Consider the following 124,260-nt stretch of genomic DNA (forward strand, 5'->3'; position numbering starts at 1 on the left):
AAGGCCACCCAAAGCCTAGAGCTTTGCAAATAACTCTCCATTTGTCATCAGTGGCTCTGCTTGATTTCCACTCCACAAAACATCATGCCCTAGTAACAGGTACCCTATAGTGGCTCCACTCCTTTTCAGCTTCCTTTTCTGTTGGCTTCTGCCGTTAGATTGTAAGCTCCTTGAGGGCAGAGACTCTCTTTCTTTTTCTTTTTTTTATCTTTTTTTTTTTTTTTTAGGCAATTGGGGTTAAGTAACTTGCCCAGGGTCACACAGAGAGTAAGTGTCAAGTGTTTGGTCTGAGGCCGGATTTGAATTCAGGTCCTCCTGACCTCAGGGCTGGTGCTCTAACCATTGTGCCATCTGGCTGCCCCACTATCTTTCTTTTTCTTTTCCATTATCCTCAGTGCTTGGAAGAGTGCCTGTAACATAGTAGGTATTTAATAAGTGTTTATTGAACTGAACTGACAAAAAGGTTGAATAGCACAGGGCCAGGCATAGATCCTTGAGGTATTTCACTGCAGACCTTCCAGTACATTGATGCTGAACCATTAATAACTACTCTTTGAGACTGGCCATCCAACAAGTTCTGAAAGGACCCGATCGTGTTATTGCCTAATCCATATTTCTCCATCTATCCCAAAAGAACAGTACGAAAAATTATTGTGAGAGTTTTTAGGGTCCATATTAACTACTGCCTGAATAAGTCAATATATTATTCAGGCAGACGGGGAAAACGCAGTTTATTCACTCAAGAGTGTGACACACACCATCAGTAGGTGATGGATATTTGTGTCTTATTATTCTGTAGGTGACATAAGTGTGTGTGTATACTCAACTCTCTGCACACACACACACACACACACACACACACACACACACACACACACACACCCATCAGTTGGGGAATGGCTGAACAAATTGTGCCATGTGAATGTAATGGAATACTATTGAGCTATAAGAAATGAGGGAACAAATGTGTGTATCTATATCTATGTATCTCTATGTATAGATCTATTATCTATCTCACATGAATATATGTGTATGTGTGTATAGGTATAGATATATACACATATCTATAAGATAAGATCTATAGGTGTGTGTGTATGTTTCTCTCTCCTCCTAAGTTATGTGAGATAAAGTTTCTTATAAAGCAGGTTGGTAAGAGAAAGTACAGCATGAGGCAGCTAGGTGGCCTAGTGGATACAGCACCAACCCCAGAGTCAGGAGGATCTAAGTTCAAATCCAACCTCAGGTACTTGACCCTTTCTAGCTGAGTGATTCTGGGTAAGTCATTTAGCCCCATTGCCTAGACAAAAAAAAAAGACAGAGAGAAAGAGACAGAAAGTACAGCATGTAGGCAAGAAAAATCTTTAAAAAAAGGGGGATACTTATCACTTGCTATGAAGGAAAGAATGTGTCCTTGCTACTAAGGGTTTTATTAGATAATATAAAGAGAAGGAAGAGGATTTACTTCCTTAACTATTGAGATCCTCTGAGGTTTTTTTTGTTGTTGTTAGTCATAAAGCTATTAGGAGGAAGGAAGGTATTGTGGGAGACATTCAATACATATCAAAGAGGCATCACAACAGAAAGAAAAAAGAAAAATAGCAAATATATGACAAAATGGAGTCAATTATGTTCTCTCCAAGATCAACTTTCAACAGTATAAAGACCTTTGCTCAAATCCAGGTAAACTATATTCTCAGCATTTTCCTCACTAGTTTAATAGTTCCCCAAAAGGGGAAGAAATTGGGCTATGTCTAAAGAAGTGAGTTGTTCTTAATGAAGTCATGTTGGCTCTTCATAATCATAAGTTTCTTTTCTAGACGTTTGCCAACTATCTCTTTAATAACATATTCTATAAGTTTCCCTGGAATTGAAGTCAAGTTCACTAGTATATAATTAATTGGAGACTCTCTTCTCTTCCTTTTTTTTTTTTAAATTGGGATATCTATCCTCCAACTTTGCAGCTCTCCCATTTTCTACATCTTTTGAAGAAGACTGACAATGACTGAGCCATCACACCTATTTTAGGATGCTGTCTCTCAGTTTATCTTGGAAATCCATTCCCTGTTGGTCATTTTTGTTTTGTCCTTTCCAGGTCATTCTTTTTTGGAGAGAACACAAAAACAATACAAGAATGGAGCAACTTCTCTTTATTATTTATGGGACATCTAGTTAAAAAATGTCCAATAGTCTCCTTCCACTGATAACACTCTGGATCAGACTTCTCATCTATTCCCTCTTTCTCTCCAGTTGGTCAGTAGAGTACTTGAGTGAAGGGAAAACACTTCTGTTTTTCCCGTCTTTGTCTTTCATCCAAATATTCTTCTCCATGCTGCCCCTTCAATAGTTCTTGGATTTCCTCACAACTATACTTCCTCAATATACAACGCAACCTTACCTCTCATGGGTTTAATTTGACCAAGTCTCAGGGATAGATACTTCAAATTTGCCCCATCTGCTTCTTCTTGTTTGTTACTTAAACTTTGAGCATTTGAGTGTAACATGTGAGGCCATAGATTTTTCTTCTGGATCTTTTTAAAAATTTTATATTCTAAGAATTTCTGGGAATCTCAGGTGCTATTCTTATAACTTTGTGACTACTCTTTACAATATCTTAAAAAAATTTTTTTTTAAATTAACAGAAATCTATTTTTTCTTCCCCATTCTATTTCAGTGGGGAAAAAATCCTTTTAACAAATATGCATAGATTCAAGTAAAATAAATTCCTTCACCATGTCTATAAAAATAAATATCTCAATCTACCTTCTGAGTCTATCATCTCTCTGTCAAGAGGAGAATTAGCATGCTTCATTATTGGTCCTCTAGAATCATAGATGGTCACTAGGTTCAGAATTCTTATAGTTTTCAAAGTTGTTTGTTTTTAGGGTATTGCTGCTATTGTATGAATTGTTCTCTTGGTTCTACCCATTTCATTCTTCATAAGTCCATATAAGTCTTCAAAATTGTTTAGCTTTATTATTTTGATGTTATAGTATAAATTGTTCCTCTGGTTCTGCTCACTTCTCTTTGCCTCAATTCATACATGTATTTCCATGTCTCTTTGAAATCATGTTTCTTCATTTCTTACAGCACAATCATATTCCACTACAGTCACATACCACAATTTATTCAGCAATTCTCCAATTGATGGTTATCCCCTTACCTTCCATTTTTAATTTTTGCCACCACAAAAAAAGCTTGTGTGTGTGTGTATGTACACCACATGTGTTGAGACAATGCATGTCCCAGAAGTCTGGACTTTAACTAGATTTTGCTGGAGAGCTTTGCCGTTTCTGAGCATCATCTCTCCCATCTCCCAAGTCCTCTGAAGAGGATACCCTGGGAGACAGAACAAGGGAGAGACTACTCTTTTATCTGTATCCATGAACTTATGCTGTAATCAGTTCCACCTTTGTATAGGATGTCATACAATAGCACTAGTTAAAATAAAGCCTTTTTTTCAAGTTAAAAAACAAAACAGAATAAAACAAATCGGGGGCAGGTAGGTGGCGCAGTGGAGAGAGCATTGGCCCTGAAGTCAGGAGTACCTGAGTTCAAAGCTGGCCTCAGACCAAAACAGTTGACACTAGCTGTGTGACCCTGGGCAAGTCACTTAACCCCAGTTGCCTAAAAAAAAAAGTTGGGGAAATAGGGGCTAAAAGAAGTGTTTGGCTTAGGACCAGTGGTAAGAGTATGAGGCACGATTTGAACCACTTTTTCCTGATTCCAAGTCCATCCCTTTATTCACTACACCAGGCTTGCTCTTAGCACGGGCAGCACCAACGAACATTTATTTACCCCTATTTTTTCGTGGCACTATGTTTCCTACAGACTGATACAAAGACCTGGGAAAGGCTTTACAAATATCCCGGGCACTGTTGTTGTCTGACTGTGTGGCTTCTGAGATGTAATGGGAATATCGTGGGCGAATCAAAGAATTTCCCAACTGAGTAACTTGTGGAAAGTGGTTGTGGAAAGAATGCAGTGCTGTAATCAACTGGTAGCTAGGGGGCATTGCCCTACTCTGGAATATCTGGATTCCAAACGGAACCCACCCTCTTCCCCCAATTACTTACATTTTTAGGCTTCTCATAAAAATCAGACTATTTCTGAGGCCTCATTAGCGTAGAATGCTCACCTAGCGGAAGAATATAGTGTGATAAGGAAGGGAATATGTGTTTTAGGGGTGAATGGTAGAGGGTGTGTGTGCGCGCGTGCGTGCGTGTGTGTGTGTGTGTGTGTGTGTGCGCGCGCGCGCGCATGTGTGTGTGTGTGTGTGTGTGTGTGTGTGTGTGTGTTCTGAAGTGTGATGGAGCCTTTTCAGTGCCTATCCAGACTGGTCTCCTTTAGAGTTGCCAGGCCCTCCCATTTTGGCTCTCTCCAGTTCTCTTCCGCATTCTCTCCCTACATCTTTCTTAGAGGCAGCTTAGGATAGTGGACAAAACACAAAATTGATGTTCACAAGACTTGGGTGCAAGTCTTGGCTCTGCCACTTGCTAGCTGTATGACCTTAGGCAAGTCACTTTGGGCGCCTCAGTTTCCTCATCCACAGTGTTATATCAGTTGCCCAATCTTCCCATCTTTTTTAGAGTCCCCCAAACCCTGCCTCTGTCCTCCAGTTCGGTCCCTGCTCTCCACGCGACGTTGCTTCCCCAATGTGGCCCCTGAATCCCTGGGAACCGTCAGCGCCCGCCTCCTGCATTCTCCTCCCTCTCTCCCAGTGGGCTGGGCCGAGGGTTGGAAGGAAGGGGGGCGGGATTTTTTAGGGTGAGGGGAACGAGATGACGGCATCAGGTTGCGCCGAGGCGACCCCAGGTCCCAAATTTGACCGGCTGGACTAAGGAAGGCTTGAGGGCCAGTCCGGGAGCAGGTGGGGTAGGCGCTGGAGGCCCAGAGCAGAAAGTTGAAGGGGAATGGGGAGAGGATGGTAGCTGCTTCTGCATCTCTGCAGCTAGCTCTTGCAGCGTCCCGGGTCCAGGCTTTAATGGGGCACTGGCAGCTGGTACGCTGATTAGCGCCTTCGTCCTATCCTGGTGGGGCTGCCCGCAGAGCCTCCTCCTGGCGCCCGGAACTGCCCCTGGGAGTGGAGGGGACACGTTGGCTGTGAAGGACTGGACTAGCGGGGCCAGCGAGGGAGCTTTTCTTTCCTCCCCGCAGTCCTGGGCTGGTCCTGGCCCTGGCCTGGACGGGTGGAGCGGAGCGGCCCCAGAACCCTCCTACTGGTTTGTAAAAGTTGGGGAAACTTCAGAACTGCACGGTGGTGAGGAAGCAGCCAGAGAGTCGGAGCCGGGCTGCGGATCTAGACGAGCCCACGCGGCAGGCGCACTTGAGGTCTGAAGTCCTCTGGGTAAGCCCCAATATTATCCCTTCCTGAAAGGGGGTGGAGGTGCGGGTGGCGATAAGGGGCGGAGGTGGAGGTGGCGATGCGGGGCGGAGCTGCTGGCCCTTGGTGGGGTCCCCTGGCCTGCTTTGAGTAGTTCCAGACCTGTGGAGTTCAGCCTACCACATTGATTGCGTTCCTAAACAAAGCTTTGTAAGAATAAGAACAAAACCTTGCATTCTATAGTGCTTTAAACGCCTGGGGGAGGAGAGGTACCACAGGGCTGTGAAAATCTGAGTTACGTTTTATCATGTACACATTTCTATGACGTAGCTAGGACAGGGCAGTAGTCACCGTAGCTAGGACTGTAGTATAACCTAGTTGCTACTGTTTGCTTCTTAGGTGCAGTCAGCTCTATCCCTTTTTAACTGATTTCTTACTTTCTACTCTTTTCATGTGTCCCGGAGGCATATGAATATTGTGGGGCTTCACCCAGTTCTCTTTGAAGCAATTTCCATTGTTTCTGGCTATCTTAATCTGAGCCCTAGGGAAGCTTTAGATTAAATTTTATATCTTTTTCCCTCCCTCCCACTACTCTCACCCTAGGAAAGCAAGACAAAACAAAACACAATAAAACTCTTGCAACAAATATGCATGGTCAAGCAAAACAACTTTTCACATAGGTCTTGTCCGGAACTGTCTCATTTTGCATCCTGAGTCTATCACCTTTCTGTCAGGAGATAGAAAGCATCTGTCATCATTGGTCCTCTGGAATCGTGGTCATGGGGTTGATTAAAGTTCATTCTAGAGAAGTTAAATGACTTGCCCAATAGCATATCAAAGGAAGAATCACTCCAAGAAACTGTCTTTTGCATGAATTCCACACTTATTAACCTGCTATGGGCAGGTACTCCCTGCATTGTTGGGTAAAGGTAAGGAGCTCTCTACTCTTTTCTCTTCTCTCCAACAGTGAGCTGTGGAAGGTCCTAACTATGGGACTGGAAGCCCCAGTTCCACCTAAGGCAGAGGAGACACCTGTGAGAGTGGCTCTTCGTGTCAGGCCCCTTTTGCCCAAAGAACTACTACATGGACATCAGAGCTGCCTGCAGGTGGAACCAGAGGAATGTCGGGTCATCCTGGGCCGAAACCGGTCCTTCGATTTCGATGTGGTGTTTGCAGAGATGTCGACTCAGGAAGTGGTGTACCAGACCTGTGTGCAGCCCCTTCTAGAGGCTTTCTTCGAGGGTTTCAATGTGACTGTATTTGCCTATGGTCAGACTGGTTCAGGGAAGACTTACACCATAGGGGAAGCTAGTGTTGGTGAGTGTTCTTCTCAGAGGCAGGCCTATTTGTACCTATTCCTGAGACTTGGAAGCATTACATTCCCAAATTCGCTGTACTACCTCCCCCACTCCCTTCCTATACTTGTACTTAACTAACTTTATTTAACTCTCCTATCTTAGTTTCTGTGGAGAAGTGAGGAGGGGACATTTAAGGATGCTTTCGATTGACTAATTGAATATTGGTTAAAAAAAAATAAAATCTGGGTATAACATTTCAAAGTCACCACCTTCCCACCCAATTCCTAGTGCTAGTCTGGAGGGTTTTAGTTGTTCACAATCTCAGTATGAACCAAAAACATGATGTAGTTGCTAAAAATAATTATCAATCAACAAGCTTTAATTAAGCACCTACTCTATGCCTGGTGCTGGAAATACAAATACCACTAACAGTCTTAGACTACATTAGTAAGTCTAGCATACAGATCATGGGAGGCAACAATCACTGTACTGGAGGAGAGGAGCTATCTATAGTTGGGACCCATGACAGGAAGGTGGAACAGATGGCCAGCTCCTTACCACTGTTCAGAACACCTGTAGAGAAATGTGCTTGATTCTGGGTGTCATGTTTTAAGGATGGTGACAAACTAGGCATACAAAATGTGACAAGGGTGGTGAAAGGTATGGAAGCCATGTCATATAAGGAGCTAGGGATGTTTAACTAGGAAAGGGGATGAGGAAGTAGAGACATGACAGATGTCTTCAAATATTTGAGAGCTTAGACATGTTCTGTGATGTCCCTGTCTTCAGAATTAGAACTAATGGATGGAAGTTACAGAGAGGAAGAACTCCTCATTTAAGGAGTATAGCCAGAGAGCAATTCCCTTAACACACACAATGGAAATTTCTTTGTTCAAAGCATTGTTCAAAGCCCCCAAATATTCGTATGCTTCTAGCACACAGGAAAAGGATAGAAAGCCAGAAGCCAGTTAAAATTGGATAGAGCTGACCGTATTGAGGAATGCAAACAGTTAACAACTAAAGCTAAAGACAGAATAAACTGACTCAGGAGGTAGTGAGTTTCTTATTACTAGAAGTATTCAAACAGACTGTATACATTTCTGTCAGGGCTGTTGAAGGGATTCCTACATGGAAGGGGAGGTTGGATAAGATGATCTCTAAGGTATCTCCTAGCTATTAATATTTTCTGGTTCTATTGCCTATAATATCAGATTTCTTTGACTGGTTTTACAGAATTTTTTCTCTTCCTCATTTCTTTTTTCTTTCCTTTTTAAAAAATTCTTTTTTTTTCTTTAAATAAAAGGTGACACACAGGAAGAGGATAGGGAAAGGGTTAGAGGGCGAAATCTAGATGTTGTAAAAACAAAATATATCAATAAAAATTTGTTATAAAGTAGTCTTATGGTCCCACTCCTACCCCACACCCTCAGCCTACTTTCAGTTCCTGTTCCAACCCTAGGTTACTACTGTTTGTAGCCCTAAGTGCAGTCATATCTATCCCTTTTTTAACTGATTTCTTGCTTTATACCCTTTTTGTGTGTGCTGGAGGCATATACATATGAATATTGTGGGACTCAGCCATGTCAGGGCTCTTTGGAGAAATTTCCATTGTGGGTAAAGGGAGTGCCTGTCTGGATGTCCTAAAGTAGAGACCCTCCAGACTTTTCACGTGTGTCTCATTCCATCATGATGTGAGGTGTCTGGTTATGTCCTGAGATCCTTCCCTCTTAAATCCCCTGAGTCCCTTGTGCTCTCCTCCAGCTTCCCTCCATGAGGATGAACAGGGCATCATACCTCGGGCCATGGCAGAAGCCTTCAAGCTCATTGACGAGAATGACCTACTGGACTACACTGTGCGTGTGTCCTACCTGGAGGTGTACAAGGAGGAGTTCCGAGACCTGCTGGAGGTGGGAACAGCCAGCAGAGACATCCAGCTACGAGAGGATGACAAAGGAAATGTTGGTAAGAGGCCCTCTGTGATTCTCCTTGAGTGATCTTCCTAAGGACCCTGCAAAGGCTCTGTTATGATTGGTCAAGCCTTCCCTAGTTTTTCTGCTCCATAAAACAATGTCTCTATGTTCCTTGAAGACCTGCTCTATCCACCTTTGGGCTTTTTGTAGTATCAGGTGGCACTGTGCTATGGGGAGGTAAACAGAAGAGAGTGGCAATGTCATGGAAGGAACACCAGTGCCTTCTCAGGAACAAGTCACTTACCTCTCTGAATGTCGTGGGGGAAGTGGACTAGATGATCTCTAAGATCCTTTCTAGGACCACCATTCTATGATCCTCTCTTTATTTGACTCCTACTAGAGCCCTGAGTTGTTAATATGTTCTCTTTTCAGTACTGTGTGGTGTCAAGGAGGTAGAAGTGGAGGGTCTGGATGAGGTGCTGAGCCTGTTGGAGGTGGGCAATGCAGCTCGGCATACGGGGGCCACTCACATCAACCGGCTGTCCAGCCGTTCCCACACCATCTTCACGGTGACCATGGAGCAGCGCCGAGGTGCTGGCCGCCTGCCTCGCCTTCCCTCCATGGGTCCCATCTCTGGCCAACTTCTCTCCTCCAAATTCCACTTTGTGGACCTAGCAGGTTCTGAGAGGGTACTGAAAACAGGCAACACTGGCGAGAGGCTAAAGGAGAGTATTCAGATCAATAGCAGCCTGCTGGCACTGGGCAATGTCATCAGTGCCCTGGGTGACCCTCACCGCAAGGGCAGCCATATCCCTTATCGGGACTCCAAAATCACCAGGTATGTGTGAGCCTGTTGCCATGTCTGATGTGTCTAGGTGATGTGGCCCCTTAGGACACTCTCTGTTTGGCATGGGAGGGCAGCCTGGGTTCTCTTCTGTTCTCTGGGGGCATATGTGTGAGAGCCAGGAATCAGATTCCACTTCCAGAAGCAGTATTAGCAATAGGTAATGGGAAGCATTGGGATATAATAGATAAAGAGCTAGCCAGGAAGATTTGGGTTTAAGTCCTGCTTCTGACACAATCGACTGGCTGTGTGACCCTGGGCAAGTCATTTATTCTCTCCGTGGTCTTGGAAATTCTTAGGACTATAAGTTGCCAAGAAGGTATCAACATGCTTTGGAAGAGGACCACTGGGGACCAATATGGTGCATTATAATGGCAGCCCCAACACCTCCTCTGTCTGGTTCTCCACAGGATCTTGAAAGACTCTTTGGGCGGAAATGCCAAGACAGTGATGATTGCCTGTATCAGCCCTTCTTCTTCAGATTTCGATGAGACCCTCAATACCCTGAACTATGCCAGCCGGGCCCAGAACATCCGCAATTGTGCCAGGGTCAACTGTCGACGGGAACCAGAACATGTAGAAGAGCTGCAGCTGCAGATCCGAAGTCTCCAGCGGGCCCTAGAGCAGCGGCACCGCTCAGAAACTCGCATCATCCACAGGCCTGAACCTGTACACCGCCAGCATCGTGCTCCAGAACTGTCTGCTCGCCTTGTGGCAGAGTGTGCCCGCTACCGGGCTTGCACCGATGCAGCCTACCACCTCTTGCTGGAGCTGCGAGGAGAAGCAGGGTTGCCTGAAGAGATGACCCAGAGAGTTCGGGAATGGCTTTGTACTGTGGAGGGTGAACGCAGTGCCCTAAGCTCTGCCTCAGGACCTGACAGTGGCATTGAGAGTGCCTCAGCCAATGACCAGTGCCCCCGGGTACTTGGGGCAAAACCATCCAAGGCTCAGGTATGGCGGTAGGATAGGAAACACATGGGAAATAGGGTTCTTGGCCCCTTGGTCAATGACTGTGGATCCCTTTTTCAGGACTAAAGGGAGGCACCATGGTATTATGGAAAGAACTGGATTTGGAGTCAGTGGACTTGGGTTTGAATCCTAGCCCTGTCATTTATTGCCTTTGTGACTTTGGGCAAGTCATTTCAGTTCTCTTGGCCTCAGTTTCCTTATCTGTAAAATGAAAGAGTTGGAGTACATCAGGTGTTCTTAAACTGGAGTCTGTGAACTTGTTTTTCCAAAAATATTTTGATAACTATATTTTAGTATAATTGGTTTTTATGTATTTAAAAAACTTCATTCTGAGGAGTCCACAGCCTTCACTAGTGTGCCAGAGGGGTCCATGACACACAAAATATTTAAGAACTTCTAAGACTAGAAGATTTCTAAGGTCCCTTCACATTCTAAATTCTATGATCCTTCATCTGTACTGTGTGAGGAAAAGGTAACCATCTGGGAAGAGTTAACTGAAATTGAGTTGAAGTACCTAAAAAGTGAAAACGGTGTTAGAGATGGCACCAAATCTAAAAACTTCCTTTTATGGGTTAGGAAGAGACAAAGAATGTGACCTAGAAAGAGAAAGAGAGGGGCAGAGATATAGACAGACAGAGAGGGGAGAGAGACAGAGACAAAGAGGAGAGACAGAGACAAAAGGGGGGGGGAGAGAGAGAGAGAGAGAGAGAGAAAGAAAGAAAGAAAGAAAGAAAGAATTAATAGAGAGGAATGTGGGCTTTAAGAGCAGAGAGGACAGGGAAAATGAGGAAAGATGGATCATGTGTAGATAAAGAGTGTAGAGGGCAAAGGAATCTCCAGGAATTGCTCTCCTTTTGGAAATGCACTAGAGAAAGAGATGCATGCAACGACCCCCCTTCCATGACACTATTTAAGTTTTTCTTCAAGGGACACGAAGGAGGTGGGGAACAACAGCTGCTGAGCCTGCAGAGCCAAGTAGCCCGCCTGGAGGAGGAGAACAAAGATTTTCTGGCTGCCTTGGAAGATGCCATGGAACAATACAAGCTGCAGGTAGGTCTCCTTGCAGATTTATACCGCTTGGCCCAGTGCTTGGCACATAGTAGGTACTTCATAAATATTTATTGACTGGATAATTCAATGCAAAAAGAATGTCTGCGTCTCCCAGTTCTTCAGGTACTGGATCCCTGGTCATATCTAAAGCTCATTTTGTCTTATTGGAACTTTTTGCACTCATTTCTATGGCTCCCTCCTGTTCTTGGGCAGTTAGCCTAGATTCTGGATACTGAAAGTCATACGTCAGAAAAGCTATTCCCCCACAAACTTTGTACACACATATGGATAAAGATATAAGGTCATTAGGATTATTGCACATTGAATACCCACCATGGCTATCATGACACTGGGTTTTACAGAGTCTTGGTAAGTTGCTTTCTGTTAGCTTATAGTTTGTAAAGAACACTGGATTTGGAGTCAGGAGAGAACTGTATTCAAATACTGGTTTTGGTGCTTACTCGCTGTGTGACCCTAGGCAAGTCCCTTATCCTCAATGAGCCTATTTCTTCATCTTTAAAATGGGGATAATCATACTTGTATTTCTGACTTCATAGGTTTTGTGGGGTTTGCTTTGTAAATTTACATTTATATAAATATAACTATATAAATGTTAGGTATGATTGTTATTGTTACTGTTATTATTTCTAATGCATTGTAGAGTGACCGGCTCCAAGAACAGCAAGATGAGATTGTGCAGCTTCAGCTGCGGCTAGAAATGACCAGACCTGGCTGGGGACCCACAGAATTATTGCAGGGCCTTTCTTTGGGGGACCACACCCTTCGGCCCCATACAGCCCCTCTGGAGGCAGCTCGATCTCATGCTCTTGGCATATCTCCAACCCCCTTATGTCTTGAAAATGGGAGAGCCCAAAAGGGAGAGGTAAGGGATAGGGATGAGTGAAAAGAGCTATCTTTTTTTTTCCCCAAGAGCTTTCTGCCCTGGTACTCAGGGTAGCTTCACATCACAGGGTGGGACCAGGTGTTTCTTTGACTCTCAAAGCAAGAGAACTGAAGAAAACTATCATATGGCAAAAGAAGACAATGAGTTCCTTCTTTAAATCCTCATGGATTTTGTCCTTGTCCAGCGCCATTAGGGCAGATGGCAGTGGACATTGCCCTCTGACACCTGATCCTACCACACATGTCTGCTCTCTCTGGGTCTCTTTTCCCGGCTACGAAATGCTGATGATTCTTTTGTGGAGTAACCCCAGATAAAGGGGTGGGATTGGACTAACGTGGGGCTGAGTACCACACAGTAAGCCAGCATTTGGCATCTCCCACTTTCCCTTACCTCTGTGGGAAGGTTTTTTCTCCAGTAATGGAGAAACTGGGTCTGTTCAGTATACCCAACCTTGAAACTTACTTCTTAGGAGTTGAGTGCTGGAGTCCAAGAAAGCCCATAAGAGTATCTTTTCACTGAAGGCTTATTGGACTAAGAAATGGGGATGGGACATTCAGAGAACCTTAGGGACAGCCTTTATACCTTACTTCTCCCTGGAACAGCTGATTAACAGAAAAGAAGACAGGGATAAAGGAGTGGAAGCAGCAAGGCCTGGAGGTCATTCCTCTTCACCCTCAGAGGAAGAAGAAGAAGAAGAACCCAAAAGGTCTTTGCATCTTCGAAGGTAAGCCATAACCAATCTCTGCTGAAGGTTAACCATTTTTGTAGGAAGCTAGAAACTCCCCCAGGTAGCAAGAGGTCAAAAGGGCCTTCCTGCCCTATGAATCTTTTTTTTCAATTAAATTTTTAAAAATTAACCAGCATTTTTTTCTCCCTCTCCCTCTCCATCCCCCATCCCATGCAAAAAAAGAAAAAGAAAAACCAAAACAAAGCCCTTATAACAAATAGACATTGGTCAAGCAAAACACATTCCTGTATTGACCATGTCCAAAAAATGTGTCTTATTATGCATATTAGGTCTATCTCCTCTCTTGTCAGGAGGTGGGAAGCATCCTTCATTGTTGGTCCTCTGGAATCATGGTTGAGCATGACATTGATAAGAATTCTTAAGTCTTTCAAAGCTGTTTGTTTTTACAGTTACTGACATTGGATACATTGTTCCCCAGGTTCTATTCACTTCACTCTGCATCAGTTTATGTCTTCTAAGGCTTCTCTGAAACTGTCTCCTTCATTGCTTGTTATAGCATTCCATCACATTCATATACTATAATTACTTAGTTGATGGGTACTCCCTCAGTTCCCAGTTCTTTGCTTCCACAGAAAAGCTGATCTTTGACCCTCTGATAGAGGTCCCAGTACCTTCAGAGGCTTCAACTCTAACCCATGTTATTCCCTTGAATGGCCACAGTTGTGGGTAGAAAGGGTGGATACTTTTCTGGGTCCTGCCCTCTAGAAATGGCATTGGAAGTTGGAGCAAGAAGGAAGCTGCTGTCCAGTGGCATGGAGAACCTCATGGAGAGAATAAAGGCTTGGAACTTCACCTAGAGGAGCTAGACACTGCTGCCCACATGGCCAGAGGTGGGTGGAGGTATCAGCATTGCAATTGGCAATACTAGCCCTAACCCCATTCCCTTCATCTCATCTCACCAGGAGCATCTTAGGCAGAGGTCCTCTAACTCTGTTTTGCTGTGGGGGCTCTGGATAAGACTTTCTGTACTGAACTTCAGTTTCTCAAATTGATTCTTTTGAGCAGTAAGCCACCTTTCTCCCTGCCTCCTATTCCCTTACTCCCTTTCACCCCCCCCCATTCCTGCCAAATACATACACCCTCAGTCTTTTCCTGGAACGTGATGTTTAATTTCCAAGGTTGGGACTTTCACTAGGAAATAAAGGACATATCACTTCTGCTCCCTGGGCCTCTTTTTCTCTTGCTGTAAAATGGGGGGGGGTGTTCCTTGGGGAGTGACACCCTTCCCCCTAGATTACAGGATCACAAGTTTGAATCTGTCATCTTCCTCATTTTACAGATGAAGAAACTGAGGCCCAAGTTGGTTAACTGACTTGCCCAGAGTCACACAGTTAGTGTCTCAAGTAGGATTCAAACTCAGGTCTTCCTAACTCCAATTTCAGGGCTCCATACACTATACTCCTCCCCCTTAGGGTTCCTTAACCTTTTTTGTGTCATAGATCCCTTTGGGAATCTGGGCAAGGTTGTGGACCCCTCCTCAGAAGAATGCTTTTAATGTATAAACTCAGATACATAGGATTTCAAAGGAAATAAATTATTTTGAAATAAAGATATAATTTTTGTTTCATCCAAGTTTAAGTACCCTCTGAAATGATGAAACACAGGTTTAAGAACCCCTTACCTAGATGAAGGGTCAGACCCCTGGAAGGAAAGCAAGGTGGCTGAGAGAGCCTTTTTCAGATCCCAGGAAACATTCTCACCTTCTGCCCTAAAGTCATTGAATCGTTGTGGAAAAGGTATGAGTGGTTGTGGGGAACAGAAACTGCCACAAATCTATCCTTCTCCCTCCCTTAGTCTTTTCATGTCTTCCTCACACAACCTCTGAATTTGTACTGTGAAACTCATGAGTGGCTGTCCCTTTCACCCTCTCCCCTGCTTGCCTCAGCGACCCTGGAGGTAACTCTGAGTGTCTGTCATCCTGGGTTGTTACAGCAGCTGGCAGGAGAAAGGAACCAGCGGATTGTGGACAAGGCCCCTCTGTCAAGGCCTCAGAGTGGCGTCTGGCACAGGCCCAGCAGAAGATCCGGGAGCTGGCCATTAACATTCGTATGAAGGAAGAACTGATCGGAGAGCTAATCCGAACAGGTGATAGAGTGGCTTGAGATTCTTTCATTGTTCCTGAGTACAGGGCAGCCCAGGTAGACCCCCCAAAAATATAATTTCTTGACATGTTTGGTCCTCATTTCCTTTCTCAGTGATTCCACAGAGAGATTCAGTCTTTTGTCCCAAGAGAGAACCTTTCTGTAGACTTACTCACCCGAGGAGTTACGTGTGGGGATTGGGGAGAAACATCCACACCCCTAGACAAGACAGTGAGGTGATGGGTGATAGAGATGGTCATACCTGGGTCCTCCCACCCCAGGCCATCTCATCTGTCCAAACTGTGGGCTTCTAGGGAAGGCAGCCCAGGCCATGAATCGGCAGCATTGCCAGAGAATTGGGGAGCTGGAAAGAGAAGCTGACCAGGTGCGAGCAGAGCTGAATGAGGGCCAAAGGCAGCTTCGGGAGCTGGAGGGAAAGGAACCCCAGGACCCTGGGGAGAGATCCCGGCTGCAGGAATTCCGCAAGAGGGTTGCTGCTGCCCAAAGCCAAGTACAGGTTGGTGTCCTGAGGGATATTGGTAAGTCCTCTGAAGCAACAGTAAGACTCTTTGCCGACTACATTTTTGTTCCCAGATAAGAAATTATTTGGAGTCTGGAAACCTGGTCTCTGATCATATGTTTCACCATGTTACTTTGGGAAGTTACTACTCCTTCTTGCCTTAGCTTTTCCACCCACTTAATACTGAACCTCTCCTGGTCTCCCAGGTCTATAGGAGACTAAAAATTCTGTAAGAAGATGCAACTGTATAAACAGGGTTGGTTATGAGGATAGCACTTTGTAAACTTGAAAATACCTGTGAATTATTATTTTTATCATTATTGTTGTGAGGATATAATGTATTCTTTAAGCACTAAGTCTAGCAGTATTTTAAGCCACCAACAGAGAAGTTGAGAAATGGTTTCTGCCTTATAGATAATCTATAAGGAAGGAGGAGGGAGAGACCTAGATGATAGGGGAAACAAACTATATATAGCATCTGAGGGCCTTTGCTATCCAGAGAAGGGTGGAATGGCCAGAGGACAACTTTCTGGGGTGGGTGGTGTAATAGGGGGCTTAGATTTGTATAGTGCTATAAAGTTCTAAGGGGAAAATAGGTAGTGCAGTGGATAGAGCACTGGGTCTATAGTCAGGAAGACCTGAGTTCAGATCCAACCTCAGACACTTACTAGCTGTATGACCAAGTCATATTTGCCCTCAGTTTCCTCATCTGTCAAATGAGCTGGAGAAGGAAATAGCAAATCACTTCAGTATGTTTGCCAAGAAAACCCCAAATGGGGTCACAAAGAGTTGGACAAGACTGAAAACCAACTAAAAATAAAGCACTAAACTATAAAGTTTAAGAAGCACTTTGCTTAAAACAGTCCTGTGAGATTAGGAGTCTTTATTTGTCTATTTTATGAGTTACAGTGACCCAAAAAAGTCACTAAGTGGCCAGCCTTCTACTGTTGAGCCTTTCTTGCCTATAACACTTTTTAGCCACAGTTACCCCATCCACATTATGACTTTCCCCACTGTGGTTTTAATGTATCATGGGTATGCATGAAAAATTAAATGGGAATTTTTTTTGGGAGTTTAGCATCAGCCACAGATAAAACATGAAGGCCAGTAGATGACACAGAAAAAGTTTAGAAACTCAGAAATGTGTGAAATATATGTATAGTATTGTATAATATATTTTATTTTTTAATACTGTAATAATTCAGACTTCTCTGGTGGAAAGGGAGGGCCAAAAATTTTTACACAGATTTTCCATATCGTAGGGGTGCCGTCCCCCTAACCTTCCACTGTGTGGAAGGGGTAACTGAATATGGTCATAATGTGGCCAAATCACCTAGATCCCATGTGCCTCCGGCAATTCTCTCGAGTTTATCTATGTATTATAGATGGCATGTGGTCAGCTTTGGTGGAGGGAGTTCTCCCACTGGGAATGCCTTAAACTGACAAAATCAGAAAATGTGCATTTAAGTGTAGATGTGGGTTATTATTACTTAGATTGGTTCTCAGGCAACAGGCATAAAGTCTTTCACCAGGCCTGAACTTGGTAGGATCTGTCGGAGCTTGCACTTCAGAGGTATGGCCTTAATTATCTTTATATGACAATGAGGCATCAGAGTAGGATTTTAGTGGAGTGTGAGCTAGGTAGCTTAAGTATTGTTATCTATGTTTTATAGAGTGTGTGTATATGTATATATACACATATATATGTATATATATATACATCCATGTAAATTTTATATATTATATTTAAATACATTTTATATGTGTATGTGTATATATGATATATAATTGTTTTTGCTGTTTAGTCATTCAGTCATGTCTGACTCTTCATGACCTCATACGGGGTTTTCTTGGCAAAGATACTGGAGTGGTTTGCCATTTTCTTCTCTAGCTCATTTTATAGATAAGGAAATTGAGGCAAACAGGGTTCAGTGACTTGCCCAGGGTCACATACCTAGTAAGTGTCTGAGGCCAGATTTGAATTCATGTCTTCCTGACTCCTGTCCTGGTACTCTATCCATTGTGCCACTTAGCTGCCCTCCCCGCTAGCTGCCCTAGCAGAACCAAGATTCAGTAGGCTAGTCCTCTGATTCCACATTCATGCTATTTCCATTACACTCTGCTGCTTCTCCATGAATGTGACATCTCCATGGACCTGCTAGGCCCACTGTGCTAGGAAGGTGGCTAGCCAGAGTTCTGGGGCTACTGACTAATCTATCTATCGGCATAGGTCCTGAAGGAGAAAAAGCAGGCCACGGAGCGTCTAGTGTCACTGTCAGCACAGAGTGAGAAGCGAGTACGGGAACTGGAGAGGAACGTGCAACTCATGCGTCAGCAACAAGGGCAGCTGCAGAGGCGGCTTCGGGAGGAGACGGAGCAGAAGAGGCGTCTGGAGACAGAGATGCAGAAGAGGCAGCACCGGGTCAAGGTCAGGGTCTTGGGGGTTTCATGCCACGAACCTGGAAGGCAGAAGCTAGTGACAAGGCTGGGGTAATGAGGTTGGGGATGGTCCACTGAGACTTAGAAAGTGAAGAACTCAAGACAAAAGCCTCCAGGGATGTATTTCTGGGAAGTAAAGTAAGGCAGCAGGAGCCAGGGTGGGCAAAATGGGAAGAGTTAAAGCAGTCGAGAAGAGACAAGTGGTGGGGATTGTTTCACATATGACATACCTGGACCAGGGTGAAACACTCCCCAGGATGCTGGGGTGCCATCACTGGGAAATCCTAGAAGAAAGGCTACTGTTCTCTGGATGTGTTCCAGTCCCTTGGTCTTGACTTCCTGGCTCTGATCCTTCCTTTAGGAGCTGGAGCTCAAGCATGAACAACAGCAGAAGATCTTGAAGATCAAGACAGAAGAGATTGCAGCCTTCCAGAGGAAGAGGAGGAGTGGCAGCAATGGCTCCGTGGTCAGTCTGGAGCAGCAGCAGGTACCTGTGGTTAAGAGGTTGCTAGGTGGGCCTTGACTGACCCTTATACTGAGAGAGTCATGTTCTGGGACTCAGGGGCCTTTGGATTGCATTTCAGAATTCTTTGTGATCCAAGGAGGTGAATGGGAACTGAAGGCTAGTTGGATTGAGAAAGAAGTGTGGATTGTTATGGTCTAATATCTCTTCCCTTAGAAGATTGAGGAACAAAAGAAATGGCTGGACCTGGAAATGGAGAAGGTCCTGCAGCAGCGGAGGGCTCTGGAAGAGCTGGGGGAAGAACTGTGCAAACGGGAGACTATTCTGGCTAAGAAGGAAGCTCTGATGCTGGAGAAAACTGGGCTGGAGAGCAAGAGACTTCGCTCGAGTCAGGTGAGCATCGAGTCAGAGACATGAGGACCAGGAAGAAGGCAGGAGCCATTCTCTTCCAGGAGGAAAAGAAGTTAGAGAAGGCTTGCTAATTGGAGATTCCTCCATAATAATCATCAGGAAGATGCTCAAGGACTAGATTTTTAAAGGGACCTAAGTTCTCATCCTTGAATTCAATTAAAATATTTATTTGATACCTGTTGTGTCCGTTGACCTGAGTTCCATAGGATAAGTAGAAAATGGGACCTCTTTCCACAGGAGATTTATAGTGTTGTTGAAGAAATGCTCAACAGACAATCAAATACAAAAATCAGGCAGCATGTGATCAAGTGTTAAAATATATAGACAATAGGTACTTACAAGCAGCTGTGGTATAGAAGTGCTGGATTTGGAGTTAGAAGATCGGAATTCAGATCCCAACTCTACTGCTTTGTGTCTCAATTTCTCTGTAGATAGGGATAACCTTGTAGTTTAAACTTGTAACTTGTAGATGATGTAGTCATCACAGAGCTGTTGTGAAAATCAAATGAGATAATGAATGTAAAGTGCTTTGCAACCATTGATGGCTATATAAATATAGGTAATCAATCTCAGTTTAGAAGGAAAATCTATTATTGAGCTGTTTAAAATTTTTTTTATTTGTGCTGATCAACCAGGATCCACCTTCTTGCCTTCCCACTCCATTCCTCCCCCTTCCCCAATTGAGAACACAAGAAAAACAAAACCCAGTACGAACATGTATAGTCATGACCAAATTGGCCATGGCCAAAAATGTGTTTATCTTATTCTGCATTCTGAGTCCTTTACCTCTCTGTCAGGAAGTGAGTAGCAAGTTTCATCATTAGTCCTCTGTAATCTAAGTTGGTCATTGTAGTGATAAGAGTTCAGCACAATAGTATTCCATCACGTTTAGATACCATAACCTGTTTATCCATTCCCCACTTTATGGACACCTCCTCAGATTCCCATTCTTTGCCACCTCAAAAAGAGCTATAAATATTTTTGTACATCCTTAGAATTGGTTTTGCTTAAGACTAATTCCTCTCTGTCTACCCTTCTTCTAATTCCCCCTCCCCATTTCTCCTCTTTTCCCATTTCCCTGTTGAGTAAAATGTACTTCTGTATTCAACTCTTTATGTGTGTGCTTGTGTGTATTCTGCCTTCTTTTGACAAGTTTAGATGAGAGATGTATGAGTGTTAGCAGTTCGTCTATATGTCTACTTGTGTACCTTGATTATGTGAAATAATTTTCCCTAATTTTCCTTTCCGTTTCCTCCCTGTGTATTCCTCTTCTCCTCTCCTTCCATTCTTTTCTTAAGAACATCAAGACATAACAGAACCATTGCCAGGTCTTATCTAATTGACCACCCTCTGTGAACCCTGATGATGATGGGGTGCAGAGGGGGCACATGTATCATCTCCCCATATTTGGGTGTAAGCAATTTATCCTTATTTAGTTCTTTATCATTGTTCATTCATGTTTACTTTTTTTGTGTTGCTCTTTGCTTCTGTGTTTGAACTTCAAAGTTTCTCTGCAGCTCTGGTCTTTTCATCAGGAATGCTTTGGATATCCTCTATTTCATTAAAGGTCCATTTTCTCCCCTGTAGCGTTATAATCACTTTTATTAGCTAAGTTATTCTTGGGCTATAAATCCATATCCTTTCCCTTCTGGAATATCATATTCCAAGTTTTCTGTTTCTTTATAGCGGTGGCTGTTAAATTGTGTGTGATCCCAACTGGCTTCTCAGTACTTGAATTATTTCTTTCTGGCTGCTAGCGGTATTTTTTTCTTAGACTGGATGCTCTGGATTTTGGCTATGATGTTGCTGGGAGTTTTCATTTTGGAGTTTCTTTCTGGTGGTGATTGGTGGATTCTTTCTATTTCTGCTTTGTCCTCTGGTTCTAAGAGATCTGGGGCAGTTTTCTAAAAGAAAAATATTTCTTTTTGGTTTTTTTTAAATACTTTTTTTATTTCAAGAGACAATTTGACTTGGTAAAGTAAAATGTAGTGTTTTTTTTAAATTAATAAATTTATTTTTAGTTTTCAACAATCACTTCCATAAGATTTTGAGTTCCAAATTTTCTCCCCATCTCTCCCCTCCCCCCACCCCAACACAACATGTAAATTGATGTAGGCTCGAGATATACATTCATATTAAACCTATTTTCACATTAGTCATGTTGTAAAGAAGAATTAGAACCAATGGGAGAAACCATGAGAAAGAAGAAACTGAAAAAAAAAGAGAGAGAGAGAGAGAAAGCAAATAATATGCTGTGATCTGCATTTAGACTCCATAGTTCTTTTTCTGGATGCGGACAACATTTTCCATCATGAATCTTAGATCCTTGCATTGCTAAGAAGTGATAACTATCAATGTTAGCCACACAACGTGGCTGTTTTTGTGTACAGTGTTCTCCTGGTTCTGCTCACTTGACTCAGCATCAGTTCATATAAGTCTTTCCAGGTTTTTCTGAAGTCCACCTGATCATCATTTCTCATAGCACAACAGTATTCCATTACATTTGTATACCACAACTTATTCAGCCATTCCCCTTTTGATGGGCATCCCCTCAATTTACATTTCTTTGCCACCACTAAAAGAGCTGATATAAATATTTTTGTACACGTGGGTTCTTTTCCCATTTTTGTGATCTCTTTGGGATACAGACCTGGAAGTGGTATTGCTGGGTGTAAGGGGATGCACATTTTTATAGCGCTTTGGGCATAGTTCCAAATTGTTCTCCAGAGTGGTTGGATGAGTTCACAAGAAGAAAAAGATTTCTTGAAATATGATATCTAGCCTCATTTTTTTGGTTGTAGAGTTCACATAGTATAATGATTCTTAATTCCCCCCCTCCTCCCGATCTGTTTTTCAGGTCAGTTATTTTTGCTATGTGATATACTGGATTTGTGACCTGGACCTGGGTGATGGGTGACAGAGTTACCAGCTGGCATCTGCTCCCTTTGCCGTGCTTCAGTATGGGTCTGAGGGTTCCTCGTGTGTGGCTGGGACCTCCTCTTGCCCTGGTGCTCGGCTTTTCCTGGGCCCTAGACATAGTGCTCTGGGCACTGTTTGTTCCTAACCCAGTCCTCAGTGTCTGCAGACCTCCGTCTTATCTCTCTATCCCTGTACCAAAGGACTGACTCATGGTGACTTTTTTTTTAGGATTTCTTCATAGGAATTCTGTCTTGCATATTTTCTAGATCCTTTTGGAGAAGTCTGTGGAGGGGAGCTCATCACATTGGTTTTTACCACTCCACCATCTTGGCCTTGCTCTATTAAACTATTTCTTAAGACTGATAGAGGGATAAGGTCTTTACTAAATTACTCTTCACATTGCTCCCCTAGTAAAAACTTCAGTAGATCCCTTATGCCAACAAATTCTATTGTCTGCCTTTTATATAAGACTTTCCACAGTCTGGCCTTCCCTTACCTGGCCAAGCCATTTTTTCTTACTCCACAGTGTACACTGTCTAGTTTAATTAAACTTCTTTTTCTTCATGTCCCATGAACACACAAGGCTCATTTCTACTTTTGTGCCTATGTTCATATTCCCCTGTTATCTCCTTCCCTTGCTTATATGCTAATCATCCTGCAAGGCCCAGCTTCAATTCTCCTTTCTCCATAAAGTCTGTCCTAATTCCTCTAGCTCTCATTAAGCTTCCCCCTTTCTGAACTTAGTCTGAAGCACACCACCTATTGCCTTTTATTGTTTGCTGCCATTGCATGCGTGTCCTGTACGTCTAAACTAAATTACTAGCTTCCTAGGAATGGGGGTGGTGCCCCGTCCAGTAAGGACTTATGTATTTATTACTATTCTCTCTTTGCAGGCACTCAATGAGGACATTGTGCGAGTATCAAGTCGATTAGAACATTTGGAAAAGGAACTGTCTGAGAAAAGTGGGCAGCTCCGGCAGGGCAGTGCCCACAGCCAGCAACAGATACGTGTAGAGATTGATAACCTGCGACAAGAAAAGGACCTGCTGCTCAAACAGCGACTAGAGATTGATAGTAAACTGAGGCAGGGCAACCTGCTATCCCCAGAGGTATTGTTCTACTTACATGTGAGCCTCTCCCAAGCCTATGAATCTCTTTTAGAATGAGGTACCCCATAATCAGAAGCAAACACTTCTGAGGAGGGACAGGGTCAAAAGAGGGAATAGAATAAATGGGGGGGTGGGATAGGATGAAGGGAAATATAGTTTTCCACAACATGACTACTATAGAAGTGTTTTGCATGACTACACAGGTATAACCTGCATTGAGTTGCTTGCCTTCTCAATGAGGGTGGGGTGGGGAGGGAGGAAGGGAGAAAATTTGGGACCCAAAGTTTTAAAAACAAATGTTAAAAATTGTTTTCACATGCAATTAGGAAATAAGATATATAGGCAATGGGGGATAGAAATCTATCCTGCCCTACAGGAAAATAGAAGGGGCAGGGGATAAGAGAAGGGGGGGAGATAGAAGGGAAGGCAGATTAGGGGAGAGTATTCAAAATGCACGCCATCTTGGGGTGGGGAGAGGGGCGATATGGGGAGAAAATTTGGAACTCAAAATCTTGTGGAAGTGAATGTTGAAAATGAAAAATAAATTAATAGAACGAGGTACCCCATCCATTGAAGTTCCTAAACGATATCCCGCCAGGATATCCTAACCAATGATATCCCTTTCTGCACCTTCCGCTTCTATCTGGAAGCAAAACGAAATTAGAAATTCCATCAAACTTTTATTTCTGGAAATCTTTGAGTGGAGCCTGGATGACCACTTGTCTGGAGTGCTTCAGAGGAAAACCCACTCCTTCCCATTCCGCTCACTTCTAAGAGGAGCTCATGGTACATTTTGTGCATGATCTCATCTACCTTCTTTGTGGTCAGAGGGAATAGGATATTTAAGAGCAGTCTAGGAATATGGAGTGGAAAGAGCACTGGAGACTTGGGTTCTAGTCCTTGCTGGTTTACCTGAGTCTGTTTTGTCATCTGTAAAAACTGAGAGGGTTGGACTATGTGATACATTCCAGCTCTGGAATTAAATGATGCTACAAATTCCAATTCAATTTTGTACATGGGTTAAATAAAGAGTCATTGATAGTATGTTTAAAGAACCACACCTGGTTTTTCCTGTTGACAAGGTATCTTTCCTTGAAACTCTGTCATTGTTTACTCAGGGAAGATCAACTGATTGTAGTAAATCATCTTAAACAAAGCCAGACTAGCAAATCAGTCACAAATAAGAACATAATACATTTCTAAGTGATCTGAACTCTTTTGTACTTGTTGTTTTGGATTATTGATAGCAGTGGTTCCAATAGTATACCCCAAGAAACCTCTCAAACAATACTTGGGGTTCTCGCCATTGGACTGGGGTTATGACTGACATATTCAGTTTGATGGAAATAGGATTCATCTCTGTTTATGCACTGATCCTGTAGGGACAGGCATATAGGCATTGTTGGGTCCCCAGCTCTTTCTTGAGTCTGTAGCATATAAACTAGAGGTCAGGGACTGTATTTTGATTTTTTAAAAATTATCGAACATTTACTATTGCCCACCCCCAAATAGGTCCTGTATTGTACGTGTGTGTGTGGTCCATTCAGTACCTGGCACCTGGCATAAGCTTAATATATATTATTTCCACAAGAATCGATGTCTGTGCCCCCACAGGAAGAAAGAACTCTATTCCAGCTGGATGAGGCTATTGAAGCTCTAGATGCAGCCATTGAATATAAGAATGAAGCTATTACATGTCGTCAGCGGGTGCTACGAGCCTCAGCCACCATGTTGTCTCAATGTGAGATGAACCTCATGGCCAAACTCAGCTACCTTTCTTCCTCAGAGACCCGGGCTTTGCTATGCAAGTATTTTGACAAGGTACGCAATTACCTCAAACTCTGCCATTTCTCATCTAACCTTCCGTTCCACAGGACATCAGAAAGAGGCATCAAAGAATAGCTAATTTCCTTACTTGGTGGGTCTGAACTTAGGACGAACTACAATCCCCAGGGACTCCTTAACCCTTCCTTTTCCATGAAACCCCTTTTCACCTAAACCCAGTGTTGTCCACAGGCGGAAGCCGAGTGCCATGTCTTCACTGCTATCCCTTTTTTCTGATTTTCGGATCAATTTGAGATCGTCCCTGTCTAGAAGATCTCATTTAGATTCTGGGTCTCCAGGGACAAAGCTGTAAGCCTCAAAAGAGTGCGAGAGCTTGATCAGCAGGTAAGGCAACGCCTGGGATTTGGGACAGGTGGTAACACTTCGGGAAGAACAGCACCAGCAGCAAATCGCCTTCTCAGAACTTGAAATGCAATTAGAGGAACAGCAGAGATTGGTGTACTGGCTGGAGGTAGCGGTGGAACGACAGCGACTAGAGATGGACCGCCAGCTGACCCTGCAGCAGAAAGAGCATGAGCAGAACATCCAACTCTTGCTCCAGCAGAGCCGAGGTAATACTCATTTCATTCACTACAAGTTAGTATGATTCTTTTTTATTATCTCTGCCATCTTCTCCCATGGGTCCTCCCCCTACATACCTTGCCTCTTATATTCAGAGCAGCTGGGTGAAGGACTTGCAGGCAGCAAGAGGCAGTATGAAAACAGGATCCAAGCTCTGGAGAAAGAACTAGGCCGATACATGTGGACAAATCAGGAATTGAAGCAGAGACTTAATAACTTGAATTCCACAGGACAGAGCAAAGGTAAAGTTTATAGTTGGTTGCTAACCTAGATCATCTTAATTTCCTTTTGGGATGTTAAACCTAACTTGTCATAGGTTTCTCATTAAGCTCAGCCACCGGCCTAACTTAAATCCTGAAGTAGAAAGGAACAGAAACTTGTTGAACTTCAAGCAAAGGCAGGATGACTATTTGTTGGGTGTCTTAGAGTGGGAATTCCTTTGTGTAAGGATTGGACTAAATGGCTGCTGAGTTCCTCTCCAATTTTCAAATAATGTGACTACCTCCCCAGCAAGTTTGAGCTGCTTTTAATTTTGCTCCTTTTTTTCCCCCTTGGGGCATCAAGGCCGAGAGAGCCACCTTCCTCACCTTCTTGATGGTGATATTACCTCTATACTATAAATATGAGACGAAATGTCCTGATCTCAACTCTTGACAAAATTGTGTCATTGGTGATAGGTGGGGAGAAGCGGACTATGTGCATTGAGAACAGACCGTCCTTTGCAGCTGGAATGGAAGAGGAGACTGGTGCAGCCTCTGAGCAGCTCTGGCAGGCATCACTTGGTGAGGCAAATCCTAAAGCCAGGGAAGAGATTCGAGACTTAGTGCGTGCACCATTACCATTGACATGGAAGCGCTCATCCCTGTCTGGTGACGAGCAGGGCTGCTTAGAGGAGCTCAGGCAGCGAGAAGTATCTGAACCTCTTCTTGGAAGGATGTTGCCTATGAGTGAACCACTTCTGCCACGGAGCCTGGGTCCCTTGCCCAAATCAAGACGAGAGTTACGAAGAGCCAGTCAAGGGATGATTGATGTTAGGAAAAACCCAATATAGACAGAAATCCCAAGGCCTGCCTCAAAGGTTGGGATCTGGACGTGAATGGTGTTGCTCCAGTGGACAGAACTATGATATTCAAAGATCAGTAAATTTGTGGTCTATTGAAGGATGCTAATGCTCAAAAGTACACATCTACTGGAAGCTGATACCACCAGCCTGTGTGTTTTCAGTGATCTACAACATATACAGCTGGGATTGAGGACCTTGTAAATGTATTTTAAAAGTATGTTTATTATCATTTTGTAATAAATAAGCTTTAAGGTGAGTTTTAAGAACCAAGAAATGAGTTTGCAAGGAAATTGCAGTTTGTATTTTTATCAGCATAGCTAAAAACAATGACATGAGGGGTGTGTGTGGGGGGGAGTGGGGTGGGAGTACCTTTGTCCTAATTAGATATGACCAGCACAAAGGAAGTTATTTAGGAAAAAAAACAAAAACAAACTATTTCCTTGACACTTTCAGTCTAGGTAAAGATAGCCAAATATAAGGAAGGTATTGAGAGTATGGGGCTAAATCTAAGGTCTTAGTTCTCTTAAACCCACACCACTGATTTAGTTAGCAAATCCATCCATAAACTGAGAAAAAATAATGTTTTCTTATCTCTGAGGTAAACTGTTTTGAACTCAGGCATCTTTCTGAAAAGTAGAAAGTAGGAAAATATTTCTAAACATGGAAATGTGACTTTCAAAAAGTATTACTTTGGAAAATACATCCTTAGTGACCAGTAAAGAAGTTTAGAGTTGGATGTCAGTCACAACCGATTTCAGTCTAGTCATGGTGAGGATTAGAAACGTGGAAGAAACAGCAGCTTATATTTATGTGACATTTTATAGTTCTCTCATTTCATGATCACAGCCCTGTTTAATAGAGTGCTGTCCCTGATTTTACAGATGAGGAAACAAGCTCCCACGTTTAGTAACTTGCTTAAAGTCATTTAGATAATTAAGTGGTACAAAGACAGAGTGCCCTCAAGGCCACGGCTCTTTCTCCTGTGACATTGCATCTGTACACTGAACTCAGTGTTTCAAGTAACCATTTATTATATTACACAAAGGGAATGTGGACAATTTCTTCTGCCACATTAGCCATTATCTTCATGATCCCAAGGTGCTACTGCTCCATCTTGGGTGAGGTGTAGAGCAAATGATGATGGTGGAATTGAATGCAGGAAATAACCCCCCACTTTCTAGCCAGACTCAGAGGCTTGAGAACAGTATAAGAGGCTTGAAGCCAGGTCCCCAGCACCTTTCTGTCTGGCTTTGTCTGCTCTCATGCCTGGTACTCTCTCCAATGACTTAAAAAGCCCTTGTCTCCAGCTCTGAGAAGGGCCACAAGCACTGCAGAAATCCCTCAGCTCAGTCCCATAGAAGATGAGCAGGGTATTCTGGTATCATTTCACAAAATCATTCAACACAAGTCTGTGAGCGTCTGATACATCTGATGAAAGTCAGTCTTTGGACTGAAGAGAGACAAGAACAGAGAAATCCCTGTTGTGCCAGGCCAGAGTGGCCTTGGACAAAGTTAGTAATGGCTATAACCAAGTGACCACAACCCAACTTTACTAGCTGAGCAGCCTTTTCCGAGTATAAGTTCTATTCAAAGGATGTCTCCGAGAGATTGTTATGTTGAAAGGAGACTCTTGGCCCGCAGTACTTGGAAATACATCCATCTCTTCATCTGTAAAAAGGCAAAGATTTAGAATTGTCACCAAGTACTGGAAATAGAAAGTTTTAAGAAGAGAATAGTTACATTTGTAGGACACCATACGGTGGTAGGCTTGGACTAGCAAAATCACCAAGTATAAATTTTTCATCAGCTCCTCCAATCTTGAATAAAGATTATTCAAGTATTCATCTACCTGAAGACAAAGAGAAGGGGGAGCAAACAGCCAAGCAACAATGGCATAAGTTCAGTTTTTCAACTGTAAGCTTTACCTTTGGTTTGACTTCTCAGAACTGTGAGCTTAAGCTAATTTACATGATTTACAATTTTGGTGCTTTCTTTTAGAGGCAAAAGAATGGATTATAGTTCAGTGGTTTTAAGTCTTTATCACCCACCTCCTGCATTCCCAGTCAGCATGGTCAAAGAAAGAAATTCTATCTACCCAGTGTTGTTAACAGGTGTTAATTCTTCAGGTAACTAGTAGAACATTCCTTCTCTGGTGGGATGAAAGAGAAGCAGTCTTGTTTAGAATAGTCACAAAAAACAGGTTCTGAAGTCCCTTCCTCCCTTTTTTGGTCCAGAACTGAGATTTCATTAGTGTAGGGAACTCCTGGTGAGGAAATCCCTTCTATAAACGTAATGTGGTAACTGTACTGCAATTTAGAGAGTTGCTCCTGGGCAACTGAAAGGTTAAATGACTTGCTTAGTCAGTGTCATAGAACCAGAATGTGTCAGAAGCAAGACTTTAATCCAGATTTTTCACCCCCTATGTCAGTTCTCTATCAACTATACTATACCACTTATCATTAGAATGGATAGCATAATTATCAGATGGTGACGTTATAAATGCAGACATAAACCTAGAGACACACAAATTGTAGAAAACTGGCTCATAAAATGAAAATTTCCTAATTGTTTTGAACATACCATCTATTCTTTACTAATTAACTACTTTCAGTTCACTCCTTCTCAGTGTTTTACTTATCCAGCCTAGGTTTTTCTTGAGGGTAATCGTCAATTTTTACTTTCCTGCTTTCTAGAAGACTATAAAGTGCTTGGAAGAATGCAAGGAGTTTTTTATAATAAAAATACCTGTCAATCCATATTAGGAGGCTTTTTCTGAGATGGAGACAACATCATAGGCTATATATAAAATATTTTAGAACTTTAGAATGCATTCCACTCTCCCTAACTCCTTAAGAAACAATTTATCTGATAACTCTGGGCTAACCTAATTCCTAGTGCCTTATGCATAAGGTACTCAAATACTTCCATGCTAGAGTTCCCTATACTAATGAAATCATAGGCCCAAACTTAAATAAATGTTGAACTGGACTGGCAACCATAAAAAGGTCACAGGTTTTTTTTTTTTTTGGCTAGGCGATGGAGTTAACTGACTTGCCCAGGGTCACATAGCTAGTAAGTGTTATGTGTTTGAGGCCGCATTTGAACTCAGGTCTTCCTGAATCCAGGGCTGGTGCTCTATCCCCTGCGCCACCTAGCTGCCCCCAAAAGGTCACAGTTTTGACACTGTGATTTGCTAATCAATAATACAAGTTACCTCTAATATCCTTTTGCTGAAAGGAAGGTGCTTTTCCTTGGTACAGTAGTGGAGATTGGGTCAGTGCTCGAAGACCACTAGCAGACAGACAACTCCTCACAGTACAGTTAGGTGGGGTAGAGCCTAAAGAGACACCACACCACAAATACATCATTTGGCCCAGTGTCTGACACAAAACAGGCACCTGAAAAATATTTGCTAAATAAATGAAAAACACGCTGCTACATTCCCCCATGGACTCTGGAAACAAAAAATATAAGCAAGCTCATCTTTCTAAGAATTCATCTCCCAAACTGCCTGTTCACTCCGCACAATAACAATACCAAATAGGAAAAATACCCAACGATAACCAAATAGGAAGACGACCTCAAGAATATATTTACCTGAAACGAATACCTCATCATCCCCCATGGAGGAAGGCTGTCTTATACTTCTACTTGGAGATTTCCTTTCTTCCTTTGTTTCGTTATCAGCAGAAATGACCTGATTTCCTTTTTGGCTGCCACAAGATCTTCTGGTTTGGTGCTCATTTTCCTCCTGAGAGGAAAGCGGTCTTTTCCTAGAGAACAATCCAAATTGCCCCTTTGAAAAACTGTCTTCAGCTCTAGGTTCACAGTCGCTGGAAGGCGACTGATCTGGAAGACAATATACTCCTTCAAGTTCAAAATCCCCCAAGAGGGCAGTTTTGCTGATGCACTGCTCAAAAACCCTTTCCTTTCCCTCCTCTTCAACACCAGACACATTTCCCAGGAGATCTGAACCTCTTTCATTTCTCCCACCACAAGAATTAATATTGCTGTCCACTGCCTTCTTTTTTCTTGGCCAGTCTTGGATTGTATCAGGAGTGCTCTTCCCTTTATGCCTGGGTGATGGTGTCCAGGAAACCCAAACATCCGTTGGGGAGGGGGAGGTGGTGCTAGAGGGAAAGTGAGTTGGGGTATAAGACTGACAGATATACATCTGCCTCCCACTCTTGCCTGGGGTAGTATGAGAAGAATGAAGACATGGAGGCGAGACATAAGCAGCTTCCAGTTGGTTAGGTTTACTCTGGCGCAACAAGCACCCAAGATCAGGAAAGTTCTCTCCTCCCAGAGATGTGTCCACCTTTTTTTGGTTTTCAGTACTGACAGAAGTAGAGTCTACCCTTTTGATACGAAGCTTGGGTAAGCCAGAAGCTTGCATCTCCAGCTCAACCTCGTAGGTTGGAGGACTAGCAGAAATCACTTCTAGACGGTCTTCTGAAAGCTGAGGTGAAGCTTTTGGATCTGCAAGCCGTGCTGCAGCCTGTCTCTGCCTTCTATCTGCAGTACGACGTAGGGCATAAGAAGGTACCAAAGGAGACTTGGGCTTAGCAGGTGGAGAAGCCACCTCATTAGATGCAGAAGGCTGTTCATAAGTAAGAGCCATCTTTAACTCTTCAGGTGGTCTTACAGAAGTTTCTGAGTTATCACTGCCCTGTTGTTCTATTGTATTCTGGGTAGTGAATAGAGGAGAGTAATCAAGCCATTCATACCCTACACCAGCTAAAGGGTGAAAGTGCTCCTTGGGGGAAAATGGAGAAGAAAGGTTTACTTTTTTCTGTTCCTTTTTAAAGGGTGAGTCCATAGTTGCCACATCTCTTTGTTCAACTGTAGGATCATTAGAGGTACTGAACTGGTGAAGTGATAAACTTCTTTCAAGGATGGAATTGTTTCTATTCATATGTTGTTTCCTGATTTTAGAAGGTGGTGGAGGGAGACTATTACTAGGTTTAGTTACCCTTGAACTCTTTCTGGGAGTTGAGATAAGGTTACAGGCAAGAGGTGTGACTGTCATATTTGGTGATTTTTGTAGCATCCCCCAACCAAATTCTCCAAGTTCACTAGGAGAAAGAGAACCTACAGAAGATTTCCTAGTTGGAGTCTTCATTGAAACATCATGTGGTAGAGAATTAAATAGGTTTTTTTTTTTGGAAGAAATAGGTGGTGTGAATACAGCAACCATATGCCCTGATCCTTTTATGTTTTGGGTAGTTTTATCATTTAATTCCTTAATGTATTCCATTGGCTGAGAAACTGTATGTATAAGAACATTTGGGTCTTGGTTTCTCTGACTTAGAGGGGTCACTGCAACTACTTGGCCAGGTCTTCTTGGAGATGCAGAGGCTGCTGATTTCTGAGGTGTTTTCTGGGAGTGTTTAATGGGAGTCAGACAGTTAGTATTAATGGTCTGGATAGTAAATGGGAACTGGGCTACGGGACATGAAACATTAGCTAGACTGGAATTCCTCTGAAGTGACCAAGGAGGAGTCTCTAAAAGTTCAGGTGTCTGACTTCTTTGCCTTTTGGGAGTTCTTAACTCCATCTTCTCAAGAGGAGAAGGGTTTTCTTTTAGCAGGGAGCTTCCCTTCTGATGGATTACTTTTGCCTCAGAAAGTGATCCAATTTCTAAGTCAGATGAAAAGTCTTTTGTAGAATTCTTAAAAGCCATCTGATCTGTTGATGTAGTTTTTGAAGTAGTTTTTCTTTGTTTTCTTGGAGTGTGATATGTTATTTGTGGTGTTCGAGGTGATCTCCTCAGAATTTTGTTAGTGGGGGCCTGAGGCTCCTGTTCACTTTTCCTAGGAGTCTAGAAAGAAAGTGACAATGATTATTCCGACTCAAATATTATAACCAGTGTTTTTTCTTTAAATACAAAACTCTTAAGCTAGGCAACTGGTAAGCTTATGACTGACATTCCCATAAAGGCCCATTTAAGAGAGTTACAGGATAAGAAAACAAGAAAACTGGAGAAAGTAGACCCTTGGTTGAATCTAAGTCTAAAACTGTGGAGTTTTCTTTTCTAGGTAAATCAACTTTGACCATTTTCTTCTCCTCAACATTTCTTAAATTTGACTGTCATTAGCTCTAATTCTTCTGTCTAGTGTTTTTAAGACTTACCATTTTGGAGAGCAATCTGGAATTATGCCTAAAGAGTTACTGAACTGCCTTTGACCCAGCAATACCATTACTAGGTCTATTTCCAAAGATGATTAGGGAAAAAGGAAAATATTCTAAAATATTTATAGCAGATCTCTTTGTGGTGGCAAAGAACTGGAAACTGCAAGGATGCCTGTCAAAAGGGGAATGGCTGAACAAGGTGTGGTATATGATCATGATGGAATACTACTGTGCTTATAAGAAATGATGAGCTTGTTGATTTTACAAAAACATGCACGAAATAATGAAGAGTGAAATGAGCAGAACCAAGACAACAGTAACAGCAATATTATCTTAAGAACTTTGAGCAACTAAGTCATTTTGACATTATAAACACCCAAATTAACTACAAAGGACCTATGATGAAAGATACTATTTGCATTCAGAAAAAGAAATGATAAACAGAAGTATGGAATTATTTTACTTACACACACACACACACACACACACACACACACACACGTCTAATGGTAGCCATTTCTAGGGTGGGGGAGAGGGCATTTTAAAAAAAAGGAAAAAAGTTATGTGATAACTTTATATTTAAAAGGTAAAGTAAGTTGTACATAGTGGATTTGTAGTTTCATGTGCAATTTTTAAAAATTCTCCTATGTTATGGAATAAATTAAAAATAAAAGTTTTTTTTTTAAATTAAGACTTACAGTCTCTACAAAACTTCAAAACATTTTGTGTAGTGCAATTAAAAATATTTTCTCCAGTCATTTTCTGTTATTTGATTCATAACCCATACACACTCCAAATGAAATCTCCATTTCATACACTGGCCTACAATTATTTCCATCTGTTGGTCCTTTTTTATGTCCCTTTCACCTCTTGCTCATATTCTGTTCCAGCTGAGCATACTCTGTCCCCACAGATCCAATTGCCATTTATCTCTCAGCCTTTCCTAGATCAATTGCCAAATATTTTCCTAATTATTACTGTTACTGTTATAAACACATTGATTCTCTACTAAAACTTTACTCTGATGCCTCATCCTGCCATCAAAGTGAACCTTCTCAGTCTTCTTTGCTGGATCTTCATCCAGGTCCTGCCTGATAATCCCACAGAGTTCTTTTCTAGACCATCTTCTCTTCTCCCTCTATTTCACTTGGTGATCTTATCAGCTCCAAAGAACTGAATTATCATCTCTATGGGGATGATTTTCAAATCCAATTAATCTAGGTCTAACTTCTGTGCTGACCTCCAGTTTTGTATCCCAAAATGCCCATTAGACATCTTGAATTGGATGTCTCATAGGCATCTTAAACACAATGACGATTGGGGAGGGAGAAGGGAGAGAACAGATTTCCATCAATTGAAAAAAATAAGACTAAAGAAAAAAAGTGGCTACACCAGTGGAATTTAATTTCTGGCAGGTCCTACCAACCAGGAAACAGAACGACCTTTTTTCCAAGTATCAGCTTAGCTTGGAGAAAGACCATTGCTAGAGTGTGGACAACTAGGTAATAAACATTTTTAGCTCCAGTAACTCATGAGTGGTTTGCGGTAGAGACAAAACGCACACTGATGAAATAAATCAATCACAAAATTTCATATGTAGTTCAACCTCTAAATTATAAATCCTTGAGTTAGAAATAGATTGATTACATGTGCTTATGTCTTGTATATTGTATTGTAGGCTCCTAATAAAGGCCATATGTTATCCTTATGACACCCACGAACACAAGATCCAACTTTGTACCTTAAGATGTTTATTGTAAGACATTTACCTGGTAAACAATAGGCTTCTCAGAAGCCAATGAGTTTTTTGCAGACCTTTTAGTTTGGTGCTTTTCCTTTGTGGGACTAGTCATTTCAGAGACTGCACCAAAAAGAAGCCTCTTGGGAGATCGGATACCCTGAATTATAGGACATTCCTTAGAACCTAAAAAAATAAAGCACGACAACATTTTAGGGCTATTGGCTCTCTCCTCATAGCATTAAGACATCCAAATTATATTAGGGGAAATGAAATTTAACTAATTGGAAGATCTATTACATTGGTGCTTTTGTGTATTTTGTTCAACATCTGCTATATAACCTGCCAACTTCAGCCTATATGTTGGCAAATACAAGCAACTAGCTGAACATGAATGTTGGAAAAAACAAATAAACAAAACCATGAAAAACACACTACAGGTAACTTGCTTTTCATGATAATGAAAGGGAGGAATGGAATGGATAATGACATATATAAGATTTCACACCTAATCTGCGACTTGACTGTATGGCAAAAGTTCCAGGTCATCACAGATTAATCTCTCTTGAATAAACAAAAGAGCAATGTCATGGGAAATATGCTATACTGGTTCAAAGGTGGATCTTGTCATGGACAAAATGCTATACTGGTCTAAAGTATGCATCTTGGCAGAAAGCTAGAAAAGTTTTTCCACACACAGAAAGCTCAGTGTGTCTCACGTACATATCATGTCCCTACCCAAGGAAAAAAAACCTGGCAAATTCAACATTTCCCCCAAAGCACTAAATGCATTACACCCCACCCATCAAAACTGTCTTCTAAGAGGTAAGTATGTAAGTGACCTGATTCATTCTTCCGTCTCAAGTGCACCCTCTGTATATTTCGAGGCTTCAGTTGTGAGACAGGGTAGAAAGAAGCAGAGTTTGTTCTCACAAATGACAGATGTTTGATTCGAGGACTTCGTCTCAAACTCATTTCTAGAAAAGCAGAGTGATAGCTTAAGTTATCCAGGGAAAATATATCCTTGACATTTTCACACTAAAAAGGAAAAAGAATGCTTGTATAACAATGAATAAAAGAAAAGATGGAAATTCTAGACCTATCACTAGTTTAGTAGTAAGATTTCTGAAGTGCTGCTACAAATATACATAACATTTATGATATGGCCCCACTGAGGTATAAAGAAGCATTGACCTACTAGATGTGTTTTCCTGAAGTTACATAAAAACTAATACAACCATCACCTTTGTTCCATTTTTTTTTAAATTCCAAAGCACCTTACTGCAAAAGCAGGTTGTATCAATCTTCACCCTGATTCTATTTCTGTTTTGGATAAGGACGTTATTTCTCCAAAAACTGCCTCAGTAACTTTAAAGGTATGAGAGAATAATTTATACTACTGTTACAATGATATTATATAATGGCCAAGATTTCACTTAAGAGGTGGCTGCCTTTCTATAGTGAGGTATACGTTTATTCATTCATAAGAGCATTTAAATAACCTGAAGCATTTTTATTAAACCACATAATATGATAGTCATTTTCAAACAGCTGAGCCTGCCATCTGGGAGATTAAACCTATGCTAAGTATTTCAGAGGGCAGAAATAGGACCAATGAGTAAAAGTTACAGTGGAACAGATTTAAGATAAATATAATTAGAGCTGTCCTGAAATGGAATGGTCTATTTTTTCATGATAGGAGACTTCCATCACTGGAAGTATTCAGCAGAATGTAGATGGCCATCTGCCTATAAGGTGAGGAGATTCCTGCACTAAGTAGGAGGAGTATGAATGAACTGAATTCCTACTGTGAGTCTAACACAATCATCTCTTTCCATAAAATGCTTTGGAATTCAGCATAAAATAGAGAGAAAGCTGGTGTATTAAGACTAAGGAAAAGTAAAAAGATAAGACCAGATTTCAAAAATACCTACCACATTCTTCTTTTTCAGGAGATTCTTCAACAACATCAATGTCAGGGCCAGGATCAGAGGACCTTGAGAAAAAAGGAAAATAACGCACGTGAATTTTATTACACTGGAGCAATGTAGGGGTCATCCTACTAATAACCTACTGGTGTTAATCTCACCAAGAGAATCCCATGACTATTAAAGCTCCCAAGACCCAGACAACTTCCTCTATGCCCAAACTGGGAGTACAAATCTCCAATCTGAATATATTAGAAGTCAGTCAACCACTTGTTGGAAACTCAAGTGTTTGCATTTCCAAATTATACAAAATTTGGGCACTGTTCTCTTTAATACTCAAACAGGCCTCTATCTCTAAAGATACAGATTTAGCCTAGGCAGACAAGATCTGATGTTATAAGAGAAGGTAAGGTAAAGGTCATACTAAAACCAAAAAGGGTACAGTGAGTTAATGAAGCAGATACATGTAAGAATGCCACTTACCTGCCCTTAATTTGTCTTTGAAGTAATCTTCTAGATACCTGTTTGTGCAATGGAGTCTCTGATACCCTCTTAGTTAGCAGTTTATGATAATCTAAGGTATGAAAGAAGCAGAAATTACAAGCTTTACATAACTTAATAAGGGGCAAATATAAGCATTAAAGTTAGTAGCCTCAAATTTCAAATGGCCTGTGATTTGATGTGGTAGATGGCTAGCCTTAGTGATTGTTGTACTAGTTATAACTACAATGGAAAGGATCTTAGTTCTTTTCAATTTAATCATCAAGGGATAAGACTGGCTGGTCTATCAACACCAAAAAGGATAATATATATAACATTTTGTAGACTTTCACATAAAATATAATTTATATTTGTTTTCAGCAAAGACTTGGGAAGCAAACATCCTGTGTTCTTACATTTATCATTGACTTCTGAACCATTTTGTATTTAAATTTTTTTCCTCCAACTTATAAATATGAAAGTGCTTACTTGAAAAGTTAAGAGTTTAACTACCCATGAGGATATAGCAGACCAGTACATTGGCTAGTTCCACAGAAAATAGCAGAGTTCGTTTTCCTAATCTTATTTTTTAATGTCATTTTAGTACTCCAGAATTGAAGGGTTGTGATATCTATTGTTATCATTAATTATGTATGTGAAATATATTGACTTACATTTTATAAAAACCCTTACTTCCACCCATGTACTTAAGAATTAGATACAATAGGACAAAACAAGTGTGGCTGGTAAGCTGACAAGTTTCCATTTTTCTACCTGTGTTGCTATAATAAACATTACACATATACATACATACATACATATATATATACACATATATATGTATACGCAGAGTGTTCCAAAGCCAATCTTAAGCTCTTAAAGTTTAAACCCTGACTAAGATTTGGAACGTGCTATATTTTAAGAAAACAGAGCTGAGTAGGCAACCTAGCTACAGTGATCACTGAATGACATCTCATCAATGAACTAATTTAAAGGTTAAAAATGAGGGAGAAACACAAATACATAGCTTTGTAACATGGATCTTTAGTTACCCTTCCCTACCTCTCCAATTAGCTCTTACTACTTCTCTGCATTTACTTTTTGCTCTTGCCTCTATGGCTGCTTTATTGCTACTATGAGTATTCTTGTCACCATACCTCATACAATACTCTTCTTGCCCTTTCTGCTCCATTTGTTTAAGGCTCATCCTTTCAATATCTAGCTCAAATCTTACCTTTTCCATGTAGATTACTCTAACTATCCTAGCAGGTGATCCCTCTCTCCTTTGTATTTCTGATATACTTATTAGCTATACTACTTACTCATATGGCATCCTATTCTGTTATTTTTTTGTAAGTGTGTTTATATGAAGATTTCAAGCTCCACACTAGTAGGACTATATCATATGGCTCTGGGTTATCAGTACTTAACAGGAACAATAAGAGCAGCTAGCATTTATATAATGGTCTATGGTTTGCAAAGCACTTTGCAAATATTACCTCATTTAATCCTCAAAAGAACCCTGGGAAGTAGGTGCTATTATTATCCCCATTTTATAGATAAGAAAACTGAGGCAGAGAGGGGTTAAGTGATTTGCCTAGGGTCATATAGCTAGTATCGGAGGTGGGATTGGAACTCCTCTTCCTGACTCCAGGCCCAGTGCTCTCTTAATAGTACCTGCACATGGTAAGCATTCCTTTTTTTGGGGGGGGGACAGGGTGGGAGGGTAGGCAGTGGGGTTAACTGACTTGCCCAGGGTCACATAGTTAGTAAGTGTCAAGTATCTGAGGCCGGATTTGAACTCAGGTCCTCCTGACTCCAGGAATGGTGCTCTATCCACTTCACCACGTAGCTGCCCCACTTAGGCATTCAATAAAATGTTTGCTGCTACTGTAACAAGGCAGTATTTTCAATCATATAATCTATTTTATACATAGCCTGAAGGATAAAGGGAAAGGCATTCTATTTTATTTAAAACTGTATCAAATTCCAAATCCAAAAATACAATGGAGTGAAAAATAGTTGGAGAATCTATCAGTATTAAGCTTAACAGCTTTTAAGAGATGCTCCAACAGGATGGGAAAGTAGGAGCGAAAGGGATCACAGCTGCCCCTCGTTAAGCCTGGCCTCTAGTGACACTCCTAAGAGCTATTTAGCTTAGTTGTGAACAACCTTTTCCTTAGTTCAGTGGAACCAAAATTAATAATTTTGAAAGCTGGATTTTATTAGGAAACTAAGGGAAAAAAAAATTACAAAAATGGAGAAATGGGCAAGATTACAGAACAGACATTATTGTTTATCCTCGGTCTTATTTGAATTAGTATTAGTCTAAGTTATCCATATTCCTCCAATTAGGTAGATTTTCAGGTTGATACTGTTGCTAGGTCTGGTGAGATTTTGTTACCTTTAGAATCTGGTCCCCTCAATGAGGAATTCACTGCTCTATCTGGCTTACATGATTCTTTTGGGCTTCATGTCATCTGACTGCAATTGCCTCTTTTAATATTTCTGAAAGTCTCTATGGCTCTGGACCATGGAAGTTTCACTCCTTCCCCTCTTCCCCCACCCACTTTGCCTGAAGCATATTCTATAACCAGTTATTAAGGCTTGCTATGCCCTTTTGGAGAAGCCTGGTCTCATCATTTAATGTTTTATATTGGCATTTAAGCCTGGTTTCTCTAACAGTCATTTGGCTTTTTTTGTTTTGTTTTGTTTTTTGGTGAGGCAATCAGGATTAAGTGACTTGCCCAGGGCCACACAGCTAGTTAAGGGTCAAATGTCTGAGGTCACATTTGAACTCAGGTCCTCCTGACTCCAAGGCCAGAGCTCTATCCACTGTACCACTTAGCTGCCTCATATTCACGTGGCTTTGATTGCAGGCACCATCATCCTATATCGGCTCCTTCTAACAGTCAGAAACACCTTGCCATCTCTTACAAAAGGCTGAAGGGACAGTTATGACGGTTAATCCTTTCTCACTTGGGGCTATTCCTATTTGGACACATACAATACCTTGAATCTGCTTGAAGCTGTCAGCTTTGTATTTTAGCCCTTCAACGGCTGACACTGAATGACTTCTGGGCAGTCTTTTCATGGATCTTTTTGAAGGAGAAAGTATCTCTTGGTTGAAAAGGTTTCTTCGAACCTTGGTCACTTCTGAAACCACCAAAAAAATATGCTGATGTTACCATTAATAAATATTATTTCTCAGACAAGAGGGATACTTACTCGAAGCAGAATGGCTTTTAAAAAAAAACACCTAAATTGGGTCACATTAAAGTTGGACTATTTGGATTTATGAAGAATTCCTTCAAATATTTTTCTTTTGATAATTTGATTAATTTTGATAATTTGATAATTGCTGTCTATTTATGAACTCAATATACATAAACAATTCTTTATTTCTGAAGATAATTCAGAATGTAATTCTAAACCTATTCTGAGGCTATGTGAAACAATGCAAAAAGATGAAAACAAGAACACTTCAGAAATATATCAACACTGCATATACTTTAAAGTTAAAAGTTCTTCAGTCTATCTGGAATATCCAGTTAGTAGCAATAGCTTCCAGTTAAAAAGGTAACTCCCTACCTCACAGCTTGCCAAAACACAATTTTTGAGAATTCACTTAAAATTACAATGTTAGCAGGAAGTATATGGGAATAGATATGTTTTTTAAAAGAATCATCTTTTTGGTAAGCAAAATCAATGACCAGCCACTTACTTCACACTTTTAATAACACCATAAGTTACTAAAAGCAATATCTACACATGTTTATCTTGAGACATGAGAATGGAAAATTCTAGGGGACTGGAATCTTCTATCTTCTGTCCATCTTTGGGCATATTATAGGGACTCAACAATTAAAATGTCAATTCTAATTCATTCAAGTAAGCCAGGGGTTATGAAATTCACTACTATAGGAGAGAAGGGAAATTCTAAAATAAGTCTTATAGGGATATGTGTATATCCCTTATACATTGAGAGAAAAAGCCATGTATTATTTATCTCTGTGTGGCAACAACCAAACTCAAGAGTGATAAATATCTGATGAATGAAATACATGTGCTCAGGGTCCTCAGTAATTTGAGACAATATATTTAGAGTTGGTAGGGAGCTACAGTGGTTATCTGGGCCAACACACTCATTTTATAGATAAAGAAACCAAGGCCCAGGGATCTGTGTCTTGCCCAGTGACTTACCTAAAATAACACTGTTAGTAAGTGGCAAAGCTGGGATTTGAACCCAGGTCTTCTGTCTCCAAATCCCCCACACTTTCTACTATACCATTTTGCTAACTAGCTGATGATAATCTCAACTTTGTCCTGGTTAGTAATTTATACTACAAAACCTCTCAGGAAAAATTAGGATTGTCTCCACCAAAATCCACCTTGCCAATAATTGCACAGGACCATAATTCTATCCTGAAAAAATGTCTTTTTGAGATGCAATAATAGCTAAAATTTCCCTAAAGGTCAGACTTTTTTTTACCCCGAGTCCTTTCTTTTTATGTAACACCAAATAATTTTAAAAATGGGAGTCCACAAGAGATCTTCTAAGGTACTTCTACGTTCAAGCAATTCAATGACAAAACCACATAATCAATAAATAAAATTTAGCTGAGTATCTAAAACGCGCAAGGTACTGTGGGGGCAAAAAGAACTATAAATACTGGCTCTGCCTGTAACTCACAATCTAACTGAAGAGACAAAACACACACAGAATGGGAGACAGATGGTTTAGCAGTCAGGAGACTGCGATTCAAATCCTGCCTCTGCCACTCACTGTCTGTGTAACCTTGGGCAAATCATTTTCCTCCCTGGGCCTTGATTTCCTCACCTGCAGAATGAGAGGCTAAAGAAGATCTTCCACGGTTCCTTCTAGGTCCTATATGTAAACTTTAAAAAATATAATTAACAACAAAACCAGCATACAGGTGCCAAATGATGGTAGAGACAATGAGTACCACTGAAGTTCAGATGAGGAAAAGATAATTTCAGGGGCAAGAACATTAAGGACAGAGGAAATCAGCTTGGAGCCATACTGTTCAAAGATAGGTTGAAAGAAAGTGGTTGGTAGGATGGCACACACCTTTAATCCTTGATACTGGGGAAGCATCTTTTGAGCTCAGGAATTCTGAGTTGTGGACTAAAGCTAATCTGATTGCAGTAAACTGGGCAGAAATATGGTGAACCCCTAGGAGTGGGGGACCTGGTGGCTGTGTACAGAAGCCAGAAACAGAGAAGGTCGAAGTTTCTGTGCTTATAAGTAGGAGTATAGAATGGTGGCTGTACTTCTAGCCTAGGCAAGAGAAAGAAACCCAGTCTCTCTTTAAAAAAAAAAGGGGGGGGCAGCTAGATGGCGCAGTGGATGAAGCACCAGCCCTGAAGTCAGGAGGACCTGAGTTCAAATCCGACCTCAGACATATAACACTTACTAGCTGTGTGACTCTGGGCAAGTCACTTAACCCCAACTGCCTCACCAAAAAACCCCAAAAAACAAACAAAAACAAACAAAAAAGTCCTTTTGTTTGTGGTAGTAAAAACAAAACAAAAATCAAATACAAAAATGTAAAAATTAAAAGTAGCCAAACCAATTATGGTATGTGAATGTAATTGAGTATTGGGGAATTTAGAGAATCAATGGAATACTTGTAATGAAGTGACATAGAATGAAGAAAACAGAACCAAGAGAATATATGTATGCTTACTACATTAAAATAAATGATAATACTAAAAAGCAGTCCTGCTATGATAAATTCTAAAGTATGACCTTGGTCCTAGGGAACTAATAAGGAAACATACCTTCTTCTCACTAGAGATAGACACTACAGATGTGGAATGAGGTTCTTGTTTGTTAGTTTTGTTTAAATGGCTTTTTGTTACTAGGGAGAGCTCAAAAAGCAGGGTGAGGCTATTATTGTTTAGTAATCTGAGCTGTGTCCAACTCTTCATGACCTTATTTGGGGCTTTCTTGGCAAAGATACTGGAGTAGTTTGCCATTTCCTTCTCTAGTTCATTTTACAGATGAGGAAACAGGCACACAGGGCTAAGTGACTTGCTCAGGGTCACACAGCTAGTGTCTGGGGCCAGATTTGAACACAGAAAGATGATTTTTCTTGACTCTAGCCCTGGCACTCTTAGCTACTGTGCCACCTAGCTGCTCTGGGGCAGTTAAGAGGAAAGGACTAATATGTCAAAACAAAAGGATGAAACCTATTTTTTTCCAAAGTGCTACTTTTAAAAAATTATGTCTATAGACATATTATCTGATACAGATAAAGTAAACGGTACTTGGACATTTCATGCAACAGTAATAAAGCATAAATGTGTCTGTGTGAGATCTTGTATAGAAAAAAAGGCATGGAAAAACAGTAATAATAATGAAAGTGACACATGGCTTGGCATGGCTGATAAAAAGTTAGACTTGAACTTGGAAGACATGAATTCAAGCCCTGTTTGTGACCATTCAGAGAGTGCTCTGAGCAAAAAAGTGATAATCTACATTAGTAGAAAAAGTTTTTCTCCCCTTGGGAATTCCCTATACCAGTGAAATCACAGGTCCAATCTTTATCCCTAATAATTGCTAACATTTCTATAGTGTTTTAAGGTACATGTTATACATATTATCTCATTTGATATTATGACAACACTAAGGTATATGATATTATTGTCCTCATTGTACAGATGAGAAAACGGAGGGCGAGAGGAGGTAAGTGATTTGTCCAAGCTCATATCACAATGAATATATGCCTGAAGCAGGATTCAAACTCGGGTCTTCTGGATTTCAAGTTCAGCATGCTATCCACTATATACTAAGTTACCCCTAAGATGAGTTTGTGTAAGCTGAATATATGTGGTTGGAGAGGACTTGAAAGGGTAGGAAGGGAAAGTTGTAAAATGAGGAAGAGAACATTTCAATGTATGAAAATAATAGAACCACACCTTTCTGATTACCTTTCTCTTCATCACATCCTTTTTCAGTCTACTGTAGCTTATTTAGCTAATGGCTGAATGAGCTGCCTTGATAGCCAGTTTTTAAATCTCTTCTTCACAAGTAAAATAGTTTTGAGAGGCCAAAAAAAGTCAATTAAGACTAGAGCTCAGATGGGACTTCAAAACACTAATTATACCATAAAACCTAAGTATTTCACAAACCAGTGTGTTCAACAGTTAAGAACCCGTACGCCCATTTGCTGTAGACAACAAGATCTATCTATGTATGCATTGTCAGTATAGAATATTTAAGGCGAATGTGTAGGAATTTTTAGGTGGGTGTCTGATGAAATCAGGAATACAAAGTTATATGTGTGAATATTTTTACACCAAAGAGGAATAAGGTAAGAGGTACAAAGGAAAGAGCACTAAGAATTTACTTGTGTAAATCTTTCCCCCCCAAAACTTAGTGTTAGTCAAGAGACAACTCCAAGATCACAGTATATTTGACTATCTGAGAATGAGAAGCATCCCCAACTTAAGTACTATAAGGTTGAGATCCCTTCAGGCAGGCAGCAATTTTGTGTTCTGTCCTACACACCACACACATATACACACTTGTCCTATAATAAGAATAAGGAATGCAAAACTATTCAATAGCATTTCTATATTTCAAATTATAAAACAGTAATTACCAAAACTTTTTGATACTGGTTAAAAAAATAGAAAAGTAGATCACCAAAACAGATTAGGTAACAAAGAATCAGCAATCATTCAAATTTAATAACCCAGCAATTAATAAACTTGAGAACACAAATTCCTTGAAGAACAACTCCACATTTGACAAGAACTATTAGAAAAACTGGAGAGCTGCTTAGGAGACATTAATCTTAAATAAACATCTTGCAACATATGTCACAATAAATTCAAAAGGATCCATGGCCTGAACATAAAAGGTCATGCCATTAAAAAAAAGAGACAAGATTAGGTATCTAGGTTTCATAGCTTCAGCTAGGAGAAAAATTAGCAACCAAACAAGAGATAGAGGCAACTACAAAAGATGAAACAGATAATTTAAGAATACATATAAGTGAAATGCTTTTGCATTAATGAAATCAATGTAGCTATGATAAGAAGGGAAACTACTAATCAGGAGAACAATCTTTGCATCAGGTATCACTGACATAGTTCTGATCTCAAGAATATCCAATATGGAAGACCAATAGTCATTTCCCAAAAGATAAGTGGTTATAGAACATGAATAAACAGTTCTCAAGAAGACTAAAACAATAATATGAAAGAATACATCAAATCTCTAAAAAGAAAAATGCAAATCAAAACACCTCATACCTAACAAATTAGCAAACATGACAAAAGATAACAAGAGTTAATGTTGCAGGGACTATGTAAAGGCAAGAACACTAACATAGTTGGTAGAACTCTGAACCGGCCCAACCATGCTGGAAAGCAATAAAAAAGTGACTAAAATGTCATAGTCTTTGACCTAGAAATCCCACTGCTAGGCATTTACTCCCAAGAAGCCTAAAGACAGAAAGAAAAGTCCCCAAATATTTGTAGCAGCATCCTTTCTGGTAGCAAAGAACTAGAAAGTAGATGCCCGTCACTTGGGGAATGGCTAAACAAATTGTTACATATGAAGTCAGCGGAACAATATTTCACCAAAAGAAATAACAAATGTTAAGAATTCAGAGAAACATAGAGAGACTTACATGAATGGATGCAGAGTAAAATACATTTAAAAAAAAATGAAACAAAGAACTAAAAAATGATTATTATATAACTATAATAACCAACCTTGATCCTAGAGAAGAGTCAAGAAAATGTACCTTCCTCTCTTTTATTCCACTATGAGCATGGACTACTTATATACTGTCAGACATGGCTGGTGATGTGTTTGTTCATTTTGCTGAACTGCTTTTTTCTTTTTTAATCTTTGTTACGAGGGATGGCTTGGTGGGTAAGGTAAGATCAAAGGAATATATTTAGAAATAAATATAATATAAAAATAATATTAAAAAACTTGCAATAAATGCAACAAAGTAAAAATATGCATTTTAGTTTTGCATGATGGACAAAAAGAGAAAAAAAATTGAGTTAGAGAAGATAGGTGTGGACATATTCATACCCACGCAGGATGTATTCTCATATTGAGACAAAGAGTGAGAGAACTTTTCATGGCGTAATATTGCTATCTTGTGGCCTTTTATGATATTGATAAAGACTTTGTTTTGATACCTGATCCATTAAAGGATGAAATCAAAGATGGAAACTCCTCATTCCTGATTAAAGCTAACATTCCTGCTTATTAACATTAAAAGTTATGCTATACAATATTTGTGTTGAAGACTCAAATAGCACATGATGACATTTTGTCTCCATCATAAAATAGCCCCTGACATCTGACTTATTTTGCCTATGAGGCAAAAGTTAAATCTTATTAAATTATTGGAAACTTTTTGCACATGTTCGCTAGGTCATGTTGCTGGGTACATTTTATCAACCAAAAAAATCTAATAGTTCAACAACTGCCTACAGTGACTTCAACATATGTACTTAAGATGACTATAATAGTGCTCCACAGTGGAAACAGAGAAACATACCTTGAACCAAATCTTTTACTGGGAGTGGTGGCTGCTGATGACCAGGATGAAAGTTTTCCTGAAAGTTCAAAAAAATCTGATATGAGTAATTTTGTGAATTCTTTCTATTAAAAGAATAAAAGTTCCACATGGATTAGAGGGGTATTATTGTTGGGGCTTTTCTCCCTGTATCAAAATCACTGTTCATATTAATTAGTCTATGAAAATAGTTCAAATGTATCATTTCCTTAGTTCATTACCCTGATCACCTGAAAGTCCCAGATTTACCCTGGGTAATGGTCATAATAACTGACCCTTTCATAGGTAACAATTGTCTGAAAATGACTCCTCATTAAAAATGTCAGTTTTTTATTTCCCCACAACAGTAATGTTGACATGAGAAGCCATTTTGTATTTAGAGAGAAAATGCTTGATGCCCTGACTCTTTTTTGACGTCTTCATCAGAAGGTCTATATAAGTAGTGACTGAAATGGTAGTAAGTAATGTTGAAATTAATTCTTAGAATATGTCTACTATGGAATCAGGACTGAGGCCAGGTGAGGTCCCTCAGTTCTGAACTTCATAAATATCTAGATGCTAGGATATTCAAAATTTTAATCTTATTCACATTTAAGGTATACCACTCATCTTTTCAGGAATCTACACTGAGCAATATCAAATACCAACTTAAAAGAAATTCCACACTGAATTCAAGAGGTAAGTTATAAGTATCTAGAAACAAAGAAACTAAAGACCAACTTTCCTGGAATCAGTTCTCCATACTGAATTCACTCAAGCTCTACCCAAAGAGCTAATTTATTAAGATTGAAAACTGTCAAATCTATGTTTGGCTCTTTTTCCTCTTTCATTGGAAACTCATCTTGAGTTCCAATTAGTATTTTTTTGGCTTTTTTTCTCCTGGATTTTTAACTGGGTTTTTTTGGTAGTAACAAAATCCAATTTCACACACAATTTTCCATATCTTAGAAAGACTATTGAAACCTTGGGCAGGGCACAATACTTTTTTATATGTCAAAGTATTTGCTCCTTGTACCTCCCTATTACACTATCCTTTGAATTTAATCTAGACTTAAGCGTATCATTTTATTTATTTATTTTAATTATTTCTACTTTATAAATTTCTCTTATTCAAACAAGAACTTTAAATTAATTTTTCCATCCTAGTTTATTTGCTACGTTTTCCCTATGTCAAACCCTGGTTTGAGTACTTTTGGTCACAGTTTTAAATCAGAAAATAAATTTCCATCATTTAGTGTCCTTATGTTATCTTATATATATGTATGTGAATGTGTGTGTGTGTGTGTGTGTATATATATATATATATATATACATATATATATATATATATATATATATATTTATATTATGCCGGTTAAGTAATATCCAGCACACACTTCCCCATTATTGGAGACCTTGCTTGTCATTTATCTTCTAATTCCTTCTCAATCCATAAGATAATGTTCTAACTTAAGGTAGTTTGGAGTAATTTTACAAGTGTAATTCCCTGGTTTATCCTCTTTCTACCTTTGGAATTCCTTACTTTTTTGGTAGTTCTCTTGGGAACCTTAGAAATTTCAATTTGCCGGAGATTTTGTGCTGCTTCCGTCACACTCCTATGTCTTGTTAATGCATGTTTCCTATTTTTAAAAAAGTGAGAACTAGTTAGACAAATAACTAGATAGGTGTCAGAACAGTACAGCTGCAGCCAAATAAGAGTATAAAAGATAAAGTTACAAAAATCAGTATAGTTCATGTTCCTTAGGATCTGATTCGTAGCCAAACAAATTAAGTACTTGCAGCAGTAGTTTAGTGTACATTTAAATAATTATGAATGAAGTTGAGAAGAAAGAAAGTTCAAAAGCTGGGCTGAAATCCTAAATGTACTTAGATGGGGTAAGACCCCAATATGTGGTCTAATATGAAGGAGCAAAGCGAGACCTGGGTTTCATCTGAGGATTTTTGAATACTCTGTAGAGTACAAAATATCGTACTATTTTCTAGTTAACTTAAGCATCTTCGATATTCACTGCATGTCATTCACAAGGTCAGTTATGCACTAGTCAATAGCAAGGAACTGCACTAGCAGGGAAAATGAAGGTAAGACTATAGCTCTAATAAGTCTGTTGGTTCTAATAAAACTGGAAGACTTCTACCTTTTCTTGGCTGATCGGCTACGCAGCTCCTCCAGTTGGTCAGATACAATGCTGACTGATACTGTGCTATGAGTATGCACAGAAAGTGTTGGTGATCCACCCTCTTGTGTCATGGAATCATCACTGAAGAAATCTGCAGGAAGGATGACAGCCAGCTTCTGGGGAATCACAAATCCCAGGCTATAGTAAAGATTTCCAAGTGTCTTTGGAATGGAGTCAATATACCTGTGAATTAGATTGTTTAAATGCAAAACAGAAAACAAACATTCTGCTCTTCTCTCTCTTCTATCCAACACTAACTTCAATTTGCTGCAAATCCTACACTGAGTTTTAACCCCTTCTCAATTCTTATGAATTCTATGTCTCTATGAATTCCCTTTCTATAGCACAATTCATATAGAAGCCTTGATAAGATAGCTTTAAAACTGATTCATTGGGGCAGCCAGGTGGCGCAGTGGATACAGGCCCTGAAGTCAGGAGGACCTGAGTTCAAATGCAGCCTCAGACCAAACACTTGACACTTACTAGCTATGTGACCCTGGGCAAGTCACTTAACCCCAACTGCCTAAAAAAACCAAACTGATTCATTGTCCATCAAACTTACAATCCCAAAATTTCCTCCAAAAACCCTGATAAGTATGCCGGGTCCTCAGTTAAACAAACTGCTCGGAGCAAGTCTGTCACCTAAAGAAAGAGAAAAAGGAAAGGAAAGAGAATTAACTCAGAAAAGGTGAGGTATTTAATACCGTGGTTCCACTGACATAAAGCTAAGTTATGTACTTGCCTCCTCTACTAAGTGCTCCATGTCATCTGAACTGTTCTGTACTGAAGGGCACTGCAAACACATCTCCAAACGAAGAAACACCTGAAGCTGGTACCTACGCAGACAAACAAAATGCTATCATATCTACTGTTGCTTAACTCCTACTTACAGCTATAGCATCAACAGCTCTCCTTGTTAAAAAAAATAAAACAAAACTTAACAGAAACAGTCTCAGAGAAATTCTTCTTACTCCATTTCCCCTTTAGATGAATACACTTATTAGGTAATCATGAAATTCTTTGACCCTACATTAGAACTCTGTGCAAGATTAACCAGTACAAATATATCCCCAAATAGCTGGCAAACGTGTTTTAAATGGTACAACAGAAATCAGAGGGTTTTTTTTTTCCTTTTTGAGGTAAAGTAAATAAAGTATTTCCTTACTCTCTGACTTTGGCTTCCTTGTCCAGATTTTTCCTCAACTGCTGTCGAAGACCTTTACTGGTCTTTAGGAGGTAATTTTTTACTCGATCTAGACAGGTCATCTGTAGAATCAGAATCATTTTATAGTTTTAGACAGGCCATATACCTTCACTTCTGATCTTTCTCACAATTCAGTCTCCATATCACAAAGAAATCAAAGAGGGAAAGGATCTATATGGAAAAAAAAAATTTAATATAGCTCCTTTTACGGTAGCCAAAAATTGGAAACCAAGGGATGATTGAGGAAAGATTAAATAATGTGAATATAATGAAATATTATTGTGCCATAAAAAATGATGAAATGAAAAATTTCAGAAAAAACTGGAAAAACCTTTCTGGAGAACAACATGAGCAGAACTAGGAAAATAATGTACATAATAAAAACAACATTACAGAAAAAAGCAATTTTGAAAGACTTTAGAACTCTGATCAACACAATGATAAACCATGAGTCCAAAGAGAGGGGGTGATGGACTTAAAATGCAGAGAGAGACATAAATTTCCAAAAACCATTAATGGGGGTGGGGTGAGAAGGAAAGGTAAGGATGGATTAATAAAATATTCTTTACTCAAAATAATAAACAACAAAAAAAGAAAACATACCACAGGAAAAAAAAATAATGCAATTCTTAGCTAAAGAAAATCAAGATGGATTACTTAATTTGGAAAAAGGTCTTTCCTCTCCATCTTCTCTCCCACCTTATTTTTAGATGAACAATACAAAGAGATAAACATCTAAGGAAGGAACTTATCTAAGAAAATACGAGCTGTGTGGGTTAAACGCAGATTTAGTTCAGTTGTGGCTGACTTTGGAAATCTGGCTCTCAAAGGAATCAGCACAACCGAGAAATCTGTGAGTAGTAAGCAGTATGTGGTACTGACTCAAAAGAAGATAAAACTGCAATTTTAACTCATATTTCTATGTAGCCACAAGGGCCTTATTTTTGTCAATTCACTTTGTAATTTTATGACATTTTAATCAGATACAACAAAATATGGGAGATTTCCTTCTATCAAAATATTGGATCTTTAAGAACTATGAGAGATCTTCCTTACTTCTAAGTCTTTGGTGCCTCTGGATTTCAGGAACATTTTAATAGCTAAGATCATATTCTGGGCACTTGTATGTGTTAAGACTTCTCCTATGGCCACAGCTTTTTGGTAAGTTTCATTTAAGTGAGATTGTAGCTCTTCCTCAGTTTTAAAATCTGTAAAAATAAAAAAAAATGTTAAATGCAGCTAGTATTTACTTGGTATGCTTTTTACCACTATTTTCTGTGCGGATAATAAATAAATAACTCAAGGCAACAGATTATAAAAACAGCTAAGACACTCTTGAGAAGACATAGAAGGGATGATTAGAAATCTTTCCCAAAGTCAATATGACACACCCATGAAAGCCTAATGATTTCCCACCTGAACAGACTTAATTGAAAAGGGGTTAAGGGCAGTTTTCATCTTCATTTACACACTTTAGGCTAATACCATAATAGTTTTTCCCAGTTCCATTTATCCAATGTTTTCATCTCTCAGTAATCAAACACAAAAATTGACATTTGACCCAAATAACAACTAGATGCATTGATCCTATATTCAACTCTAAACCACTGGGATCTAAAATTCAATTAAGACCAATGCTTTGCATATTTAGCAAATATTATATTATGCAAAATTTGGCAATGAATGCATCCTAGAAATTATCTGTGAAAGTACTGATTAATACTAACAAAAGTAACATTAAGGCCTCAGCTGCAGTTCTGCTGGGGGGGGGGGTGACCTATTGTTTGATCTGACCTGAGAGGATTAAAAAGTTGCCAGAAAGAGATCAAAAACCAACTTGACATTACAATTTGCTGGGCCATTACTTTAAAAGGAGCAAGTTTAAATCAAGTCTAGTAGTAGCAGGGTATTACTTACAAAGGACCCTTGTTTTGGAGATTCCTGACATGCTGGAAATAAAGAGCACTGAACTTGGAAGCGGAGGACCAAGTTCAAATATTGGCTTTGCTACTTACCACCTGGTGACAGTGGGCAAATCACTGCATCTCTCTGAGCCTGTTTATGAAACTGTAAAATAAGGGGGTGGATGAGACAGGCTCTAAGGTCTCTTCCAGCTCTAAATCTATAAATGACTAATTTCAGGAGACTTGTGAAACCCAACCATTTTGTTAGATTTATTACTGAGAATAAGAGACTAAAAAAATGGCTTTCTACTGTATTTGTGCTTAGGAGGATACCATATATATCATGACTATGTAACTAGAAGCCAAGGAGACTGGCACATTTAAGAAACAAGTATGCAAAAAAAGAATGAACAAATACTGGGAAATTTGGGCCAAGAAGACAGAAACAATTTTACTCTTTAAAATTCCAGTTTCCAGAATAAACAATCATTTCCTTTCAACAACAACAAAACCATTTTTGAGTTGCGACATTTCTTTGTCTTTAATATGCTTTACTGGCTTCTGCTTTTAAAATTAATCTATATTACACATTTACTATCTTATCTTGTTGGATAATTTGTTTTGTGTATAGATAGTTTAGATCCATAACTAAATTATGAGCTTTTTGATAACATTCTATATTTTTTCCATCACTAAGAGCACACAATACAATATCAGGCACATCACTGGGACTCAATAATTACTTTTGTTTTATTTTCAAAACTTGTATCTTGTTTTTAATGATACCTGCAGTTTTTAGCATCACCTTCATTTCTGAATATATCCTTTCCCTTCCTTCCTTTACTCAGAGACCTATTCCTTTTCACAAGGATTAGAACAGATGAAAAAATGGAGTTTGGCAAAACTGATAAACACATCGACTGTCTCTTATAGTATATACACTATTCCATATCCACTGTTCCTCGTAGCGAAAGGACCCTGAGAGTGACTGATGAGTGCCTGTCTAGAAACTCTACATTGTAAGAAAGCTCAGCCATGCTGCTCCCACTCTCCTATTCTGGCCCTTCCTTGAGCCTGCTTTACCTCTATAATGCTGCCCAGCCCCAGAGCAGGTGGCCTCATTCTTTTCTCTCTTTCCAGCTTCCTTTTATGTTTGTATTCCTTTGCTAGAGTGCAAGTTCCTTGAGGGTAGAGACTATCTAGTTTTCTTCATTTTGTATCCCCAGTACTTAGCACAGTACCTGACACATACTAAGTGTTTAATAAATGCTATATACCTCAATTCTTCTCTGGGGCAATGCTTTGGAACTGGTCAATTAAAAGGAATGAAGGCTAAGATAAAATTTAAGATTATAAAATTACGAAGAATAAGCATAGGATAAAATATCAACTTATTCTTCAACTTCTATAATAATGAAAAATAGTTGACGGTCAAATGAAATCTCAAATTTTGTTGTTACTTCTCTGTAATCTGGGTCTATAGGGTTTGATTTCTTGAAATTAAACTCAAAAAATGGGATGGTGGTTAAATGGAATCTCAATGTTGTCATTTCTCTGTGAACTGGATCCATGGTTGATTTCTTGAGAACCAACCCTATAGGCTACTCACCTAGTGACCGTAAAGAACCAGAATAAGGAAAATACCTTTAAGGGTAGGGAAAATTGGCCCAAGGGTCAAAGAACAATGGATAGGAATTTACCTCTTCAAACTAAATTAATGAAGATGTGGAGAACAGAGATGAAAACAACTCATCTACCTAGTCTTATCAGATTGTTCTCCAGTACTGACATAGAAATTACTCTTACCTTTACCCTCAAAGCTATTCCTTCCACTTTCAGTACTAAATCATTGGCAAGGTGATGGAAAGGTAATTTATCCATAATCTACTTTTGTTCACTCATACTATTTTTTTCTGCTTGGAATAATCACCCATCTCCATGCTAAATTCCAACTCATTCTTTAAAGACCAACTCAAAACTCCACTAGTCCATGAACTTTCCCTGATTACCTCAGATATTCTCCTGGGAACCTCAATTAACACTGTTGTTCAGCTCTCTGATGCACTTATATAATACTGTGTATATTGTAGTTGTCAGTTTATGCTTTATCCCCTTACTAAACTATAAGCTTCACAAGCACAAGAACCATGTTTTATCTGAAGTATGTATCTCAGGGTTTGGCACACCAGAGACCAAACAAACATTTGCTGAATCTAAATCCTACACAAATATCCTTTGAAGATATTGCTAAAATAATACTTTCCATATGTGTAAGTGATTATGTTTTATGGTAACTAAATAACTATCAGACAGGGATTAAAATTCAATGTGTAAATTGCCCCTTCATTTATACTATCTCTCAAGTGAAATAATTCTTTCCTAAGAACTCTTCTGGTCAAACTAGGTAAGAACTAACACATTTGTGAAACTGCCTGAGCACCAAAAGATTTCAAGAAAATTCAACATCATGAAACTGGAGTTAAGAATAAAGTTTTGATGCCACTCTCACCACCAGTCCTACATTTACCAAAATATTCATAGCAAGAGTTTTTTTGTAGAAGCAAAGAGCTGGAAACAACTAAGTGCTCATTGATTAGGTGATGGCTAAACAAACTGTTATACGAATGAAATAGAATATTATTTCACCATAAGAAACAACAAATAGGCAGAATTCAGAAAAACATAAGAAGACTTTGAAGTCAACAGAACTAGGAAAATATACATGACTATAACAATGTAAATTGAAAGAACAATAAAACAAAACTGAGCTCTGTATGACTAAAATAACCAAGCAGAACTTGGCAAAGAGCTGAGAATCAATCTCCCCTCCTTTCAATGCTGAGATACAGGAGAAAGAGTGTTACTGCAAAGGGACTATGGTGAAAATCAAAAGGTACCATTAAAATCTATTTTAAAAAAGAAAGAACACATTAAAAAAAACACCTTTAGATGTATGCCACGGAATCTACTGAAATGGGCTCCTTTATCTGTCAACTATGCAGCTTCAGCCAACTTGAGGTTACAACAAGTACCTTTAGGTTTAGAACTTCTCAATGTTTTTCCTCTCTCTTCCAGTTTTTCCTCAGGTCTTCTGGAGGTTGCCTTTTGGACTATTTTCTCCCCAGCTGAAGAGGGTGGGCTGCAATCTGGTTGAAGCTTCTGAGCTTTAACATTCAGCCTTGCAACATTCAACATCTTTAGAGAACGTGACATGCTCTTCATTTTTTGTCTGACTGGAGTACCAGGGACCCCTCCTGGGAAATATCAAAGAAAGAAAAGAAAATTTCATTTCTAAGAAGGAGAATTAAGAGCTTATTCAAACCATTCTACAGAAGTATTGCAATAAAATACAAGTACTACAAGAGACATATAATAGGAGAAAAAAATGGAGTTCTTTCCATTAAAGCTTGGGAACAAAAAAAACCCAAAACCACACCATAAGACACAACTTAGCATGTTTCTATAGATTTTCCTAAATCTTCAGAAAATAAGAGTTATCTTACTTTTCCATATGTTGAACAGTTTTATATTATGACACTAAGGCAATCCCAATGAAGATTTGTTAATTCCAGTTCTAGAAACTAAAAACTGCCCATCACTGAGAAATTTGCTGTTTCAACATCTATTCAAAGAAATATATTAATAAAAATACAGCAGTAGCGCCAAGATGGCTGCCTGAATGGAAGCAGTCTAACTTCCATACCTCTACTCTAGCAAAAACCTAAAAATCATACCAGACCAATAGTGGTCACAAAATCTAATGAACTACAATTAAGTGATATCATCTATTCCAAAACTGCATAAAAAGTTGGTCAGAAGCCGACAGACAATAGGAAAGGGAATAGTGCCAGCAAAGTCAGCACCAGGAAATTAGACGGAAGATTACCAATGTCACCAAAGACTGGTCAGAAATATCAGTAACCTGTAAGTCTTTGTATCTACCTCGTCCACCTCCGCTCTGGAAATAGACCCAGCATTGGAAGGCACCCAAGAGCAGCATCAACTAGTCCAAGTGCTAGTACCCAGACCAAGACATCTCAGGTTGAGGGGCTCCAAGATCTCCAGGACACTGTACTGAGATGCCAGCTGGCACTCTGAATTCAAAGATCCAGGGTTGGCCTAACCCCAAGAGGTGAAGGTCAGCACAGGAACCCAAGTGACCTAGGTTGAGATCAAGCAAGCAGCCAAATATAAAATGCATTAAGAGGTAGATCCTGGTCCTGGCACAAAGCCTCAATTTAGGAACTAAGATTGTAGAGATGAATAAATACAAGACATATACCGCTATAAAGAAATACAATAGGGGCAGCTGAGTAGCACAGTGGATAGAGCGCCAGCTCTGGAGTCAGGAGGACCCGAGTTCAAAGCCAACCTCAGACGCTTGACACTTGTTGTGTGACCTTGGGCAAGTCACTTAACCTCAACTGCCTCACCCCCAAAATACAATAGATTTAGGGATACCCAAAAATCCAACCTAGAAAGAAAAAAATTAACTTCATAACAATGTCAAGTAGAGACTTAAAGGGAAAAAACTGATTTTTCCACTTGGACTATATGAATATCAGAAGAAATGAAGAGAAAAAAATAACAAAAAACCTTTGGAGGAAAGTGGAAAGAGAGTAAGTAGCTTACCAAAGTAACATGCTGCCTCCAAATTAGAATAGATCAGACAGAAATCAATGATTGAACTAGATAGCAAGAAATCAAAAGACTGAAGTAACAAGAAAATTTGAGGTATCTGCTGTCAAAAAACAGCTGATGGGGCAGCTAGGTGGCGCAGTGGATAGAGCACCGGCCCTGGATTTAGGAGGACTTGAGTTCAAATCCGGCTTCAGACACAGAACACTTACTAGCTGTTGGACCCCAAGCAAGTCACTTAACCCTACTGCCTAGCCAAAAAGAAAAAAAAAAGAAAAAACAGCTAATCTAGAAAACAGGTAAGGAAGAAAAAATTTAAGAATTATAGGACTGCCTGGAAATCATGATTTAAAAAAAAGACTGGACAATATTCCAAGAAATCACAAATTAAAACTACTGTTATCTACCAGAACCAGAAGGCAAAGTGAAGCCAGGAAGAACCCATCAATCACTTCTTTTTTTTGTTGTTGCATCAATCACTTCTTGGTTTTAGGTTTTTTTGTTTTTTGGTGAGGTGATGGGGTTAAGTGACTTGACCAGGGTCACACAGCTAGTAAGTGTTAAGTGTCTGAGGCTGGATTTGAACTCAGGTCTGCCTGACTCCAAGGCCAGAGTTCAATTCACTGCACCACCTAGCTGCCCCCACGTACCAATCACTTCTTGAGAGAAATTTCAAAAGGGAAAAAAAAAATCACAGGAATATCATACCCTAAATTCAGAGCTACCATATCAAAGGGAAAAAAAATGTATAACTAGCCAGAGTTCAAGTACCAAGAAGCCATAGTCAGAATCACACAAGACCTAGTAGCTTCTACTATAAACAAGAGATTTTTGAATACAATTATTCCAAAAGGCTTACAAGCAAGAATAACTTACCCTGTGATTGTAATGCCTAAAAATAAAGGTGAAAAGAAAAGACAGCAAGTGAAACATTTTTTAAAAAATGCAGAGAATATAGAAGGAAGTAGAGATAAACAAGAAAATTTTGGAAGTAATGGGCTGAATTCATACGCTTTTTTAAAAAAAGCAAGTAGTATGGAATAGATTCAGTTTTACATATTATCATTCATCTTTGTGTGTTCTACTTTGTATATGGAAATACTCATTTTAAAAAATTTGTTAAGTTCAGAATAAAAAAAGTCTTTAAAAAAAGAGAAAATAATTTTGTTCTACACATACGTTTCTTTTTGTTATCTTCCTGGCCAACTGCAGTAAATTCTTCACGAGATTTTCTCTGGTAGAACTCAGAGAGAAAATGTGTTAGCTCTCCTTCTGTCTTAGAAGATTCTTCCTTATTAGATGAGGTAGCCTGTAGTAACCTACAAATAAATAAAAGGCAAACTATGGTTGACACATGATATCAAATAACTCATTTATATAAAGCTTTATTATTTACAAAGTACTTTCTTCACAACAATGCTGTGAGATGAATATTATTAATCCTCTTTTACAAATGAAGAAAAAGATTTGCCAATGGTTATACAGCTAAGTGACAGAACCAAGATTAATGCCCAAGTCTTCTAGGTTTGTTCAACGTGTAAACTGCCTTTCAAAGGTCAAAACTCTAGAAGTCTATCAATGTTTTCAAAAGAACCAAATATCCTTCCAAAGGCCTATCAAAGCCCAATATTACTGCTAATATCTTATTGTCAAAGGAAGCTATTATGTTGTTATGTTCAAACTAGTTGGTCATATATAGCAAGTGATTTTAAAAGAGTGTCTAGTTACCAAATGTGAATGAAATTGTTTCTAAATAATTCTACTGGATTATATGAAAAGTTAGTTTTGCATTAAGGATAAGGGGTCAGACAGAGTGGTTAATTCACTTCTAATTTTTTGCCTTTTGATGATTCAATTCTGTCTTAAGACCAGGAAGAAAACTCAAGTAGAACCCTAACCAATGGGTGAAGGTTCAGTGTCTATAGAATTCTGATAATAGCACAACTTTCAAAATTTCCCCCTCCTTTGTTCATTATTTGTTTCTTACCAGCTTCCATTACTTGATGTAATTTCAGGCTGGAGTGGGTGACTGTGAGAACACTAAATGTATACAGCTATCATAGAGTAAACACTACCCCAAACCCCACCCTTTACAGGTACATAACTTTGATCAATAAATATGTGAGTGAAATTAACACTCCTTTTATGGTACATATTTCTAGTATTACTAGTAATCTAGTAGAGATTACAAGCCAGTAAAACCCAATAGATTAAAGTTTTGATAGACCAAATTCCACAAGGCACACGAATTCTGCCATCCCGACAAATATTTGTTTCACTGGATAAATTTCACCATAAACAAATTAATTAAGCCAAGCAGGAGGATAAAGTTCTCTTCAATGGTGAAGTTAAGTAATTCACTTCATCAACATGACTCAACATGAAGGACATCAAAAAGAAAAACTGATACTCTGTAGAAGACAATTTCCAATATATATTAAGTACTGAATATATAATCAAATTGATTATAGCGGACACAGTTATTTCAGACAACCCAAAGAGTAGATTTAAAGTAACTCCTAATTGCCTTTAGATTATATTATTACATTTTTGGAAGCAAATTCCTAATTATTTTTGCTTAGGTTGATATTAAAATAAGTTTGCATTCCCTTAGCATGTGTCAGCTGGATTTTAGAAGGTATATACTGGAGAAGCATGTTAGCTAACTAGATAATCCATATGCAGATAATTGATAACCAAGCACCAGACAGAGAAACAAGATGTTTTACCAAAACGATTCCATTAAATTTGAACTTGCACCACTGTGATTAGAGAAAGGAAACCACTTTTCAACAACTGCAGCACTCCAAGGATGAGTCCGGCCAAGTTCCTGCTGGGCCCACTCAGGAACAGGAATATCTACTGGAGAAAAAAGGGGTCATAAACAGGAGAAATAACACATTACAAACAAACTGAAAAATTCAGAAAGCCTGACCTCCCCTCTCCCATTCAATTTCTCCCCCCAACAGGCAAATCAAGAATTATTAAAAAAACAAAAAAATTTTGTTGTGTTTGACCAACAAACCCCAATATTGGTCATGAAATACAATATTCAAAGTACAACAGTACCAACAAAACTTAAATATATTTACAATTTTCATTTTAATAATACTTTCCTACAAATTATGAAATGTATCTCTGGATTGAGGTTCTTAATCTGAGTCCACAGAACCCCAAGAAGTCTGTAGATAGATTTCAGGAAGTCTGTGAACTTAGATGTGAAAAAAGTTACCTATTTCAATAAAATTAGTTTCCTTTATGTATTTAAAAATATTATTCTGAGAAGGGTTCCATAGGCTAGACCAGACTGTCAAAGTTGTCCACGACACAAAAGAAGTTAAGAACCTTTGATACAGACAGTAATAAAAGTTATACTAGGATGCCTACATTTCTTATTTTTTAAATTACATTGCATAGCATCCTCCATTAAAGTACCACTTTCATGCCTTATGATGTGGAAGGACCCTGAATTCTTTTTTTTTTGGGGGGGGGGAGGTGCTAAGCAATGGGGTTAAGTGACTTGCCCTGGGTTACACAGCTAGTAAGAGTCAAGTGTTTGCGGTCATATTTGAACTTAGGTCCTCCTGACTCTAAGGTTGGTGCTCTATCTACTGCACCACCTACCTGCCCCTCACCCCCTAATTTTTTTTTTTTTGGTGAGGCAATCGGGGTTAAGTGACTTGCTCAGGGTCACACAGCTAGTAAGTGTCAAGTGTTTAAGGCTAGATTTCAACTCAGGTCCTCCTGACTCCAAGGTTGGTGCTCTATCTACTGCACCACCTACCTGCCCCTCACCCCCTAATTTTTTTTTTTTTGGTGAGGCAATCGGGGTTAAGTGACTTGCTCAGGGTCACACAGCTAGTAAGTGTCAAGTGTTTAAGGCTAGATTTCAACTCAGGTCCTCCTGACTCCAAGGCTAGAACCCTATCCACTGCACCACCTAGCTGCCACAAGACCCTGAATTCTTGAAAGCTAGCCGTGTATAATATGAGCTTGAGCATGTTTTATCAAGCTGGAAAGACCTGGTGAGATGCCATGTGTGTCATCCAAGGACCAGTCTAGCTAGATTCTGGAACCCTCACTTCCAGACTGGTCACAGTGTGATGAATATTTCTCACTGAAACTCCTAAAAACTTCTACTTCATAGAGGAATTGGGAACTCCATTGATAGAAGGAATACTCACACTAAAGAAATTTCAAGGTACTGAATTACTGCCTAGAAAATGGTTTAAGTGTTTACTAGCTGTATGACACTGGGGAAGTCACTTAACCCCAATTGCTTCACCAAAAAGGAAAAAAGAAAAAAAAAAAGAAAATGGTTGAAGTGTAATAAAATGTCTAATAGTATTGAGTGCAAGATGAAAAGCAGATTAGAAGAATCAAACTTTTGTTAACTCACTACTATTTCATTACGTAAAATGATAGATTTTTTTTATTGTGTTCTGAAATGGAATTCTATTAGATCAGGTCTAGTGGGGAAATTTTTAAAATATGGCTCTCTCCCAGAATCTCTTTGCAGTGACCTTCTGATTTTGAGAAATATATACAAAACCGAGAAGAGATAGAGCTTTATAGGTTGAGGAAATCTTATATTTGCATAAAGAACAAAAAGCTTACCAGTTCCAATACATTTCAACCAGAAATGTTTTTCCACAAATAGAAAAAATAATTTAAATTAACACTCTATACACAGCATAAAGTTAATGACCTTGGATTATCTGCAAGACTGACTAAAGTCAGTGTCTCCAAATTTACTCTGAAACAAAGTCAAAGCAGAGCATGGAAATCAAATAAAATATTCTGCTTCCCCTTTATCCTACAAACAGCTGAACTGTTGCATTCATTTGCAAAACACATGATTTCACCTGCTTACTAAAAAATTGTGTAAAATTACAGTATTTACACTTGTGATCTACAACATCCAAAAATTCGCCAAGGTTTAAGTGAACAAATTTGACTTCACTTTTTCATGGGGTCAGTTTAAATTAGAGTAAACAAAAAAAATTGCTCCTAAATCACCACTGAATATGTTCAAACATACTCAACTCCTATAAACAGAAAAATTTTCACTCTAATGGCAACAATGCTAAGGGAGATAGTATGAGGTAGTGAGGAAAGCCCTTGGATCTGGAACCAAGGGACTTTGGTTTGTTTGATTCCCAGCTCTACTACTAAGTACTTACACCATCTTGGAAATGTTACTTAACCCTTCTGGACCTCAGTTGCCTCAACTGTAAAAATTAAGGAGTATGAGCTACTGGAGCTTTTTAAGGTTTTTAATTTGATGTCCATGAACTTGTTTTTGTTTATATTTCAGTATAATTGGTTTCCTTTATAATTCTAGGTATTTAATGCATTGAAAAACAGTATTCTGAGAAGATGTCCATAGCACAACAAAAAGTTTGGAACTCTATCTCTTTGGTGATCTCTAAAATTATCACTAAGGGCTTTCCAGCTCTAAAGTCCATGATCCCATGAGAATTGCCATAAGGACAGGCAGATACAATTCAGTTCTGCAGTGATTCTTTGTCCTTATGGACAGAGAAAATAAAAAAGCTTATTTAAGAATACTAGAATTCAAAGGGGCAGCTAGGTGGTGCAGTGGATAGAGCACTGGCCCTGAAGTCAGGAGGACCTGAGTTCAAATGAGGCCTCAGACCAAACACTTGACACTTACTAGCTGTGTGAACCTGGGCAAGTCACTTAACCCCAACTGCCTTTAAAAAAAAAAAAAAAGAAGAAAAAAGAATAGTAGAGTTCAAGTTTAACCCTAGATTATGTGCTTACCAGAAGTATTAGAATTTTCATGTGAATTATGAATTTGGTTCAATACATTATTTACAACATCTGGGAGAAGGTAAGTTGTATCCTGAGGATTCTCTGTCACATCTTTGTGGAGATTTTCCTGGAATTCACTGTGTTCATTTTGAAACACAGTGAGAATTGTAGCAGTGGTAGAAAGAGGAGATATAATTCCAGTACGAGGTGGCCAGCCTTCACCGGGAACTACATTTGCAACCTACACATGGAAAAGGAAATCCAAAAGATCTTATGTCTATTGTTGCAATGTCCAGACCAGAATGTAGGTTGGCGAAAAGTTAGAAATTGAAAGTTTCTTTTTACATTTATGGTTAAATTAGAGAGACTATTGTTCCTTGGTTTCAAACAGCAAAAATATCATTTCCCAATAGGGTCAATAGAAGAAAGCAGGTAACTGACAAAACAAATGAAAACCTAGATTATAAAACTCCAAGGCAGCAAGTACATTTACTGGAATCTAAAGTGGTGTCAAATGGGCACCTTTTCTTTCCTGGTTCCATATTTACACACACACACACACACACACACACACACACACACACACACACTCACATACATGAACACATATACCAACATTCACAATTATCATGGCTATACCTTATGTTTTCCAATAATTAGGGGAAAATACTTCATTATGTCAACATAGAAAGACTTACAGTTTCTCTTATACAAAACTATTTAATATAAGCAATATTTACCAAATGCAATTCTTCAGCTGACAGTCTTCTAACAAGTTGCTGAAATAACCTCCCTTGCTGTGATTTCTCATTTTCCAAGCTCTGTAGTATCCAGCTTTCTGTGCCAAAGCTGCTGCTGTTTGGATGAGTCCAGTGGGACACAGTGCCATTTAAGAAAATACTGACTGGTTTCTGAAAGTTCCTTTGCTGCATAGCTAAAGGCTCAAGGGTGACTGTCCAGGTTTGCTGAGGCTTATTACCTGTTTTATAAAGAACAACATTAAATTTCAATTTAAAAAAACATTCATAAGAAAAATGGAAAAAATAAATGACTTGGTCAATTGTGGTTTAAAAGCAATTATTTGATTCAAAGTTTATACTACAGCTATGGAGTATCAGCAACAATGCCATTGATTCTGCAGAGGAAGGCAAAGAAGTAGCTAAAAGGAACTACTAACAATTGTCATGAATTAGTATATAGATGACGCCTTCAAAATTATGGTTTAGAAATTCATGGGAAGTGGCAGCTAGGTGATGCAGTGGACAGAGCAACGGCCATAGAGTTAGGAGGACCTGAGTTTCAAATCTGGCCTCAGACCAAACACACACTAGTTGTGTGACCCTGGGCAAGTCACTTAACTCCACTGTCTAGCCAAAAAAAAAGAAATTCATGGGAAAAGAATTTAAACTACTTATTAAGTATAAAAAAGGAGACTTTTAAACCCAAACTCAAAAATCAATAAGGGCTAGCAATCTCTATGTGAAAATTCATTATTATTCTATGGCTTCTTTGGCATGTTTACATCTTCTGACTCATTTCATAAATACCTGAATAGCTATAATTGCACTATATACTTCAAAAAGTAGCCCTTGACCTAAAGGAGCTTATAAGACTTAACTATATTAAAATGAACAGCAAAAATATGCCATATAACAAAAAGAATAACGGCTTACACCTATGCAGCTCTTTACAGAGCCTTTCGCATAATAACCTTAGAAACTGAAATGGTTTGCTCGAGGTCACACAGAACAGAGAAAGCTAATACTCACATTTAGCTTCTTACTTAGCTTCCTTATTTTCTTACCTTCAGTAGGCAGGAATAATGTCCCTTCTATCTGTGGGAATGATGCCTGGTGTCTAGGTGACTGGCACAGCAAGCAGTTTAAAGTAGAATCAAATGGTAAACTTGAAATCCATGAAGAGAACTGGAGTTGAGGAGGGCCCTGCTCAGCATTCACCCTTTCAGAGTAGGGTAACTTTTCACCATCTGGATTAATGCACTGGGCTAAAATTTCAGAAGGCAAAATAGTCCCTCCTACATGGTGGAATAGTTCAAACATTGTCCAGTACCCAAGGTGGTCTGGGGAGTCCTGCAGCTGAAATAAAATCAGTCTCAGGTCATCAACCAGTAATGCTAAAGAAAACCAAATCCACACCTGCATTAAAGAATCAAATTATTTAATTAGCATAGTTTGTCAGCAAAGAACAGCTATAAGTTACCCCACCTTTGTCTAGTTTGAGAATGTAGTATGGAGCATCCATACCACTAAGAGAATGCCCACTCGTCAAGTCCTCTCGAAGATTACCTTGCATTTGATTTGCATATATACACTTAAGATTGTAAACTTTTTGACAGCAGGGACAATTCCAACTTTGCCTTTGTATATACCCAGCTCTTCATTTAGCAGAGCCTCACACATAACATCAGGTGCTTGTTTATTGACTGAATATAGGGAATAAAATATTTCATGCAGCTTTTGTAACACAAAATGGAGTTGCTATAAAGCTCATATACACAAATGAAAATTCTGTGCAGTTAATTGACTTAGCCCAAAACTTAAATCCATTTCTGGCCATAAGGAGGTTAGGAAATTTTTATTGCTCTTCAGGTTAGGGATAACATGATCTACACTCATTAACAGCTGCTTAAGCAGTACAGATAAGGAAAACTAAGTGTTTTTTTTTTAAATGACATAAGTTTAAACAGACCAATAAAAGGTCTTTCCTATTTCTTATAAAGAAAATATTACTTTCCCAACAAGAAAAATAAAAGTGACACAAGGCTTATACTTTGTTATAAGGGATCATTCTTATTGGCATGGATCTTTGGAAAGTGACATAGATAATAATATTCAATTGAATAATAAAGCATCAATAAAATATTTTCAAGTAACTTCCAAGTGCTTCTAAATCCCCGTGTTCTAGAATTGTATTGCGTTTCATGCTGCTTGGAAATAGGTGAACCAGTTGGGGACCTGGGAACATTTTTTGTGGTTATTCAAGTGTCTTGTTTTATTTTTTGGTACAAGTACCATTTTTTTTTAAACTTGACCTATTACAAGTCCTGACCATCACTGAAGCATCAAAAGAGCAAACTGGGCATCCAAAGGGAGGCAGAATCAATATACTGGCCATACCTCAGAGTTTGTTTTAAGGAGAGTTCAACAATTTATTAAGAATTTATTAAATCTTACTATGTGCAAGGTTCAAGTCACTTACCTTCTCTGAGTTACGGATAGGAATTGGGACTTGTGTGCTTTCAGTGGTAGGAGAGAACTCACAGATGAAGAAATTCTGGCCTCTACCAATGCAAGTTAGACCTCCCCTGAAATTTATAATCCTATAGAGTTAGCTAAAGCACTAAGAGGTTAAATGACTTGTCCGGGGTCTCTCAAATGATTTGTCCTCTGACAGTACTGTGTCAGAGGCTGAATCTGAACCCAGGTCTTCCTATTTCTCAGGCCAGATCCCTAGTCACCATAGTATGTTGCCTCACTAAGACTTATCACTAAACTACTACTAAATCTAGCTGAGATCTGCTAGGTGAAGGACATTCCTCCAGATCATGTACATTCAGGGGATATAAAGAATAAGAAGATCTCCATCCTCAAGGAGCTTACAGTCTAAAGGATCATAAGCGTTAGAGCTAGAAGGAAACTTATAAAGACATTTATTCCAGTTGCCTCATTTTACAGATTACAAAATTGAAAAGTCACAGAGGTAGTAAGTGCAATGTTCAACAAGTTCAAGAACAATAAGCTAGTTGCCCTACTGATCTAAGGAATATAAGATGCATACACAATGACTATAAGAAGCAAAATCTAATAAATGCAAAGAAGAGATCTAGACAAAAGAGTCATGAAAATTTGAGATGGGGGTGTGCATTCAAATGAGAATGGCTCAAGGAGAGATAGCACGTGCATCAGAAAGAGGTGGAGAGTAGGGAGTCCATCAGATGTAAAGACTTTAGTTCATCAGCAAATATTTCTTTGGCATCTATAGGAAGGGCATAATGATATAATTGGTGATCTTACCAATTTTGAAATCAATTCAACCTTGATTAAGCATTACCATATATAAGACAGAGAGCATAATTTAGTGGATAGAAAGGTAGAAACCAAGAGGTAGAAAAACCTGAGTTTAAATCCTGATAAGTTTTAGTTGGGTGACCATAAGCAAGTTACTTAACCTCTAAAGTACATCAACTATCTATTTGGGACTAGTGGAAGGAGTACCTCCATGTAACAAATTTGAGAAAAGTCTTGCGACCGAAAGCTGCCCTTGACTGAAGATATGTGACTGGGAGCAAAGGAAAGTCAGAGTGCTTCCAGAAATAGGAAGTAGGAGATATCAAATAAGAGTCATTTCACAGAAGAAACTGAGTCCAAAGAAAATTTAGTTACTTACCCAAGGTCACACAACTCTTTAAATCAAACACACTACATATACTGCAAATGTTTTTTTTAAAAAAAAAAAGAACCTCTACTGATACTTAATAAGAGTGAAACACTTCTGAGAGTGCTTCTGCTTTATAAACGACCCAAATGAATAATCTATCTATACTTAATGAATAAAAGGCAGCTTGCTTAGAGAAAGAGTGTTATATTTGGAATCAGAGGACTTGGGCTCCAAAAGTTTCTGACACTAACTTTGCAATGTTGGGCAAGTCATTTTGTCTCTTTGGGTCTATTTGCTTAAATATATAAAATAAAATGGCCGACCTAGTTCTAAAGCTTATGATCCTTGGCTTTAAGGCACTTAACAAAAAACTCCATTTTGTCTGCACCGACAAGCATTTCCTTCTGTGTAACAATCCTACCTCAGACACTTCAGTAGTGTCCACCCAATAAAGAGAAATCTTTCTGCCCATCAGAATTTCCCGAACTCTCTTGGGCAACAGTCTTTCCATGACCACTTGGGTGGCGGGTAGCAGGTGCTGGGAATGGGCATCGCTCCTGGCCACAAACTGCAGCAGTTCCCTTTGGGAATGAGGGCACGGGGAAAACAGGAAAACGGCATTCATCAAGCCCCTGAGGTCGGCATCAGGCCCCCCAGGCTCATCAGGAGACCCCAGCAATCGTCGCCTGCTGCTTCTTAGGAAAGGCTTTGTAGGCGACGAGATTTCGGGCAGGTCCCACTGGTAATCCAGAAGGGTTTCTGTCAGGACGTTCTGGATGTGGGTGGCCCTGGTCGCTGGGCCCGGCAAGTGAGCGCGCTGGGCCCGATCCCCGAACCTAGCCTCCAGTTCTTCCTCGAAGTCTTCCCAGCTGCTGGGCCCCAGCTCACGGAAATCGGAAACCCTCGACGGCCGGCTCCGGGCCCCCTGAGAGTCGAAGAACTGGAAACCCCAGCGGACTCTGCCCAAGCCGAAACGGCAGCTCAGGTAGTTCAGGACCCGCAGGGCAACCCGCTGGACGTGGTTCTTCCTGGCCGCCCCGGCGATGTCCAGCAGCAGCAGCACGTTGTGACAGCAGGTCATGTTGCCTGAGAGGGCTCCGCGTAGCTCCCGGAGGTCAGCGCCGCGCGCCCCCACCTCGGGACTGCCCCCCGGAGGTCAGCGCCACGCGTCCCCGGGATTGCCCCTCCGAGGTCAGCGCCGCGCGCCCCCACCTCGGGGCTGCCCCTCCGAGGTCAGCGCCGCGCCCTGCCTCCTCCAAGCCCCGCCAGGGGCCGCGAGCCCCTTGCCTAGTTTTCCAGCTCCGGGGAACTTTGTTTGTCCTCCAGTCAGAGCGCCCAGGTCCGTGGACTCCGCTTTCCCCACCTACAGCACTCCTCTTAAGCCTCCTTGGTGGCTCTAGTTCTCCTACAAGGCATTTCTCTTTCTTTTCTCTGACTAAAACCTGGGCTCGGGCCTCCCCTACCACAAGGCCACCGCCATTCTCTTCTTCCCTTAGTCAAATGCCTCCCGCGCTCCCTACTAGATGCTCCCATTGGCCGAGGAAGCTTTTAGCTCGCGCTTGGCCCTGAACTAGACTCTGTTCCTATTGGCTTGTTCCTTACGTAGATCAAATGAGCAACGCCCCGTCTTGACGCTAACCGGAAAAGCTTGGGGGGGGAATTCAGCTCTGATTGGGCCGATCCCGTGACGTTCATATAGGGGTGGGGTCATTCCGGAAGAAGCTGTGTGCTCACTGGCCTGAGTTCTGAGTTTAAAATTTAAAGAGTTGTGGGAGGGATAGAGGCGGAGTTATGAAGACGTGCATGCGTGCATACGTGCGTGCGTGTTGTGTGTGCGCGTGCATATTTTTGGGTGGGCGGGGAGGGAGTGGTGGTCTTCCTTCAACAGGGAAAACAGGGTTGTGGGTAAACTGTAACCAAAAATACGTTACTGTATAACATAAGGGAAAAAACAATGAAGCAAACAGGACTCTGTAACTAACATGAACATTCTTGGTCAGGAGAAAAGATGAGGATCATCGGAGAAGTGGGGAACTATGGGTATGGAATATTTCATACAATGTCAAGACAGGCTGTGGTGTGGGTTGGTGTTGCTGAACTTTGTTACCATGGCAAGATGACTGCAGAGAGGGATGTATAGAAAATTACTGTGATGTCATTACCTTCTGCTCTGGATAAACCTATTTAAATTCATGTGAGATCCCATATTAAGCTCTTTGAGAACGAGTACTGTCATAATGGCTGGCATATAATAAGTGCTTAATAAATGCTTTTTGATTGATTGATGCAAAAACAAGGCATCAGGAATAGCAGTCAGCAAAGTGCTACGGTTAGAAAAAAAGGCACGAACAGCCGCTGCCCACAAGGAGGTTACTTTGTAATGGAGAAGGTCATATGAAACTGGGTACATAATAGACAATGTGTACAGAATATAATAAATGGGAGGTAATCTCAGAGAAGAGGGCCCAACATTTTGAGGAATCTGGAAAGGCTTCCTTCAAAGGTGGGATTTGAGCTGAATCTTGAAGAAAGCCAAGGAAATTGAGAGATGGAGAGGAAGAAGGAGAAAATTGCTGTCCAAAAGCAAAGATATGTGACATAGGAGAAATAGCAAGTAGGCCATCTGGATCTTGTAAGAAAATTGAAAAGGAGAGAGGCCGAGTTGAAAAGAGTTTTAAAGAGCCAGGAATTTGTATTTGATCCTAGGTGGTAATGGGAGCGTTTCTAGTTTATTGAGTGTGAGAAGAGAGGACGTGGTCAGACCTGGAAATCACTTGGTCATCCCGCCTATCCATTATGGTTGTTGTTGTTCAGTTACGTCTGACTCTATATGACTCCATGGACTTTGTTATCCAAGAGGTTGTCTTGGCAAAGATACCAGAATGGTTTGCCATTTCCTTCTCCAGTATGCCCCCATTTTACACATGAGGAACTGAGGTAAACAGGGGTTGAATGACTTGCCCAGGGTCACACAGCTACTAAATCTTGATTCCAAGCCCAGTGCTCTGTCTTCTGCACCACCTCGGTGCCCCAGTTGGTTATAGAGACAAGACTTAACCTATGTCTTGCAGACTTCAAGGCCAGCTCTCTATCTCTAAACTTCCTTGATTGTGCTGATCATTTTCTTTTGGACTGGAGCTGAAATTTTATTGGTGCAGGGCAATGGTCTCCAAACTATTTTTTTGAAAGTAAGCTCCTATCAGTAAAGTTTTTGGGTATGCACTTTCAGTCCATCAATCAGCATTTATTAAGTAGCATTACCTACGATTCAGCAGTGCTCTCATATGAGTGCAGTGAGAATATAGATTCAAATTTTTGAAAACTCGTTTGGCTTTCCTTAGCAGTATTCAAGGTAGTTAGGTGGTGCATGGGTGAGAGTGCCGGGGCTGAGGTCAGGAAGATTTTTTTTCTTGAGTTCAAATGTGGCTTCAGACACTTAGTAGCTATGTGATCCTGGGCAAGTCAGTCTACCTCATTTCCCTCATCTGTAAAATGAACTGCAGAAGGAAATGGCAAACTACTCTGGTATCTTTGCCAGGAAATCCCAAATGGGGTCACAAAGAGTTGTACCCAACTGAAACCACTGAACAACAAAATTCGCTATGTTTGATGCTAAGCATGGGTCATAAAAAAAAAATTAGTCCCTGCCCTCAAAGAACTTGAATTCTAAAATTATATTTTAATTCTAAATCTATATCTAAATATATATTTATTGATAAATCTATTAATGTCTTACTGTACTGATATGTGCATTATAAAACAAAATAGGAACTTTAAAAGGATGAGATAAAGATGAATTAAACAATATTTAATGAAAAAAAATTTGGTTGGACCATAGAATGTAAGAAAGGAATAAATGTATAAGGCCAGAAAGGTAGATTTATTAATGACAAAAACTTTTTACTCTCACTAAAATGTTAATATTTTATAAAACATATAACATTAATTACAGCAACAAAACAACAAACATCTATTATATACTTATTACAAGTTAGGCACTGTGAATAGATATAGAATGAATGAAAAAAATCCCTATGGGAAAGGAGCTCACATGCTAATTGGGGAGAAAAGTTGAATATATTTCATTAGTTTTTTTTAAATCTCTGAGCACATCCTTAGGGATAGGGAGTGTTTAAAGATAATAATTCTCTTTTAGAAATTAAAATATTTAGGGGCAGCTAAGTAGTGAAGTGGATACAATCTACTGGATAGTGGCCCTGGAGTCAGGAGGACCTGAGTTCAAATTCGACCTCAGACACTTGACACTTACTATCTGTGTGACCCTGGACAAGTCATTTAATCCTGATTGCCTCACCAAAAAGTAGGGGAAAAAAAGAAATGAAAATATTCAGCTAATTTTGTTGGGGCATTTATCAGCCTGAATTTCTAGAGTGACCAGGGAGAGTTTCACCCACCAGTTGCATTCACTGGCATCAAATAACTTGAGTTACCAAATTGAAAAGAAAAAGCCTTATTAGCATGTAAAGGAAATTTGCTTGCTGGTAGCACTTTCAGCTTCTTAGGGTACAGATTTTTTAAAAATAAAAACTCAGACTTAAGTGTATGCAGCCAATCAGCATTCTGTGGCAATTTAGGATATCTAAGTAACACATTTCGCAGAAGAGAGGGAGAAAGGAAGGGTGAATCAAACAGAGGGAAAAGGGAGTGTTTTTGAATGAATATTTAGGATGCAACTGGGAGGATTTGTTATTGGTATGAAAAAACATTCCTTGGTCAAGAGCAGGAAAGAAGAGGAGGTGACCAAATACTTTTACGATTGTTAAAGAAATGCCCTGCCCTTAAAGACTTTACAATCTAAAGCAGGAAGAAAAGTGTGTATAGGGAAGGACTGGGGGTATCTGGCATGGGGACTTATTTTCCATGGAATAGAAGTCAAGTAGAACTGCTGATGGAAAATAAAGTTGTCAGGAAGGTTGTGAGCCCTCTATAAAAGAAGTTTTGGGGAGTTTAGTGCTCTATCCTCCAGCCTTCTGATTGGAGAGGGAAGGCAACTGACAGTGAGTTGAAAAGGTGCAGCAAGGGTGGGGAACTTCGGCCTCATGTGGCCCTCTAGGTGCTCAAGTGCAGCCCTTTGACTGAACCCAAACTTCACAGAACAAATAGGCACCTGCCTCCAAAGACACCTGGACCTCTGGCATGTTGGGACCTCTTAGAAGTCCCTAGATTACCTAATTAGAATCCTTGGCATTCCTTTCCTCTGTCCCTTTTCCACATAAGCCCCAGCACCATCCTAACTAGCTTGCAAGTTCCCTAAGAACCCTTGCCTGCTTTGTTAAGCATTACAATAAACTTTGCCACTTGGGTAAAAAACAGCTTGAATGTATGAATTTGTTCCAGGCAACTCTGCCTTGTACCATGACATTTTCAGGGTTACTGTCACCCCAAACCTCATCAAGAACACCACCCAAGCTGCATATGTACAGAAGGTGAAGAAGACCTCAAAGAATTTCCACTCTTTTTGTGTACCTGAAACTTTTTTTCCCCCACAGAACGTGTGATGCTTGTCAGGCATTCCCAAACCTAAAACAAGGATGCAATACTTCTGACCAACGTATTTCTGTGACTTTTGTAACCTCTCCATAACTAATTCCATCTCCTTTGGCCCTGCTATGTAGATTTTGGGCTTCTTTTCCAATGAAAATTTTTCCAGATAATGAGATAAATAGTATAACAATGCCATGAGGAATTTGTCAAGATTCTTATTCCTCATAAATGTCATAAAGGAATAAATATGGTGCATTTCAGTATCTTGTAATAAAAGCAAGGCAACGTATTTAGCATCATCCAGATGTCATTTTTTGATCATTTATCACTTCCTTTGGTTGATTTCTCATATCTTTTAATAAAGCTTTTCTTAGACAACCTTTCTGAGGTTGTGCCATCATTTTCAACAAAGTAAATTGATTTGTTCTCCTTGTGTTCCTCTTTGATTTCTGGTGCATAGGATAGTTATGTGACCTTGGGAAACTCATTTCATCTTTGAGCCTTAATTTTTTTCATCTTTTTAATTTGAGTATTGTTCTAATGAACCATCTAACTAATGGTGGGGATAAAGTAACTTCCTACCCAATCAGGTGCTGTGCCAGTGGAGGGGCTTAGTGGTAGTGGCAGAGGGGCTGCCACTCTGTGACCTGCTGCTTGTGGAGAGCCTCTTTAGATACTGAAAGCTACACAATATAATCAACAAATAATAAATCCTAACATTCAGTGAATATAATAGCTTTTCAGCAACAGTCATATTGTAATATTTTCCATTACACAATAAAGAAATAGGCAAAAGTGAACTGTCTCCAATTTCAACTCAACAGAAAGGTTTCATTATAAATCCATTCTTCTTCCTTTAGAGAGGGCTCACAACCTTCCTACTAACTCCTTCTGAGACAGCAAAGTTAAGGTAATTATGAAGACACAGCTACATGGGGTTCTCCTATCCAAAGACAACAGTTTTTACAAACAATGAAGATCACCCACTTTGCAGTGTGCTTTAATGGTTTGTTACATTTTATTTCTCTTCAGTTTGAGCAATGTAACTAGCCAAGCTGGCAAATATATTTTTGGATACTTCTTTGTTGAAAGATGCACAGTGCAATCAACAAATATGTCGTAATATTCAGTGAATAGAACAGCTTTTCAGGAGAAGTCATGTTGTAATATTTTCTATTATGCAATAAAAAAAACAGGCAAAAGTGAATTGTCCCTGATTTCAATTCAACAGCAAGTTTTCTTTATGAATCTTTGTTTACATGAATGGATACCTTAATTTCTTATTTAAGTTTGTTTATTTTAGTTGTGTTTTATATTACTACGAGGAACAGCATAAAGGTCAGTTCCACTGAACCAAAGAGGGCAAGAAGCGGTAGTAATTTCCAAGGCTGGAAAGGTAGATTGGGCCCAGGTTGTGAAGGTTTTTAAATCCTAAACAGATATTTATATTTCAGGCAGTCAATAAACATTTTTTAACACCCACTAAATGCCAAGCACTCTTCTAACTGCTGGGCATACAAAGAAAGGCAGAAGACAGTTCATATTCTCAAGGAGCTCATACTCTAATGGGGGAGACAACAAGCAAACAATTATGTACAACAAGTTATATACAAGATAAATTGGAGATAATCACAGAGGAAAGACACTAAAATTAAGGAGAATTAGGAAAGGTTTATTGTAGAAGGGATTTTAACTGAGACCTGAAGGAAGTCCAGGAAAGTTAGGAGGCAAAAATGGGGAGGACGATAATTCCCAGCATGGGGGACGGCCAATGAAAATGCATGGAGTTGAAAGATGGAGTGTTATGTGCAAAAAGGTCAGTGTTACTGGACTGCAAAATTCATGGAGGGGAGTAAGGTGTAAGAAGACTGGTAAAGGTAGGAATTTTGAATGCTAAACAGAGGATTTTATATTTGATCCTGGAGGTGATAGGGAGCTACTGCAGTTTATTGAATAGTATGGGGACATGGTCAAACCTGTACCATGGGAAGATCAATTTGACAACTGAATGGAGAATGGACTAGAGTGGGGAAAGACTTGAAGTAGAGAGACCAACCAGCAGGCTATTGAAGTAATCCAGGAATGAGGTAACTAGGGCCTACCCCATAGTGGCGGCTGTACCAGAGGAGAGAAGAGGGCATATGTGAGAGATGTTATAAAGATTAGAAACAAAAAGACTTGACAACTTATTGAATATGGGGGAGTGACAGAGTGAAGAGACTAAGATAACACCTAGGTTGCAAACATGCATACCTGGGAAGATGGTGGTACCCTTTATAGTAATAAGAAATCTAGGATGAGAGGAGGGTTGGGGGATGAGAAAATAATTAGTTTAGTTTTAGACATGTTAAGTTCAAGATGTCTACAAGAGACATTTAGTTTAAGATATCCAATAGGTAGCTGTAGATGTGAGACTGGAGGTCAGGAAAGAGGTTTGGCTGAACAATAAATCTGAGGATTATCTGCATAAAGGTGGTAGTTGAATCCGTGGCAGCTGATGAGATCACCAAGTGAAATAGTGTAGAAAGAAGAGAGAAGAGGGTCCAGGACAGAGCCTTGGGGGACATCCATGGTTAATGGGCATGATCTGGATGATGATCCAGCAAAGGAGACTGAAAACAAGTAGTCAGATATGTGGGAGGAGAACCAGGAGAGACCAATGTCATAGAAACTTAGAGAGAATAGAGTTTAAAGGAGAAGAGGGTAATCAAAAATGTCAAAAACTGCAGAGGTCAAGAAGGATGAGAATTAAGAAAAGACTGTTACATTTGGCAATTAAGAGATCACTGGTGACTTTGGAAGAGAAGTTTCAGTTAATGAAGTCAAAAGCCAGAAAGAAGAAAGTCAAGAAGAGAGTAAAGGAAAAGGAAGTGGAGGTATCAGTTGTAGATGTATTTCTCAAGAAGTTTAGCCACAAAAGAGAAGAGAAATATGGAATGATAGCAGGGATGGCTCAAGAGAGGGTTTTATGAGGATGGGGCAGACATGGACATGTTGGTAGGCAGTAGGAAAGCAGTCAGTAGACAGAGATTGAAGATAAATGAGAAAATGAGGATGATAGATGGAACAATCTGTCGAAGAAGATGTAACGTGGCTTGGGTGATGATCCAACAAAGGAGACTGAGAAGGAACAGAGAGGTAGGAGGAGAAGCAGGAGATGTCAAGGATTCACTAGTGGGTCAAAGTAGGGACGGAAGAAAAGTGTAATCAGTGAAGAGGTGATGGCCTGGGGAAAGAACTGAGGAGTTGAGGGATTGGAAGTCACAGTGAGGACAAAGAACAGCATTTGGGGCTGCAAGGCAGATGGAGAGGTGGAATGACAATAGATTGTAATCATAGGGGAATTTCAGAGTTCTCAAACATGCAAGTGGCTCATTTATGAGTGATGGCAAGAACAAGGGTATGATCTTCTTTGTGTGTAACCAAGGTGGGGTGGAGGTTATGGGAAATGAGGAAATTGAGGAACTGGGAGATTAGGGTATTGGAGGTAGTATTAATATGTATATTGAAGTCCCTTAGTATGAAGGCTGGTGTTGGAGAGAAGAGAAAATCTGTGATCCAGGCACTAAACTCATTGGGGAAAGAAGGGGACTGCATTGTAGGTCAGTTGACAACAACAACTACCAGAATTTTGATTGGGTGGTAGAAAGGATTGAGAGAACCTCAAAGGAAGAGAGGTTCAGCCTGTAAGTGGCAATAGGAAACAAGGAGTATTCCAACTTGCCCACTTCTAGCAGAGAGTTAGGGGATAAGTGGGAGTGCAACCAGTGCTGAAAAGGGTGGCTGTCATTAGGAAGGAGCCAGGTCTCAGTGAAAGCCAGAAGATGGAAGGAGTTGGAAAGACAAAGATTTAAGATGAAAGCAAGTTTGTTACCTATGAAGCAAGCATTAAAGAGAGTGCAATAGGAGGGATGGGTGGTTTTAGAGTGAGATATTGGGGGCCTGGGTTGAAGGGTATAGAAATAAGGGAGGCATCAGTGGAGGATGGAGTTTGAATAATGATGGTGGGGGAAGGTTTAGGATCTATAAGATGGAGAAGATGTGACAGATGGGAGCAGTGGTGTGCTAGAGACGCTTGTATGGGAGAGTAGGGTTGATAGATTTTTTTTTAAGGCAGTTGGGGTTAAGTGACTTGCCCAGGGTCACACAGCTAGTAAGTGTCAAGTGTTTGGTCTGGGGCTGCATTTGAGCTCAGGTCCTCCTGACTTCAGGGCCAGTGTTCTACCCACTGCACCACCTAGTTGCCCCTCATTGTTAAATTTTCAATATGAGCATTTACACCTCAGAAATCGGCAAACCACTACAAATCAGGGCTTCATTTATTATTTTGTTGATTTCCAGACTTTATTGTTTTGTTGATTGTCTGGACTAAAGAAAACAATGGAGAAAATGCTAATAACATAGATTGCATTTAAAAGTGTGTTGTGAATACATTTTTTCCTAGAGGGCTGTTTGGTAAACATTTATCAGTATAACCCTTGGTAGGAGTTTGTTAATCATTGAAAAATGAGTTCAGGTAGGTTATTAACATCCCTAGGTTGGGATGTTGACCTCAGAGTGGAGTCCTCTCAGGGATTTAGGAGGCCATGGGACGGGATAGAGGGAGATGAATGGTGTCTCTCTGTCACTTGCAGACAGACAGGGTCTCCTGAAAGCAGAAAGAGGTCTGTCTAGGAGATTGACTCTCTTTCTGACTCCTAAAGGCAGTAAGGCTTCCTGCTAGCGAGAAGAGGCTATGTGAAGAGATTGAGACAGGAAATGGAATTGTCTTGGCTCCATGATATTTAATCCTATAGTCCCTAGGAAGCCACCGGAGTTTATTAATAGAGTAAAGGGGTGTAACATAGACCTCTATTTTAAGAAAATCACTTTGACAGGTATATGAAGGATAGATTGGAATGGAGAGAGATTTGAGGTAGAGAAACCAATAAGTAGGCCATTGCAATAGTTCAGGTGAGAAGTAATGAGTCCCTGAATCAAGGCTGTGGCTGTCTAACTGGAAAGAACAGGATACATACATATATGCATACATACATACATACATATGTATTCTCTCTCTTTATCTCTCTCTCCACACATATACATACACATATATACATGTGCAACTGGAAAGAAAGTGATACATACACACACACACACACACACACACACATAGTATGTTTATTATATATATGTATAGATAAATATGAAATTTTATGACTGTAGAAATGACCAGCATTTGTCAACTGTTTGTTTATGTGGTGCTGAAAGTGAATTTTTGGGAGAAGATAATTAACTCCATTTTGTTCTACATTCAACATTTTGCAGTGCATAACCTCTGCGTGAACCGCAGGAACAACTGCATCAGCCAGTCCCCTTCCGGGGCTTTTTTTTTTTTTTTGCTCTTCTAATTGGTACAAAATGACTTAATTGCTTAAAAATAAAAGATTATAGTCTCTGGAACGCTTCCTTTCTTTATCTAGACTGACAGGTAGTTCACTTTGATTTAGTGAAACCAGCTATACTAACAAAGACACATCCCTTATCTATTTCCTGTAGCCAATGATGCACATTGTCCTTAACAAGCACTCTTTTTTATTTGTAAAACCAGTTGTGCTATAATGAACAGTATCTTTTTTTCCCTTTGTTTCATGTAATAGATAAACACTACTAGTCAAGTTGTGAATGACACACATTCCCATCAACTGCTCATGGGATGTGTCATACTCTAATTGTATTATAAAACCTTTTTCTTTAATTTGTGATGTCTTATTGGCAATAATTAATTGAACCAATAAAAAAAATTAATGCTATAATTGTGGTGACCTAGCTGGGACTGGCTGACCCAACCTTCGAAGATCCCCATCTTTAAGAACTTTTCAGGTGCTCATAGGTAAGTTTATCAAATTGGGAACTTCTAGAGAGGGATAACTGAGAGAATTGATAAAGTTGCATTCTCGTACTTTTGTGTTCTAAATTGAGAGACCTACAGATACAGGTTAAAGTTTTATGTATTTTTTTTTGTTCTGTATTGTCTTTTTTTTTTAATGATCACTATATCATCTTGGCCACCCTTTCTATCTAATTCTCAAATTCTGTTCATTCTGACATGAGACTGTAGTTGTTAGTGTTACTTATCCTGCTAAAATAATGACATAATTCTGATGTATCCTCAAACATTGTAGCTAACAGTAGCTGACAATCCTTAGTGGTCAGTAGATGACATAATCCTCATTGTTTGTAGTGGTCAGTGGTTAATGTAATCTTTATAGACTTTGGTCAGTGGGCAGTAGGGGATCTGTTCTAGAACAAAACCTACTCCAGACTCCTGTTGGCAAATTGGGGAAAAATTCTAGAAGGGGCTGGGCTCTACCAAACTAAATGCCCATCCTATACTTGTAGCTAAGTGGTGCGGTGGATGGAGTGCTGGCTGGGAGTCAGGAGGACTTGAGTTCAAATACAACTTCTGACACTTAACTAGGTGGCAAGTCACTTCACTGTTTGCCTCAGTTTCCTCATCTGTAAAATGAGCTAGAGAAGGAAATGGCAAACCACTCTAGTAACTTTGCCAAGAAAACCCCAAATGGGGTCACAAAGAGTTGGACCTGACAACTGAACTGAACAACAACTGCATAACAATACCTCTCATACTGAATGACCCTGACCATTATTTGGTACCTTTGATCATGAAGTCTTCTAATGATAAACTGTCTCATTTCCAATAAACTTTCGTAGAAAATAAGGACAAGAATTAAAACTCTTCTACTGAAAATTTCAAAGCTTTCAAAAGGTATAGTTTCGTCTCTGTGTTCCTAATTTTGGTCAAATTGTAATGCTGAGAGAAAGAAAGAGACAGAGAGAGAGAGAGAGAGAAATCCTTTATTCATTTGCAGAAATTTATGGCATTGTAAACTGATTAGAGATTAACTTGTGACTGAAATGTAACTTCTTTTCTATTAATTTCCAAAATATGGTTTAAATATTTTTATAAATAGTGAACTATCCTAGTGAGGGGTTTTTTTTTGGGGGGGAGGGGGGTGATAGTACTGCTCTCTAGAATTTAAACATAATTAAAACTTTGTGGAAGTTTCAAACAAATAGTACCTGGACCCTTTTATTACTCTCTTCTTTCCCTGGAGAGTGACAGGTTTTTATTTTAGAATAGAAAAAGAAGGGGCTTTCACCAACTAGAGAATGCTTTTTTTAAAAAAAGCCTTGAATGGAAAAAAGGAAAAACAAATGGTTTTGCTGTTTGCAGTTTCCAAACTTATCTGGTGTTTATGAGCCACATATTGCAAATATTGACTCTTCAAGAAAGAGGCATGTTTAAATCAAAAAGCAAAATTTCATTTTAAGAGAATGTTTTTTGTTTTACCTCAGTCTTCTTCTCTGAATGATTTAATAGAATCTAACTGCCTAGGTAAATTAGAAGCAAAGTGACCTAAAAGGAATTAGAATAGACTGTGCATTTGCAAGCTCTTAAGAAACTAAATTGAAAAAGTTTTATTTGAAGTTTCAGTTTTGATCAGGGAAAAGTAATGTTTTGCAGTTAATTGGTATTGTATAATTAAACTGGTGCTAATTTGGAAAGGGGAGATTTCAGTGGAGTAAAGAAAGCTAGTTTTGTAGATGGATTGAGATATTGTGAAATAAAGACATGAGAGATTGAGAAAATAGTAAAGGGGAGTAGACGGTTGAATCAGAAAGAGGTGCAGTTTTGTAGTACTTTAATCAAAGTCTGTGGGAAGAAAGAGAAAGAAATTTTTAAAGGAGTATTAGAGACTGAGACATAAAACTTAATTAGAAGGCAATGGGAAGTAAGAATTTGGATTTCCCCAAGAGCAAGAATATAAAACTAGTAATTTTCTTTACCCATGTTGGCATAATACAAGGTCTCATCTTTGCCACCTATCAAGAGTTTAGGTGTTTATTTGTATATATTTTACTTCATAATTCATAAAAATGGTAATTACTTAGGGTTTGTTCTGGGGCATTTAGAGGTTAAGTGAATTGTCCAGGGTCACACAATCAGTATGTGTCAGATTTGATATAGCTCTGTAAATCACAACATGAGTCCTTGTAATGCAGTTTGTGGTCCCAGAGTCTTGGGCTGGCCACTGTTGTATGAGGAGTATCATCTACATATAAAACTGATCCAATTCTTAATTACTCTCAAGAGTTTAGGTAGGCAATTCTGCTACTTTTTCTTCCTCCCCCATCTCTCCTCCACCCCCATTAATTCCCAACAGGGCAGTTTGCTGAGTTAGAGGCAAGAAAACCACCAATGAACTCAATGAAGGTGAAATATGGTGTTTTCCCGCATCCCAGGTGAACTCCTTCTCTGCCCATACCATCTTAGTCTGTCCTCTATACCCTCAGAAATAGTAGCCATCTCATAGTATGGTGTCCCTGTTTTGTAGTACTTGCTTTGGCAGGTGTAATTTCAATTTTGGGCTCTTATAGTAACTAACTACAACTTTACTTTATACTTTATTTAGGTACACAGTATTACAACAATCTTTTTTTAACATAAAATACTTCAATGACCTTTCTCCTCTCCCCCACCCCTGCCATAGTAGGTGTATCACTAGTTGTGCAATATGAGATCGTGAAGGCAGGGCTTGTTCCTTTTTGTCTTTGGGTATCCAGCAGGTAGTACACCTACACACAATAAATAGCTCTTAATAAATATTTACTGAATCAAATTAGTATCCACTGATGGAGAAAATACATTATGACAGAACCTGTTTTGAATTCAGTAATACTTTTAAATGGATTTCTATTTTATTAATGGCCTCTACTGACATATAAAAATAATCATATAAATATGTTCAAGACATTTGTCTATAGGTAGTATGTTTGCTTATTTGCTATACTGTCATGTTGTATATTTTGGAGATAGCTACATACAAATCAGACTGCTGGATTTTTTGCAATAGCTCTGAGGACCTCATGGCTTAACCAATGCTCCCCCATATTTTTCCTGGAGAAGGTAGAGGGGGAAGGTGTGGTGATATTATGGGATGCCTATGTTAATTAGGCAATTGGCTTAGGGAGAGTGTTGGGATAGTGGGGTGGGGGTAAAGAACAGTAAATTTGAGTTCCCTAAGATGAAGCCATCATTGTTCTGCCCTTTCTTACTGTGTTTGCTGTATACAAAAGTGTTGTCTTTTGTGACTTTGGGGGTAACATTACTTGCATTCTGAACTTTTTGAGGATATGAGAAAAATATAGCTGTTCCATATTTTCTTCATTTTCCTTTGTTGGGGGAGAGAGGTATAGAAGGAAGTAAAGTTAGTTACCCATGGTATCACTACCCTTAATCGAATAGACATATAGACAGAGTACAACAAACCTACTATGCCTTCAGCAAGATTTCTAGGATTGGAAGAATATCCTTTTAGAGAACTCAATAAGATAATAACAAAATTCATTTGGAAAAACAAAAGATCTGGAATATCATGGGAAATAATCAAAAAAGGCACAGAATAGCACTTCCAGATCTCAAGCTATATGACGCAGAAGCAGTCATCAAACCCATATATTATTGGTTAAAAAATAGAGAGGTAAATCGTTGGAACAGACTAAACAAGGGAGAATCTGAAACAATGGAATTCAGTATCCATCTCATTCTTTGATAAACTGGAAAACATAAATTACTTAAAGAAGAACTTTCCCTTTGATTAAAAACTGCAGGGAAAAATGAAAAGTAGTCTGGCAGAAAATAGATTTAGATCATCACTTTATAACATAATTGCAAAACATATTCTAAAAAGATATGTGACCTTAATATTAAAGATTATACTACAAAAAATTAGATCACATGTATACTTCTCACAGCTCTAGGTAGGAGATATATTCTTAATCAAACAAGAGATAGTGGCCGTTAGAGAAGATAAAGTAGCTAACTTTGATTACATGAAACTGAAAAGCTTTTGCACAAATAAAATGAAATGCACCTAGGATAAGAAGGGAAGTGGTTGAATGTGAGAAAAAAAGACCCCCCAAAAATGTATCAAATTTCTCTTGAGACAGTGAACATATATGTATATATGTGGATATATGTAAAACCAAATTCATAAAAGTCCTGATCATTCTACTTCACCAATGCAGTATTACTTCTTTTTCTTCTTTCCTTTCCCATTTTATAGCATCCACCTTTCTTCAGACCCTCATTACCCCTTTATAATGTTGTGATAGCCTAATTAATTTTTCTTACTCTAGATACACCTTTCCAGTTTATCTTCTACATTGCTGCCTAGGTAGTCTTAATTTTCTGCACTAATCATGTCAGTTTTTTCAAGGCATGGATAGATATCTTTGGAGTATGTTCCACCCCTTTCCAAAGGACTGAGATTTCTGTCCTAAAATTGGTTGAGTGATTGCTTCTTTCCTCAACTATCTTAGGAAGGGTACCAGACAAGAATTATATCTATCTGACCATATATCCTCATCTTAGAGTTCCAGTCTGATTCAGAACAGTTGTTCTTAAGGGAGAAGGTAGTCCCAAGCTTATACCCACTGGCTTGTCCTGTTCCCACCAAACACTGATTGTATAAAAGGCCATTTTGAATAGTTAATAGCTAATAAACCCATTTATCTAAGCAAACAGAAATTATAGAAGTTATATATGTTAGAACAGAGGTGGGGGAACTGCAGCCTTGAGACCACATGTGGCCTTCTGGGTCCTTGGGTGTAGCCTTTTGACTGAGTCCAAGTTTTACAGAACAAATCCTTTTATTAAGGGCCACACTTAAGGACCTAGAGGGCGACATATGGACTTGAGGCCACAGGTTCTCCACCCTTGTGTTAGAATATACCAGAAAATATACAAGAGTGAATTTACTTTTTTTTTTTTTAGTGAGGCAGTTGGGGTTAAGTCACACAGCTAGTGAGTGTTATGTGTCTAAGGTCGGATTTGAACTCAAGTCCTCCTGACTCTAGGGCCAGCGTCTATCCACTGTACCACCTAACTGCCCCAAGAGTGAATGAACTTTTTTAGATGTGAGTCAAGGAAACTAGTATTTATTAAGCACCTATTGTGTGTCAGGAGCTGGGCTGAGCACTGAAGACGAAAAGAAAAGTGAAGAACATTTTCTACTGTCAAGGAGCTCACCGTCTAATGGGGAAACAAAATGTAAACAACTATGTAATACATATATATATACACACATATATACATGTGTGTATATATATACATATACACATACATATATACATGTGTGTATATATATATACATATACACATACATATTTATGTATACGTGTGGATATGATAAATTGGAGGTAATCTCAGAGGGAAGAGACAAGATTAAGGAAGACTGGGAAAGGCTTCTTTCAGAAGGTAGAACTTTAATTGAGACTTGAAAGAAACCAGGGAATCTAGGAGGGGGAGATGAGAAGAGGGAGAGAATTCCAGGCCTAGGGGACTGCCAGCCAGAGTAAATGTTCAGGGTCTGGAGATGGGGTGTCATGTGCAGGGAATGATAAGGAGGCCAATGTCGCTAGATCACACTGGATCACTGCAGTGGGGAATGAAGGGGAGTAAGGTGTAAGAAGAAAGGACAGGTAGGAAGAAGCCAGGTTATAAAAGGCTTTGAAGGCCAAACAAAGGATTTTATATTTGATGCTGGAGGTAAAAGGAAACCTTGAACTCTACTGGAGTTTATTGAATAGGGTAATAATGTCAGACCTGGATTGTAGGAAGATCAGTTTGACAACTATGTGGAGGATGGACTGGAGTAGAGAGATTCCTGAGTCAGGGAGACCAACCAGCAGGCTATTGAAATACTCCAGGTGTGTAGTGGTGAGGGGCTGTACCACAGGGGTTGGAGTGAGATATCAGTTACAAACATGTGAGAGGGAAAATTTCTCTTTGAAGTTTCTCGGGAGACAAGCTGGAATCACTGGCTGTCTTCTCCTACATGTGTGCAGCTTCCAAAATCTTTCTCTCTCCATGTGTATCTCTCCTGAAGTATCTCTTCCACCATATGTGTCTCTCTCTCACAAGAAGCTCTGGCTTAAATTCTGTCCCTTACACAGGTGCACAGTGTTGCCTCATCATTCTCTCCTCCAGCTAGGAGTCACATCTCTTTCTACATATGCAGCTATACCCAAAATGCCCCAGGCTTGGACTAATGCCTAATTACACTCTGAATTATTCATAGTCCCCTCTGTTGGTTCCCTTCTGTTGGGTCTCCACGTTTTTACTCACCATGTCTTATATCTGAAATGAACTCCTCTCTCTGACCCTCATCTCTTCCTGTTGAGATCCCTTTCAATCAATACTCAACTCAGGTATCACCTCCTCAATGAAACCTTCCTTCACTGACCTTCCCCAGCTGATACTGACCCCTCTGTCACCTGACTTCTTATAGCATTTTGTCTGGATTTATTTGCACTTATCATATTCTTTCTTGTAACTTAGTTATTCATCTACACATGTTACTCATTCCAATAAGAAAATACACTCAGTGAAGGCAGTATCTAGTTATTGTTGTCTTTATATCTTTATTGTCTTGTGTATATATATATATATATATATATATATGTGTGTGTGTGTGTGTGTCTGTGTGTGTATAATATATATACATATATTATATATATGTACATATATATTATATATATGTACATATATATTATATATAATATATATATACATATATATTATATATAATATATATATATATATATATATAATTTTTTTTTTGGTGAGTTAAGTAACTTGCCCAGGGTCACACGTATAGTACATGTCAAGTGTCTGAGGCCGGATTTGAACTCAGGTCCTCCTGACTCCATGTCCCCCTTGTATTTTTTTTTCCAGTGAGACCTCTGATTTCATTAATATAGAAACTCCTGGGGGAAAAAACTCCCTCTATCAATGCAGATCAGTACATGCTCTGTAATTTATAGTATAAAAAATTGAAATGTATAGTATTAGAGTTGCTTTGGAAATAGTGGGCACTTAAGTATTTCTTGAATTACATGAAATTGAATGAATATTCTGACAACTGACTGGTTGTCTAACCTTGACTAAATACCTTCCACGTTTTGGATCTTAGCTCCCTTATCCATAAAATGAAGATGTTGAACTAAGTGATCTTTAAAGTTCCTTCCAGCTCCAACAATCTGATTCCATGACTACAAATTTGGCTGGTTTGGGAGCCTTCTTGTTATGATTATAAACACCATTTTTGTGTCATTAAAGATTACCTACAGATACTCCTTTTTAGTCATTTGTAAATCACCAAAATTAAATTACTAGCAATCTAACTATAATCCTTTCAAAGTTTCTATTTTGTTTTGCTTTTCTTTCTGGGAAAAGCAAAATGTATGTATGGACTACTGTAAATAAACTAATAAACATAACTGATTAATGGGGGGTGTTAGCATGAGCTTCTTTATCAAATCCTGATATGTCACAAAATAACTCCCTTTCTCAAAAATAAGTCAACAACTTAGGAGCAATTATATGATTCTAAAGACTAAATATTTTTGAAACACTCAGGATCTGGAGTCAGAGGTCTGGATTCCAATCCAAATTTTGCTGATTACTACCTATGTGATCTTGGGCAGGTCACTTAACATCTCTCAACTTTAGTTCCTTATTGATTCCAAAGGATACTTGTGTTAATTATCCAATGTGGTAATGATGTCCTGGGAAAAAGAATAAAGTAAAAAGACTCGGACTCAAGGTGTGAGGAGATTGGATCATAGATTTATATCTGGAAAGGACCATAAAGGTCATCTAGTCTAACTCCCTCATTTTAAAAACAAGGAAACTGAAGCCTGGATTGGAGATGTGATTTATTCAATGTTCCAAGAGAGTGAGTTAAGCCAGAGTGAGCCAGGTGTTCTGATTGTATCAATATTCTTTACACTGTCCCTATGGCAGGACTCTCTGTAAGAAACTCGGTTTTCTGCCCTGTCCCTATTCTTTAATTCCTTTTTTTCTACTCTGTCTTTCCATTTCTTAGCCTACTCTCTCTCACATCTTTTTTTTTTAAACTAATTTTTCCCAAAGCATTTATTTTCTTTTTTCAACACACTCTACCACCTGCCACCTTGGGACAGGGGTGGTGTGGTGGTGGTGGTGGGGGGGGGGGAGAAAAACAAAATGCTTGGAGCAAATATACACTTATACCCACACACACATAGAGTCAACACTATACAATACATAGTATATAATGCTACATGTATATATACTCATATAGTATAATAGACTATACAATACTATATTTAGTATATATATATATATATATATATATATATATATATATATATATATATATATATATATATATAGTATTTTGTTGTTGTCGTTCAGTTGTTTCAGTGGTGTCCAATTTTTCATGGCCCCATTTGGGGTTTTCTTGGCAAAGACACTATAGTAGTTTGCCATTTCCTTCTCCGGCTCATTTTACAGATGAGGAAACCGAGGTGAACAGGGTCAAGTAATTTACCCAGACTCACACAGCTAGTAAGTGTCTGAGGCTAGATTTGAACTCAGGTCTTCCTGACTCCCGGCCTGGCACTCTAACCATTATACCACTTAGCTGCCTCTGTATATACAATTACATATATATAGTCAAGAAAAACAAATTCCTACATTGACCATGTTGGAAAAAAGTGTGCTTCATTCTGTATATTCAGTCCATCACCTCTCTGTCAGAAAGAGGGCAGCATTCTTCATCATCAGTCCTCTAGAATGATGGTTAATCATTTCAATGATCAAAGTTCTTGGTCTTTCAAAGTTGTTTGTTTTAAAAATATTGTTGATGTTGTATAAGTTGTTCTCCTGGTTCTAATCACTTCACTCTGCATCAGTTCATATAAATCTTTCCAGGTTTCTCTGAAACTGTCTCTTGTATAATTTCTTATGCTACAAAAGTATTCTATTACATTTGTATACTCTAATTTGTCTAGTCATGCCCCAAACTGATAAGAACCACCTTAGTTTTTAGTTCTTTGCCACCACAAAAGAGACTCTTCCTCTCTATTTTTGTACATATGAGCCCTTTTTCTCTTTTTTTCTTTCTTTGGGGTATAGGTCTGGTCGTCTCAGTATCCACTTTCCTTTTGCTAATCCCTCTCTACCCTTTCCTGACTAATCTTTTTTCATCCCTTTTTTTTTTTGGCTAGGCAATGGGGTTAAGTGACTTGCCCAGGGTCACACAGCTAGTAAGTGTTATGTGTCTGAGACTGGATTTGAACTCAGGTCCCCGATTCCAGGACCAGTGCTCTATCCACTGCACCACTTAGGTGCCCCCATCCTTGTTTTTTAACCACTTATTTCCCTTTACCACACTCTCACCTTATATTTTCCTCAAGCTTGCCTTTAGTTTTTGAACTCTAAGAGGGTTATGAACTATACAAAATCAAGGATGTATTATTATTACCATTTCCAAGGGAGCAATGTCACCATTACCTATGATACATCTTTTTCAAAGCTACTATTTTTAGTACTGACGTTTTTATAGCAGTTTAAGATTTGCAAAAAGGTTTACATATATTGTATCCTTCAATTTTCATAAAACCTGTGGGATTGGTACTAAGAAAATTAATATTACTATATTACAGTTGAGAAAACTGAGGCTTAGTGGCTAAGAGGTATGGCTGTGGTTTCTTAGTTATTAAGTATGCTTTTCCACTTAACATGTAAGCCCCTTGAGGACTTTCTTAAGTCTTTTTGTATTTCTAAAGCTTATCACTGCATCCAGTAGGTACACAATATTGTTTGTACATAGTTTAAACGTAGTTCATGAGGATATACTGTAGATACATGCAATCACCACTAGAGGGTATAAAGATCACCCTTTTCCAAGACACACAGAAACCAATGACTGCTTGGGAAGACTGCCAATCAGTCATTCTTGCAAGTCACTCCTAGTTGGATGTATTTGGCACTCAGGAGCTTAGAGAATATTACAGAGAAGATAAGTTGTCAAGCTCAGATGACACTTCAGTGGGGATATTATAGAAACAGACAAAGAATCTGTACATACCACATGGTAATATTAGTTGAAAGCAAGGATAGGTTCCTTGGAGGATTCCTTGCTGAGTGTGTGTGTGTGTGTGTGTGTGTATGCTTGTGAGCTTCTGTGCATGTGCTTGTCAGCATAATATAGCCCAGCATCTCAGGGGATGTGAGATGATGGGAGGGGCCTTTTGTGGTAGTGAAAAAGGAGCAAGAGATATGGATCCCATAGACAGACTCTACTAGGTTAGGCAGCTCAAGAGGGCTAGGGGCTATGAAGTAGGCATTTTGACACAACATGGCAAATAACCCTGATAAGGAAGAAAAGAGGAAAGTAAATTATTCTGTTAAAGAAGAGAAGGCAGAGGAAGCAAAGGAGGACGCCTTATGTAGCACAGGAGAGCCCTTTGACTAGTTCCAATTTTTAGAGGTACCTACTTAAATATAAAAGGAAATTTTGTGACCAAGCTTGAACAAAGGGACTAGCACAAACCTATGAAAATATCGCCAACAAAGTTGAAACCAGAATAAAGTAAGGCTTGAGAGAAATGGTAAGGAGAACAAAAACATTTTTTATATCTATTTGGAACAAGAAGAATGGACATAGCCAACAATAATGTTGGAGCAGATGGTTTGAGGTTAATGGATCACAATATCATAAAATTCAGGTTCAAAGGACTCTCAGAGATCATCTAGTCACAGAATCATAGGATTAATATCGGGGAGGGATCATTAGAGATCATCCTGGTCAACACTCTCACTTTATAAATGTGGAAACTCGAGCCTAGAAAGGTTAAATGATTTGCCCAAAGTTATACATAATTAGTAAGCAAATATAGAAAGGAAGCAAGAAGCTATCCAATTCCAATTATGTTTCATTTTCTCTACTATGGAGAAAGATCTTCCATTTTGCAAAGGGCATAGTGAATATGGTTAAGAGAGAATTGAAACCTGAGAGAGGTAAAGAGATAGTAAAAGCAACTTTATGTGAATTGAAGTCTGAAGGCCTAGAAAAGCTCTATACCAGGGTGGTTTATAGCTTATCTATTGTAGAATTTGCTGTTATAATTGGGGAATTGTCACTGGTAATCTTTTGAGGAACTGTAGAAAACAAGATAGGCATCAGAAGACTGAATATAGGCTAAAGTCAGTATTTCAAAAAAGGGGAAATGGATGGAAAAGCATTTATTAAGTGCTTTCTATGTACAAAGCACAGGGGATACCAATAGAGAAGAAAGGTGGTCTTTCCTCTGAAGAATCTCATATTCTAGGGGAGGGCAACCAACATACATAAGAAATTTTAACAAGTTATGTGGAAAGATCTCATGGTCTTTAGGGTGCAGTGGCAAAGCAGATAGTAATACATCTTCTTTAATGTTATTTTCACTAATAAAACTATATTCATTTCTGATGTTGAACCATCTAGCAGTGCCAAGGACTTTGGTGGTGTAAGCTTTCTTTTCTAGATCTTCAGTAGATATTGAGGAAATAGGTGCTATAGCACCCAGAGAAGCAGTTACCAGGTGACAGGTCAAGTCAAGTCAACAAGCATTTATTAAATGCCTACTATGTACCAGGCATTATCACAGTCTAATGGAGGAGGCAACATGCAAACAACCATATACAGACATGATACATACTGGATAAATTGGAGATTGTTAACAGATGAAAGACATTAACATTAAGGAGAATAAGGAAAGACATCTCCACAAGGGTTGATTCCTTGGTTGATGGCTGCAGGGGCTGGCTTTGAAGCAAGGTCAATGGTTTGGGGAATCATTTGTGTTCCTGAGACTTTTAGACTCAGGATTCTAGGCTAACTTTATCTGAGTCTGAGGTGATCTAAAGGGAAGAACAATTTTTTGAGAAACCACCAGTCCTACTCCCCAGAATCCTTTGTACTTGTAAATGATGGGCCTCTTTCCAAAAAAGGCGATAGTAACTTATGAATAATTTTTCTCATAAAAATCCTGAGATCAATTGCTTTTGCATTATTATCCCCAACTTACAGATGAGGAAAATGAGGGTTCGAGAGGTTGAATTACTTAACCATGGTCATACAGGGAGTAAGTTGGAGATCTGGAAATTGAAATTGAATCCTTTGATTCTAAATCCAATGGTCTTTTCATTGTAGGAGGATGTAGAAGGGAGGGAGATACATCCATATAAGAAGAGAAAGGGATAGAACGTTCAAGGTAGGCTTCCTGGAATAGGTGAGACTTGAACAAGGCCCTGAAATATTTAGTTGAATGCAAAGGAGATGTAAGGACATAGCAGATGGAGGGAACAGAATGAGCCAAGCCTTAAAACCATGAAAGAACATGATACATGTAGCAACAGTATGTTACAGAGCCCTAATGATGCCCAAGCGGTCAACTCCAGTTAATTAGCCTGTACATTTTTCAGGCATTTCTATTGTAAAGGCAGCAAGTGTGGTTTGGAGCATCCCAATTTGCCAAGTAATAATTAGGAAGATAAACACACCCTGTGCTCACGTATGCTTTATATATATGTAAGTGGGGCAAGTCACTTCAAGTCTTCATTTTTCTCGTCTATAAAATGAGGAATTAAGCTGTATTAACTCTATGATCCCTTCCAGTGTCAAGATTCTTTGGCTTTTATTCTTCTATCATGATAATGAAGAAAAAGATCTATCACTTTTTTGAAAGGGTAAAGAAGATAACTTTGACTATACTCTTCTTGAGCTAGGCTGGCTTTCATAAAATTTCAGGCTCTCATAAAATCTCATAAGCTTTGTAGTGGAAATGATTGAGTTGTGTCTTTGGTTGACATATGTAGGTAAAAAATCTAGTGGCTTAATTTTTTTCCCTATTAAAGCAGCCATCCATTAGCTTTGTATCCACATCTCCGTTCTGACCATAGTATGACAAATGACAATCAGACATTACCCTGGTGTTGTCTGGGGCGAAATTGTATTTTTTTTTGTTGTACTTTTATAATGTTGGATAATGGAGAACAGTAGCCTGCCACCCATGGAAACCATCTAGTGGTCTGGCATCAGTGGCATGGATGCTGCCAATACATAGGAACATGACTCAGCAGGAATACAAAAAGCACAAATCAATGCTGTAGCAATGTTCCTTTAGAAACATAAAATGTTAGAGCTGGAGGGGACATTAGAGCTCATCCAGTCCAACTGGACAAATATTAATTAAATTCCTGTTGTGTGCTAAACACTCCCCTAGACCTTGGAAGAGATTCAGTGTTTAGGTGAAATATTATCCCTGGATAATAATGGTCCATAATAATGGACCTTTTGGAGTATATGGTCAAGCATACAGAAATAATAGATTGAGGGGGGTAAATGTAATGTCCAGATGAGCCAACCTAGGTGAGAGAAGAAAGCTTAAATTAGCCAGAAGCTCTGAGCTAGCCAGCAAATGAGTTTAATTTCTTCTGTGGGTGCATCATACACCACAGGGTCACTATCCCTATCCCTACTCCCAGTTTTGGCTTCTTAAAAGTATAGTGTTATTAGGTGCCAGTTTGGAATAAATGTGCTTACAAATAGGCAACTGTTGCCAATCTTCTGGATTGTCCAGAGCAAAATTTTCTGAATGAAATGTGATGTGCCACCCCCCCAAATAATAAGGTTTCTTGGTGCCACAGGTGCCCTGGCACAAGGTCATATATGCATAGGACTGTGCTTCCTATAAGATATTTATGTTCACACATGTTGTCTTAATGTATAGATGTGGCTTATAGGTTGCATGGACAGATATCTCAATATATCTGCATTTCCACCTTGAGAAGAGCCATGGCTGGATACTGCTTATTCCCTTACCTATTTCAAGGGCATATTGGATTAGAATTATATCTGTCTGCTTTCACAGTTATTACTGGTCTACAGGTATAATAGGTTCAGAACAAAAGCTATTTTTTCTGGTTGCTCATGAGGCAGAGAGTAACCATTAGTTCACATTTGCTAGCTTAATTCCTTCCCACCAAACACTTATTACAGAAAAAACGGTCACAAAGAATTGCAAATTGAGGGGATGTCCATCATTTGGGGAATGGCTGAGCAAGTTGTGGTATATGATTGTAATGGAATATGATTGTGCTATAAGAAATGACTAGCAAAATGATTTCAGAAAAAAACCTGGAGAGATTTACACTGACTGATGCAAAGTGAAGTGACCAGAACCAGGAGAACATTGTACACAGTAACAACAACATTGTGCAATGATCAGCTATTAATTCCCAGCAGTTCAAAGATCCAAGACAATTCCAAAAGACTCATGATGAAAAATGCTATCCACCTCCAGAGAAAGAACTGATGGAGTCTGAATGCAGATTGAAGAATACTATTTTTCACTTTATTTTTTTCATGTTTTTTTTTTTGGTCTGTGTCTTCTTCAACATGACTGATATGGAAATATGTTTTGCATGAGTGCCCATGTATATCTTATATCAAATTGCTTACTGTCTCAAGGAGTGGAGAGAAGAGAGAGGTAGGGAGAAAATTTGGAATGCAAAATTTTAAAAAATGAATGTTAAAATTGTCTTTACATGTAATTGGGAAAAATATTATTAAAAAAGAAAAGACCACCAGAAATAGCAAATAGTAAGTAAAGCCATTTATCCAAGCAAAAACAGCAAATAAAAATGAGAAAAAGTTGTACAGATTATAATATATCAGAAAATACACAAGAGTGAAGAAATTCTTCTGCTGGGAGTAAAATAAGATCTGAGCTCAAACTAAGAGAAAGGAAAGCCTGACCTTAACCAAAGGGAAATTTTTTCTTTGAGTTTTCTACCTGGAAGTCAGGGACATGTAGGAAAACTTGCTTCTCCTGTGTGTCTGCAGCTTCCAAAGTATTTCTCTCTCTCTCTCTCTCTCTCTCTCTCTCTCTCTCTCTCTCTCTCTCTCTCTCTCTCTCTCTTTTTCTCTCTCTCTCCTCCCTGGGGTATATTTTGTCTATAAATTTCTCTTCTGAAGATCTCTGGAACCATGTGTCTAAATTCCAAGAAGCTCTGATGCTAACTTTATCCCTTATACAGGTACACAGCATCACTTCAGCAGTCTCTCTGTTGATTTGAAGTCATATCTCCCTCTGCAAACATGACAGCATGTAAAATGACCCAGGCTTGGTCTGAAGCCCAGTTAAATATTTTTATGCTTATTTTAAACTGGACTATTCAAAGAATTAGAAACTGAGTGATGTCCATCAATTGGGGAGCGGTTGAATAAGTTATGGTATATTAATGTGATGGAATACTACTTTACTGTAAGGAATGAGGAAGGGCTTGGTTTCAGAAAAAACTAGGGAAGACATTTATGAACTGATGCAAAGTGAAGTGAGCAGAACCAAGAGAACAATCTAGACAGCAACAGCAATACTGTAAAGATAATCAACTTTGAAAAACTTAGTAATGCTGAGCAACACAATAACTAACTGCAATTCCAAGGGATTCATGATGAAACATGTTTTCCATCTTTAGACAGAGAACAATGGACTCAGAGTACAGATTGAAGCACATTTTCTTCTCTTTTTCTTTCTTTTCTTTTCTTTCCTTTTAAACATGGCCAATGCAGGAATTTGTTTTGCATGACTATACATATTATAATAGTTTTGTTTTTCTTGCCTTCCCACTGTGTGGAAGCACAGGGAAGGGGAAAGAAAAGAATATGGAACTGAAAATAAAATAAAATTGAATAAAAAATTTAAAAAACAAGGCATGAGCTGTAGGGAATGGCAAATAAATGAATTAAAAGGGCCACTAAATCAAATGTGTCATAGATGAGTCCCCTTTCCATTTACTAGATCAACAAAGAATGAAGATAAATAGCAGAAGCCCAACTTTTCTTTTGCATATGATATGTCAAACCTGGATATTGTAGTATAATGCTTGATAATTTACTATTTGCATACATAGTTACATACGTGTATATGTATAACACGTACACACACACATGCACATACACACACACACATACACACATGTATATATAGTTTTCTTTTTAAGGTCTGTCTCGTTTTGTAGGTGAGGAATGAGGCCCAGAGATGAAAATGACTTGTCCAATGTCGCTCAGTTACTTATCTGTCCCATTGGTACAATGGTGATACAAAAGTAAGAAGAGGAAAATTCCTTCCTCTCAGAGGAGATGTGAAAAACTACTAGTGCAGATTGTTGTATACACCGTCATATACAGTCACTATGCCAATTAGTTTTATCTAACTGTAAAATAACCTTTTTATTAAATAAGATTTTACCTAAGTTTCTACAAGGGAGGGACCTAGGAGTGTATATCAAGAAGTGACTCATGTAAAAAGCAAGGCATCAATAAAACCTAAAAAAAAAGCAGGTGGAGGAGTATACTAGGGGCATAGAGAGGAGGTAGGCTGATGAACTAAAAATATCAGTTTATCCAGAGTCAGGGTTGTAGGTTTGAATCCTGGCTTCTCCATTTACTGCCTGTATGATCTTGGACTAACCCCTTAGACCTCTAGACCTCTGCTTCCTCATTTGGTAACCAAGAGGATTGAACTAAATTACCTCTGATATCCCTTTTAGTACTAAATCCATGATCCAGTTAGGTAAAGGAGTGCGGAGAGAGTGGGTAATGAGGTACAAGGATGGAACTGGACAAAAATCATCAGAGAAAAACAGAAGAGCTGGGTGGAAGTTTTCATCTTACCTGTTTATCAGAAACTATGGTCATTTCCACTGTTTTCTTTCCTGACTTGACAGGAAAGCTGTGACAGGAGGGTGGAGTCAGTCCACACCTATTGTCAAGTTTCATTAATACTTTCCCGCCCTAATAAGTTACTTGCTGAGAGGTGTCTGTGTGTCCAAAGTCACATAGAGCCATAAGATCATGACATTTAGCCCCTTCACTTTGCAGAGTACTGAACTGTAACCAATTGAATTCAGGTTCTTTGCCTTTAGATAAGGGATGCTTAACTAGAAGTCTCTAGACTTCCAAGGGTCCTGTACATAGATTTTGGGAGGTCTATAAACTTGGATGGGAAAAAAATTACATCTTTAATTTTTTATTGACTTAAATTTAACTGAAATTTAGCATTTTTTTCCAATTATGGATGTAGACAAAAAACCATTTTTCCTTATAGGCTTCACCAGACTGCCAAAGTGGTCTATGACATAAAGAGATTAAGAAGTCCTACTTTTTTTCTACTGTTCTATGATGTCCATAGCACTACTCATTTGATGAAAGCGGCCCCATGATTCTGTGTACAATCCCTAGCCTCCCTCCCTTTACTCTTTCTTTTCTGTGTTGAGAAAAACTCACTTTTCCTGAACTCAATGAGGCATGGCAGAAGCCTGCCTTATCAGGAACAGAGAGAGCCAGAAATGCAAGGGTGAACCTGGCTCACCTCTGTTCCCATGGAAATGTCCTAGGATACTGGCTTCTGGAACCTCTGTTATGATCTCAAGAATGAAAGAAATTCCATAGTGGGTTACAACAGAGAGCTATCAGGTCAGAGTAGACATGCTTCCTTTCCCAAATACACATACAGGTTCTATCTGTTTGGATTGGCTGTGATCCATACACACAGGATGAAGAGATCAGGCAGGCAGGGTGAGTATGGAGCAGATGGAATGTTGTCTTTGCTGACAGGATCAGATTTCTTTCCTGGGCAGCAAACAGAGTCCCTAAAGTCTAGGAACCCTAGCCTGGACACTGTCAGCTCCTAGAAGGGTTTGGGTCTAATGTGGATAATTCTTACATCTACTTTCATGTCGATCACTTAATCAATGAACATTTATTATTATGTACCTATGATGTGCCAGGCACAGTGCTAGATACATAGACAAAAATGAAACAGACCCTCCCTTCAAGCTTACAATTTATCTGAAGAGAAAACACATATATACAAAATAAGTAGAAAGTCATTGGCAGCCAATGGGCCTCATATAGAAGATGTCAACTGAGCAGAGTTTTGAAGAAAACAAGGATTTTAACAGAAAGAGGTGAGGTGTCAATGTATTCCAGATATTCTGGGCAACCAATGCAAAGGAGCAGAGGAGAAATTTCAAGTATCATAGGTGAGGAGACAAGACCAGTTTGACTGGACCATAGAGTGTGGGAAGGGGGTTGATGTATAATGTTGGAAAGGTAAGTGAGAGCCAGATTGTGGAGGGCTATAAAAGCTAAAGAGAAGAATTTACATTTGATCCTAGAGGCATCTGGTTGTATAGCAAAGACCTGAACTTTCCCTGTGGTATTCTGTTACTCAGAAGGAGCTCTAAGAAACATTTGTCATTAGGTTCCATGGGGAGGGATAGAAATGGAATTAGCCGATAAAAAAAAAGTCTTACATTGGAATGGGTAATGCAAATCTGGGCAGGGAGGTGGTACAGTGGGTAGAGCACCGGGCTTAGAATCAGGAAGACTCATCTTCGCAAGTTCATATCTGGCCTCAGATACTTACTAGCTTAACCCTGTTTGCCTCAGTTCCTCCTCTGCAAAATGAACTGGAGAAGGAAATAGAAAACCATTTCAGTGTCTCAGTCAAGAAAACCCCAAATGGGGTCACAGAAGAATCAACTGAAAAAATGACTGAAGAACAACAAAAATGCAAATCTATTATTCTCAATGGAATTGCAGTTTGAAAGTAGAGAGCTGGAGGTGATCTTATGAAGTGCCTCAGGCAGGTTAGCCTCTTGAGGCTGTGGTCCTTTAACCTGGTTGCCCTGCTTCTCCAATGAAGGTGTCAGCCATTGGCCCTGTTCTGGTCATACTCTGGTCAACATTCTCTGGAGAATTCTGGGAGGCCATGTTCCTCCTCAAGTATCCATTCTTGCTATTTAACAAGGCTGGGTCTTCACCCAAGATAACAAAGCACATGGGATGTTTGCCTTTTTTTTTTCCAAAGAGAAGAAAGAATAGAGACCAGCTAGGTATAACAGTAGCTACACAAATGAATTAATAATTAATCTGTGAAATCCAGCCCCACTTGTCTTCTCTCTCCATCCTGGATTCAGAGCATTGTTCAGTGCCTGTCTAAGACACTGGTGGACCAAGAGGTAGGTGGACCAGCTCCACGGTCCACTAGTGAGTTGAACAGCCAAATGTATATCCTAATCTGGACAAAAGTATTTGTCCATTCATTTTTTTCTTCTGTATATATTTTTATATATACTTTATTCAAACTCTTTTGAGTGATTGTGGATCTCATTTAGGAGGCTCTGCAGTGTTCTGGGGATTGATAAGATCGGTATAATGTTCCCTGCAAACCAGAGCCTTTGAACATTCTATTGTTTATAAAGAATCCCTTTTATACTTGGATTCTGTGCTGGACATCCTCCATGACACCTTTGGGGGAACAGGGAGCTGTTTTAGGCCTCCCTTGATATGAATAATCAGACTATCACAGAAAAAATGATCCATTATTACATATTTCAAAGAATTTCGCATGATATTGACATATGTATGGGAGACACTTTTTTACAGGAGAGCTTTTAAGGAATTAAGTTTTTTTTATAGTCAACAAATAATAAAATAATTAATCCCTGAAATTATGAAATGGGAACAGGCACACCCAATTCTTTGGGCACTCTCTGGGAAAGCCCATGATGGCCTAATCTGGACAAAAGTAATGGGGGTGCAATCACACTTTAAAAAGGTACAGAGGGTACAGTGACAAGTGGCAAAAGGGAAACACATGGCACAGCTTGGGGATAGGGGGTATGGGAAGGCAGTATGAGGAAGAGGATGGGAGGGCGGGAGAGGCAGACGGTATTACTCCTGTAACCATGGATTAGAGTTGGGAGCACTAGGCAGCACGAACCTGATGGAAATGGAAGACTTCTTGGGGCAGGGCAGGAGTTTAAGATCTTCTTAACTACTCCGTGGGGTGAGAGGTAGGTGTGTAGGAACAACTAACTCTTATTTATGCCACCTTGGGGTTAGTTCATTAATATACCCAAATCATCTCAAAGTTATAGGTAAAACTTTAAAGTCATCATGTCGAAGTTGTTAGCACCTTATTTACATTCTGCTGGTTTGGAATTGTAAAGGTCTGGAATTTATCTGGAATTTGCATCTTAGGATCCTGACAGCAGCACCTGGATGGCTTCTGCTGATTCAGCATTTATTACCAGGATGTGAACTTTGGCTATTTGTAAATTATGCTCCTTTGATCTTTGGGACAGTTTGTATGTGACTTCCAGGTTCTCCTTTGCAATACTGCCACTTTATACTGGCTACTTATAAATGTATTTACTATAGTGACTAGTGGGGGTGGGGGTAGTAGTTAGGAGTGCTAAGACTCAGGATACACTGAACCTGGCAGGGAAAGCTAAACCTAAAGGTTGTTAATGTTGTTTTGTTTTTGTTTTGCTTTGTTATTAGCTGTATTCAGGAAAAAGAGAAGAATGGTTAGGATCATTGCTTGGGGAGGGAATGATGATAAAGAACAATAGAGAGAAGGCAAATCTGCTCAATTATTTTTCTTTTCTCTGCAGGGAGAATGGCATTTGAACTGGAAAGGACAGAAAAATGGCTGATAGGGTATTGAAATGCAAGATAAAGAGAGATATAGCAAAACAACACTGAGCTGCCTTTGATGAGCTCAAGTCCAGGGCCAAGATAATCTATATTCTAGAGTACTAAAAGACACTTGGTGGATGTGATCTCTAAAAGATCCTGGAGAGCAAGAGAAATCCCACAGGAGTACAGATAGGCAAATATTATCCTGATTATCAAAAAAGAAAGAGATCAGAATCTGCAAATTCTAGGCCATGGAGCTTGACCTCCTTTATTTCCTTTAAATGTTTTATTAAAGCCCTTTTCTCTTTTATGTTGCTGTTACTTCTCTATAACTCTTGTTTCCCCTTAACGAAATCCTGCCGCATTATAGAGACATATAATTAAATGCCAGCATTGGTCTTTCACTGACCTAAGCACAAAAAGGATAATGTGATTGTAAGATATGGTAATGCCAGGTAATGCCTTTGTGAGGCAGAATAAGTCAACTGAGTGAATCAAAGGAAAGAAAGAAACAAGGCCACCTATGTGCCTAAATGCTTTATAAATATTTTCTCATTTGATCCTCACAACAAATGGGAATTATTATCCCCATTTTACAGTTGAGGAAACTGAGGCAGATGGAGGTTAAGTGATTTGTCCGAGATCACACCAGAATTTGAACTTGTCTTCCTTAACTGCGGGCCCAACACTCAATCCACTAGATCACCTAACTGCCTTTAGAGATTAGGGGATGAAGAGTGATTAGGCCATACCTTAGGGTGACCTTTAAAAATCAATTCATTGAATCCAGGAGTCACATTTGAAGAGGAACCCAACTCTTTACAGGTCAAGCTGAATAATCATGGAGCTAGAGAAAGGGAAGCTGTAAGAGTTTGCTTTGGATCTTAAATAGCTGAAGCATAGGTAGAGGCCACCATCACAGAGAAAGGAGCCAGGACTCTGGGAACAAGGCTGCTTGGTTCAATCAGGCATGGGATGTGTTAGAACAGAAGGTATGTCGTGGAAACCTCTGAATTGCAGAGCCTGAGGTTGTAATCTTGTTTCTCCTTTACACTCTTGAACTCCTTCAAGAGAGCCTATTGCTTTTCCTTCAGGTATGGAGGGAAATTTGTTTATCATTATTTGTTTTAATGAACGCTTTCTCTTCATAACAGTGATAACTCCTAGCAATTTCTAGTTGAGATTGCTTCAACTGGGAATATAAGTTGAAGAGAAGAGAGAGATAGAGCTACCACTAAGTGTTTTGGCAGAAGTGTTGTCTGTGGCTGGGTACTTGGAGCTAACAAAAAGATAAAAGAGAATTCATATCTTTTTGATGCTATTTCTCAGAATGGAGGAGAAACATTTATTCTTTAACACTGCTACATTAGCAAAACAAACAAGTTAAGCAAACATTGGTTGTAGCTGATATTTATGACTCTTTATCAACCTCTAGTACCCCTCTCTATCAAGAGGGAAAAGGTTTTCTGAAATCAAAATTAGTCACTGAACTAAAGACAATTCTGATGTCTTTCAATGGTATTTTTGTTTACATTATCATAGTCATTTTGTTCTCCTGATTCTGCTTACTTTGCTTTGCCTTATTCTGGTTTCTTGTGGTACAATCATATTCCATTATATTAATATACCAATATTTGTTCAGTCATTTCCCAATTGATAGGTGCCCACTTTTCCCCAGGTTTTTTTTTTTCCAACAAAAGAAGCGCTACTATAAATATTTGTGTTTATATGGAATCTTTCACTCCGTTCTTGACTTCCTTGGGCTCAATGGTGGTAGTACTGATGACTTTGATTCTGAGTAAAATTCTAGAATATTTAAAAATTCAAATGAGATTTTACATATATGTGCATATCTATACATATATTTGTATATACACATATATAATGCACTTTGCAAATGTTAAAGTGCCGTTTAAATGCTAGCTTTTATCATCATCATCATCATCATTATCATTAAGGGATTATTAGTGAACACCTAGGAAAAGGAAGCAGTGTCCAACCTCTTTGAGCCTTAGTTTCTTCATCTGTAAATTGGAATGATGATACTTGCACTTCCTGTCTCACGGATCTGTTGGGGAGGAAGTACTATATAAATACAGTTTGTTATTATTTTGCACCTTCAAAAGAATGCCATGGTTTGATATCCTGTTGTGGGCATGTAGGTTGCACAGTGGTTAGAGGGTCGGGTCTGGCATCAGGAAGACTAATCTTCCTGAGTTCAAACATGGCCTCAGACACTAGCTGTGTGACCCTGGGCAAGTCACTTAACTCTGTTCACTTCAGTTTCCTTATCTGTAAAGTGAGAAGGAAATGGCAAACCACTCCAGTATCTTTGCCAAGAAAACCCCAAATGGGATCATAAAGAGTCAGACGCTACTGAAAATGACTCAGTTTTCAAAAGTGGGTATTGTGGGAGAAGGATGAAGAGGCCTGGCAAGAGAAGGAAAAAGGGAAATTCCATGGAGATAATCTTTGGGGGAGAACTATTTCTCTATTCCCAGGTGTAAGCAGCAGAAAATTGCTAAGCAAACAGTATGTGTGAGAACAGTTATCTCTACCAGGTCAGCTTGGAAGGGGGAAACATTACATTACAATCTACCTAATTGGAATATGGGAAGAACAAAGGACTTTTTGGGGTGTAGTCTGTTTGCTTGGCTGGTTCTTGGACATCACTAGAGGAGTGCTGAGCTCCACCCAAGGACAAATACAAGTAGGAGCCTCATAGTTAATTGAAAGCACAACCCATACTCCTGACCTTACTGGATTTTATGACTTGGGCTAATTGGCTGACCTATCAACCTGAGAGAGAAAGAAACTGCCCATGTCTAGTTCAGGCTGCTCTCACCAGTAATGGAAGGGATGGTGCAGGAGGAGGCTGGCTAGATGCCAGGGCCCTGAACAGAATTTGTGAAATTGCAGGCTCTCTTCAGAGACACACTAAATCAAACAAGAGGCTTACAAATAGTGTTTGCCCCTTTGAGCAGAATGTCTGGGCTAGCTGGTTAGCTGGTGGGCAGTTCTGGCCCATCGTCACCTTCGTGATGAATGTTACCATTCCTGTTATTATTTATGATAATAAGTATGGTCATCCTACCCTTTCTCATTTAGCACTTAATAAGTACTATCTGATGATGATAATGAATTACTAAAGGAGTCAGAAATAACGAGTAGGTCTAAATTGGCTGACAATTACTCTTTGGCAAGCCCTCTCCATATTAACACCTGTAAGCTCAGACTCCTTAGAGTCTCAGATATGTGCACATACATACACATGTGTGTGCATGTGTGTATATGTATACACACATATGTATGTATGTATGTATGTATGCATGCTTGCATATTGCCCTTTTCTTGGCTTGGTAAGTAAGGGTATATAGAAAGAAATGGAGTGGTTCAGAAATGCTGTAAGCAAGGAAATTATTCGATACAGGTCAACATTATCCTGTAATAGCTATGAGTTTGAATACCAGGTAACACCAAAGCATTCATTCATTCATTCATTCATTCATTCATTCATTCACTGGACAAACATTAGGTGACTCCCAAGTTGTGGTAGATTCTGAGAATAAAGAGATGTATTAACAAAGAACTCTCTCTCAAGGAACTTACAATCTAACAGGAGGGAAATAGAGAGAGAGAGAGATAAAGAGATAGATATGTATATGTGAATATATGTATATATATGCAAGAAATTTGGGAGCCGGTCTCTTTCAATTTGGCAGTAAGGGGGATGTTGCTGAGAGGTTCTACAGGAGCAAAAGCCTTCATGGAGAAAGTGGCACTTGAGCAGGGCCTTGAAGGAAAGAAAGGACATCAATAAAATGGGGTTAGCATGAAAAAGGAAGGGTCTGAAAATGAAAAAGGGCAGGAGGATGGGGAGTGGCTCACTTTGTTGGGAATAGAGAGAATGTGAAAAGGTAAAATTTTAGGGAATGTTGGAGAGGGAAAGTGGAGCCAGAGTGTGAGTGACCTTGAATGCCAAGATCAGGAGTGTGTGTGTGTGTGTGTGTGTGTGTGTGTGTGTGTGTGTGTGTGTGTGTGTTTCAGTAAGCAATAAGGAGCTTCTTAAGGTTGTTGAAAAGAGGCATGATATGATCAGAGCAGTTCATGGGAAGACGTACTCTGGTGACTAGAGGATGGTTGAAGAGGAGATGGACTTGGGAAGAACATAGACTGGAGGCAGGAAGACTGATTAGGAGACTATTACAATAGTTTAGGTGAGAATCACAGAATTTCAGAATTGCAAAGGATCTCAAAAGCTGCTTAGTCCAACCTATACCAGAGAAAAGAATCTTTATTACAACATACCTGACAAGTGGTCATCCAATCTTTGCTTAAAGACCTCCAAAAAAGGGCAATCCGTTGCCTCCTAAGGCAGACAATTCCATTTTAGGATGGCTCTGATTAGGAAATTTTTCCTGACATCAAGCCTCAATTTGCCTCTTTGCATTTTCTATTCATTGCCTTTAGTTATCCTCCTTTATACAACCTAAATCTCTGGAGAGTGCAGGGGGATTAATATCATTACTTTTAAATCCAAAGTGCAGCCCAGTTTAGGACTGTGCCTCAATGCTGGGCTGACTGCAACATCTGGCCAAACAGAACACACAGAATCCTTCTTCCATGTGACAGCCCTACAGATACGAGAAGATGAAGATGAAGGCCAGAACTATTGTGATTACAATGGGAGCTTAAGGAGGGAACTGGTGGGAGAGACATTGTAGAGGTAGAAGTGAGTTCTTTTCATTTTACTGTGGATCCTTAGGAAGCTGGGCAACTTCCCAACGTGGCAGTAACTCTTGTGAATGACCTACAGAGACAATAGGGCTAGGGTGCTTGTCATAGTAAATGCCAGTTGGAATGGACTGGATGTAACAGCTGACCTGTTGGGAAGTTTTTGAGAGCTGGATCCCAAACCAGTCTACATTTCACCTTTCAGGGCTCCATATGCTTTCCTTGAAGGAGACAAAAGCACATCTCAATAAGGTAATATACAATGATGTTGCTAGATCAAGCAAGCAGTGTGTTTATCTGTCTTAACCCTTTGGAAGCCTGCAAACTGTTTAGATTTGCACACATAACAAATGTGCAACAACAAAAATTGCTCTCACTGGAGATCTTTAAAAATATGATAAATTCTTTGCCCCTATTAGTTAAGGCAGAGAGTCATAGTAGAATGAACACTGGTTTGAGAGTCAGAAGACCTGGGTTCAAGTCTAAGCTCCATCACTTGTTAGGTGAGTGACCTGGGGCAATTAATTTTGCTTCTTGAACCTGTGTAGCATGGTTGCTGTGGCCCAAATCTCCCAGTGTGAGGCCCATTACATCTTTCTGCCTTTAGTGTTCTTCAGTACTCTAAAAGAATTGGGGAGTCTCTCTTCTCTGCCATTGGTTTAAGCTACCGCCTATTGTACTCTCCCTATTTTAGGGACACAGTAACTAGCACCCCAGTTACATTCAACCATTTAGCATTGTATTAGTTTTTACAAAGGGATATTTACTTCAAAGATATAGCAAGAACAAACATACAAAATTTCCCCTACATTTTGGGATGATAATCCTCCTTTACACAACCTAAATCTCTGGGGAGCATAGGGGGGATTAGTATCATTACTTTCAAATCCAAAGCCCAACCCAGTTTAGGACTACGCCTCAATACTGGGCTGACTGCAACATGTGGCCTGGATTCCTGGACTCCAGAATGTCCATGGCTTGCACTCTACTGCCTATGCTTATAATCAAAAGCACAAACAAAAGGGCCAAAGCCTTTCTCAGTGCCATGTGGGAGGTGAGGGTGGAAGTGGGGAAGTGAGGTGGCTTTCAGGCCCTCCCCCTTACCACATGGTATTACCATCTGTAAGTGAAGGACTCATTTCCCTGAATACAGCAACACCCCCCCCCCCCGTAATGCTCAGTCGGGCAGTTTTAAAAATGAGACAATTCTAATCATTTAGCCAAAGGAAAAACGATGCAGTCAACCATGGGTTAAGTCAATACAATGCAGAACATCCAAATATGCTCTAGTCCTTTAGTCTTCCAGAAGCAAGTCTCCTTGTATCTTCCACATGGGTGACACCATTTTAGGTAGTCTAAGCAGGCCTCAAAGTCCCGTTGGATCTGTAAAATGGGTATGATAACATCTAAACTCTCTATTTCACAGGGTTATAAAGATCCAATGAGATAATGTGTAGGAAATGCTTTGTAAACGCTGTGTACATGTGTTTGTCCTCCTTGGTTTCAAGTGCCCGAGGTGATCCTCAAGGGACCAGGAAGTTTGAGTCACGGTAACTTGGAGTCAAGACTTCAGAAGGGAAGCCATCTAGCCCTTCATGGAAGCCTTGAAGAGTCAGGGTGACTGGGACCTAAGCCCAAGGAGGATTTTAGACTTGGACCAGGGACTTGCTCAACGGCAATGGAACTGAGCTATGAACCTAATCCCCTTTCCCTCCCCAGAGACCATGGTGGTACAAGGAGGAGTTTATGCCTCTCCCGTGTTGGGGGAAGGAGGTTTGTATATTTGTGATGATGCCTTTTGAAAAAAAGATTCTACTTTTCAAAAGCTCCCCTTCTTAGGGGTAGGTGAACTAACAAATATTAATTCTTCTTTTCATGGCTCTAGAGATATGGTTCTGCTTAAAAACAGGGAGTTGCTGGAGAGATCTAAAATATTAATGTGTGAAAGGGAGTGGTATCCTGAGGCTCACACTAAAGCTACCATCTCTGTTGTGTAGTAGCTGGGTATGACCAAAATTTGGATTGTGTTGGATATTAAGCAATTGGCCAAGTATCTCTCTTCTCCCTTCCTTGTGATCTGGCCCAACAAGAAGGTCTTGGCTTTGGTGCTTTCCAGGAAATCACGGTGTTTCATCAGGCAAAACTGAAGGATTTATATCCTGTTCTGCTGATGTGGTCTAGGGATGCTGGGAACCCTGAAATGCAAGGGTACAGGGCAGGTTTGCCTTGAAAGAATTGGACCACTCAAGTCTTCTTTCAGTCCAAGCAGCTAATTTATTAAGACACTGGTTGGGTGTGCAAGATTCCAAGTGAGTCTGTGGTATTTGTGATGCCAATACAAGCAGGCCAGATTCTTAAGGAATCTGTGAATTTGATGAGGATGGGACTGATATTTTTATACAGAAAAAGATCTGGATGGGATCTAGGAATGGCAAGGAGCCTGGGGTGGTCTGGAGGTAACTGAGAAAGGGTCTAGATGGGATCAAGGTGTGTCAAGTAAGCTAATTAAGTAATCAGGGTGAGCCAGGTGCCTTGGGCAGAGGCACCAGGGATCTGGGCTACTGAAATGTATGGGAAAATTGAGGGACTGGGTTGCTTTCAAAGACATGGTGTTTTCCTTTTAGGAGTTCAGATCCCATCCCCATCGTTGCTACATACTACTTGAGGGACCTTCTGTAAATTACTTAACGAGACTAGTTAATAAGCATATGTGGAACACCTTCTATGTGTCAGGCACCCTACTGATTGCCGAGGTTAACAAAGAAAGGCAAAAACAGTCTCCTTGATGTCTCCTTGAGAGCAGAGACTTTTTGGAAAACAAGGTGTAAACAACTAAGATATATGTAGGAGAAATTGGAGATAATTTCAAAGGGAAGGCACTAAGAGTAAGGATGACTGGGAAAGGCATTTTATAAAAGGTGAGATTTTAGCTAAGACTTGAAGGAAGGCAGGGACGAGAGGAGAGAAAGACTGGGAGGTAGAGAATTCCAGGAATGGGGGACAACCAGTGAAAATGCACAAAGTCAGGAGATGGCATGTTGTTTGAGAGAAACAGCAAAGCAGCCAGTATCACTGGATTGTAGAGTACTTGGAGAGGATTAAGGTATAAGAAAACTGGAAAGGTAGGAAGGGGCCAGCTAATGAAGCCTTTAAAAGACAGACAGATTTTATATGTAATGGGGAGTTTGGCCCAGGACTTGAACCATGGAGATCTGGAAGTCCAGGCTGGTTGTTGCAGACAGCCCAAGAGTGAAGCCATAAGTAGCAGGAATCAGAACATTTTTGCCTTGAACCTGGTGGGACTAATACCATGTAGGAACTGAACTAATCTGTAAACCTAATCCCCGTCACTCCCCAGAGACTGAGGTGGTAGTATAAGGGGGAGATTTTGCCCCTGAAGTATTAGGGGGAAATGTTTGTATATTTTTCTCATTATATATTTCTTTTTTAAAATTAAATTAAATTTTCAGTTCCAAATTGTCTCCCTCATCCTCCCCCCTACCTTACCCATTGAAAAGGCAAAAAACCAAAACTCACTAAAAATATACATAGTCATCTTGCTTTATCTTTGAAATAAATAATCGCTTTGTATAAGCCAATCTGATGTTAAGTGGTTAAATAGAACTGGGTCTTTAGTAAGAGGGCCTCTAAAAATGGGATGAATACATTTGGCCAGGGCTCAGACTGGTAGCAAAGAAGAGAAACTTCCCAATCTCCTCAGAGTACTGGAAAGCAGGTAAAGTGTGACAAATATAGTCCCTGAGAGACTGGGAGCAACCATGATACATATATTTGATCCTGGGACTTCATCTCTTTGGGCTGTAGTCTTTTCATCTAAAAAAATGGGGAGGTTGGACTAGATGACTTCCAAAGCCCCTTCTAACACTAAACCTGTGATCCTGAGACTTGAAATGGTTCCTGGGCACCAGGTAGTTTTCTATTGGGTCTCTCCCTCCAGTCTTCAAGCCTGTCAATTAGTTGGCTTTACTGAATGCCATGGGTCTTCTAAGGAGAATCAACAAGGAAGAAGTTAAATAAGTTTCTTGAGAAATTAATGCAATCCCCTTGAATTTATCATTCTCACATCAGGAAGTTCTCAGATGTCCGAGAAGCAAACATCACCTTTGCATCACCATAATCTCACTGATCCCCTGGGGCTAAAGGGGATGAGCGTGAACCAATGTTGTTCAGTTGTCTGACTCTTTGTGACCCCATTTGGGGTTTTCTTGGCAGAGATACTACAGTGGTTTGCCATTTCCTTCTCCAGCTCATTTTGGAGATGAGGAACTGAGGCCAACGGGGTAAAATTGACTTGCCTAGAATCACACAGCTAGTAAGTACTGAAACCAGATTTGAACTCAGGTCTTCCTGACTGCTATCTATCTACCCAGCTGCCCAGGGTATGAACCAAACAAATCTATAAATATGAATTACATTGAAAAAATATTATACCCATCCAAGTTTATCCCAAATTAATCATTAGCATTACAGACCGCAATAATTTCTAACAATGCTCTCTACTATTAAGTACTAATAATTGGATCATTAAGATGATAAAATTGATCCAGATGATAAAGTCAGATCTTTGGTTCCCAGCAGTTACTTATAAGCCACAACAGTTTGAGGGCCAAACCCAGGGGAACTTTATCTCTTGGTTTAGAGATAATTCAAATAGAGCTCATTCCTAATACCATAGATCTTCCCTAATAATAGGGAATAATAATAGCTAGCATTTACATGTTTTAAGATTCAAAAAGGTATTTTTTTTAACCAAGTGCTTTATGCTTGCTACAACTCTAAGAGGTAGGTTCCTTTTTATGGATGAGGAAATTAAGGCAGGCACCGGTCTAGTGATTTGCCTAGCTAGTCAGTGCCTGAAGTCAAATCTGAACTCTGGTCTTCTCAACTCAAGGTCCAGAGCTCTATCCTTTGAGCCATTTAGCTGCCTCCTTCCTTCCATCCATCCTTCCTTCCTTCCTTCCTTCCTTCCTTCCTTCCTTCCTTCCTTCCTTCCTTCCTTCCTTCCTTCCTTCCTTCCTCTGAGATGCAAACCAACAAATCACCATGGCATAGTGGGAAGAGCCCTAGATCTGGAAACAGAAAACCTCCTAGATTTGCTACAGGGTTACTTAACCTCTCTGATCAATGTGAGATGAGCCGGTTGAATTAGGTGTCCTCTAAGGTTCCTTCTAGCTCTTAATCCTTTGATTTGACTTCATTGTAGCTGAAGGTAAACCTACTCAGGTACACTCCTAGACAGGGATTTCACAGTAAAGACAAAAACAACAAAAGGCTTTTAAAGCTAAGTTCAGGGCAAGAGGAGAATCAAAGAGGAGATGGAAGGATGATGGTGGAGAGAAAGTTTAACTACTCAGCTCTCATTTTGTTTCCATTGTTTTGACAAAGGAGAATGAGCTTCAGATGGTAGCATAGAGTGTACACACACACACACACACACACACACACACACACACACACATATACAGAGGATGTCCCATAAATCTTACTTAAAACTGCATTAAGATTTTTGGGACACCCCGAGATATTTGTGTGTATGTATGTAATGTGTGTATACATATATGTATATATACACCTACATGCCCTCTCTATATATTTTATATATGTGTGTTTACACACACACACATACACACACAGACTAATGCCAATGAAATCATGGCTCTAAGTACATTTTAACAACAAAGAATGATTAAAAAAAAGATTTTCCACTCTATACAGCATTCAATTAACCAGCATGCTCCATTCCTCTGAATTCCTCTTGAGGTCTTATAATGATTTGCATTTTCCCAAGGTAGAGTCATGTGGTAGCAAGACCTTTGTTTCTGGTCCCTCCATATTACAACTTCAACCATCTAGGTGAGTATAATAAATCACAGTATTGTACTCATAAGTCATCCTACTTGGCAGCATCTCATTGAGCATGTTTTAATTTGGAGTGGAAACTTTTGTTTGATTCAGGTAGTCTCTGGTTATTATTCTTTTTAAAATAACAATGACAGTTTAAAAATTTCATGGGGGATATTTTTCATCACTGTTGTTCTCACCAGGCCTGATTTGGAAAGAACAATGTTCTGTGGACATGGAGAACCATTCTGAGTCATGAACATCTGATTCTAGTCGGTACCCAGTGAATATTATTATCAGGATGGGCCCAAAATAAAATGGTCATTTGGATGAAGTTTTCCCCCACACCCTAACCTTCTTTCAGTGTCCTCTTCTCTCTCATACCCATCAACATTACCCTGGTTTCTACTCTAGGTACTCATGAACTTCATGTAGATCCAATGCTTTCTCGGGTCATCTCCTCCAATGTTATATCCACATATACCTTTGCCAGTCAATGCCCCATGCCTTGGACTCATTTATATATTATTTCTCATCCATCAAAACTTACTTGTTTGTTCATTCATTTATTCATTCATTTAACAAATATTCTTTAACCATCAACTATAAATATAAGGTCTTGCCATGAGGCAGGAAGAGATAAAAATATTGATCAGACACATTTGATGATCTTAATAAGTAGCTAGCGGCCTAATGGTAGAGGTAAAATAAGGCACTAATAACTACAATATAAGGTAAAGTATAATAAGTGTCATAAGGACAGTTAGACAAGTATTGTGGGAGTTTAAAGGAGGGAGAGATTTCTTCCAACTGGAGAAGCAAAGATCAAGAAAGGCTTCACAGAGGAGGTGATAGCATTTGAACTGAGGCCTGGGGAATATCAAGAATATCCATGGGGATAAGGGGGTGGAAATGGAGGTGGTGCATTCTAGGAAGAGGAGCTAGTGTAGACAGTAGAATAGAATTAGGAAAATGTGGGGATATGTTTGGGAAATGGTGATTAATCCACTTTTGCTGCAGCATAGGAAGGAGAATAGTGGGAGATAAAGCTATAAAGGTAGATTGAAGTCAGACTATGGAGGGTCTTAAATAGCAGACTAAGGAATTTGGACTTTATTTGATCAGTAAGGAAAAGCCTTTAAAAGTCTCTAAATATGAGAACAACATGATCAGAGTTGTGTTTTAGGAAAATGACTAAAAGCAGTATTAAAGATATATTAAAGGAAGGAGAGACAAGGTTGGAAGTGGTCTTAGGCTATTGTGAAAGTACAGGTGAAAATGGATAAGGGCTAGACACCAAAATTTGTAACGCAGAACTTTTTCTGGTAACGAAGATCTGGAAACAAAGTAGATGCCCAATGAACGGGAAATGGCTAACAAATTGTGGTCCATGTATGTAGTGGTATATTCCTTTGCAGTGAATACACAAAAGTATAGAAAGACTTACATAAACTCATGCAAACTAAAGTAATCACAGCTAAAAAAGACAATATACACAGTGACTGCAACAATATAAATGGAAAGAACAAGCATGAAACAATCAAAAATGGATGTTGCAAAATTACAAAGAATAAGCTTAGCCCCAAGGAAGAGATGTGAGAAAACACCTCCTCTCAAACCTTTGCAGAGGTGTTCCTCTGTGTGTGTGTGTGTGTGTGTGTGTGTGTGTGTGTGTGTATGTGCGCGCGTGCATGCAGGTGGCTGGGAGGAGAGTCTGTGAGTGTGAAACATTGCATATAATTTCAGGTTTTTTCTGTGTATTGATGAATTTTGCTGATTTTTTTTCTTTTCCTATTTTTCTTTTTTCAAAAAAGATTCTGTGTTACATGGGATGACTCTTTGGCAAAGGGGAAGGAGAGGGATATAGGGAAAAATTTAGGCAGTGTAAAAACAAAAAATATAAATATTTTTTTTTAAAAAAAAAGGTTAATGAGAGCATAGAGTACTATGGTGGTGGTAGGATTGAAAAGGAGGCAATGGGGGCAGCTAGGTGGCACAGTGGATAGAGCACCAGCCCTGAAGTTAGGAGGATCTGAGTTCAAATACTGCCTCAGACCAAACAAATTGACACTTACTAGCTATGTGACCCTGGGCAAGTCACTTAACCCCAATTGCCTAAAAAAAAAAATTTGAAAAGGAGGCAATGAATATCTGACTTTCTTAGGCCTTTTAGAAAATGAAAAATTAATAAATTAGCTTATTCTGGTGTACATTTAATTACTATTTATTATTTTTGTTATTTATTTTTGTCTTCTTTCTGACCTGTGATTTTATTGCCATAGGGAATGTTTAGTGAGGAAACTCCCACTTTTATGACAGATCAGCAACTGATCTTCAATGTATAGTTTTAGGAGTAGTGAGAGGTTAAGTGACTCTCCCAATGGCTGTTCAGTCAGGATATGTCGAAAGTGGTACTTGAACCCAGCTTCTGACTCTGTAAGTCCATCCCTCTATCCACTACGACATGCTGCTTCTCCCACTGTGACATGTTAATAGGTGCTAATGTATTATTGAGAAGGGATCACTGCCCTCTCTTTTCCCAAATAACACGTGGGCATTTTAGTACTGAAGACAATGACTTGAACCAGAGAGATGTTGATGGTAGGAATTTCTGGTGTCTTTGGTAAACTGGGGGATAAGATATTTGGGAGCAGACAGGGACTTCTGAGGCACCTCAAATTCATACCATGTAGGCAGATCTCTGCCTATCATCATAACTGATTAATGTAAGGTAGAATCTAACTCCTCTCACTTCACTTAGCCCTGATAATTGAGTAAAAATAGTCTGAATTTATCAGTAGTATGAACTCCCTGGTTACAACAGGAAATCTCCTTTTGAGTGAGGGCCTTGGACACACTTTCTAAGGCCTATATAAAACTACTGAGAGTTAAATTAGAGATTCGAATTTGTGGCAGCTGAGGAGACAGACCTTCTAGATCAAAACTGCTAGGGAAAAAGTACTTGTGGGAGGTAAGGAGTGCCTTGGCCTCTTCCCTTCTCCTCTAACCTACCTCCTAGGGTCATTGTGAGGATCAAATGAGATAATAATTGTAAAGCACTTAGCACAGTGTCTGATACATAGTAGGCACTACATAAACATTAGATTTTATTAGCTATCATTAATTGATAATCATGGAAGAAGCACATTGGTGGAGGCTTATGAGCTATAGCATTAGAAGAGGCAACCTAGAACCTTTCAAGTCTACCCTAGGGGATTTAGTAGCAGAGCTCTGGGACTCCAACCTGCCAATTCTTTTTTAAAATAGTTATTATTTTTTCCAATTACATTTAATATAATTTTTAACATTAATTTTTTTGGTGTTTATGGTTATTTTGGGTGGTTTTGTATCTTTTTTTGCAAATAGCATTTTATTTTTTCCAATTATATGTAAAGATAGTTTGCAACATTCGTTTTTTTTTATAAGATTTTGCATTTCAACTTTTTTCTCCTTCCCTCCATCCTATTCCCCTTCTCCAAGATGGCAGACAATTTGATATAGGTTATACCTGTGCAATCATGTAAACGTATTTCCATATTAGTCATGTTGTGGAAGAAGAAATAGAGCAAAAGGGAAAGGCGACAACAACAACCAAAAAAAAGTGAAAATTGTCTGCTTCGATCTGCATTCAGACTCCATAATTCTTTCTCTAGATGTGGGTAGCGTTTTCTATCATGATTCTTTTGGAATTGTCTTGGATCATTGTATTGATGAGAAGAACTAAGTCAACTATAGTTTATCATTGCACAATGTTGCTGTTACTGTGTACAGTGTTCTCCTGGTTCTGCTCGCTTCACTCAGCATCAGACCATATAAGTCTTTCCAGGTGTTTCTGAAGTCTACCTGCTCATCATTTCTTATAGCATAATAGTATTCTGTTACATTCATATACCACAACTTGTTCAGCCACTCCCCAATTAATGGAGCATCCCTTCAATTTCCGATTCTTTGCCACCACAATAAGAGCTGCTATCAATATTTTTGTATATGTAGGTCCTTTCCCCTTTTTTATGATCTCTTTGGGATATAGTCTGAGTAGTAGTATTGCTGAATCAAAGGGTATGCATAGCTTTATAAGCCCTTTGGGCATGGTTCCAAATTGCTCTCTAGAATAGTTGGATCAGTTCACAACTTCACCAATAGTGCATTAGTATTCTAATTTCTTACATCCTCTTCAACATTTATCATTTTCCTTTCACGTCATATTAACCAATCTGCTTCTCTAGTCAATAATGATTTAGGGCATTTTTCATATGACTATAGATAGCTTTGATTTCTTCTTCTGAAAACTGCTTGTTCATAGCTTTTGACCATTTATGAACTGGGGACTGACTTGCCTTCTTTTGAATTTGACTCAGTTCTCCATATAGTTAAGAAATGAGGTATTTATCAGACACTTTCAGCCTACCAATTCAAATGGGGGTTCAGAGAGTATTTCTGGAGCATGTACTTCATTAGGAAAACGTGAGTCTATTTCAGTCTTTCTTTTCATGACCTGGAGCAATGTTTTTCAGCCTGTGCTCCATGGAACCCTCGGATTCCATAAAGCCATTCAAGGGATTCTGTGAATAAAAAAGTTGTAATGGTGGATGAATATGCCTCTAAAACCCATCCATTTTGCTGTTTGTATTAGTTGTACAATATGGATGCAATTGGCTGACACAGAAAATTATTTGAAATTTCAAAAATAGATTAAATAAACAAATGAATAATCTTTTGATTGGTTTACTTTATGCCTAGTAATATATGACACAATCAGTTGATTGTTGATCAGTCTCAGTAGAAGGCACATGAAATTATTGGTGTCCATTTATCTCCTTAGTTTTTAGTTGTCTTTATTATAATTTTTGGTACAAACTTTTATTACATGTAATTTTTTTCCAATTTTGTTTTGTTTTGTTTTTGCCATGCAATGGGGTTAAGTGACTTGCCCAGGGTCACACAGATAGTAAGTGTCAAGTGTCTGAGGCCAGATTTGAACTCAGGTCCTCCTGACTCTAGGGCCAGTGCTCTATTCACTGCACCACCTAGCTGTCCTCTTACATGTAATTTTTTGAAAATAGATTTTATTTTCATAAAGCAGACAAACCTAATCAAACCCACAAACAGGCCCCCATTAAAATATATTCCCTGGAAAGAATTAAGCAAAACAGCATAAAAGAATGATTTTAATCGATAGTACATGTAAACTTATCCTTTTTTTATTTTACAGTTTGTTAAAATAAAAGAAAGGAGCGCGCTTTAATTTTAACGAGGCACCATCAGTGTTGTCCATTGTATTTTACATGGATTTCTTTGCCATTTAGTGTTCCGTAATTCATGGCCCAGAACTAAAGCTCTGCATAGTTTGAATTCAATCTTGAATACCTCTCAAAAATCAGTGTCTGACTCATTCCTTTACCTTAGGTCTCCTGGGTGAACTCTAGCTGGATGTCTATGCAACATGGACTACTCTGGTCCTCACTGTTGAAAGGCCCTGCGTGTTTTCACCTCTCTAATACCCTCAAGAGGAAGGGGTGGAGGCAGGGTTGTTGCTGTTCTCCCTTCTTCTTGAAGGGGACCAATGACACCACAAGGGTGATGCTTGAATTGGATTTAAGGGAGGCAGACCTGTGCAAAGCCATAAGCCTCACTGTCTCCTCTAGAGTCATTAGAATCCAGGGGCAAGACATCAGTCAAGACAGCTGGCCTAGCAGGAGCAGGGGGCAAGAGCACATGTGAGGCCGGGGAGTTCTCTGCCAGTGGCTCCGGCATCCATCGACGGTGCTCCATTCCAGCTGTAGGAGGGACCCTGCGTCCCCGTTCCCTTTAGCCATGAACAATCAGCTAAGGCTTTACACAGAAATATTTACTTCATGTTTTGCATAACTGCACATGTACAACCTATATTGAGCTGCTTGCCTTTTCAATGAGGGTGGGTGGGAAGGGAGGAAGGGAGAAAATTTGGAACTCAAAGTTTTAAAAATATGTTTAAAAAAATGTTTTCACATGCAGCTGGGAAATAAGAAATACAGGAAATGGGGCACAGAAGTCTATCTTGCTCTACAGGAAAATAGAAGGGGAAGGGGATAAGAGAAGGGAGGGGGGAGAGATAGAAGAGAAGGCAGACCAGGGGAAGGGGTATTCAGAATGCATGCCCTCTTGGGGTGGGGGAGGGGTGAGAAATTTGGAACTCAAAAACTTGTGGAAGTGAATATTGAAAACTAAAAATAAATAAATTTATATTTAAAAAAATAAAATAGTGCTGTTAACTGTGTAAAAAAATATTTACTTCAGAAAACATAATTGCAAATATGCACATTTATTCCTCCAACATGTGGGAGGCATAATCTACCTCCCCCACTTTTCTGCACCACATTAGTCTTGGGTTGGGGAAGAAGATTTGATTCATAGCTTATCTTGGTTCCAATAGAGCACAGGCCCAGTTCCAAGTCCAAAGTACCCTTGAAATTAAAAAAAAAAACCAAAAAACAACCCCCCCCCAAAAAAACCCAAAGTATCCTTTGGTTTCATGTCCCAGGCACTCAGCCTTCTCAGGGCTTCGATGTTGAACTGTCTGGCTGTGCTACCCTATCTGCAATTTGTCTCTTCAGATCACCATGGCCTGAGCTCCTGAGTCATGTGGGAATGACTTCCAGTACCTGAAACTGAGTAAAAGCAATACAGAACAGAAACAAACGCCCTTGGGCCCTTTGTTGTTTTTGTTAGACAATGGGGTTAAGTGACTTGCCCAGAGTCACACAGCTAGTAAGTGTTATATGTCTGAGGCTGGATTTGAACTCAGATCATTCTGAATCCAGGGCTGGTGCTTTATCCACTGCACCACCTAGCAGCCCCTACCTTGGGCCCTTTGGAGCCAGGGTAAAAGAGGGGGAGCAAGGAAAGGGAAGTTCTTCCTCCTTTACTGGGTTTAGTGCGTGGCATCCATGCAGTATGCAGCAGAAAGAGTGTGGTGGAGAGAGCACAACCTCAAAAGATAGATGGGGGGAGGGCAGCTAGGTGGTGCAGTGGGCAGAGCACTGGCTCTGGAGCGGGAAGACCTGAGTTCAAATGTGACTTCAGATGCATAATACTTACTGTGTGACTCTGGGCAAGTCACTTAACCCCAATTGCCTTTAAAAAAAAGTTAGATCAGCTTAATCTCATCGATTTTAAAGATGCAAACTGCCAATCAAAGGAGGCCACCCCTACCTACATGGCTGGGGATGAATATATCCATCTTACGGAATCTAGATATGCCCAGAAAACCCTAGGTTACGTATTTTCCCTGGTTTGACATTTGCCATCTCTGGCAAATAGACAAGGGTACGCATGTGTGCTTGCATGTGTGTGTGTGTGTGTGTGTGTGTGTGCATGTGCGCACGTGTGTTTTAGCACAGTCCTCATCCCAAATTCAGAACAGTGTTATATGGTCCCTGAGGAGGCATAAGCAATATCCTTTCATTTCCTTCCCCTGTGCCATATATAGTAAAAACTCAAAACAACTAATGTTACATTATCATATACAATCCCATATGTACAGATAAAAATCATAATTATCTCCAAATACAAAGTTTTGCAGATTCACAGATCAAGGAACATTTCACGAAATTCCCCAAATTCAACAAAATAAGAATCTCTCTGCTTGTTTAGCCTTAGTCTTATAAACCTTTTTCAATCCACAAGCAAAATAAAGAGCAAAGACAAAGAAAACTGGCTTCTATCTTGAACAGGAACCTGGTTCACACTGAGCTTTCCAAGCTACATGGAGCTCTCCCTACAGGGCTTTGTGACCTCAGGTCAAGTTGATATTATCCCTTTTTGCAAAGGAGAAAACTATCTTGGGTGGAAATTTTTCCAACGATTCCCTCAGAACATAAGGCCTTCCCATTGGGGACCTGCAGTGAGGATTGACTTAGCACACGTAGCGTGGGGGCGTTGTGTGGCTTGAAGGAAGTTAGAATTAATATCTCTAGCTTCCCCTTCCCTCCCCACCACCTCTTCCACGGCTTTATTTCCTGTCAGGAGGGGAAGCAAGAGGTTAGGGCCAGAAGCTTGGCATTCTGCTGTCCTCAGAGAGAGGCATACCAGGTTGGAATCACATCTATCTGCTTGCTTAAATATTGTTAGTCTAGTCTAGGAATGTAGTTTTTAGAGTCACTGATTGCTCTTCATTCATGGGAAAGGAGAACCCCTAGTTATATATCCAAGGCTTGACTCCCCTCCAGATACTAGTTCCACAGCGAACTGACATAGCACTTATCAAAGAAACCCACTTTTCCAACTCGATAGCAATCAGAGAAAGTAGGAGAATATAAACTAGACAATACCAAATGAAGGCGCTTTCTTACTGGAAGTGAGATAGCTCAGCTCAACCGAGAGAGTCCCAGAGCTCACCCAAGGGGAAATTCCCTGAAGTCTTGAGTATAGCAAGATGGGGGGAGGAACATAATGGAGGCTGATGGTGCCTCTCATTTTGACTTCTTCCCAGAGTGTTCTTTTCCTTTTAGCAACCTGAAGTGAGGTTGGCATCATCCATCTTCTCTCTCAAAGCTGGAGACCAGACATACCCAGAGTGACTGCAGAGCCTAAAGAGACTCGAGACACTTGAGAAAACTTGAAGAAAGTAAGAGACTAAAGGGCTCCCCTCTCTCCCACTCTCATGAACTCCACCCTGCTCCTTACACAGGCATGGGACATTAATCTCTACCAATAAGGAGAGAGTCCTTTATCATAGGGCTACAAAAAAGAACATAAAAGATTCCTTAGCTTCCATGCAAGCATTCAAGCTAACAAGACATTAAATAAAGGACAGATTTTATTTTATCTGACAAAAATGAAAAGGGCTTGGACCTGAGTCATAAATAAGCAAAACAACTCTGCCTCTCCAGTGAACCTTCTTCGCCTTCTCCAGTCCAGTTTGCTGTGTCATACTATGTACCATACTAACTGTTGAGGCTCCTTCCCACCAATAAAGAGAAAAAGCACTTGAAGATGATAGGAAATCATCCTTTCCCCCTTGATGATGCATAGATACATGGATTCATGTTTCCCCTTGTAATCCACAGGTTATACAAATATAACATCTATCTAATTTGTCAGGACAATTAACATCTTGTTTTTCTTGAAAAAACACTCCCTATTCTGAAAGATTATTTGATAGATTACTTGATGATTTCCTATTTAGTGGTCCAAAACATTAATAAGGAGACATTTTCTTGGTACCCTGGAAAGAATAAGCTTCATCTTCACCTGGATACTGTTTCCTCTCTAGGTTTTCATGACATTGCTCTCTCCTGGCTCTCCTACCTCTACGACCATTCCTTATCATACTGATCCTTTCCTGGATATTCATCCAGGACCTTCCCACTAACTGTAGGTCTCCCCTAAGAATTTGTCCTGGGCCCTCTTCTCTTCCTTCTGTAGACTATCTCAATAGGTGATCTCGTCAGCTGCCATGGATTCAATGATCATCTCTACTTAGATGATTTCAAGATCTGCACATCTAGCTCTACTGTCTCTCTCCTGAGCTCTCGTCTTGGACATCTTGAACTGAATGTACTATAGACATCTCAACATGTCCAAAGCAAAATTGTCTTTCCCCTCAAACCCTCCCCTCTTTCTAACTTACTCTCAAGGAAATCACCATTCTCCCAGTCTCCCAGTCTCCAAAACTTAGAGGTCATCTTTGACTCTTCACTTTCATTCTCCCCACATATCTAATCTGTTGTGAAGTCTTAAGGTTTCTGCCTTCACAATACCTTTTGTACATGTCCTTTTCTCTTTATTCACACAACCACCACCCTGATTCAGGCCCTCAACACCTCATTCCTAGACTATGGCAATAGTCTTCTGTTCGGTCTTGCTTAAAGTCTCTCCCTACCCTAATCTATCCTTCACTCAGTTGCCAAAGTGATTTTCCTGAAGTACAGGTCTCACTACATTAAACCCTTTTCCCTTAAGTCTCTCCCTACTCTAATCCATTCTTCATTCAGTTGCCAGAGAGATTTTCCTAAAGCTTAGGTTTTACCACATCAAACTTTTCATCCATCCTATATTCAATAAAATTCAGTGGCTCCCTCTTATCTCCAGGGTCAAATAGAAAATGCTCTGTTTGGCATTTAAAGTCCTTTCCAACCTGGCCCCTTCCTGCCCTTCCAGTCTTCTTACACTGTGTTCCCTTTCACATCCCCTGCTATAGCTCCAATACTGACCTCAACTATGGTTTCCTCACACACAATACTCTGTCTTCTGGATCTGCCTTTTCAATGGCTGTCCCCCATGCCTGGGTTGCTCTCCTTCCTCACTTCTGTCTCCCGGGTTCCTAAGCTCAATTCTTACCTTCTGCAGGAGGTGTTCCCTAGTAAATTTACTGCTAGCACCTTGCCCTCTGACATGACCTGCCATTTACATTGTGTATATCTTGTATGCATGTTGTCTATCTGCTCCATCAGAATATCGACTCCTCCAGGGTAGGAGTCATGTTTTTGTATCCCTAGAACTTAGCAAAGGAACTCATAATTGCTTTATAAATGCCTGTTGACTGACTGACAAGTGGCAGAGAGACAGAGTTAGGTTCCATATGAGGGAACCTTGTTCTAACAATGACAACCATAGCAAAGTGTAATGTGCTGGCTCAGAGGGGCCCAGGTCTTCAAGCACAGCCTGAATGGTCCCTTGTCAAATATGTTGTATAGGGAATTCTTGTTCAGATATGGGGTGGACCCAATGGTTTCTAGGTACCTTCCAGCTGTGATAGTGTCTGATTCTTTGATTTTCTTGTCTTATCTTCAGTTATGGAAGATAGAAAACAGGTAAGACTGACTCTTTAAAATGCTTTTTTTCCATTCCTGGGCAGGGGGTAGACAAGGGCCAAGGCTGAGAGAAACCACTGGAACATGTAGGTGACCTTGTGCAGAAAGCCAGGCAGTAGAGATTCTGATCATCCCAAGATAAGGTTGGAACAGGTTAGGGAGTAGCCAGTGCAATGAGCTGAGACTATCAGCCTGGAAAAAAAGTTATGACCCTTGTTCTGAGTCCCTTTTTGGAGGCCCCATTGTGGGCTGGTGAGGCAGGTTGCTGTAAAAGGGGCAAGCACCTATGACAGCATATAGACTAGACAACTCTCAGAGGTAATCTCCTATTTACACTGTAATATAGCTTGTACATAACATAGTAATTTTCATCTTGTCTCCTTCATTAGAATGTGAGCCCTTGGGAGCAGGGATCCTGTATTTGCCTCTTAAATTTATTCTTTTTTTTCTGAAGAAACAAAAAATTATATTTTTCTTTCTCCCATGTTGCCTCCTCCCACCCCAGTGGATAGGGATAGGAGTGGGTGGGAGCCTTGTAACAAATATACATAGTCAAGGAAAAAAAGTTAAAATAACTATATTGGCCATATCCAAAAAATGTTTGTCTCATTCTGAACCCAAAGTCTATCACCTCTTTGTCAGCAGGTGAGAAACATGCTCCATCCTCAGTCTTGACTTTCTTTCTATTCCTAGAGTTTAGCACAGTGCAAGACAAGTAGCAAGCATTTACTAAATGCTAGTTGACTGAGACAGAATAATTAACCTTATTCTTAGGTGCTGCTAGGTGGTGGGGTGAATAGAGTGCTGTGCCTAGAGTCAGGAAGACCTGAGTTCAAGTCTAGCTTTGGATACTTAGTCTCTTACCCTGGGTAAGCCTTCATTTGCCTCAGTTTCCTCAATTATAAGATGATAATAATAGCATCTACCTCCCACAACTCTTGTAAGGATCAAATGAGATAACATTTGTAAAGTGGCTGGCACATAGTAGGTGTTTAATAAAAGCTTACTTCCCTTTTTATCCTTTCAGGGTCTGAATAGAGATCCCCTCTGGACCAATTTGAATTTTGTTCCTGAGATATGTGGGAAGTATAGCTGTGGAACTATTTCTTAGAAAACTCATGACTTCCTGGAGATGGGATGAGGAGACCAGCTTTCATGTTTTGTTTTCCTGCCCTTCAGGAACCGAAGGGGAAGAGATAGGAGATGGCTGTAATGGTGACTGAAGGACAGGATTCAGGAGCATCAGCAGAGCTAGAGAGGGAGAAGCAGGACCGCAGGAGGAGAGAGCTGGAAGTTGGTGGCGTATCAGATGGAAAGAAAAGGCATCCCTCGGGATGAAGGCTGTGAATGAGAAGTGGAAAGATAGAATCTTCTACAGGTCAGGAGAGTGTGAGCCCCTTCCATGCCAGTGACACCAGCCTGGCCAGTGCTGATGAGGCTGCCAGCCCAGGGAATACGCTTCTTCATGGCCCTAGCGCCCCCAGAGCAGCATCCCGTGCTCAGAGTCGGTCAGTGGGAAGAGGTTTGAGACAACAGGTATAACCCAGAGGGAAGCCTGCTGCAACTGGAAGCAGACTTCTGGTCCCTTTCCTCCCTCTACTCAAGGTGTTTTTGACCCAAGTGGGGCCTCTATTTACACATACACACCCATAGGTGGAAATTAAGCAAGGCTGCCTGCTTCCTGGGTCAGCCCCATACTCTGCTTGCCAAGTTTCTTTGGCTTTGGTGATTTCTGAAGTGTTAATGTAACCACTTTGCTTTTTCTCTCTTTTCCTCTTCTATTTTCTTTTCCTCCCTAAGACTCACTCTTCCAATACTGCCTACTCTTGACCCTTGTCTACCGTGGCCTTTGAGACCTACACAATCTAGATCAGAGCTTTTAACCTTTTTTTTTTGTCATAGACACCCTTTGCAGTTTGGTGGGTCCTAGGGACCTCAAAATGTTTTGTTATTTACAGTCATAATTGAAGGAAATACTAAATTTCAGTTAGGGGTTAGTGAAAATAAAGATGTTACATTTTTTTCACATCCATGATCCTATGTTACAAACTCCTGATAGAGAGCAACCTTGTCTCTGTTTCTCTGGTTCTAAAACTACTCATTTGAGGACAGGGGAACCTGAAAAGTGAAGTAAGAAAGTGTGTGTGTGTGTGTGTGTGTGTGTGTGATGGGTATTGAAATAGTTAGCTCATGTGTGATATAAGGGAAAGTTATATTAAGCTGAGTTTGGGGATATATCACTGAGTAATGTCTTTTTAGGACTCATTCTTTACAGTATGAGGAAAGCTGAACTCTCTCTTTTTTTTTTTTGGTGAGGCAATCGGGGTTAAGTGACTTGCCCAGGGTCACACAGCTAGTAAGTGTCAAGTGTCTGAGGCCAGATTTGAACTCAGGTCCTCTTGACTCCAAGGCTGGCCTCTTCCCACACACACCTAGGCTCCTTCCTGGATGTTTAGGGACTGAAGTACAATGGGATTTCTCAGCCTCAGCCTGGTGCTAAAATATCAACACTTAAGGGATTGTAGTCAGCCCAAGAAGAAAAAATAAAACAGTTAAATGCTCACTACGTGCCAAAGTACTAAGTGCTGAGGGTATAAATGCAAGAAAACAAGACAATGTCTGCCCTTATGGAGCTTACTTTGTAATCACTGAAGAGGAGCCGCTGTCCCAGAGCCACAATGGCGCTGTCTGAGAGGCTAGGTTTGGAAATGGCTCAAGAGATATGGAAGCCTCTTTCTGGGTAAGGTCAAGCAAAAGCTGAAGTATCTGGGTGGTTCCAGGGGTAGAGTCTCAGGTTCTGGCAGAAGGGAGATGAGTCAGTAAGCATTAAGTGCTTACTATATAGATAATGGAGAGAAACTTGAAAAACCCAAAGTAGCCGTACCCTATTACTTTTAACCCCTTGCTGTAAATGTATGTTCTTCCTTTCAGAAGAGGGTGTGGCAGCTATAGTAATTAGTTCCTTCTGAGCTAAATATGTGTTAAGTGGGTACACCTTTATCTTTATTTTCTGTAACTAGTGGAATAAACCTGTACAGTTGGATCTGAAGAATATAATCTTGTCCCAAGTTCAAAGCACAGCTTCTTTTTTGTTTTTTACCTTTTTTTCTGGCTGTAGTTTCATTTTCCATTGGCTTAAAAACTTCTTTGACTTTTCACCCAGTGCAGGGGAAGTGACATCATCTGAGTGATATCATAGAGGAAGCTTGAGTCTCTGAAGTAATTTTCTTCAAGTCATTTTCCTAGAGGGGAGGCATCCAGAACCCGACAGGACTGCTAACTTTGGGATACCCCTATACAAATCCCGCCATCCATTTCAATGTGTACAAATGTGTGCTAGCTGTGTGTTTCCAAAGCATTAGTTCAAGGACTCATAAGTCAAATGGGGGAGAAAAAGCTTTAAGACTGAAGGTTAGGAGGCAGAAAAGTAAGTAGAACTTAAATTTCTTTGCTATCAAAGACCTCAAGGGACTCAGAAGGGATAGCAAAGGGGAATGGCAATGTTGGTAAACTCTTCTGGGATTCCTTGAGAGTAGGTATGATTTTTACCGTTTCCAAGATGGGAAAAATGACTAAGGCATGTTGTATACTCAATGATTTGCTAGGGTACTACAGTGGCTGAGTAGGACAAGAACTCACATCTTTTGACTCTTTGTCCCTCTTTTTGGTATAATCAGCAGACAACTGAGTGTTAAAAGGAGGACAACAAGAGCAGAAATGAAGGATGCTGAAATCTCATTATGGAGAGATGTAGCAGAAAAAAACCCTGGTTTGGAAGTCACAAGGGCTAGGTCCAGATCCTGGCTCTGCCACTTACTTCCCTGGGTAAGTCACTTCATCTCACTTGGCCTTAGTTTCCTCATTTTAAAAAAATGATTTCTAAGATCCTTTCTAATGTTAAATCCCATTATTTTATGTATATTTTAGTGATCATCATGTTTTACTTCCTCATTCACAAATACTTACTCAGCATTTATTACATGGTATCACCATCCTGCCAGACATATTGTAATATTGCCTACAATATCTATGTGTTAGACAGGAGCCAGCACACCTCTGGCTTTGCCCTAAGTCATTATTTGGGAAACTCCAACTTAGTCCACCCCAAACTCCACTTTGGGAAGAAGAAGATGTAGGGATATGCTAGTTCTATTTCTTTATCCCTATTATACCTCCTTTGAGTCCATAACAGCCTGAAGCTAGGCTGGGTGATAAACTCCACAAGAGTATAAAGATCAGCTATGGTGGAGGAAAGGAGGCATCCTGGGAGGTAAACACTAGAGTGATGGAGATACATCGAGGTAGCCAGATCCTCTTTAGAGGCTCCTGTCAGTCAATAAGCATTTTTTTAAGCACCTACTGTATGAAAGGCACTGTGCTAAGTGATAGTGATATAAAGAAAAGCAAAAGATAGTCCTGGCTTTCAAGGAATTCACAGTCTAATGAAGAAGACAACATGCAAACAACTATGTATGAACCAAACACATACAGGATAAATTGCAGATAATGTCAGAGAGAAGGTACCAGC

At 39.6% G+C, this 124,260-nt stretch overlaps 2 protein-coding genes across 7 annotated transcripts; one reads left to right on the top strand and one right to left on the bottom strand.

Annotated features, from left to right (window-relative positions):
* The first annotated feature begins 4,755 nt into the window (after positions 1–4,755).
* KIF7 (kinesin family member 7) lies at positions 4,756–26,731 on the top strand. 3 transcript variants are annotated; one of them, XM_020964972.2, is made up of 19 exons: positions 4,758–5,344; positions 6,288–6,637; positions 8,380–8,580; positions 8,961–9,366; positions 9,783–10,323; positions 11,269–11,391; positions 12,053–12,274; positions 12,898–13,019; positions 13,749–13,873; positions 14,976–15,128; positions 15,439–15,641; positions 17,875–18,072; positions 18,445–18,570; positions 18,763–18,939; positions 22,770–22,985; positions 24,600–24,806; positions 25,183–25,381; positions 25,487–25,633; positions 26,069–26,731. In XM_020964972.2, the coding sequence occupies exons 2-19, from the start codon at positions 6,310–6,312 to the stop codon at positions 26,440–26,442; spliced, it is 4,068 nt and encodes a 1,355-aa protein (XP_020820631.1). In that variant the 5' UTR covers positions 4,758–5,344; positions 6,288–6,309; the 3' UTR covers positions 26,443–26,731. The 3 variants fall into 3 exon arrangements, with proteins under 3 accessions (XP_020820634.1, XP_020820631.1, XP_078007260.1); XM_078151134.1 differs by having other exon boundaries at positions 14,979–15,128; XM_020964975.2 differs by lacking the exon at positions 26,069–26,731 and having other exon boundaries at positions 4,756–5,344; positions 25,492–25,585.
* A 730-nt stretch (positions 26,732–27,461) lies between these two features.
* On the bottom strand, positions 27,462–67,949 carry TICRR (TOPBP1 interacting checkpoint and replication regulator). Of its 4 annotated transcripts, XR_002320438.2 has the most exons (23): positions 66,828–67,949; positions 63,813–64,104; positions 62,749–62,987; positions 62,018–62,249; positions 58,960–59,092; positions 57,410–57,549; positions 54,625–54,846; positions 50,745–50,896; positions 49,650–49,750; positions 49,227–49,320; positions 49,047–49,126; positions 48,443–48,667; positions 47,830–47,926; positions 46,290–46,347; positions 39,745–39,888; positions 36,736–36,826; positions 36,259–36,320; positions 35,167–35,301; positions 34,356–34,510; positions 30,052–32,275; positions 29,669–29,791; positions 28,503–28,603; positions 28,035–28,122 (listed from the first exon to the last, which is right to left on the bottom strand). XR_002320438.2 is itself a non-coding variant. In XM_020964959.2 (22 exons), the coding sequence occupies exons 1-22, from the start codon at positions 67,485–67,487 to the stop codon at positions 28,007–28,009; spliced, it is 5,772 nt and encodes a 1,923-aa protein (XP_020820618.1). In that variant the 5' UTR covers positions 67,488–67,949; the 3' UTR covers positions 27,462–28,006. The 4 variants fall into 4 exon arrangements, 3 of the variants coding, with proteins under 3 accessions (XP_020820618.1, XP_020820612.1, XP_078007259.1); XM_020964959.2 differs by lacking the exon at positions 28,503–28,603 and having other exon boundaries at positions 27,462–28,122; positions 58,960–59,089; XM_020964953.2 differs by lacking the exon at positions 28,503–28,603 and having other exon boundaries at positions 27,462–28,122.
* Positions 67,950–124,260: the final 56,311 nt, after the last annotated feature.

Source organism: Phascolarctos cinereus, unplaced genomic scaffold, assembly GCF_003287225.1.
Source record: "Phascolarctos cinereus isolate Bilbo 61053 unplaced genomic scaffold, phaCin_HiC Scaffold_3;HRSCAF=262, whole genome shotgun sequence".
Lineage (NCBI taxonomy): Eukaryota > Metazoa > Chordata > Mammalia > Diprotodontia > Phascolarctidae > Phascolarctos > Phascolarctos cinereus.

Bases quoted from the DNA above. Each gene is read 5' to 3' on its own strand.
- KIF7 (XM_020964972.2), top strand. From the start codon at position 6,310: ATGGGACTGGAAGCCCCAGTTCCACCTAAGGCAGAGGAGACACCTGTG. The intron at 13,020-13,748 runs GTAAGCCATAAC...CCTGCCCTCTAG, and splicing joins AGGTCTTTGCATCTTCGAAG to AAATGGCATTGGAAGTTGGA. The intron at 15,129-15,438 runs GTGATAGAGTGG...GTGGGCTTCTAG, and splicing joins CGGAGAGCTAATCCGAACAG to GGAAGGCAGCCCAGGCCATG.
- TICRR (XM_020964953.2), bottom strand. From the start codon at position 67,487: ATGACCTGCTGTCACAACGTGCTGCTGCTGCTGGACATCGCCGGGGCG. The intron at 49,751-50,744 runs GTAAGGAAGATC...CTGATTCTACAG, and splicing joins GAGGCACCAAAGACTTAGAA to ATGACCTGTCTAGATCGAGT. The intron at 36,827-39,744 runs GTATTGTATGTG...TTCATACCTTAG, and splicing joins CAGCTTCAAGCAGATTCAAG to ATTATCATAAACTGCTAACT.